Source organism: Podarcis cretensis (assembly GCF_951804945.1).
Source record: "Podarcis cretensis genome assembly, chromosome: 9".
Lineage (NCBI taxonomy): Eukaryota > Metazoa > Chordata > Lepidosauria > Squamata > Lacertidae > Podarcis > Podarcis cretensis.
The window spans coordinates 438,731-577,601 of NC_137178.1; the positions used below are offsets into that span (position 1 = coordinate 438,731).

At 52.5% G+C, this 138,871-nt stretch overlaps 5 protein-coding genes across 12 annotated transcripts in view; 2 read left to right on the plus strand and 3 right to left on the minus strand.

Moving 5' to 3' along the window:
* Window positions 1–1,541: 1,541 nt before the first annotated feature.
* Window positions 1,542–7,950, minus strand: WBP1 (WW domain binding protein 1). The gene is made up of 4 exons (XM_079991125.1): window positions 7,785–7,950; window positions 5,480–5,582; window positions 4,515–4,676; window positions 1,542–2,940 (listed from the first exon to the last, which is right to left on the minus strand). The coding sequence occupies exons 1-4, from the start codon at window positions 7,857–7,859 to the stop codon at window positions 2,294–2,296; spliced, it is 987 nt and encodes a 328-aa protein (XP_079847251.1). The 5' UTR covers window positions 7,860–7,950; the 3' UTR covers window positions 1,542–2,293.
* A 3,415-nt stretch (window positions 7,951–11,365) lies between these two features.
* INO80B (INO80 complex subunit B) lies at window positions 11,366–19,570 on the minus strand. Its single transcript, XM_079991130.1, has 5 exons — window positions 19,448–19,570; window positions 17,803–17,989; window positions 16,569–16,687; window positions 15,510–15,655; window positions 11,366–13,284 (listed from the first exon to the last, which is right to left on the minus strand). The coding sequence occupies exons 1-5, from the start codon at window positions 19,503–19,505 to the stop codon at window positions 12,820–12,822; spliced, it is 975 nt and encodes a 324-aa protein (XP_079847256.1). The 5' UTR covers window positions 19,506–19,570; the 3' UTR covers window positions 11,366–12,819.
* A 6,854-nt stretch (window positions 19,571–26,424) lies between these two features.
* RTKN (rhotekin) lies at window positions 26,425–73,577 on the plus strand (the record flags this gene model as incomplete). Of its 7 annotated transcripts, none has more annotated exons than XM_079990916.1 (13): window positions 35,459–35,713; window positions 53,513–53,712; window positions 55,946–56,007; window positions 57,900–57,953; window positions 58,177–58,294; window positions 60,786–61,010; window positions 61,105–61,199; window positions 64,126–64,231; window positions 66,940–67,066; window positions 68,727–68,892; window positions 69,834–69,938; window positions 70,276–70,384; window positions 72,526–72,659. In XM_079990916.1, exons 1-13 carry the CDS (start codon window positions 35,603–35,605, stop codon window positions 72,530–72,532), a joined length of 1,485 nt encoding a protein of 494 aa, XP_079847042.1. In that variant the 5' UTR covers window positions 35,459–35,602. The 7 variants fall into 7 exon arrangements, with proteins under 7 accessions (XP_079847041.1, XP_079847038.1, XP_079847037.1 ...); XM_079990913.1 differs by lacking the exons at window positions 35,459–35,713; window positions 70,276–70,384 and adding exons at window positions 46,450–46,619; window positions 47,008–47,379 and having other exon boundaries at window positions 72,526–73,577; XM_079990915.1 differs by lacking the exons at window positions 35,459–35,713; window positions 70,276–70,384 and adding an exon at window positions 26,425–26,445 and having other exon boundaries at window positions 72,526–73,577.
* Window positions 73,578–76,439: 2,862 nt separating this feature from the next.
* On the minus strand, window positions 76,440–99,871 carry LOC307224226 (drebrin-like protein). Of its 2 annotated transcripts, XM_079990894.1 has the most exons (14): window positions 99,710–99,871; window positions 89,420–89,472; window positions 88,952–89,064; window positions 87,502–87,576; window positions 84,807–84,947; window positions 84,234–84,311; window positions 83,973–84,124; window positions 81,788–81,842; window positions 81,413–81,487; window positions 80,158–80,278; window positions 77,875–78,594; window positions 76,926–77,011; window positions 76,787–76,844; window positions 76,440–76,695 (listed from the first exon to the last, which is right to left on the minus strand). In XM_079990894.1, the coding sequence occupies exons 1-13, from the start codon at window positions 99,799–99,801 to the stop codon at window positions 76,800–76,802; spliced, it is 1,806 nt and encodes a 601-aa protein (XP_079847020.1). In that variant the 5' UTR covers window positions 99,802–99,871; the 3' UTR covers window positions 76,440–76,695; window positions 76,787–76,799. The 2 variants fall into 2 exon arrangements, with proteins under 2 accessions (XP_079847020.1, XP_079847021.1); XM_079990895.1 differs by lacking the exon at window positions 81,413–81,487.
* Window positions 99,872–133,221: 33,350 nt separating this feature from the next.
* The window catches only part of LOC307224217 (rho-related BTB domain-containing protein 2-like), a 12,023-nt gene continuing 6,373 nt past the window's right edge, over window positions 133,222–138,871 (plus strand). Inside the window, exons 1-6 of the mRNA XM_079990857.1 lie at window positions 133,222–133,347; window positions 134,177–134,378; window positions 134,498–134,601; window positions 135,944–136,129; window positions 136,969–137,876; window positions 138,737–138,855. Of these exons, the coding sequence (XP_079846983.1) occupies window positions 134,187–134,378; window positions 134,498–134,601; window positions 135,944–136,129; window positions 136,969–137,876; window positions 138,737–138,855 (1,509 nt within the window). The 5' untranslated portion in view covers window positions 133,222–133,347; window positions 134,177–134,186. The remainder of the gene's footprint in view (window positions 133,348–134,176; window positions 134,379–134,497; window positions 134,602–135,943; window positions 136,130–136,968; window positions 137,877–138,736; window positions 138,856–138,871) is intronic.

Here is a 138,871-nt window from a genome sequence, read left to right on the forward strand (position 1 = left end):
AGGAGACAAGTGTGGCCCCGCTGCATGTGTGGACTTGGTGTTCAAGCACATTCCTCAGCTCTTGGACCGCTGGGTTTTGAGTCCACAGGCTGCCATATGAGGTGGGCCTCCCTGTTTGGCCACATGGATTTGTGGACAAACTGGTATCGTGAAAGTTTGCGCCATCTCCATTGTAACCCCCCACCCAATGAGTGGCCCCTGCCATAGTTAGGGAGCAATACATAAATGCACCCCACCATTCATTTTACTGTCTGCTGATTGTCTAACCACATTTGCCTTGCTTCACTATGTAGCCTGGATATTGCATGACTTCCTCACTGGGCAAGAAATCATGCTAAGGATTCCCACTGCTTTCTGGAACGAGTTATTTGTACACTTGTACTGCTTCCACTATTTATTTATTATTATTTTTTGCAACCCACAAGCCAAGGGCTGAAGTCCAGCTGCAAACTCTGCCCCCAAACACAAGATTTGGATTTTTAAAATAAAAAATCAGCTCTAGCTCAAAAGGAGTTTTGCAAGAGTAACAACTTGTAGATTCTCAGTCACACTCTCCGTGAATTCCTTAGCTGAAAGACAGGCTACACAAATGAATGAATGATTTAAAAGTTTGGGATGATGGGAGCTGGGGGCCAGCAGAATATGGAGGGCAACAGACAGAAGAGAACTACTTCACAGAAGCATAAAAATTGGAAGGGACCCTAAGGATCATCTAGTCCAACCTCGGCAAGGCAGGATTATGCAGCTGTCCCATATAGGGATTGAACCTGTTAGCAGAAGCATGCTCTAGCCAGCTGAGCTACCCAGCCTTAAGGAGTTGTTGCAAGAGGTGTGCCTGATGTTTTGAGCACGCTAGTGTGATTCTTACAGAAGAAATGGAGGTATAAGCTAAGCATGGGCGCTTCAGTGGGAGAAATCAAGTACAGTACAGTGCTACAGCTGTGTAGCAAGCAGTTAAGTTTGCTTCCAAGACACGCTCAGATCTCAGCCGGGAGTGACAGGTCCAGTCCTGCTCAGACAAAGGTGGATAAGTCAGGATACAGGAATGCTGCAAATCTTAAGGGGGCTGTGTTTAGATTAGACCGGGGGGGGGGGGAGCAGACCCTGTGGCATTTGTGCTGGCTGTTCTCATCCAAATACAAGGATGGCAGTTAAAAAAATGGGAACCACTATGGCACTCCTTCTAAGAACAAAACCCCAATTAAATTATCAAATGCCAGGGAGGTAAATTCAGAAAGAATGTGTGCCTTCATCCGAGACTAAAAAAAGAAAAAGTCACTGGATTCAGGTTACAGGGCACTTTTGCTGAGACAGGAGGATGGGCCACAATGAGCCAAGTCCCCCTTCCCTGCCCCAGTTATGCATCTCCTGACCTATGGAGTGGGGGGGGGGATTGCTTATCCCAGCCCACCCTTGTAACTCTAAAAGGGGGCCAAACTTATAAGATGCAGCTGCCTCAGTATGCAGGTTTCCACAAAGGAGAGCTGCCACACAGACAGCCCCGCAACACACCCTCCAAACAAGAGCCTCTGAGCCAGGGGTGTCCACATCTCTTTAATAATAAGCACGCACTGCTGCCCCCCCCCCACAGCACACGGGGAGAAGAAGCACCTCCACTCCCAAGGCTACCAGGCACTGGTATGGTAAGGACCCAACAAGCTGCTTCGAGCAGCCTGCCCGGGGAAGGCCAGCTCCCCACTCCCAGCCCAGCTTGGTCGGAGCAAGGAGCAGGTGTCGGCAAGAACCGTTTCATCCATGCAACCAGCAAACCCCAAACCCAGTGCAAACCCCCAGGGGGAGGGAAGGAAGGAGGCAGCCCCCACCCAGAGGAAGAGCTGCACCTTGTCACCAAAGGTTACGGAGCGCAGCGGGAGACACACACACACAACTGCTACGGTAGCCGGGGTCCGGCAGGTAGTTCAGGCCCACCCCCACCCCCAAGAGACAGGGCACTGTACAAGTCCACAGAAGGCTCCTACGGAAGCACCCAACCCAGAGGGCAAGAGGGGGAGCAGACCTTTGGTCACAAAGCTGGAAGAGAGCTTGAGGGGCGCACTACGGACTGCCTAGGCAGGGAAACAAGAAACAGAGCGTGAGATCTGGCTATGGGCAGAGGGCAGTGTTGCTGCTAAGGCGGTAATTCTCCACAGTGAACCGCAGGGCGCAGAAGCCCTTCCTACCCGCCTCCTGCTGCCGGGCGCCAGGAGGGCGGCAGCGCGGAGTCCCAGGGGTCAGGAAAGGGCCGTCCCCGTAAAGCAGGGAGGGGAAGTCAGCCAAGCAGGGCGGGCGCCCTTCAGACAGGCAACGTAGGCGAGGAGGCGGCCAGTTCTTCAGGGTGGCCTTCTGCCTGCCCCGCACACAGGCTCTGGGTCTCGCTGCCCGGGGGAGAGCAGGGGACCCCTTTGGCCAGCAGGTGGGCCGCCTCCTCCTCGCTGTCGTCGCCAGCGGCCTCTTCCTCGTCCTGCCCGCGCCCCACCTCGATCCCCGAGTCGCCCGTCAGCCGGCGGTGGCGGAAGTGCTCGCCCTCGTCGTCAGGCCCTTCGTCGCTGTCCGAGACTCGCCGGGAGTCGCCTTCAAAGAGCTCCACGCTGGAGGAGAAGAGGGCGTGCTTGGGGGGCGCGGGGCAGGGTGTCACTTTGCCCGCCAGCTCCCAGCTGCCCCCCGGGCTGCTGCTGCATCCGCCGGCCCCTTCAGCATCCGCCTCGCCCTCGCTGGGGGTGCTGGCCTCCGTGGCCGACAGAGAGGTGCTGCTGGGGGACGTCAGGCAGCTGGACTCACAAGAGCAGCTGGTATAGTTCTCCGAGCTGCCTGTCAGAGTCAGCGTGCTGGAGCCCAGGCGGCTGGCCGAGCCTCCCAGGATGGCACTGTAGGGGGGTGGCGGGGTGGTCGGGCGATGGGCCACCTCTTCGTAGGCAGGCAGCTTGAAGGAAGCCAGCATCCCTGCAGAAGGAGAAGGTGGGGAGGAGGGCAGAGAGACCGGCTCAGCACCACCCAGGACCGCAGAAGCAGACAGACGTCTGAGAGCAGGACCAGCAGGAAGGGGTGATGCAGCCTGGGAGTCATTTTGGACTCACAGGTGTCCATGGAGGCAAAGGTCAATTCTGTGTCCAGGGCAGCTGTCTCCCAGCGCCATCTGGTACGCAGGCTGAGACCCCCCCTGCCCGCATACTGTCTGGCCAGAGTGGTGCATGCTCTAGTTAACTCCCGCTTGGAATACTGCAATGCACTCTACGTGGGGCTACCTCTGAAGGTGACCCAGAAACTGCAACTAATCCAGAATGTGGCAACTAAACTGGTGACTGGGAGTGGCTGCTGAGACCACATAACACCAGTCTTGAAAGACCTACATTAGCTCCCAGTACGTTTCTGAGCATAATTCAAAGTGTTGGTGTTGACCTTTAAAGCCCTAAACGGCCTCGGTGCCTACCCTATGGAACGCCCTCCCATCAGATGTCAAAGAGGTAAACAACTACCTGACATTTAGAAGACATCTGAAGGCAGCCCTGTTCAGGGAAGTTTTTAATGTTCAATGTTTTATTCTGTTTTCAATCTGTTGGGAGCCGCCCATAGTGGCTGGGGAAACCCAGCCAGATGGGCGGGGTACAAATAATAAATTATTATTAAGTGGCAAAGCAAACTGCTCTGCGTGCCACAGTTTCTGGGCTCGATCACTGGCACTGCTGGGTTGTAGGGGACCTGGAGAGGCCCTGCCAGCAAGCGTAGATTAGGGGTCGCAGGCCTGTAGGCCGCTGAATGTTGCTGGCCTCCAACCCCCATCAGCCCCAGCCAGCATGGCCAATAGTCAGGGATGATGGGAGTTGTAGTTCAGTAAAAGTTCCGCGGTCTAAGGGGTGTGTGCCAAGTTATGAAACTGACAAAAAAGTTGCCGCCTTCGCATAAACGGAGGGGCACCAATATGGGGCTCAACTGCTGGCTCTGAAGGTTTCCCTCAACGCTTCTCCTTAAAACAGTATTGGCTGGATATGGTTTGAGCAAAAAACATCCAGAACTAGATGTTCTGGCCTAGTTGACCCAATCTCCTCCAATCCCCTAGTTTACAAGCCTTAGCTGCTGGCTTAAAATTTCTGAGGCCCACCAGCCACAACAGGACGGGGAGGGCCAGAACCGGTTCCAAAATGGTGACAGGTGAGGCACCATTTGGCACCATCAGTGGCCAATTACTGACCCTGCTTTCTATCAATACCTCGTCCATCTCTGGAGAATTCTTTGCCATGTGTTTTCCTTCCCCTGAACTCCTCTGTCTCCCAACTAATCAGCAGGCAAAGGGGTGGCCCAGAGGCCTGCCAGCCGGTCCCAGAGTCTCGTTTGAGAAACAGGCTCTGGCTGCAGGACCTGAGATCTCTGGGGATATTGGCTCAAGGTGCCAATGGCCCCTGCAGCCCCCAGTTTTCGCTCCCCTCCCTCCCTCCCTCCCTCCCAGCCTCATGGCACTGCCCCACCCGCTGCCCCCACAGGGGCTGGGTGAGGCAGAGCCCAAGAGAAAAGGCACTCACTGAGATCCATCATGGACGGGGGATAGTTGCAGGCACCGTGGTAGGCAATGAGGTTGATCTCCCGCTGCCGCTGCTGCTGCTGGAGGCGCAGTTTGGCGCGGCGGTGCCTGTATGCACAGCAGCAGCTGAAGAGGATCAGGACAGTCCACAGGAGCCAGAACCCTGCCAGGGAAGGGGCAAAAAGGAGGAAGGTCAGCTATGGAGGAAACAGGCCGCTCTGGCCCTCCTCTCCTAGGTAGTTTGGGGAGAGACAGCTGCTGCCGGTCAGTGTGTAGACAATTCTGAGCTACACAGACCAAGGCTCTCTCTCTCAGGAGCAGGCAGCTGTTCAATACTGCCTGTTCAGAATCATGGGGACTAGAATCCTGCTTTATTTTAAGGTTACGAGCCACAGCTGCCAGTCAGCATAGACAGCATAGAAAGCTGTTGATTTGCTGAGTTTTGATTCTTGTTTCCTCCCTGGCTCCTTTCCTGTGTCTGTTTATTTAAAAGAAAGACAGTAACCCTGTGGGGGTAGAGGCTGCCTTGTTCGGATTGTATGTCGGTCCCTTGGGGAGCTTGTTTGCCTGAAGAGCACCTTGGGGAGGCCCACAGGGACGTCAAGGCATCGGCGCTAAAGAAATAGTACACAAGCAATACTGAGCTGCGCAATGGCTCTCACTTGGCATAAGGCACTTTCCAAGGTTTCTGTTAAATACAGCCTTTAAATGGAATCATGAGGTCTAGAATTTGCTTTGAGGAAAACCACAGTTCAGTGGCTGAGCATCTGGTTTTCCAAGCAACAGGGCCCCATGCTCAATTCCCAATGTCAGACCGGGACAGCCTCCCGGCCTGAAACCTTGGGAGCTGCTGCCAATCAGTGTTGGATTTCCTGAGCTAGATGGGTCAATGGATCCGACTCAGCGTAAGGCAGCTTCCCACGCTGCTGTGACACAGAGGCCTCTCCCTCCTTCCCTGCTACTCACACCAGAGCTCATAGTAGTAGATGCAGCAGCCGGTCTCCCCGCAGCAGTGACCCGTCTCACACACGTACGGCTGGTCGTTCACCCCGGGGCAGAACTCGCGCGCCTGGACCAGAGAGAAGACGGGGAGAAAGCAGGGAAAGGTTCAGGAAAAGGGCACCGAAAACGCCCAAGGGGAGAAGAGGCAAGTGCTGACATGACCGAACTGTATAAAATGATGCATAGAGAAGGCGGAGAGAGAAAAGTATTTCTCCCTGTCTCATCATCATCATAATTTATTATTTCTACCCCGCCCATCTGGCTGGGTTTCCCCAGCCACTCTGGGCAGCTTCCAACCGAATATTAAAAACACAATACAGCATTAAACATTAAAAACTGCTTTGAGATGTCTTCTAAAAGCCAAATAGTTGCTTAGTTCTTTGACATTTGATGGGAGGGTGTTCTGCCTGGTTCCCTGTAACTTGGCTTCTCGCAGTGAGGGAACCGCCAGAAAGCCCTCGGAGCTGGACCTCAGCATCCGGGCAGAACGATGGGGGTGGAGATGCTCCTTCAGGGATACAGGACCGAGGCTGTTTAGGGCTTTAAAGGTCAGTACCAACACTTTGAATTGTGCCCAGAAATGTACTGGGACCCAATGCAGGTCTTTCAGGACTGGTGTTATGTGGTCTCGGCGGCCGCTCCCAATCACCAGTCTGGCTGCCGCATTCTGGATTAATTGCAGTTAACATGAGAACCTTTATGCCAATAAGTTTCTGCGCTGGTTTTAACCTGTAACGCCTTAAATGGCTCAGGACCGCCATACCCCATGGTCTGCCTCTCACCACCCGAACTGACCTGGAACCTGCCAACATCATCTGAGGTCCTTCTTTGTGTGCCTCCTCCATGAGAGGTCGGGGGGGGGGGGCAACACAAGAACGGCCTTTTCTGTGGTGGCTCCCTGCTTGTGGAATGCTCTCCCTAGGGAAGCCTGCCTGGCGCCTTTGCTACATATCTTTAGGCCGCAGTCGAAAACATTCCTCTTCTCCCAGGCCTTTGGCTATCTAAGCAAAGTATGGGCTTTTAAACCATGGGGGGGGGGTAATTGGTTTTTGTTTGTTACTATAGTATGTATTTATGCGCTTCTATATTGTAAACAGCCCTGTGATCTTTGGATGAAGGGTGGCATAGACATTTAATTAATGATGAAATAATAATAATGATATTGGAACTCCAATTGACATCCTGTGAAGCTGTTTCTGCACACAAACACCCCAAAAAATTGCATGCTGCCCTTTATCTGTCAATTCGGTCCTCCTTCATGCACCACGTAGTCTATGGAACTCGCTGCCACAGGAGGCAGCGACCGCCATTGACCTGGCTTCAAATGGAGGCTAGGCAAATTCCGGAAGGAGGAGAGGTCTGTCCACAAATCCAACAGCTGCGATGCCTCTGCTCTGCATCCCACAGCTGGAGGGAGCCAGGCTTCTGTATGCCAGCTTCTGAAAATCTCAGGAGGGCGCTGCTCCTGGATTCCCAGTAAGGGGCACCTGCTGCTGCTGCTCAACAGAGAGGGCTCTTTCTTAAATATTGTTTTCATCAATGTCATTTTAAATTGCGATTGATAATAATGCTGGATTTTTAGTTTTACATTTTATGATTGATGCAGAAATTGGTTTTCCATTTGGTTGTGCACCTTTTGATGTGCTCTATTTATTGCCTATGACCTTTGTTATGCTGGTGATTCTGTAAATCTTGTCATGTGTGAGCCGCCTCAAGCACTGTTTTAACTATGGAAAGGCGGCAAATAAAAGGATGAAGATGATTGTTACGGAAATTACGGGGGGGGGGGGGCACTGAAGGTGATGAGAAAGATGATGACCTGTTTGGCCGCCCTTGGGAAGAGGCTGCTTTGCCCGATGTCCCTCGCGCCCCACTCAACAGATCCCTCCATAGCCGTCAACTTACAGATTTGAAAATAAGGGACCAGCAGCCTCGAAAATAAGGGATCGGCAGCCAAAATAAGGGATCAACAATTACTTTGATAAAATCCATCTTTTGTGATGTGCAAATGGCTTGAGATCCCTATGAGGTCCATCAATGACCATCTAGCATCCATTCAACACCAAAAACAGCCACCATGTGTTGTGGACAAAGGGCCGCTGGACGCAGAAAGGGCCCCGCTCCCTCCAGGGGCGTCTTTAAGGGACGCCCCCCCCGACGCGGCGCCGGGAGAAGGGGCTGTCCCGCCCAAGCCGGGACGGGTCCCTCCCGGTAGAGCCTCCCGGGCCAGAGGCAGTCTACCTGTCCCGGCGCCCAGAGCGGCCCCTACCTGCCGCTCCCGGCCCAGCAAGGCGGCCCAGCCGGCCTGGGCCTCCCTCCCGGGCGGAGGCCTCCTCCGCTCCATGGCGCCGCCGCCGCCGCCGCCGCCTACAGCCTTCGCGGGCGCCCAGACGCCGCCGCCGCCGCCGCCTCCCGGGGCCCGGCCGCTGCCGCTGCCGCCTCCGCCCGCTGCCCCGCGGCGCCGCCGGCCCTCATTGCCGCCGCGGCCGCCGCCGCCGCCCAGGCCGCCCGGGGCTCCGGCTCCGCCGCCTCAGCCCAGGCCGCCGGCCCCGACGCCGACGCCGCCATCACTCGGGGCCGCGGCTCCCGCCCCGCCGCGCCCAGCCCTCCAATCCGCGCCTGCCGCGGGGCGGGCGGCCAACCGGCGCCCGCGCCTCCCTCCGGCGGGGACCAATCGGCGGCCGGCTTCTCCCATAACAACAGCAGACAAAGAGGTCAGGGGCCCGCCCTCCGCGGCGACTGAAGGCGCCTCCAGCCAACGAGCGGAGACCGCCTTCGTAACTGGCAGCGGCGCTGGCCAAAGGCAGCGCGAGAGGTCGGCCGAAGCTCGGATGGACAGCAGGGCCCGACCAAGGGGCGGCGGAGCTTTGCGGAAACAACCCCTCGCCGGACCCACCTCCGGGGCGTTCTCGGCCAATGGGATGCGGAGGGGGAGGCGCGTGTTGAGGGAGCCGGCCAATGGGAAGCGGCGACTCTCGCCTCCCGGGGGAGCGCGTGAAGCTACGAAAGGAGCGTTTCAGCGCCTGCGCAGAGAGGGGAGGGGGGAGCTGTTCTCTCCTCGCGCGAGAGGTATGCTGGGCCTGGAGCCGGAAGTGGAGCCTCCCTCGAGTAGAAGGCATTGGTGGCGGGGAGGTGCGCCTGAGGCCGGCGGCTGAGAGGAAGCCGGAGCCGGGCGGAGTAGAGGGCAGGCCAGGGAGCCGGGAAGCGGCTTCCGGGGAAGGGGGCTCGGCTGTCGTGGAGCTTCCTGTGGAGGCTGAAGGGGGAACTGGGCCTTCCGGGGCCTCCAAGCAGGAAGAGAAGCGGGGGAGGAGGCCTGTCAGTCAGCAATATTAAATACTCAAATATTTAATATAAAATATTAAAATATAGTAGTCTGTTAAAAATTAAAAGCTTCCCTAATCAGGGCTGCCTTCAGATGTCTTCTAAAAGTCACACTAGTTTATTTCTTGGACATCTGGTGGGAGGGCGTTCCACAGGGCAGGCGCCACCACCCAGAAGGCCTCTGCCTGCTTCCCTGTGTAAATCCTCCTGAGCCTGAAGGACCCTCCGCCGGCCCATGTCTGGGGTCTGAGCAGGGCCGGATTTAGCTTTCATGAGGCCCTCAGCTCCTGAAGGGAATGGGGCCCTTGATATATACAGCTGTCCTTTGTCCAAAACAAATTGTCGCTGTTTTTTGTGTTGAATAGATGCTATATGGTCATTTATAGACCTCATAGGTATCTCAAGCCATTTGCACATAACAAAATATGTATTTTATCAAAGTAATTGTTGAGCTGAAATACAATTAAGAAGTATATTAATGTTGTGTTGTTGTTGTTTAGTTGTTTAGTCGTGTCCGCCTCTTTGTGCCCCCCTGGACCAGAGCACGCCAGGCCCTCCTGTCTTCCACTGCCTCCCGCATGCTGGTAGCTTCAAGAACACTGTCCCACCATCTCGTCCTCTGTCATCCCCTTCTCCTTGTGCCCTCCATCTTTCCCAACATCAGGGTCTTTTCCAGGGAGTCTTCTCTTCCCATGAGGTGGCCAAAGTATTGGAGCCTCAGCTTCAGGATCTGTCCTTCCAGTGAGCACTCAGGGCTGATTTCCTTCAGAATGGAGAGGTTGGATCTTCTTGCAGTCCATGGGACTCTCCAGAGTCTCCTCCAGCACCAGAATTCAAAAGACTCCATTCTTCGGCGATCAGCCTTCTTGATGGTCCAGCTCTCACTTCCATACATCACTACTGGGAAAACCATGGCTTTTACTATATGGACCTTTGTTGGCAAGGTGATGTCTCTGCTTATTAAGATGTTGTCTAGGTTTGCCATCGCCTTTCTCCCAAGAAGCAGGCATCTTTTAATTTTGTGACTGCTGTCACCATCTGCAGTGATCTTGGAGCCCCAGAAAGTAAAATCTCTCACTGTCTCCATTTCTTCCCCTTCTATTTGCCAGGAGGTGATGGGACCAGTGGCCATGATCTTCGTTTTTTTGATGTTGAGCTTCAGACCATATTTTGCGCTCTCCTCTTTCATCCTCATTAAAAGGTTCTTTAATTCCTCCTCACTTTCTGCCATCAAGGTTGTGTCATCTGCGTATCTGAGGTTGTTGATATTTCTTCCGGCGATCTTAATTCCGGCTTGGGATTCATCCAGCCCAGCCTTTCACATGATGAATTCTGCATATAAGTTAAATAAGCAGGGGGACAATATACAGCCTTGCCGTACTCCTTTCCCAATTTTGAACCAATCAGTTGTTCCATATCCAGTTCTAACTGTAGCTTCTTGTCCCACATAGAGATTTCTCAGGAGACAGATGAGGTGATCAGGCACTCCCATTTCTTTAAGAACTTGCCATAGTTTGCTATGGTCGACACAGTCAAAGGCTTTTGCATAGTCAATGAAGCAGAAGTAGATGTCTTTCTGGAACTCTCTAGCTTTCTCCATAATCCAGCGCATGTTTGCAATTTGGTCTCTGGTTCCTCTGCCCCTTCGAAATCCAGCTTGCACTTCTGGGAGTTCTCGGGAGTATATTAATAGTGAAATACAAATAAGATTTTTTTGGGGGCCCCCAAGAGAGTGGGGCCCTAAGCTATAGCTTGTTTAGCTTATACGTAGCCTGGGGCTCCATTGCAGCAGTGTGGCATCTCCACACAACTGCCCCGAAAGAGGGCAGAGCATGTTGGCTCCTTTGCAGAGGCTGCCAGTCATGTCAAAGGAAATCATTGAAGTTGATGATACAGGAAGTCTGCATTGTTTTAAATTTTCTGCCTCCTACCCAGGACCTCCTTGTCCTCACTAGGGATGCGACGCCTCAGGCAGGTCAGAAAGCGTCTCAGCAGGAATACAGCTGGCAAGGAGGCAGCCTGTGCAGTTTGGAAGCGTTTTCCTTGTGGTTCTACAAAGCATATCTGCAAAAATTGCCCTGCCAACTTAGATAGTGACGACAAACTGTGTCTGCAATCCAAGAAACAAAAGCAGTGGGCTCATTTTGTTACAGCGGTGGTTTAAGCAGCTCGCCCTTCTAGCGCCACTCGGGGTGACATCATTCTGTGTAATTCCTGTGACTGCCAAAGCAGTTTCAAATTCAGATTTTCTTGGCAAAGAGCATGGGTCACCATGCCGCAGAAGTGTAAACATGGCCTTGGGTATTTAATTATCAAGAACATTTTGTATAGGCCACCTTTTGAAGCATAGCTTGGTCATTACACAGCGGAAAATACAATGCAAAAATAATAACATCAGTATTAACAATCACTGTAATACTGGTCTGCCTTAAAAGGGCTATCACAAGGTTTACCAAAATGTGCGTGCTTTGAAGCCTGGAAGTATATGTTAAGGATAGTCAACAATAAAGAGTAGTGTGTCTTGAAAACTGAAGGACAGAATCATTTATTTTGCAAACACAAAATTAAACATATTAACAATTTCTATTAAAATGCGATATTACCCAATTCATGTGACATGTGGTTATTAGTTCATGCTGCCAGGCAGACTGGTTAGTTTAATGTGGTTTAAGGAGTGCATTTTAAAGTATTATCTACTTCAGACTCTCACAGTGGTGCTTAAAATCTAAACAAATTTTGGAGTGGGGTCATTGAGGGACACTAAAGGCTTAGGTTGTGCAAACTGCACACTCAAGGTGGGTGTCTCTGCCACCCGTTGTGTAGGTCTGTAATGTGTGTTAGTTGTTGTGCTAGAAAGATACAAATGAGCGCGCCCCAAGACTGGTAGTTTGAAATTTGGTTGGCTTCTAACACAGTAGCTCCCACACCTCTTTCCATTTTGCCCCGCTGCTGCTGCTATTATTATTATTATTATTATTATTATTATTATTAAATGTATACACAGTCCTTTGGAATATAAGAATCTTGCAGCTGGATCAGGCCAAGGGCTTGTTGTGTACAGTATTTTCTTCTCACAGTAGCCAACCAGATTCCTGAGACACATATTTCACTGCTTTTTCCCAGATTTGCCGCCTGGACCTCCGTGCTTGGCTCTAAATAGACTGTGCAGTTAGTTACATGACCTAACATGGGAAGGGGAGGCAAGAGACATGGCATCCCTGCAGCAGTCCTTTCTAAAATGGTTTGTGAAAACCACAGCAGTGTCTCCCCCCCCCCACACACCTGGTCTGGCCACCCCCACCACTAGCATCTCTAGAGCTCACTGTCGAAGGGATGAAAAAACAAGCAAATGATGAGACCAGTCTTATGCACTTCTGCGTATCTCTTATCTTCACTCTGTCTTTTATTACAAATAAATAAATCACCAGTGGAACCATGTTTCTCTAGGGCAAAGTAGAACTGGGCAAGGAACCCAAGATCAAACACCTGGTTCCTTCCTGTCTTACACAGGCGCAAAAAGAAAGGAGAGGCTCCATTTTACAACTGGGAAGGGGTTTTCTCTCCTTCCGCACAGATTCAGGGCAAGACTACCGAGGTCGCCTCCTGCCCATGTCAACATCCTGTGCCACCACAGTAGCTGCAGCAGGAGTGATGCTATGTCTTCTCTGTCAAGAGCAGCTGCCAGGAGTGCAGTCTCCGCTGGGTCCCACATGAGAGAGGCCCTTGTCTCTTGGTGCCACAGGGCCAGTTGCCTTGCCACCCTCCATCACTTTGCCAGTCCAGTCAGCAAAGGCCGCGAGACCCATGTCTGACCACTACAGAGAGACAAGCATGTTCAGGACCATCAAAGCAACCTGCCCAAGGCCATCTCCATATGGGGGGGGGTGAAGGTCTTCGGCATCCTCCTTTAGATCACAGAGGTGGCATTCCTAGAGGAGTTCCAGGCGCACAAGGTGGTCGTCCTCTGGCAAGGATGCTGGCGCTTAGGCTGCCACCTGCTGGAGGAGGAGGTTCTTCTTGTAGCAGGCCAGGCTGCAGAGCGGGACCCCAGTGAGGGAGCAGGAGTACCGCTTGAGGTTGGGACACCCCCCGACTCCGCAGGGGGTGGGCAGAGGCACGGCAGGCGGCAAGGAGGGCAGCAGAGGTGCGGAGACCCCCAGAGGGAAGGAGACTGTGATCCCGTCGGCAGCGTTGCGGTAGGAGACCATCGGGGCGGCGGCTGCTTTGGCCTTGCGCTCCCGCAGAGTCTTCACCTTGGCCTTGCTGGTCTTGGTGAGGCGCTCGATGGTTTGGTTCTTGTTCTCCTCCGCCTTCTTGGCCGCCTGGAGGCGCCGCTTTCGAGCGCGCTCCTCTCGCTTCACCAGCATCTCCTCCGTCAGCTCCTTGGCCTTGTAGCCCATCGGAAGCTCCAGCAGCGGCTGGCTCTGTTGCTTGTGCAGGAGGGCTTTCTGGAGGGCAGGGAAAGAGAGAACAAAAGAGAGCATGCAGGACCAGTGAAGAGGCTGGCAGCCAGCAAGGCCCAGCAGCAACTATCGGGCGTCACGGAGATACAACTCTGATGGTAGATTTTATTGCATCAATGGATGAGGTTGAATCCTGACAGGACAGAAGTACTGTTTTGGGGGGGCAGGGGGCTGGTGTGGAGGACTCCCTGGTCCTGAATGGGGTCACTGTGCCCCTGAGGGGCCAGGTGCGCAGCCTGGGAGTCATTCTGGACTCACAGCTGTCCATGGAGGTGCAGGTCAATTCTGTGTCCAGGGCAGCTGTCTACCAGCTCCATCTGGTACGCAGGCTAAGACCCTACCTGCCTGCGGACTGTCTTGCCAAAGTGGTGCATGTTCTGGTTATCTCCGGCTTGGACTACTGCAATGCGCTCTATGTGGGGCTACCTTTGAAGGTGACCCGGAAACTACAACTAATCCAGAATGCGGCAGCTAAACTGGTGACCGGGGCGGCTGCCGAGACCACATAACACCGGTCTTGAAAGACCTACATTGGCTCCCAGTACGTTTCCAAGCACAATTCAAAGTGTTTGTGCTGTCCTTGAAAGCCCTAAACGGCCCAGTAGACCTGAAGGAGCATCTCCACCCCCATCGTTCTGCCCGGACACTGAGGTCCAGCGCCAAAGACCTTCTGGCGGTTCCCTTATTGCGAGAAGCAAAGCTACAGGGAACCATGCAGAGGGCCTTCTCGGTAGTGGCTCCCGCCCTGTGAAACACCCTCCCATCAGATGTCAAAGAGAAGAACAACTACCTGACATTTAGAAGACATCTGAAGGCAGCCCTGTTCAGGGAAGTTTTTAATGTGTGACATTTTGATGTATTTTTCATCTTTGTTGGAAGCCGCACAGAGTGGCTGGGGAAACCCAGCCAGATAGGCAGGGTTGAAATAAATTATTATTATTATTATTATTATTATTATTATTATTATGACAAAACATAGAGAATGCTGGATCAGGCATCTTCTCCATCATCATCATTATGGCTGAAGGGTTTCTTGTGGGACACCAACAAGCAGGACCCGAGCACAAGAGCATTTCTCCCCTCCTGTGGTTTCTGGCAGCCAGTATTCAGAAGTCTTCCTGCCTCCCACCATGGAAGTAGAGCATCGCCGTCGTGAGAACAGGATGCTGGACTAGATGGGCTCTGGCCTGACCCTGCAGGCTTTTCTTAGGTGCTTATAGGACTGCCTCTCCCGTTCTGCCTCACGGAGGACCTTAAGGTCCATAAACAGCAACACCCTAGAGGTCCCAGGCCCTAAGGAGGTCAGATGAGATTCAACCAGAGCAAGGGCCTTCTCAGTGGTGGCCCTGGCCTGGTGGAACGCTCTGTCTCATGAGACCAGGGCCCTGTGGGATCTGATTTCTTTCCACAGGGCCTGGAAGACAGAGTTGTTCCGCCTGGCCTTTGGCTTGAAATCCACTTGATCCCCTTCCCCTCTTTCCTTTTTCCTTTCTCCTTCTGTGATGGAACTCCTATCTTGGGACTTCCCTGGTTTTTTTCTGGCCCATGTAGGACCAGTCTGGATAGCTGGCCTTGGTGAAGACTTGACGTTTTCATCCCCAAAAAGTTTTTGATTTGAGTTTCTACTGAAATGAGGCTGCATTTTAATGTTGTACTTCATCTTGTTTTTAAGTTGTATTTTAATCAATTGTTTTTACCTGGTGTTATCTGCCCTGAGCCCGGTCTTGGCTGGGGAGGGCGGGATATAAATAACATTTATTTTATTATTATTATTAGACACTAGTGCTGGGATGGGGCTGCCTGGAAGGAGGGAGAGCAAGAACAAATTCCTGCTCCCTCCCCAAGCAGAAGCATCAGTCCCTGACAGATTGAAAATAAAAGCCGCATCTCCTAGGCAGGCAGGGAGCCACAGTGGAAGCAAACCTGATTTGGAGGCTGAACACTCTCACTCCTAAAGGAAATACCGTAAGAACTGTTACTTTCAAGACAGATCAAGGCCATGGATACTGCTATTTGATCTGGCCCCGTTTTCCTTCTGGATCAAGTATTCCACCAGTTTAAGCTGCCCCAGAGTCCTTCGGGGCCTCCCAGGCACCACGTAGCACATTCACTCTGGGAACAGAGCACCAAAGGCTTCCTCAGCTCCCCCAGCGCGGAGCCCCGTCCGTGCTCCCCAGCGAGGGCTGCCGTAACAGCTTCCTCCTCCTTACCTGCCTGGCTGTGAGCAGGGATTCGTCCACCTCCTTCTTGAGCTCCCCGTTGTCATCCAGCTCCCCACGCTCCAGGGCATCTAGCCAGCGCTGCTCCTCAGTATCGAGTTCCGGCAGGGGAGACGGCTCCAGATTACTGTCCTCATCTGCGTTTATGCGCAAGAAAAGTTTGCCTTAACTTTGAGTTGCAACATTGGAGAACTGGGGGCGGGGGGAGGGAGGCATCTTATATCACTGCTCCACCTGCACCTCCCGTATCTACCGCCAGGGATGGAAGGGACAGCAGTAGCAGCCTGGCCTTTGTGGGACTGACAGCCAGCTGCTTCAACAGCCAGGGGATTCAGCTGCAGAATGGCATTTGCTGCAACACCAGAGAACGTTGGGAGGGGGGATTTTTATGCACCTTTGCCCCGTTTTAGTGACTATTGTATCACTGCCTGCTTTCTTTTGTTATAAAAGTTTAGGCCACCCTGGGAAATTCGGTTGGTAAGCAGGGTATAAATACTCCTAAAGAATGAAGCTACTGTTAATGAGAGTAGAATATTTTCTGCAGTCTTATAGGCAATCACAAGATGACGTTTCAGTTCATTTTGGAAGCAAGTGACAAACACACTGGGGCCATAAAGTAACAGAAGGAAACTTGGGAGCCACCCAGAGTGGCTGGGGAAACCCAGCCAGATGGGCGGGGTATTAATAATAATAATAATAATAATAATAATAATAATAATATAGTGTTGTTGTTGTTGTTGTTGTTGTATTACCATGGGTGAGTGGACAATTGCCTTGCTGTTTTGCAAGTTTAAAGTGGTTTCCTACTCTTAGCTGTGTTTATGGCCGTGACCAATCTGTTGTAATTAGGCAGCTAATCTTCCTGTCCTCTTTTGGGGACCATATTGCAGCACAGCCTTGTCACCTTGCTAAGTAAGTGGCCCTACAGCTGAACTAGCTAATGTAGAGAAAGAAACCACACTTGTATACACCAGCAAATCTAGAAGAACTCCAGTAGCTCCCTCCAGCTGTGGCCTATGGGTTTCCACCAGAAGAGCCTCACTCCCTTACCCAGCCATGCGCGATATTGTTCAATGGGGACCCCTTCCATTGGCTCATCCTCATCATCCACAACCATCAGTGGGGAGGGAGAGCGCGGCCTCTCGGGAATGACGGTGAAGGTTGGCACACTGGGAAGACAAAGAGGAAGCCAATGAATTCATCCCAATAAACTGGGGGGGGGGAGTCCAGAGATTAGCCAAACCCAGCTCTGATGGGCGAATGGGTGGTAGGGAGGGGGTCTCCAAGCAAAGCAGTTACGGATCAGAAAAACCTGGAGGGGACAACTGAGCTAAGTCCCTCCTCCCTCTGAGAGGTTTGAGCATTTTCTAGAAACAGGGCAAAATTCTCTCTTCTAGGCTGTGTGGTAAAGGTGGTTTCAACATTGCTTGGAGTCATACATCTTATCTGAATGGCTTAGATTTTACATATATGTTAGATACGACATGCACCATATGCCAGTGGTTTGCCTACAACTCCAAGAAATAAATCCAAAGGTTTCAGCGGAAATTAGAATTGAGAAGGGAACTAGGCAAGGGTGCCCATTTTCCCCTCTGCTATTTATTTCAGTCCTGGAGGTCTTGCTAAGTATGATTAGAAAGGGTGAACAAGTCAAAGGTATTACAGTAGGTTCAAAACAATATAAATTAAAAGCCTTTGCTGATGATCTAGTTCTGACATTACAAGATCCAGACTCCAGTGCAGTCAAAGCACTGGAGCTGATACAAGAGTTTGGTCAGGTAAAAAGGTAAAGGTAAAGGGAGCCCTGACCATTAGGTCCAGTCGTGGCCGGCTCTGGGATTGCGGCACTCCTCTCGCTTTATTGGCCGAGACAGCTGGCGTACAGCTTCCGGGTCATGTGGCCAGTTATGTGGTCATGTGGCCATGCGAACCAGAGCAGCGCATGGAAACGCCGTTTACCTTCCCGCCAGAGCGGTACCTATTTATCTACTTGCACTTTGACGTGCTTTAGATTTGCTAGGTTGGCAGGAGTAGGGACTGAGCAACAGGAGCTCACCCCGTCGCGGGGATTCGAACCGCCGACCTTTTGATCGGCAAGTCCTAGGCTCTGTGGTTTAACCCACAGCGCCACCCACGCTGGTCAGGTAGCAGGATTCAAATTAAACAAGAGCAAAACCAAAGTAATTGAGAAAAATCTGGATAATGAAGAAAGAAAACTATTACAAGAAAAAATGGGCCTAGATTTTGTGAAAAAAAGTTAAATTCTGGAGATCCTGCTACATGCCTCTTAGTGCCCAGGATCTGTCCTCCAAGCTTGATCTTGAGCTTCAGCTGCGGCTTCGGCAGGGCGGCCAGAGGCTCCACGGCCGGCAGGCCCGCATCCTCGCGGTGATGCCTCTTCTTGTGCTTCTTCTTATGCTTCTTGTGCTTCTTCTTGTGGGATCCATGGTTGCTGGACTCATCCTCATCTCCTGCGAGGGGCGGGGGGACAGAGAAAGCAGGCAGAACACCATAGCAGTCAGCCCAGCAGCTTCACGGTGCAACAACCTCCCTTTTTAACCAAGCCTTTGGCTTTTAATTCTCCGCTTTTAATTCTCCACAGCCTTTCAGAGCGGGTGGGCTGTTGAAATGTGTTCCCCCCTCTTTCTTGGTTTTTATCTCTGCATGCATTATGATTTATGTGGAAATTGTTTTCCATTTGGCTGTGTACTTTTTGATGTGTTTTATTTATTGTTTATGATTTTTGTTACGTTGGTAATTATTTAAATCTTGTCATGTTGTAAGCTGCCTTAAGCACTGTTTTAACTATGGAAAGGCTGCATACAAATACAGTGGTGCCCCGCAAGACAAATGCCTCGCAAGACGGAAAACTCGCTAGACGAAAGAGTTTTCCGTTTTGGAGGCGCTTCGCAAAACGAATTTCCTATGGGCTTGTTTCGCAAGACGAAAATGTCTTGCGAGTTCCTGCGGGGGTTTTTTCCGTTTTTTCCCCTAGCTTATCCGCTAAGCCGCTAATAGCCCTAATCCGCTAATGGGCTTGCTTCGCAAGACGAAAAAACCGCTAGACGAAGAGACTCGCGGAATGGATTCTTTTTCTCTTGCGAGGCACCACTGTAAAATGATGATGACGACAGGGTAAAGAACAGCTTCTATCCGTGGGCTGTTAGGCTGCTGAATGAAAAGATAACAACAGGGCAACGGACTTTCGGGTTTGGTGGGTGTGCGTCAGTAAACGATGGGAATTAACACTAAGAGAACTGAGTGGGGGGTGCTGTGTAATCTCACTGTACAGTGGTACCTCGGGTTAAGTACTTAATTCGTTCCAGAGGTCCGTTCTTAACCTGAAACTGTTCTTAACCTGAAGCACCACTTTAGCTAATGGGGCCTCCTGCTGCCGCCGGGAGCCAAGTTCTTAACCTGAAGCACTATTTCTGGGTTAGCGGAGTCTGTAACCTGAAGCGTCTGTAACCCGAGGTACCACTGTATACAAGTTGTACAAGTGACAATAAAGTATTTCAATTCAATTCATGACGATGATGCACGCTTGTTTGTTTGTCAAATCATTTTGCAAGTTGCTTTGAGTTCCCGTCGCGAAAAAGTGACTTATAAATTTAATAAAGGGCAACAACGGCCTAGAAGAGGCAGAGGCAAACTCCGGCCCTCCAAATGTTCGGGACTACAATTCCCATCATCCCTGACCACTGGTCCTGTGAGCTGGGGATGATGGGAACTGTAGTCCCGAACATCTGGAGGGCCGGAGTTTGCCTCTGCCTGGCCTAGTTGCTGGGAGAGACCGGGGTTCCAATGAGGCGGGCCGGCCCTACCTCGCCGGGCTGTTGTGAGGCTGGAGCCAAGCCCGCCCCTGGGTCTCCCGGGAGGAAGGGGGACCAGGCCCAGGCCTCCCGCCCCGCCCTCGCTCGGCTACTCACCCCGCGCGGCGCCTTCCATCCGGGCTCCGGCCTCCGCCCTCCGCCACGACTGGCTCATCGAGCCGGCCCGCCAAAGACGCGGCGGCTTCCCGGGGGGACGCAATAGCGGACGGACAAGGCCCCGCGCGCGCAGCTGACGCACTTCCGCCCCGCAGCTGGCGCGGCCGGAGTGACGTCACACTGTCACAGACTTAGTAAACTGGACTCGCGCAGGGTCGTTAACTTCCGGGTTCGTTTGATGCTTAAAATCATATAGACTCAAAAACTGCAGAGTGGGAAAGGGAGCCAAGGGTCATCTGGTCCAAGCCCGTGCCATTATTAATTGGCTATTAATTTATTAAATTTATATACCGCATACCCTATGCCCTTTTAAAAGATGACTCTTTTTTCATTAGTGGGACTGAAAGAAATCCTGTAACAATATTATTATTTTTTTAAAACTAGACCAAAGAGCAGAGTTGACTATAAGGACATAAAGGTCAGAAGTTGAAGATTTAAAGTGCGATAGAAAGACTTCAACAAAAAACCTGTTGAAGGGATGGAGGGAAGTCACAAGCTTGGCAGAGAAAAGAGTATATTTGTTTGTTATTGTACGGATGGAAATACTGCCTTATAAAAAAGAAATTAATAAAAATTATTTTAAAAAATAAAATATGGCTCTTTTGGGGGGAGGGGGAGGGTGTTATTGTGTTGCTGTTTTTATTTTGATTATATATATTGTGGTTTTTATGTTGGTCTTTTCTGTGAACCGGCCTGAGACCTCCGGGTATAGGGCGGCATATAAACTCAATAAATAGTAATAATAATGAAACAAAGATCTCAGGGGGGTTCACAGAATAAAATACAAGATACAAACCCAAGTAAATAATTCAGACAAAATAGCAAAACCATCTCATCCTCACTGGAATGCGTTCGTTCCTTTCGACACGGCTGCTTCTTCCTCCTTCTCTTCTTTCCACCCTTCTTAACCGGCCTGCTTCCATGCAAGGGCGCAGCGCCCCAGAAGCTCCAGCCGGCAGCCAAGTGAGTCCCTGGCGCAGGATCTGCACTCGGCGCCTCGCAGCTGACCGTCACCAGGCACCACACCCAGAGCTGGAGTGGCGGTGTAGCCTTATTAGACTTTACCGATTGGTGGGCTCTGCGTTGCTCCCGCATGGGAGGAAGGAAGTCAAATGACACCGAGGTTTGGTTCAGAGAAAGAGTTCTTTATTTCTCTTCTCCAGAGCAGCAGAAAGGCACTTGCGTGGTCAGTCCACAGCAAGTCCAAAGAAATGAGAAATTCCATGCAGTATATATATCCTCCAGGCACCCTCTCCCCCCCCCTCCCCCAGGAATCCAGCCACATCAGCTTATACACGTAAGTTGACATCCATGACCATAAACAGATCTTCCTGTTCCTGCACTCTTGACCATAAAAGGGTGTTCCTGTTCCTGTATTCCTTATCTTGGGGTAAGAAGGTCACCAACTCTAAGAGCACTCCTGGCGCTGTTCCCGGGCTGACAAGTTCTGTGCGTCAGTGTGGTCAGGATGTAAGATAAGACCCAGATGTGCCATCCCTGCTCCACTCGGAACTGACAAGGTCATCCATTGCCGTCACGGACTGATGAAGGAGAGGGCTTTGAGCGCTTGTTTATACAGCTGGGTTTCTGTTTATACATTGGCTCAAGAGCTCAGGTTAATGCATTTTAGAAATGCTCCCTTGGAGAAGGAAAAATGGGGATTTTGGGGCCCGTTTCACACTGACTGCACAGTCAGGTTTTGGGGTTTGGGAAACCCATTCCTTCACTGGCGGCTACGTTGCTCTGTTCCCCTGCCAGAGGCCTCCATCTTCTCCCTTCAGCTGGTCTCTCCAGCCCCAACTGGCAGCAGCCACGGGGGAGAAGTGTATGGGAGGCCATTTAGTCCAATACAGGAAGCCCAACTGAAGAAGCCCTGACAGGCGGCCCAGAAACCTCTGCTGAAAAAACCCCAATGAATGGGAGAGATGGAAGGGACCCCGAGGATCATCTAGTCTGACCCCTGCAATGCAGGAATCTCAGCTAGATCATACATGGCAGGCGGCCATCCAGCCTGTGCTGAGAAACCGCCAAGGAAGGAGAGCCTCCCATCTCCCGAGAAGTTCTGGTTTTTATTTCTATATTGAATTTCTATAGTGCCCTTTGTGCAAGAATTACAGGGCAGTTTGCAGAAGAAAAACATAGACAGATACAAAATAAACTGTAATAAACAAAATCTGCCCTCATTCCCTTATGGGGGATGCAAGAGCCCTTATAGAGTCCTTTGTAGGTTCTCCATTGGTCGGAGAAAAGAACAGAAGCCAACCAGAGAATATTGAGAAGCAAAGCAGCTAGTAAGCCTGATCTTTATTGATCTGTTGCAACAGGGTGCTCCCCTCACTCGCAGGAAAGGAGGAGGAACCCAGAACAAGGTGTGCCTGTCCTTATATAGAAATTTAAATTCCCTGCCCTGGAGCTCAAGACAACCCCTCCATACATCACACCTACATCACAGAAAAGGTGGTCTACAACAGAAATTTGAGTGTTGTTGTTTTTCCTGTCTGCCAGGCTATCTGATAATGCCTTATCTGATTGCCTTTTCTGGTAGTCTGGCCATTCCTTTGAGATGGTGATTTCCCAATTCCTGAGACAATGGGAAGGTTCCCTCACCCGCTCCCTCCTTGCAGAGAAAACGTTTGGTCAGTTTGGGAGTCAAAATGGTTTCAGGGCGGTCTTCCTGTGCTGCTCCAGACGTGTGGTCCACATATCTATGTATGTGCTTGGTTGGTACATTTATGAACATTTATTATATATATATATATATATATATATATATATATATAACCTTACATTTTTTATTTCAAGGGAAAGTGGCCTTCAGGCTGACAGAGGTTTCCCACTCCTGCTTTCAGGGGGCGATGCAAGGAAAATGCAGACTGGCCGCTGCTTCAGAAGATCCTGTTAGCAATAAGAAACACCAGCACACTCTTTTCCGTTGCTGCTTTGCCATCGCCCACCTGCCTGAGAATCAGAGAGGGCTTGGTCCTTCTTCACAGCATCCTTGAGGGGTGTGGCGTTTGACAGAGTTTCATCAAAGCAAACCTAAACCATTCCCTGTCCCCCATGAGGCAGGGAGTCCCACAGACAGAAAATCCCCCTGTGCAGGCATCAGCTTCAAAAGAGGACAAATACATGGAGGGCTGTCAGTGGCTACTTGCCAGGACGCCTCGGCCTCCGCAGTCAGAATCTGACATGTTCCTGAATCCCAGCGGCTGGAAAAGTCGGGGGGACGTTCTTGAGCTCCAATCCTGCTCTGGGGCTTCCCTCTGGCCCCTGGGGAAACAGGAGTCTGGCCTGATCCAGCCCAGGGGCTCTTCTGAGTCTCCCTTTCCTGCTGGGCCCAGGCAGGAAGTCCCACTTGTCTGCCAAAGGAATATTCTGCTGCACCAAACCGGATGAGCAAACCAGAGACAAACCCCAAAGAGCACCAGACCCCCCCCCCAAAAAAAAACACCCCCGCCTGTGGAGCGAGGCTGGACTCTGGCACAAGCCCAACGCCAGCCTGGCCAGGCGGACTCCCAGCAGAAGCCCCGAAAAGAGAGCAGCACAGAAACGCCACAAGGCACACCTGTCTCCCAGGATGTTTCTGAGCCCAATTCAAAGTGTTGGTGCTGACCTTAAAAGCCCTAAATGGCCTCAAAGGCCCAGTATATCTGAAGGAGCGTCTCCACCCCCATCGTTCAGGCCGGACACCGGGGTCCATCTCCTAAGGGCCTTCTGGTGGTTCCCTCCCTGCAAGAAGTGAGGTTACAGGGAACCAGGCAGAGGGCCTTCTCAGTGGTGGCACCCGTCCTGTGGAACGCCCTCCCAGCAGATGTCAAGGAAATAAACAACTATCTGACTTTTAGAAGAAATCTGAAGGCAGCCCTGTTTAGGGAAGCTTTTAATGACTGATGTTTTAATGTACAGTGGTACCTCAGGTTAAGTACTTAATTCGTTCCGGACTTCTCTGAAGTCTCTCAGCCCCACTCACCTCACAGAGTGTTTGTTGTGGGGGAGGAAGGGAGAGGAGAATGTGAGCCGCTTGGAGACTCCTGAAGGGGAGTGATAAAGCGGGATATCAAACCCAAACCCCAACCTGAAACTGTTAACCTGAAGCACCACTTTAGCTAATGGGGCCTCCCACTGCCGTCGCACCACCAGAGCACGATTTCTGTTCTTATCCTGAAGCAAAGTTCTTAACCCGAGGTACTATTTCTGGGTTAGTGGAGTCTGTAACCTGAAGCGTATGTAACCTGAGGTACCACTGTATTTTTAATCTTTTGTTGGAAGCTGCCCAGAGTGGCTGGGGAAACCCAGCCAGATGGGTGGGAGAGAAATAATAAATTACTACTACTACTACTACTACTACTACTGTCTGGAACCAAGCAGAGGGAGACTGGGTGCCCCCCCACAGGCACTGGGAAGATCCTGCCCCCCAGGGCTGATGCAGCCACCCAGCCCCAGGAGGCTCCTTGGGAAGCGGCCAAGGAATCAGCAGGTGGTCTCAGAGCGGCAACCTCAAAACTTGGCAGCCTCTCAGTCTTGCCACCCAAATGCGACATGGCAACCATCAGGATGGTCCCAGGATCCTTTCCAATGTTGCAAGAGGATGCTGTGGTTGTGCCCTGCTCAGACCACCCACGTCTTAGAATCCTAGAATCCTAGAGTTGGAAGAGACCCCAAGGGCCATCGAGTCCAACCCCCTGCCAAGCAGGAAACACCATCAGAGCACTCCTGACATATGGTTGTCAAGCCTCTGCTTAAAGACCTCCAAAGAAGGAGACTCCACCACACTCCTTGGCAGCAAATTCCACTGTCAAACAGCTCTTACTGTCAGGAAGTTCTTCCTAATGTTTAGGTGGAATCTTCTTTCTTGTAGTTTGGAACCATTGCTCCGTGTCCGCTTCTCTGGAGCAGCAGAAAACAACCTTTCTCCCTCCTCCTCTATGTGACATCCTTTTATATATTTGAACGTGGCTATCATATCACCCCTTAACCTCCTCTTCTGCAGGCTAAACATCCCCAGCTCCCTTAGCCGTTCCTCATAAGGCATCGTTTCCAGGCCTTTGACCATTTTGGTTGCCCTCCTCTGGACACGTTCCAGTTTGTCAGTGTCCTTCTTGAACTGTGGTGCCCAGAACTGGACACAGTACTCCAGGTGGTCTTGGCCTGATCCTGCATCCTCTACAAAGAAGGAAACATCCCTTGGGGCTCCTTTCTCACCTTGCATGGCGGAGCTGCTTGTGGAATGAGAAAATACCGTATTTTTCGCTCTATAAGACGCACCAGACCATAAGACGCACCTAGTTTTTGGAGCAGGAAAACAAGAAAAAAAATATTCTGAATCTCAGAAGCCAGAACAGCAAGAGGGATCGCAGTGCAGTGAAAACAGCAATCCCTCTTGCTGTTCTGGCTTCTGGGATAGCTGCACAGCCTGCATTTGGTCCATAAGATGCACACACATTTCCCCTTACTTTTTAGGAGGGAAAAAGTGAGTCTTATAGAGCAAAAAATACGGTATTTCAGACTGGCTCTGAAACTGCAGATGTTGCTTTGCATATGTTGTCCCCGAGGGAGAGGCATTCTTCCAGAATCTGCTTCTTGATCCAGAGCCCCTGGAAGGAGCCCAATGGGCAGTGAAGACCACCCCACACAAGCCCCCCTGCCCCAGAACATAAGAATCATAGAACTGTGTTGTTTTTATATTTATTTATATCCCACCTTCCCCTCCCAGTCTGGGATGCAAGGCAGCTTACACAGATAAAATAAAACAAGCCAAAAATATTTAAAAGATCATCATTAACGTGTGAAGAAATACTAACAGAATTAAAATAATATAATAAGATTAATTTAAAACACAGGCAGGAAAGATAAAACATGACAGCACCAGCCCTTTCCTCAAAAAGAGTTGAAATGGAAAGGTCTTCACCAGCCGACAGAAGGACAGAAAGGAGGGAGCCAGTCTGAGATCTCTCGGCAGGGAGTTCCAAAGTTGCCTGCGAGAAGCCACCACCAAGAAGGCCCTGTCCCATGTCCTGCGAGGGGGGTGGGATTTCAGAGGCTGAACAGGTTCCTATAAGGACAGATGGTCTTTCAGGTAGCCCGGACCTCAGCTTAAGGATTGTCGATTTGGGTGGGACCTAAAGGTTCATCTAGTCCAGCCCCCTAGAGCTCTTTTGTGGAAGTGAGCACTTGACCAGAAAGAAGGCTGATCACCAAAGAATGGATGCTTTTGAATTCTGGTGCTGGAGGAGACTCTTGAGAGTCCCATGGACTGCAAGAAGATGCAACCTCTCCATTCTGAAGGAAATCAGCCCTGAGTGCTCACTGGAAGGACGGATCCTGAAGCTGAGGCTCCAATACTCTGGCCACCTCATGAGAAGAGAAGACTCCCTGGAAAAGACCCTGATGCTGGGAAAGATGGAGGGCACAAGGAGAAGGGGACGACAGAGGACGAGATGGTGGGACAGTGTTCTCAAAGCTACAAACATGAGTTTGAACAAACTGTGGGAGGCAGTGGAAGACAGGAGGGCCTGGCGTGCTCTGGTCCAGGGGGTCAGGAAGAGGCGGACACCACTAAACGACTCAACAACAACAACAAGAGCTCTTTTGTGCTGGATACATCTGATGCCTGGCTCAATGATCCCAGCACGTTTTCTACCTGAAAGCACAGCTATGGGAATTCCCATCCCAGGTCTATTTCCTCTGCATTTGGAGAACGCATTCAGCCGACAGCCCCCTCTGACTCTTCCAGGAAGGGATCCTTTTCATCCCTTCTGGGCCATCCTGAGAACCTTCCTCTCTCAATCCGGCTGCCTCATAGCCTGGTCTGATGCCAAGTTCGGCACACCTTCTTAGCCCATTCATTTAAATGGGCTCGGGGGGGCGGCAGACGAGGGTTCGCCTGGTGAGGAGGCAAAGAGGTGCCTCTAGAAGAATGAGACATTTACAAGACTCAGGTAGGTAGCCGTGTTGGTTTGACGCAGTTGAAATATATATATAAATTGTCCAGTCCCTTACAAGTCCCTTAAAAGGTTGCTCTTCACATGGTTACAAAAATGACTGGAAAATATTTGACCGTAAAGTACTGTAGAGTTCTTTTCGCAAGAGATATTCAAAACCCAGCTCAGATTCCTGCCTGGTGGCGCAGTGGACTACATAACCTGTAAGATTCCCTTCCAACTCTAACATATTATGATTTTATAAGGTTGAGACGACCTCTGCTTCAGAGTATCTGATGAAGTGTGTATTACACATTAAAGCTCGTACCTTGAAAGCTTATATTTAGTTGATCTCAAAGGTGCCACTGGAATTATTAAAAAAGATTTTTCATATTTCATCTAGTTATTTGTTATTTGATGATTCTGTGACTGGAGGGAGAGGAAAGAAGACTTTGGCCCATTTTTGGTAGGACTGAGAAGCAGAGATATAAATGCCTCAGCCAGTTCACTGGCTGGACACCAGACAGACAGACAGACAGACAGACAGTCAGAAGCAGACCCAGTGTCTCCAAAGCAAAGCAGACAGTTGACACCAGGTGACTAAGCCAAGCCACACTACAAAGGGAGGTCAGTGCCTCCATCAGCTAATCTGATTTCGAAGGGGAAATTCTCTCAAGGGTTAGCTAAATGCTGATGCAAAGCCCATCCCTCAAACCTCCACAAAATTATTCTTCATGGGACCTTCATTCCAGTCATTTCGGATCACGACTAAGAGACAAAGAGCTTTCATTTCTGAGGGGAAATTCTGGATCGTAATGTTAACCCACAAAGAAGGTTTGCATCACCCAGGGACTGGTGAGCCTGGGTTGTCACTTGGTTCAGAAATCACAACCCAGAGCAGAGAGATGCAGTCCAGGGGCCCCTTTTTCTTTCTGTCATCACAGCTAATTTAAAGCCGTAGTAAGACCAGTAAGGGACGTGGGTGGCGCTGTGATCTAAACCACAAAGCCTAGGGCTTGCCGATCAGAAGGTCGGCGGTTCAAATCCCTGCGACGGGGTGAGCCCCCGTTGCTCGGTCCCTGCTCCTGCCAACCTAGCAGTTCGAAAGCACGTCAAAGTGCAAGTAGATCAATAGGTACCACTCCAGCGGGAAGGTAACGGTGTTTCCATGCGCTGCTCTGGTTTCGCCAGAAGCGGCTTAGTCATGCTGGCCACATGACCCAGAAAAACTGTCTGCGGACAAACGCCAGCTCCCTCGGCCAGTAAAGTGAGATGAGCACCACAACCCCAGAGTGGTCCATGATTGGACCTAACGGTCAGGAGTCCCTTTACCTTTACCTTTAAGACCAGTAAAAAAGGGACATGTATTCTAAACATTGTAGGCATTTGATAGTCCATGGTGTTACCAAGTTTATCTCTTAAAGCAGCCCCGGTGTTGAAAACCACTCCCCAGAGATTGGGAATCTTGTGGAGAAGGGAGACACAAAGAGTTCCTTTTGCTTTATCTTTATTAACATCAAAAGGAGAACAGCAGGTTTTTCTGCCATCAGTTACACTTCATGCACCTTCACACAAGCATACAGCCGGGGGGGCGGGGGGGCAACCAGGGTGCAGAGATCTGGAGCAAAATTCTGCTACCTGGAAAAAGCAGGCCCATTTCTCTCTATCCTGAAAGCAGGAACTCAATCAGTTTGACTCCACAATCATCCCCACTGAGGTGTAAACACGCCATTAGGGCCAGTCATCCTTCTAAACTGCACCGGGCATGCAGGTTTCACGAGAAATTTCAGAATTAACTAGTTTGGTGTGGCAAAGGGCTGTGAAAGGGAGGGCCAGTTTTGCAATCCACTCTTATTCCCCCCAGATTTGTTTATTTGCAACACAGTCATGACGGAAAAGGAAAAAGTTCTGGCAGGAATTTCAGGGCCCAAAAGCACGCAAGCGGGAAAACATGCTCAGACATGACGCTGGTAGGTTGAACGTTAACTCGCGCCAAGAGCTCCCGAGGCACTTTGGAAAAGTTCCCATTTCCCAGGTGGGCAAAGCTGCAGGGGAGGCCAGGGCTTCAACTCAGCAGAGGAGCTCAGCCGGGAGCTGGTTCTCAGCACTGTGGAAAAGATGAAGCACTAAAGCGCTGGTGAATAAAAAGGCGTGGAAATAAAAGATTGAGCCTGCTTGCCTGGAACTGAAAGGAAGCTGAGCCGGCTGGGATCTTTCCTTCTTTCTTTCTTTCTTTCTTTCTTTCTTTTAAATATTTTTTATTGAATGATTTTATGTTACAAAAAAAAACATTCAACCATACCACCACAAAATACAATTGAGAAATAAAAATTACATACATCAATATTTAGTTTGTTATTTGCTGTCTTATTTCCTCCCAAACATTTCATACAAAACACGCACAAAAAGAAAAAAAAAGATAATGAAAGTAAATATTTTTTCCTCTATCTTACAAAATCTTTTCTTCAACTTTGACTTCCTGTCAAGTCCCTTCGCATACATTTTATCTTACAATTGAATGTACACAAAACAATAGACTTTTCTATATAAATTTTCCAATACATTCAGAAAACAGAATACCGGTAGATCCTTAATTGTTGTCCACCTCCTTTGAGTTCCTTTGTCACTCGAATGCTAGCACGGAGTCAAAACTATTCTTGTATTTTTGAACATAGCTTCTATAACCATCCCATTTTTCCACAGATTTTTGCTTGGAGATTCCTCTGAGTTTGCTAGACAATTGAGCCATCTCCACCAATTCCTGTCATTTGATCGTCTGGGTTTTTTCTTATAAGAGAAGCAGAGGAGGCAACTGTCATAATCTGTTGGTACCTCTCTTGACACATCTCAAATGTTGGAGACACATGGCTTGCCAGTGGTACATGTGTAAAGGATCTGGGTGTCTTAGCGGACCACAAGCTGAACACGAGCCCCCAGTGTGATGCAGCAGCAAAAATAGCAAATGCAACTCTAGGCTGCACCAACCAAAGTCTAGTGTTCGGATCAAGAGAAGTCACATGAGTCCCTCTCTCTTCTGCCTTGGTCAGGCCACGCCTGGAATCCTGTGTCCAGTTCTGGGCACCACAGTTCAAGAAGGACGTTGACAAGCTGAGACATGACCAGAGGAGGGAGACCAAGATGATCAAAGGTCTGGAAAACAAGCCTTAGGATGAAGGGGTGAAGAAACTGGGTGTGTTTAGCCTAGAGACAAGGAGACGGAGAGGAGATATAGCTAGAGGGCAGTCCCATGGAAGAGGAAACAAGCTTGTTTCCTCCTGCTCCAGGGGGCAGGATCTGAACCAATGGCTGCAAGTTACAAGAAAGGAGATTCAGAGGAGCAGGAAGAGCTTTCTGACACTAAGAGCTGAATGGTTTCCGTCTGGAGTTTCTGGCCTATCCTTCCCTGGAGGATTTAAGCAGCGCATGGGTGGCATCTGGCAGGGATGCTTGAGCTGAGATTCCTGCATCGCAGGGGTTGGATCAGTTTCCCAACCCTGGGTCTCCAGCTGTTTTTGGACGACAACTCCCATCATCCCTAGCTAGCAGGACCAGTGGTCAGGGATGATGGGCACTGTAGTCCAAAAACAGCTGGAGACCCAAATTTGGGAAACACTGGACTAGATGATCCTTGGAGTCCCGCCCTCCATCTTTCCCAACATCAGGGTCTTTTCCAGGGAGTCTTCTCCTCTCAGAAGGTGGCCAAAGTACTGGAGTCTCAGCTTCAGGATCCGTCCTTCCAGGGAGCACTCAGGGCTGATTTCCTTCAGAATGGAAAGGTTGGATCTTCTTGCAGTCCATGGGACTCTCAAGAGTCTCCTCCAGCCCCAGAATTCAAAAGCATCCATTCTTTGGCGATCAGCCTTCTTGATGGTCCAGCTCTCACTTCCATACATCCAGCGGGGCTTACTCGTGAGTAAGTGGCCGCCCTGAGGCTGGTGTAGCTGCGCGTCTCCAACCACCCAGCGGGGCGGAGGACTAAGCTCGCTCCTTCGGATCCGGGCCCGACGGCTTTCTCTCCAGCAGCAGCCTCCGACGGGGCGCCCGCGAGCAGAGAGCGGCGCAAGGTTGCGCAAGCCGCGGGAGCTCTCGCGCAGCCTGGGAGCGGCTGGGTCATCATCCCTGCCGCCCCGACGGGGTTTTCCCGGCCCGCCTTCTGCGTGTCTGGCTTTTCTGGGCGGGCCGGACGGGAGGGGCTCCCCGTGCGCTCAGAAGGGAGGGCCGCGCAGGCGGAGGCGCGCCCGCGTGCCCGCGGCAGGGAGCGGCGCGCAAGGCTCCCTGCTGGAACTCGGCCTTAAGACGTTACAGATTTATCTTCGCCAGCCGGGTGTACATGACATCCCGATAAATAAGGGTGCCCCGGAGCATAAGCAGAGTGCATTGCAGGGGGTTGGACTAGATGACCCTCGGGGTCCCTTCCAATGTTCTGATTCACTCCCTGAAGAAGCCCATGTGGCTGGACTGTGGCACTTTGGGTCTGGCCCAGATGTTGGGAAAGATGGAGGGCACAAGGAGAAGGGGGCGACAGAGGACAAGATGGTTGGACAGTGTTCTCGAAGCTCCCAGCATGAGTTTGACCAAACTGTGGGAGGCAGGAGGGCCTGGCGTGCTCTGGTCCAGGGGGGCACGAAGAGTCGGGCATGACTAAACGATTCAACAACAACAAGTAAAGGTAAAGGGACCCCTGAGCATTAGGTCCAGTCATGGCCGACTCTGGGGTTGCGGCGCTCATCCCGCTTTATTGGCCGAGGGAGCCGGCGTACAGCTTCCGGGTCATGTGGCCAGCAGGACTAAGCCGCTTCTGGCGAACCAGAACAGCGCATGGAAAGACTGTTTACCTTCCCACCGGAGTGGTACCTATTTATCTACTTGCACTTTGACGTGCTTTTGAACTGCTAGGTTGGCAGGAGCAGGGACCGAGCAAGGGGAGCTCACCCCATCGCGGGGATTCAAACTGCCAACCTTCTGATCGGCAAGTCCTAGGCTCAGTGGTTTAACCCACAGCGCCACCCGCTAAGATGGAATAAAAAGAAGATTTTAGATGCAGAGATACCAAAGGAGCAGAAAAGACTATTCATATATGCAGTGGCAGCAGTGAGGATACTACTGGCCCACAGTTGAAAAGAAGATAAAGTCCCGACCAGAGACGAATGGTTGATAAAAATGATGGACTACGCCAAAATGGTGGAAATGACTGGGAAAATCAGAAACCAGGAAGACAGAAACTTTAATAAGGAATGGGAAAAATTTGTAAGTTACTTAAGAGAACACTGTAAACAACTAAAAACTTTGGCAGGATTATAACAACACTTGTAATGTAACAAAAACTAAGATAAAAATGGATTTCTAAAGAAAGGTGGAGAAACTATATGATGGAGTAGAAGAGGATTGACAATGAAACCCATGGAAGGGGGGAGGGGAGTCTGAGGTTTCAGGGAATCCTATATGATTATGATTATTGATTGAATTCAAATGTATATTGTAAAATTGAAAAATAATTTTAAAAAGGATGGAACAAGAAGAGTCTTGCCATTTGTGGACCCCCCCTCTTCTCAGGCCCAAGAAAGCAGTCAGCCCCCCCAGGGCTACTCCTAAGAAGCCAAGATGAGGAAGCGGCAAGAAGGCAGGTGGTCCCAATCCACACTCCAAACTCATCTGGAAGGAACAGACTGTGTGCGTGCTCTCTCTCTTTATTTCATTAAAATTATACAATTATTATTATTATTATTATTATTATTATTATTATTATTATTTTAAAAAACCACAACCGTCAAAGTGGTCTACGAAAAGATCAAACAATCAATAAAATATCACAACAGTTTAAAGCAGGCATAGGCAACTTTCAGCCCTCCAGATGTTTTGGACTACAATTCCCATCATCCTTGACAACTGGTCCTGTTAGCTATGGATCATGGGAGATGTAGGCCAAAACATCTGGAGGGCCGAAGGTTGCCTATGCCTGCTTTAAAGCATACAAAAAGTTAAAATACTAAAACAGGCTCAAATTTGCACCAACCTTCTAAGTGTCTGAGTAGGCTTGTCTAAACAAGAAATGTATTTAGCAGGTGCCCGAAAGAATACAGCGAAGGGGCTTGCTGGATATCAATCGGCAGGGAGTTCCAGAGGGTAGGTGATGCCGCACTAAATGATCTGCCTTCCATCACCTTCAGCCCTTATCCGGACAGGGACAGCCGAACTACTGTTGTCTATGCTCTGGTAACCTCAAGGTTAGATTACTGCAGGGGTCAGAAAACTTTTCAGCAGGGGGTCGGTCCACTGTCCCTCAGATCTTGTGGGGGGCCGGACTATATTTTGAAGGGGAGAAATGAACGAACTCCTATGCCCCACAAATAACCCAGAGATGCATTTTAAATAAAAGGACACATTCTACTCATGTAAAAACAGGCTGATTCCCGGACCGTCTGTGGGCCAGACTGAGAAGGCGATTGGGCCAGATCCGGCCCCCGGGCCTTAGTTTGCCTACCTGTGGATTACTGCCATGCTGCTTCTGAAGATGGTTTGGAAACTTCAGCTGGTGCAGAATTCAGCGGCCAGGTTTGAGCATCTTACACCGGTCCTGATCCAACTGCACTGGCTACCAATTAGGCAAATCAAACGATCTGTGCCCTTTTAGACTGTGTGTGTGTGTGCCTGTGTGTGGTGGGTTCTTGTTTTCATTTGCTGTTATGTTATGTGTTTTTGTGTTTCTATCTTGTGATTCTTGAATGAAATCTAATAAATAAATATCTGGTGTTGGGAAGCGATTCCCAATGGCTATGCAGTCCAACCCCCCCCCCTGTACTGAGATTCCCGCATGTTGGGGGGGGGGGTGGACTAGATGACCTGCAGGGTGCCTTCCAATTCAACTATTCTATGATTCTGCTAAAGCATCCCTGACAGACGGGCACCCAACTTCCACTTCAAAACCTCCACGGGAGGCGAGTTGAAGGACCCCCTCCTTTCTACAACCCCCACCCCAAGTCCAAAGGAAGAGCCCCAAACCACGCCTTGTCTTGCTTTTGGCCCCGATCCCAAACACAGAAGCTCTGGCACATGCCTGAAGGCCACCCCCCCCATGTGCGTTGCCTCGGTGCCAGTCTCTGCTCAGAGGCTCCTGGCATCTGTCTGCCCCCCCCCTTCCCGCCAGCTGCAGCCTTGAGCCACAGAGACTCCTCCTCAGGCCTTTTGGCAGACAGCCCTGGCAGCACCTCCACCCCACAGCTTCCCGGACCTTGAATGCTTCGGTGTAAGTAAGGCATTGGCACCCCCGGGACTTCAAATAGAGAAGCGCCCCCAGGAGACCCCCAACATCCTGCCCCCCTGGGGAGGAATTAAAGGAAACTGGCCCCCTAAAAATAAAGGGGGAGCAGGAACCCCGAGGGAATCTCAGGCACACGAGGCTCTTCGTGAATGTGGCCCCTCAGATGTTTCAATCTGCAGAACCGGCCCTGTGACAGGGGCCACACAAGATCCTTTTCCGCGTTTGTAAGAAATAAATATTTTCATTTATTACAACACTTTGGAACCCTGCCTGTTGACATCAGGCAAGCGCCTGCACTGCACTCTTTTCGATGCCTGCTTAAAATGTCTCTAGTTTCAGGTAGGTAGCCGCGTTGGTCTGCCGTAGTCGAAACAAAATAAAAAAATTCCTTCCAGTAGCACCTTAAAGGTAAAGGTAAAGGTACCCCTGCCCATACGGGCCAGTCTTGACAGACTCTGGGGTTGTGCGCTCATCTCACTCTAGAGGCCGGGAGCCAGCGCTGTCCGCAGACACTTCCGGGTCACGTGGCCAGCGTGACGAAGCTGCTCTGGCGAGCCAGAGCCGCACACGGAAACGCCGTTTACCTTCCCGCTGGTAAGCGGTCCCTATTTATCTACTTGCACCCGGAGGTGCTTTCGAACTGCTAGGTTGGCAGGCGCTGGGACCGAGCAGCGGGAGCGCACCCCGCCGCAGGGATTCGAACCGCCGACCTTTCGATCGGCAAGCCCTAGGCGCTGAGGCTTTAACCCACAGCGCCACCTGCGTCCCTTAGTAGCACCTTAGAGACCAGCTAAGTTTGTTCTTGGTATGAGCTTTTGTGTGCATGCACACTTCTTCAGATACACTTTGCATGCACACGAAAGCTCATACCAATTACTTAAAAGGGGCCCGTGACCCTTAGGTCCAGTCGTGACCGACTCTGGGGTTGCGGCGTTCATCTCGCTTTATTGGCTGAGGGAGCCGGCATACAGCTTCTGGGTCATGTGGCCAGCAGGACTAAGCTGCTTCTGGAGAACCAGAGCAGCGCACAGAAATGCCGTTTACCTTCCCGCCAGAGTGGTACCTATTTATCTACTTGCTCTGGTATGCTTTTGAACTGCTAGGTTGGCAGGAGCTGGGACCGAACAACGGGAGCACACCCCGTCGCGGGGATTCAAACCACCGACCTTCTGAAGTGTGCATGCACACGAAAGCTCATACCAAGAACAAACTTAGTTGGTCTCTACGGTGCTACTGGAAGGAATTTTTTTATTTTAAATGTCTCTGTTTGGGCAAGCCTATCCAGGCTCACAATTGCTGGGTTCCATAGACCTGAACAGTTGGAAGGGACTCTGTGGGGTCATCTAGCCCAACCCCCTGAGTTCAGGAACTGCGGCTAAAGAATTCCTGGCGGGCGGCCCCCAACTTCTGCTGAAACACCTCCACCTTCCGAGGGAGACTGCTGCCCTGTCGAACAACTCTTGCCATCTCAACTTTAATTATTGCTAATTTTTTGATGGGCAAGTTCAGCATTTCTTGAGAGCCACGCTTGGGCCGGGGGCGCCGAGGAGGGTCGGGCGGAAGGTGCCGTCGGGTGCTGTCGAGGGTGGCGCGTCCCGGCCGGAGCTGCAGGACCCCCGCGCCCTCCTCGCCCCGTCCCGCCCCTGCGCCTCCTCTCCGCGCCCAGCCGCCGCTTCTCCGCGCTCGCTGGGCGGCCTTCGCCTCCCACGACGGGGCGGGGCGAGGCGGAAGCAGCTGCGGCGCCGCCCCCGCCGCTGAAGGCCGCCCAGGTGGGACTCGCGCCCGGGGCCGCCCGCCGTCGGAGCCGAAGTCCCTTTCGCGGCGCTTGCGGAGGCTGCGCACCCGACTTGCCCCGACGGTGCCCGGTGCGCTGCCCAGACCAGACCAGGCACGAATCCCCCCCGCTCCGTCTCCACCATGTTCCAGCGCCACCACCGCAGCAGAGTGACGGTGGCGCGGGGCTCAGCCCTGGAGATGGAGATCCGACGGGGCCGGTTCCGCCTTAGCCTCGTCGGGGACACGGACCAGGTAGGCGCGGGGGGGGGGGAGCGGACGGCCACGCGGGTGGCGTGGGAAAGTCCCCGGCGGAGGCGAGGCTGCGCGTGGCCGTGGCTGGTGGGCGGGGGCGAGGTTTGCGGGACGCGCTCCCGTCGAGGCTCTCCTGGCTGGGTTCGTCGAGCACCTGGCGCCGAAGGGGCGCCACGCCGGATCAGCTGAGAAATAGATTCGTATCCAGACTGGGGAGGGAAACCGCCTTCCTGCATTGCAGGGGCTGGACTAGATGGCCCTGGGGGTCCCTTTTCGACGGGGAGGGGCAGGAGGCGAGAGTGGGACCCACCATCACCACCGTGGGAGATTTTTTCCACACTGCGTTCCAAGGAGCGCAAAGTGACTCACATGGTCCGCCCCCCCCCCACCTGCCCTCGATTAATTCTGACCCCAACCCTGCGAAGGAGGCTCTAGGTCGGGCTGAGAGGGGCTGGCCCCCCAGGGCATCCAGTGAGCTTCGTGGCTGAGCGGACGGATTTGAAACCTGGTCTCCCAGTCCCTAGTCGCCATTTTAAAGAAATCAATACATTTATTAGTCACATGTAATAACAATAATAATAAATAATAAATAATTCTATTTATACCCCAGCCAAGACCCGGCTCAGGGCAGCTAACACTAAATATAAAAAAATTGATTGAAATACAGCTTAGAAAACAAGATTGAAATACAACATTAAAATGCAACCTCATTTCAGTGGAAACTGAACAGTAATAAGCATAATTTAAGATTCAGTAAACACCAACGATATCATCTAGTCTGTCATGTGTTGGGAAAGCTGCCCTGTGATCTTCAAATGAAGGGCAGAAGGCAAATAATATTAATAATAATAATGGTGTAACAGCAGCTTTAAAGTTAGTACCACTGCTGAGAACCAGTTTATAAAGCGGATTCAAATCCAATAGTGGTCTCCAGGTGCCTGGTCCTCATTTAATGCCCACAGGGACCCCGTGAGGCCAAGAGGCAGTGACTGGCACAAGGTCACCCAGGGAGTCTCATGGCAGAGTTGGGGGTAGGATTTGCATCAATAGGAGTATAGCATCTAGATCAAGGGAAGTAATAGTGCCACTGTATTCTGCTCTGGTCAGACCTCACCTGGAGTACTGTGTCCAGTTCTGGGCACCACAGTTCAAGAAGGACACTGACAAACTGGAACGTGTCCAGAGGAGGGCAACCAAAATGGTCAAAGGCCTGGAAACGATGCCTTATGAGGAACGGCTAAGGGAGCTGGGCATGTTTAGCCTGGAGAAGAGGAGGTTAAGGGGTGATATGATAGCCATGTTCAAATATATAAAAGGATGTCACATAGAGGAGGGAGAAAGGTTGTTTTCTGCTGCTCCAGAGAAGCGGACACGGAGCAATGGATCCAAACTACAAGAAAGAAGATTCCACCTAAACATTAGGAAGAACTTCCTGACAGTAAGAGCTGTTCGACAGTGGAATTTGCTGCCAAGGAGTGTGGTGGAGTCTCCTTCTTTGGAGGTCTTGAAGCAGAGGCTTGACAACCATATGTCAGGAGTGCTCTGATGGTGTTTCCTGCTTGGCAGGGGGTTGGACTCGATGGCCCTTGGGGTCTCTTCCAACTCTGTGATTCTATGATTCTATGAACCTGGGTCTCTCCGGTCCTTGTCCAGCACTCTAACCCCTAGGCCACACTGGCTTTCTTGGTGACGGTGGAGGATGGTTATGATGGGGGGGTCCAGGGGGAGGGCTGAATCTGAAGTGGGGGAGAGATTTGCTCATGTTCAGAAGGTGGCAGGGATTTGGGGAACATTTTGGGCGAGAGCCAGTGGGTAGCTGGGAGTAACGGGTACGAAATAAACCTAGACTTATTTGCACAGCGGTTTGTATGGCCGAGTGAGTTGCACTTTTAAGCAAAGCCAAGTTCCTCCTTTCAATGGTTCTGTGAGGCCGCATCTTCCCATTTTGCAGAGAGGGCAACTGAGGTCTGAGGTGCCAGAAGCCCTTGCCCCACAGAGCCTCAGGCTGGGCAGGCTGAGCTGGGGGCAAAGGGCCCCTAGGCAAGGTTGCCTCGCTTGCCATGTTCCTCATCCCCACTTGCAATTCTCACAGCAAGTGGCCTCCCTCAACCCCAGCCCCTCCTGGAATGGGAGCAACCAGAGCAAGAACAAGAATCCCCCCCCCCCCCAAAAAAAATATTTTCACAATAATTCCTTTTTGGTACAGTTGCATTTTTAGGGATCTTCTCAGGAGGTACCCGTATAAATATAGGTATTATTATTATTATCCTTATTATTTTGTGCCCCCCTGTGCGAGGAACCCGCCCCCCTGTCCTAATCTGGGACAGAACCAGTTTTCAGTCCAAGGCCCTGAAGGCCTGAGGACCTCAGCGTGGCCCAGGGCCTCTTTCCCCACAGACCCTGCAGGCCCTGTGGCTCCAAGGCAGCAACTAGACTGGGGAACAGGGAGCGAAAACCAAGTGGAACCTTGGGTTGTGAACGTGATCCGTGTGGAAGGCATGTTCAGAACCCGCAGTGTTCGCAACCCGTAGCGCCACGTCTGCGCACACGTGGGTTGCGATTCGGCGCTTCTGTGCATGCCCAAAGCACGATTTAGCGCTTCTGCGCGAACACCGAAACCTAAAAGTAACCTGTTCCGGTACTTTTGGATTCAGCGCAGTGCGCAACCCGAAATCGCATAACCCGAAGCGTCTGTAACCCGAGGTGCCACTGTAACACTTTAAAGCCCTAAATGGTCTCAGTCCAGTAGACCTGAAGGAGTGTCTCTGCCCCTATCGTTCTGCCCGGACACTGAGGTCCAGCTCCGAGGGCCTTTCTGGCGGTTCCCTCTCTGCGATAAGCCAAGTTACAGGGAACCAGGCAGAGGGCCTTCTCGGTGGTGGCACCCGCCCTGTGGAACACCTTCCCACCAGATGTCAAGGAAATACTGTAAACAACTATCTGATTTTTAGAAGACATCTGAAGGCAGCTCTGTTTAGGGAAGTTTTTAATGTTTGATGTTTTATTCTGTTTTCAATCTGTTGGGAGCCGCTCAGAGTGGCTGGGGAGGCCTCAACCAGATGGGCAGGGTATTATTATTTAATAATAATAATAATAATAATTTTATTAACAACTTCTGGAGGATTTTTGTCCCTCCCTGGACCACCAAAGACCCCCCCCCCAGCCAAGCCCGACCCAGATGACTGGGTTATGTTTGGGGGGGTCTCCAGGAGCCCCTGTGCCCCCCTGCCCTGCCTTGCCCAGGGTGTCAGGTGTGGGGAAGTGCCCCCTGCCACTCACAGGGGCTAGAAACCTGTCCCTTGAGAGCATTTGGCCGAGGGGGATGCCCCCTCCTCCAGCCCCTCCGCTGCCGCCTTCTGCTGGGGTGTGGCAAGTGTGGGGCTGGGGTTTGGGGCCTGCCCTGTGTCCGGGGAAAGAGTTACGGCCAGCTTCCCCCCCCCCCCAGCGAAGGGGAACAAAGGCTCTATTATCTCCCCTGCCAGGGACTTCCCTCTGCGCATGAGGAAAGAGATTCCGCAGCACCTGCCCTCCTCGCCCCAGGACCAGACTTCCTGGATCTGAGCCCAGCCTTGCCCCACATGGGACTCCCCACCCAGGTCCTAACCTCTGGATCTGGGGCTGTCTGTGGTGGCCACCGACCCCCACTGGCGGCTGCCCTCCTTTCTTCTGCCAGGGCTTACTATAGAATTGTGGAGTAGGAGAAGGGACCCCAACGGTCATCTATCCCCACCCCATGCAACACAGGAACCCGCCTCCGTCTGAGACCCCAAAGAGCCACTGCCAGTCCGTGCCCACAGTACAGAGCTGGGTGGGCTTATTATGACTCTGTACAATAAGGTGCAAAGTTAAACTACGGAACTCCCTCCCACTTGTGTTTGGATACTGCTTGCGGGTTTCCCTTTGGGGAACTTGGTTGCCATAGGTGCCAACTCTAGGGGGCTCTGGGTGCCAGGGCACCTACAATTTTTTTGCGTCAGGTGCTCAGCACCCACACTGCAGGCCTCCGATATAACTTCCGGTTTTACTCGCGTCAGAGCCCCGACTCGATCTCCCTGGCGACGTTTGAGGCCGCGCCAGGCCTCCCAACACGACTTCTGGTCTAAACTGGGAGTTGCGATGGGGGTCTTGCCAGCCCTTGGACCTGAGCGAGGCCTTGGAAGGGTTGCTGCGCCGCAGGCCGACATAATGCAACATCATGATGCCATGTTACGTTGCCAGTGCCATTGGGCACCCATAACCTGGTGCCCAAGTCAGAGCCCCTGCTGGTTGGTCACTGAGAGCAGGCGGCTGAATTAGATGGGCTCCCTTTGGCCAGATCCAGCAGCCTCTCCTTATGTTCTTAAGATGCTTCCCAGGCCCACCCAGGGCCTTTGGGTGCCAATGCTTTTTTAATTTTTTTTTTAAAAAAATAATATTCCAGAACATTTTTTGAACAAAGAAACATAAATCTCAACCGTATTTAAACCAAATTTAATAACATTGTTAAGTGACTTCCTCATATCCCCCTGGTTGAATTTCATTGTATATCATTTTAATGGTTTTCCAAAACCAATATTCTTATAAAATTAACTTCATCAGTTAACATCTTTCTTTCTTTCCAATTCAACATTAAACATATTAATTCATCACGTTGCATTTTTAAATCCTAGGCCTATCTGGTATTTGCAAGCTTTTCCAATTAATTTAACTTAACATATTTAACTAAGTAGTCTTTAAATTTCCTCCATTCCTCCTGATGCTCCTCCTCCTTCTGGTCGTGGACTCTTCCAGTCAGGTCGGCTAGCTCCGAAAAATCCATCATCTTCATCTGCCATTCTTCCACTGCTGGAACTTCATGTGATTTCCAATTCTTAGCTAACAAAATTCTCGCTGCAGTTGTGGCATACAAAAACAATTTGACATTTTTCCTGGGGCAATTCCAAACCTGTTATTCCAAGAAGAAAGGCCTCTGGTTTCTTAATAAATGTATATTTCAACATTTTTCCCAATTCATTATAAATCTTCTCCCAGAAGTCTTTCACCTTGGGGCACGTCCACCACCTTTGGGTTCCAGTGCTTGGTGGGGTGGAAGCCTGGACTTCTATCCAATTCCCAAAGTGCGGCTTGAAGACTTTGCATCCTCTGTTTTCCCTCGCAATTATTTTTTGCACACAGCCGCCGGGCAGCGTTTTCAGTCCCGTCCAAAATCAACGCCGACAATGTTTAGGCAACACGATGCCCATATACTTACGTAATAGACAATCCTTATAGAATTCTTTCAAACAATAACAGGTTCAAAATGAAATCTTAGACACAAAGTCTCTGAAAGTCTTTAAATGAAGCGAGGTGCCAAACTTTGTACGATGAAAGATAAGCAGCGAAGCTTTGTGTATTCAGCAAATATAATGTCCAACCCTGAACAGAGATTCCGGATATTGACAACTGATTTGTAGAATTCTTTGTCAGCGTGGTGGGAGAATATGGAATTGTTTCATAAACTCATCTTATTTTACATGAATATATGTGAATGAAAATGTCAAATGCTGCAGTCAATATCCAGAATCTTTCAGAGACTTTGAGTCCAAGATTTCATTTTGAACTTGTTATTGTTTGAAGGAATTCTGTAAAGATTGTCTATTACGTAGGTATATGGTCATCGTGTTGCCTAAACATTGTGGACGTTAATTCAGGACAGAACTGAAAACGCTGACGTTCTCTTTTGCAACACGGGTTTGTTTGGATATTCATTGTTGTACAGTGGTACCTCGGGTTAAGTACTTAATTTGTTCCGGAGGTCTGTTCTTAACCTGAAACTGTTCTTAACCTGAAGCACCACTTTAGCTAATGGGGCCTCCTGCTGCTGCTGCGCCGCCAGAGCACGATTTCTGTTCTAATCCTGAAGCAAAGTTCTTAACCTGAAGCACTATTTCTGGGTTAGCAGAGTCTGTAACATGTACCGTCCAGAATTAAGACGCGCTGCGTTCAGACATGGTCCTTCCTTTTATTTTTAACCCGCCTGAAATAACCGTTCCTTCTATTTCCAGTTCCCAGCCTGTGTGTGTTGTTGTTTGTGCAGCCAAAAGAGGGTTACATACTGTGCGCCAAAGGGCAGGAGAGGTGTCAGCAGGCTGGATGGGGCCCTGCCACTTTGGGGAAGTGGCGGAAATCTGAGGGGAGAAGCTCACAGGCCCTGTCTCGCCCAAAACGGTGATCAGCTTGCTGTGATTCCTGCATTGCAGGGGGCTAGACAACCTTAGGGGGGCCATGTCAGTTTTACCATTCTGTGATTCTATGAGGACTGAGCATGCTCACTGGAGAGAGCCAGGGGTGTGTTTGGGGTGGAGTAGCACTTGACGCTGCAACATTTTGTTGCAGCTCTCACTGATCCTTTCTGCTCAGACACTGCAGCCTTCTTTCCCAGAGGCAACAGCAGACGTTTAAGGTGTTCTGGGAAGTCCCCACACAAGTCCTGAGGGAGCATTTGCATTTAGCCTGGAACAAGGAACCTGGCTGTGCTCCTCTTTCCAGCAAGTGGAATGCTTTCCTCGAGGTGATTAGCCATTTCCTCGTTAGATTATGCCCGGTTCAGCTAACAACTCCCCGGGATGACAGCACTGCAGGGCTGGCGTTTCCCCGCATGTCTGTTTAAGACTTATTTATTTAATTTTTGCACTGTTTAAAAACAAACAAACCTCAAAGTGGTTTACAAAAAGGTAAAACAATATCAACAAAATTTGAATTACAGGGATAATTCAAAACATACTGTCAGGGACTCAGCGGGAGCGCAGGGAGGAGAGGAGATGGAGAGCGAGGGGGAGCAATCCGAGGGCAGCGTAGGAGAATATGACAGCAGCCCGAGAGATTCCATGAGCCTCTCCAGCGAATCGGAAGATTCACAGAAGGGGGCGCCGATGGGCAGGGCAAGGGGCGACCCAAGGGGGACACCCCAGAAGCAAGGGGCCAGCGGGGACTCCCAGAGCAGCAGTTGGAAATCAGGACCAGCTTCCCCACCAGAGCGTAGTGGGGGGGAGGAGTCCCAGGTGTCAGAGCCCACATATGCACCACCAGCGAGAGAAGATGAGTCAGGGTTGACCACGCCTCCATCGGAGAGCGAGTTAACGGTCAAGAGGAAAGTTGCAGGCTGGGCGCGCGCGCCAAGTTCAAAGGTACAGGCGAGCGGCACAGAAGGTAGTCCGGATAGGGAACCAGGTCCTAAAGCCCGCCGGAAGGAGGGGCAAGAATCGTCAGGGTCAGCGTCAGAGGAGTCCAGGAAGGATGAGACCCTAGCGGGCAGGAGGGCCCAGAGGAGAAAGGAACTTAGGAAGAGGTGGAGCAAAGCGAGAGTCTTAAACTGGTGTGGAGGGGGAGGAGACTCAGACAGGACTTCGCCGGTCTAAGGTCGGGACGTAGAGCTGCACGCTGCGGCTTTGAAATGGAGACTGAATCTCAATAAAGACTTTTGTACATAACTACAGCCTAGCGTTGGTCCTCTGTGAGCTGGGACCTGGAGGCAGCTCTGACACATACAAACTTAAAATATTTTCAAACAAGTTAAAACTTGTGTCAAGTTTCTCGGCATCTGCAGAGGCTTGATGTTTTTAGCAGGGGCAAAAAAGAATGCAGTGAAGGCGTCTGCTGGGTATCAATTGGCAGGGAGTTCCAAAGGGTAGGCACTGCCACCTTAAATGGTCGAGTCCTTACCGATACCCAGTTGGGTGTATTATGTGGCACCTGTCCCTGGGCCAATCAAAGTGGCTGAGTGGGCACCTTGGGGTCAGGCGATCTTGCAGGTCCCAAGTTGCTAAGGGCTTTATCGACTCATGGTAACTCCTCGAACTCGGGCCCGGTAGCAAATTGTCAACTGTCCGTGCTGACAAGGCCTCGCTCCCGCCAGCAATTGTGTGCCAGCGTTCTGTCTTGTGTCGTTCCCTTGAGAATTGCGACCGGCTTGGTAAACTCTGGAGGCTGGCAGCCAGGAATATGCCTGGCCCTTCTCGTCATTGATTTACGAGGCCTTCCTTGGGTTCACCTGAAGCCACACAGGGCAGACAAAAGGAAATGCACTGCGCAGCTCACCTTAATTCCCTCTATTTCTGACGTTCAGGAGCGAGTGGCAATGCTTCTGCAGCCAAAAGGCCACCGTTGCCACCCACGCACAAGAGGGAAGTATTAGCAGGCTTGGCAGAGCCCCAAAGTTGGCAGACGGACAAAGAATTGGGGGGGGGGAAGCACCTCAGGGGGCTGGGAGTCCCAAGGCAGCACTAGAGCCCTGCTGGAAAACAGAAAGCGATTGTGCTGCATCTTACGAAGGTTGATGCTGCCACCCTCCTGGTGGGGGGGTGTGTGTGTGTGAGTGCCCATGGAAGGGCAGCTGCCTTGGTGCCCATAGAAATGCTCTTCCTCTTAGTCTTAGTCTTAGTCACAGAGCGCAGCCTCAGGTTGCACTCTGCCCATGCCCAGAGGCTCTGTGCGCTCTCTTACTTGAAAGGTTCCAGGGCTGCATCTTGGGGGCGGGGGCAGGCAGGACTCCTGGGTTCTGCCCAGCTCTCTTTGATTGACAGATACTCTGGGGGGGGGGAAGGTGCCCTCTGTGCTTTCTAATCCAAGGCCCTCGCAGGCAGACACATTGGAGCAATTGGCATCGTCCGGTATCGTTTTTCAGGAGCCTGGGCATGTTCTAGGTAGTTGCACCCTGAAGCAGCGCCACGCGGGGCCTTTTTTGCATTGGCCCCGGCAGAATGAGGCAGCAGGAGAGCGGACTGTACCATTTCGGGCTGCAGGGGAGGAAGTCCCATTTTAAATACTCCCCAGTTTGAAAGCAAAACAAGCACAACTCTTTCAAGCTATGACCTCGCAACCAAAAGCAAACCTTGCACCTCGGGGTGATGGTTCAACTTTGGCTTGTCCCCTCTTGTGCCTCACCTTCTCATAGAATTGTAGAGTTGAAAGGGGACCCCAGAGAACATCCAGTCCAACCCCCTCCAGTGCTTGAATTCCAACTGAAGAACCCCGGACAAGGGGCCACCACCCAACCTCTCCTTCAAAACCTCCAGTGAAGGAAAATCCACCCACCTTCTGTGCTGGCCCCGGGGGCAACCCAAGAAACAGTCCAGGTCCAGTCCAGAATCCAAAGGTTCTGCTAGGAGTCAGTCCCAGTCCAACGGGGCCACGGCAGGACACGAGGCAGGAAACCAGGCAAGGACAGGCACAGGATCTGGCATAAAGCAGTGTTGCTCCCACAACCTGGGTCGGGGTCCAACAGCCTTTTATCTCTAACGGTGGTAGCGGCCGGTCCTGATCCCCCGGCGACTCACCTCCCTGTCTCGCCCGAAGGCGAGCACTCCTCCTGCCAGTACTCAGGTCTCTCCTTCTCTCAGACCTTTGTCTCTGCAGCTCAGGAGATGTCGGTGGGTGACTAGACCCAGAGGCCGCCTCAGCCTCCCCTGACCCAACCGGCAGTGGAGCTGCTGTAAGTGATGGCCCAGCTGGAGGCAGCAAGGTCACCCCACATCTGGAGCCAGGGCAGGCTCAGGCCCCTGACTCGGCCCAGCTGGTGCTTGTGGCAGGGAAACCTGTGCAGAGTGGGGCTCTTCAGGATCAGGCCCCAGACTTGGTTCAGATGATGCCTGAGGCAAAGGATTCTGTACGGACTGAGACTCCTCCGGTTCCGAGTTTGAGTCCCAGGCCATCACATCTTCCAAGGGAATCCGTTCCTCTGCCAAACAGCTCTTACCCCAAGGAAATTCTTCCTGCTGTTGAGTTGGAATCTGCTTCCTTGTAGTTTGAATCCACTGGGTCCTGCGCTCTGGAGGAGCACCAGAAAACAAGTTTGTTCCAGCTTCCCTTTGGCGCCATTGAGATATTTCAGAGACTCATAGAATTGCAGGGGTGGACTAGATGCCTCCTGGGGTCCCTCACTCTCCGCTTCTGGGATTCTGTGAGTTGCCCCTCTTGGCATTGCTGGGCTTCCGAGTTGGAGAGAGTGGCCAAGGCAGGGGTGAGCCCCCCTCTCCTTTTTACACCGTGTCCCCCAGTTCTGGGCCAACAGAGAGGTGGCAGGCTTGGCTGCGCCATGGGCATGCCCAGATGGCTCAGTTGGTCGAGCGTGAGACTCCGGATGTCAGGGTTGTGGGTTCAAGCCCCACATTGGGCAAAAGGTTCCTGCATGGCAGGGGGTTGGACTGGATGACCCTCAGGTGTCCCTTCCAGCTCTGACCCCTGGAAGCTTCCCAAAGTAGGCGGGCAACCCTGGTGCTGTGTGCGTAACCGGTTGGCACGAGAGCCCTGGAGACTCTGGAGAGAGTGGGGCGTTCTCCTGCTTGGCACCAAGCAGACCCCGTGGTCTCTGAGCCCATTCTGCTTGCAGGAGACTTTGCTGTGGCATTTTGCTTGGGGTGGGGGCCACTCTTGGACTCCTTTGGTCGAGGGTCCAGGCCGAGCGGCCTCTAGAGAAGTTTCTGGGCTGCCTGGCGAGGCTGGCTGCGATGCCTGCCTTGGTGCCAAGCTTCTCCGGGTGTGTCTGGCTGGGCATGTGGCCCTGGGCTGCCTGGAGCGTAGGGGACGCTGGCCAGCTCCCTGCCACGTGGGCGCAGGAGTGTGCCTGTCTTTTGTGTGAGTTTGAAATGGGCTGGCCCCGCTTTCCCCCCCTCCTTCCCGCCAGGCCTGAGTGAGGGGCTGGCCGCCGGGCCAGGGTGGGAGGGCCGGGGCCTGGAAGAGGCGGCCCCTGGCGCAAGGGAGCAGGCGGAGGAGCTTGCAGGGGCGGCCCTTGTAAGAGGAGCCCAACCAGGAATGCTGGGCTGGAGGGGCGGGCGTGGGGCCAGGCGGTTTCCTGTCTATGGGGGGAAGAGGCTTGCAGCTGGAGCAAAGGGCTCCCTGAGGCGCACGGGGGGGCCTGAGAGGGAGAAGGAGCCCCGCGGAGGGGCAGGAGGTGAGAGCGGGGCCCAGGGGCAGCAGAGGGGTGACGTGGGCACGCTCCTGAGGCTTGGGAAAGAAGGCGGGCAGCAGGGGGCAGCAGCAGCAGCAGGCAGGCCAGGGCACGGGTGGCACCCAGGGGTGACACCCAGGCAGGTGCTGTTGCTGCTGCTGCTGCTGCTGCAGACATGGGGCACAGGACCCCCAAGGCCAAGGGGCTCCTTGCCTGCAGGCTCGCCTCCTTGTGGGGATGCCAGCTGGCTGGCTGGCAGGCTCCCCTCCTTTGTGAAACGGGGGGCACAGCCAGCGCTGTTGCCCTTTCAGGCACAGAGGCTGCTTGTTCTGTGGGTGGGAGTCTGGAGGCGCCCGGCTGGCATGAAAGAACGGCCCTGTTCTCTCCGCAGCTCGGCCGGGGGCGCAGAATCTGCTGACGGAGGCCTGGGCAGCGCCAGCAGCAGCAGCAGCAAGAGGCCAGGAGCTGGGGGCTCCCTGCCCCACCCCGCCCCACCCCACAGGCAGGCTGGAGACCTCCGCTGCTCCGCGCCAGCTCTCCGGGTGCAGACGGCACTGTGTTTCCTGGCGTCCGAAGCGGCCCCAGCCGTGCCCAGATGGGGGCCCTGCCGCCCTGGGGCAGTAGGGGTGCCCCCAGACTTCCCACACCCCACAGAGGAGGCGTTCGGTGAGGGAGAGGGCGCTGTGCCAAGATGCAGGACAAACTCCGCATTCTGGAGGACCTCAACATGCTCTACATCCGACAGATTGCCCTCAGCCTGGAGGTAAGGGGGCAGCTGGGCAGGACCTTGCGACCCGACGGGGAGGGTCTTTGCTTCAGGGAGGGAGGCTCCTTCCGAAGGGATGTGGGCTGTGTGAATGCGGAGACCTGTGTGAGTCTGGAGTGCAATGTCCTTTTGTTCCCCAAAGGCAGCCGAGAAAAGATATCATCAGAGTGCAAAGTTTGGAGTTTCCCCGAACTTGCGTTGCACATTTAGCGATGCCCAGTGAGGAGTGCTGTGGACCTCGGAAGCTGGCGCCCGCCTTGCTCAGCTGGGTAGAAACAAACAGATTGTTTGCCTGACGCTCCCCTGTCACCCGAATATTGGCACCCGTTTTCTCTTTGTCTCCGAGCTGCATAGGGAAGGGGGCAAGCAGGGTGGGGGGCACAGGAGGCTGTGCCAGGACCCAATTCGGAGTGCAGTGGGTGCCCTCGACTGGCTTGCTGTGTGTCTCCACCTCGATGCAGCGACATTACCCTGGCCTTGTTCTCCCGATGGTTACAGTGAGTGAGACGCTGCCAAGTTTTGAGGTTGCCCCACTGAGACCACCTGCTGCTTCCTGGGCCCCTTTCCTGTGTGGCTGCGTCAGTCTTGGGGGGCAGGAGCTTCCCAGCGCCGGTGGGAGGGGAGCACCCAGTCTCCCTCAGCTTGGCTTCCAGACAGGTGTGCCTTGGGGCGTTTCCGTGCTGCTCTCTTTTCGGGGCTTCTGCTGGGAGTCCGCCTGGCCAGGTTGGCGTTGGGCTTGTGCCAGAGTCCGGCCTCACCCCACAAGCGGGGGTGTTTTTTTGGGGGGGTGGGGGTCTGGTGGCCTTTGGGGTTTGTCTCCATTTGCTTATCCGGTTTGGGGCAACAGAAAGTTCCTTTGGCAGACAAGTGGGACTTCCTGCCTGGGCCCAGCAGGAAAGGGAGACTCAGAAGAGCCCCTGGGCTGGATCAGGCCAGACTCCTGTTCCCCCAGGGGCCAGAGGGAAGCCCCAGAGCAGGATTGGAGCTCAAGAAGCCCCCTGCCCCCCATGTTTCCAGCCGCTGGGATTCAGGCGCATTGCAGATTCTGACTGCGGAGGCCGAGCCATCCTGGCTAGGGAGCCACTGACAACCCTCCTGAATTTGTCCTCTTTTGAAGCTATGATCCCTGTGGCAGGGAGTTCCACAGTCTAACTCTGCGCTGCATGAAGAAGGACTGTCTTTTATTGGTCCTGGATCTTCTGTCAGCTTCATGGATTGCCCACGAGTTCCAGAGTTCTATGAGAGAGAGAGAGAGAGAGGCCTCTCTCCCCCCACTTTTCCCAGGCAAGGCATAATTTTATAATATAATAATAATTTATTATATATAGCCCACCCATCTGGCTGAGTTTCCCCAGCCACTCTGGGTGGCTTCCAACCAAATATTAAAAACAATACAGCATTAAATATTAAAAGCTTCCCTAAAGAGGGCTGCCTTAAGATGTCTTCTGAATGTCAGGTAGTTGTTTATCTCTTTGACATCTGGTGGGAGGGAGTTCCACAGGGCGGGAGCCACTACCGAGTTGGCCCTCTGCCTGGTTCCCTGTAGCTTTGCTTCTCACAGGTAGGGAACCGCCAGAAGGCCCTCAGTGCTGGACCTCAGTGTCCGGGCAGAACGATGGGGGTGGAGACGCTCCTTCAGGTTTTCTGGGCCAACACCTTTTAGGGCTTTCAAGGTCAGCACCAACACTTTGAGTTGTGCTCGGAAACGTACTGGGAGCCAATGTAGGTCTTTCAAGACCAGTGTTATGTGGTCTCGGCAGCCGCTCCCAGTCACAAGTCTAGCTGCCGCATTCTGGATTAGTTGCAGTTTCCGGGTCACCTTCAAAGGTAGCCCCACGGAGAGCGCATTGCAGTAGTCCGGGCGAGAGATAACCAGAGCATGCACCACTCAGGCGAGACAGTCTGCGGGCAGGTAGGGTCTCATCCTGCGTACCAGATGGAGCTGGTAAACAGCTGCCCTGGACACAGAATTGACCTGCGCCTCCATGGACAGCTGGGAGTCCAAAATGACGTTTCACCTTTTCCTTGCCTTCTCTCATAGGCAGCTGTTCCTCGTAGGGCAGTCGATCCCGGATCCCTCGGATCCTTTGGGGTTCCCTTTTCCGAGTCATTTTCCAACTGGGCCCTCTCCTTTGGGAGGTGAGGGCAGGCAAGCTCTGCTTCTTTGCCCAACGGAGGGCAGAGAGAAGGAAGGAAGCCCTTCTTTGTGTTAACCTGTGGAACTCCCTGCTGCAGGAGACCAGTGGCTGAAATCCCCAGGAGGGGAGAGGGGTCCTGTGTTCGAATTCTGATTGCAGGTTTCCCATTGGGGCATCTGTGAGGTTACAGGGAACCAGGCAGAGGGCCTTCTCGGTAGTGGTGCCCACCCTGTGGAATGCCCTCCCGTCAGATGTCAAGGAAATAAACAACTATCTGACTTTTAGAAGACATCTGAAGGCAGCCCTGTTTAGGGAAGCTTGTAATGTTTGATGTTTTATTGTCTTTTTAATATTCTGTTGGGAGCCGCCCAGAGTGGCTGGGAAAATTCAGCCAGATGGGCAGGGTATAAATAAATTATTATTATTATCATTATTATTATTATTATTATGTTTGGCCACCCTGAGCTGCGTGGGTCCCATTGGCCTGAAAGAACATGCTCTTCTGATGTCTTACTTAACGAATAACTTGATAGGCAGGATCCGTCCCCCTGGCTTGGCTCATTCTGGGCATCCCTGGCCTGCCAAAAGCCCTTGACCCAGACGGACCCCCCATCCCGCTGTTGCTCTCCCCCCCCCAACAAGCCAGGTAGCCCAGAGTTGCAGACCTTTGAGGAGGAAGGACCTCCAAGGCTTTTGCCTTGTGCGGGCTGGTCTGGTCCCTGGCTGGGCCAAGGTGAGGCAACATGGCATAGTGGTTAGAGCACAGGACTACTGGGCTAGGATGGGGGAGAGGCCAGGGTTCGAATCCCCGCGCAGCCATGTCACCGCATCTCAGCCTCCCCTCCCTCGCAGGGTTGTTGGGGGGGTGTCAAAGGAGGAGTCAGAGAACTCTGTACGCGAAAAAGGTGGGATAGATATGGTTATGTACTGAGCTGAATAGGATCTGAAATGCAGCAGTCTGATTGGTCCTAGAACAATATGCTCATAAATAGCAATAAATAATAATTGTCATGATTTCGGCCAAGGCGCTTTGTGTGGCTCCAACAAAAGGGGGGGGATGTGAGTCGCAGGGAGCCCCTTCCCTGACCCCCTTCTCTCCACCCCTCTGAGTGGGTCGGTCTGGACTGGTTTCGGTTGTTGAGCGCTGAAGCACTGGCACTCTGCTCATGCTCAGAGGGACTCTTGTCGAGATCAGCTGTGATTCCTGCAGTGGGGGGGTTGGTCTAGATGACTCGTGGAACCCCTTCCCACTCTGATTTTGTGTTCGGCACCGAAATGAGGTTGTGTAGAGAATCCCGGCTGGCCAGACTCCACTGCCTGGGGGGGGGCACATTGGCCACACACCCCCCACTCCAGATTTTCCTCCCAGCCTTCTAAATCCTCAGCATCTCTGCCATAATCTGCCGCAAGCTGATTAGCCCAGGCTGGAGGGGGGGGAGAGTTTTGAGCCTCATGCCAGCCCCACCCTTTGCCCCCCACCCTTTGCCCACCTCCCAAAACCTGCCCCCCATCCTCGCCCCCATCAGTTTGCCTAGGAGAGGCCCCCCTTGCTCCATCCCTGAGTTCTGGGGGGCCTCCAGCCCCACAAAGGATGAAGAGCAAATGGCCCCCCCAATCTGCCCCCCCAAAATGCAACCCCTCTAACGGGACCCCTTCCCTTTTCTCAGCTGCCCCATAGAGGGGAAGGGGCTCCCAAACACTGTAGGTTTTTTTGGGGGGGCTGAGAAGCAGCTCCCCACCCTCCCCTTCCCCACCAGACCCCTGCTTTCCCCCTCCCCATTTTCTTGAGGGGGGGCAGAGGAGGCCGCGGTCTCCCCAGCCCAGCTGTCCCCCCCCCAACCCGGCTATAAATAGGCAGCTGGTGATGTCAGAGTTTCCTCAGCTGCTGCGCCGACTCTGCCCCCCCCCCGTCCCTCCCCCTCCAGCTGTCACCCGCCCCACTGCCAGGACCGCCTTTGCCGCATGGGGGGCCGGCGGCTAAGTTAGGGGGCACCGGCATGGAGAGCGGCAGGCTGGCCAAGGTGAGTGGCTGGGGGGGGACGATTGGGGGGGTGAGGAGAGGAGCCCCCCAGGAAGAGGCTGGGGTTTCCCTTTCAAGAGCCCTGGAGGAGGCGGGACCCCCCTGCCCATCTATGCGGCTGGCATGATGGAGGGCATTTCTTGCCAGGGGGGCCTCTCCCCCCCCCCGAAGCTGCTGGATTTTTTTGCTGCTTCACGGCCCTTCAGGCTGGGGGAGGGAGGCGGTTGAGGCTGGGTTTTTTTGGGGGGGGGTCCATAGCTGTAGAGAGAAGAGGGGGGGTCTCTGCATCCGGCAGGGGCATTGTGGGAGGGGTCAGTCGCGAGAGGACCCCCCCTCACCCATACCCAAAGCCTCCGAGGCAAAAATGGATGCTAATGGGATTTCCTCTGGCCTGGGCAAAAAGGCTGCAGAGAATTGGAGAGTTGGAAGGGGTCCCCCAAAGGACATCTAGTCCAGCCCCCGGCAACGCAGGGGAGAAGGAAGGAATTTGCCCCCCCACCAGATTGTATCCCTCTTTTCAGATCTCTCCACCCCGTCCGTGGTACATAATGTCCATTGCTCAAGGGGTGGGGGGCAAGAGTCTCTGCCCCCAGAGCTTTCCCTGTTGAACCCCGGTTTTTCAGCAGCGTTCGGATGTCTGCCTGCCACAAGAGCTTTAGTTGGGGTTGCTGCGTTGGACCCCATGACCCTGGGGGTCCCTGGAATTCGATAGGTCTACTGTGACTCTGTGCATGTTGAGGGGGAGGCACTCTGCACAAGCTCAGGAACTTCTCTCTGCTTACAGAGGTGGGGCTTTGCATGTTCTGAGGCCGAGCTCTCGCCCTGACGGTGGGTTCCGGGGGGTCATCAATTCTCACTGAAAGATCGGGGTTCTTCCTGGGTGGCGGGTGGGAGACCGTGGAGCCTGGTATTTTTTTTCCGGTGGGGGCACCAAACACGGGAAAATGTTTTCCTTTATCGTGATGTATTTTAATATTTAATAATAATAATATTTAATAATAATAATAATAATAATAATAATAATAATAATAATAATAATAAATATTTAACAGCAGCATGAAGGCGTTTTGGGAAATTGCCAGTCAGGAAGGCGGTTGATTCTGAACACCCCCAGGCATTGTTTTGGGCGCCGCTTGGAGACGCCCCCCCCCAAACCCCGCTTTGGCTCCCCAGAGGCTGTAGACTGGGGCAGGTCAGCTTTCCCTTGCCCTACAGAAAGGGCCCAATGTTTTGAGCCTGTGAGAGGTGGGGAGCGCTCTGCGCATGCTCAGAGCACTCTGGCCGTTGAGAACAGGGGGTGCTTCTCTCCTCTCACCCCCCCAAAAGACACACAGCTGTCACAGAAGCTGAGTCGGGGGGGGCGTTTCTTTCTTCGTTTATGGGGCACCCTCTACCTCCACTTCCCAGTCCTGTCCCAGGCCATTTGTTATGGTCCCAGGCACCATAACTGGAGGGGGGGGGTCAAGCAGCTTGGAGCTCCTTGGAGGAGAAGTGGGATATGCCTGTGATAATAAATTTTCTGGCCCACGTAGGACCAGTCTGGAGAGTTAGCCTTGGATGTTTTCATCCCCAAAAAGTTTTTTATTTGAGTTTCCACTGAAATGCGGCTGCATTTTAATGTTTTATGTTGTATTTTAATCTTTAAGCTTGTTTTTTAATTTGGTGTTAGCTGCCCTGAGCCCGGTCTTGGCTGGGGAGGGCGGGGTATAAATAAAACTTATTATTATTAATGGGCTGCATTTTAATGTTTTTATGCTGTATTTTGATCTTGTTTTTTAAGCTGTATTTCAATCAATTGTTTTATATTTGGTGTTAGCCGCCCTGAGCCTGGTCTTGGTTGGGGAGGGCGGGGTATAAATAAAATTAATTATTATTATTATTAATAAATGAGTGGACTGGGGTTCTTGGACTGCCCCCCCACCCAGTTTCATTCACATGCTCCCTCCCTTTCATTTCTCTCCCCGCCTCGCAGGGCACCGACATCCAGAAGAAGATCGACCATGAGATCCGCATGCGCGAAGGCGCCTGCAAGCTCCTGGCGGCTTGCACCCAGCGCCAGCAGGCCCTGGAGGTCACCAAGAGCCTGCTGGTCTGCAACAGCCGCATCCTGGCCTACATGGCGGAGCTTCAGCGCATGAAGGAGGCGCAAGTCATGCAGCGGATGGCCAGGCGGTGAGTGAGGCGGCAGGTGCGCGGCGCATGTCTGCAGGAGGGCCAGTGCGGCCCTGGGCCAAGGGGAGGAAGAGCCGGGAGGAGGAAGAGCCTCAGGGCTGGGCCAGCGCTCTGCACATGCTCAAGAATGCTCTGGGGCTGAGGTCTGGCTCTGGAGGGTGTTAGCGGAGAAATCTGAGGGCTCCCTTGGACAAGAAACAAGGACCCCAGCCAGGAAGACCAGAGCAAAACAGCAGCCAGTAGGCATGGTCTTGATTGAAGACTGTCGCGACAGGACTCCCACCTGCCACCAGGTGGAACAAGATGGAAGCCCCAACAAAAGAGCCCCCAAACTTTTATTAGCTGCTAATCCCCATGTTAGGGACGCGGGTGGCGCTGTGGGTCAAACCACAGAGCCTAGGACTTGCCAATCAGAAGGTCGGTGGTTCAAATCCCCGCGACGGGGTGAGCTCCCGTTGCTCGGTCCCTGCTCCTGCCAACCTAGCACATCAAAGTGCAAGTAGATAAATAGGTACCGCTCTGGTGGGAAGGTGAATGGCGTTTCCGTGCGCTGCTCTGGTTCGCCAGAAGCGGCTTAGTCATGCTGGCCACATGACCTGGAAGCTGTATGCCGGCTCCCTCGGCCAATAAAGCAAGATGAGCGCCGCAACACCAGAGTCGGCCATGACTGGACCGAATGGTCAGGGGTCCCTTTACCTTTAATCCCTATGTTACACACCCCAAACTACATCACTAATACATCATGGTTACATCTTGAAAGGGGAGGTCTGGTGGCAGGAATCTGAGCATCCTGGACCCTGCCCCATGGTTCCCCTTGCCCTCCATCAAACACCCATCCAGTGTAACAAAATGGATCTTTACATTTCCAAGTTCATCCCACCCTTTTGTCTTCATCTGGGTTTGTTATTTCTGGCATGGCTACCTGTCTGGCTCTCAGGTATCAGGATGCCAGGGATGATCACTCAGGCAGAGGGGCTGCTGAGGAGCTGAGCTCACATGTCTAGATGAATTTCTGAAGTTTTCCCAGTGAGCCAGTACAGAGATACATTGATCAGTGAATTCTTACATTTGGTATCGTGCAGCAAAGGCCCTTTGAATAGATAGGAAGAAACTGGGATGAAGTGTTTTGTGGGGACAAATCACAAAAGTCACAAAAGCGATTGTGCTGGTTTTGGTAGTGGGCTGCATGTGCGTGATATCTGCTGGAGGGGCAGCCCCCCCCCAACCTATACATAAATTCCTGCAACAATGGAGAGCTGGGGGGGGGGCAGCATGGAGAGGAGCTGTGTGCCTACAGGAGCGCCCCAAGAGCTTTGGGTGGGACTGGGAAGGGGGCTGCCTTTGACACCTCCTGGGTTGTCCAAAGGGGCCGGATTCGAGGTTAGGCTGGCCTCTTCCGGGGGGGGGGGGGGGCTTCCTGCGGCAGAAGAGCCTGTGGGGGAATCTCTCTTGGCGAGGGAAGTTTGCTCAGCCTCCTCTTGGGAGCAGCTGAGTTGGCCTTTCCCAGGAGGCCTCTGGTGCGAATCCTGCCTTGCAGCAGGTGGAGCTAGATGACCCTTTGGTTCCCCTCCAGCCCTACACTTCTCTGAGATTATGACTGTTCTTTTCATTCTGGCTATCCACTCCTACTGCTACCACCTACTTCTGCCTCTTTTCTGAATGAGGCACTGCTGCTCTCTTAATCTACCCCTTGGGCTATTAAATCTGTTTTAATGGTGTGGGTATGATTCACGGATGAAGGGGAGTATATTATTATTATTATTATTATTATTATTATTATTATTATTACAGTACTGGACTAAAAGACCACAAGGTGATACGCAAACTGAAAAACAGTATTGAAGTAAAAGCAATTGACAATATCAAACATACTCAAAAATGATTTATTGTATTTTTAATATTTTGTTTGGAGCCGCCCAGAGTGGCTGGGGAAACCCAGCCTGATGGGCGGGGTATAAATAAATTATTATTATTATTATTTATTATTATTTAATTAAAATCTGCATGCTGCCATGAAACTTTTAACAAAATAAATAGTAGCATATGAATCTTCTAAAATAAATTTCTTAATGAAGAATGCCACTGATGCAGTCGTTCTGCTTCCCCACATCCTTGGGGCTGTCAATCAAGAGTGTAGCCTGAACTCTCCTGTGATGCTAGAGTGGGTTTTGGGGGGGCAGGCGGTGTGGGGGGTCCTCCCTGTGTCTCTGACAGCCCTTTCTCACCCCCTCAGCCCCTCAGACGCTGGTCCCATGGACGACCGCCTGCCCTGCCGAGGCAGAGTCTGCATCTCAGGTAAGGATGCTGTGACCCACCTGGCCGCAGGTGCAGCCCAGCCGGACCCCTTCCAGGCCCAGAGCCCAGCGGGAGAGGCAGGCAATGTTTTGGGGTGCAAAAATGGCCTTCCCTCTGCCCAAATTCCCACATTGCCGGGGGTTGGACTAGATGACCTGCGGACCCCTTCTGTGATTCTATATTTCCCCTATAATTGGCTTTCAAGAATTGTTACTGATTTGTAAAGAATGCTTGAGGCATGTTCTGGAGGAGACCAAAGGCATATCCATGCTTTAGATCAACTCCCAGATATTTTGTTCCCAGTGAAATAAGAACATTATTCAGAATACAGCAGCTCGCACGACCCGCGAAGGGTGGCGATCAGGCAACAAAATTCAAAACGGTGACAATTAATTGCACATGCCTCCAAAATCCAATTTCAGCTGTTGAATTTAATTAATTCCACAAAATGGAAGCGCTTGATTCCGTCAGACCACTTTTCCTTTTCTAAAAAATTGCTTTATTAGTTTAAAAAAAGAAAACTGTCAACAAACGAAAAACCAAAGGATAATACAAATTGCAAAAAAGTAAATAGATTTCTTACAACGCTTCTTCCATTATGACTTCCAGTCACACCATCAAGGGTTCCAAGTTTCTGTTATGTAGCACACTTTTCATTATCACTCCCGTCTTATCCCATATCCTTAATTTTATAAGATTTTCTTTGTTTCTACCGGGGTCCTGCTAAGCCTGCCAGAGAATTCACATTTTTACAATGCTCTTTCAGATATTTTCTGTAAATATCCCTCTTCCTAATAAACATTTGGTCTATATTATCTCTAATACTTCTCGTCATCTTTGCTGATTCTGTAAATTCTAATAATTTTGTCTGCCAATCCATTTTGGTCGGGATAGAGTCTCCTTTCTAATTTTTGGCTACTAAGATTCTTGCTGCCATATTCTTCATATTTTGGGGAATATCCATACCTGTTTTACCCAGGTTCCCCCCCCCCAAAAAAATAGATTTTAAACATCTTTTTGAGCTCATTATATATCTTGAGTCCCAAAATTCCTTTATTTTCCTACAATTCCACCACATGTGTATCATCGCTGGACCAGTTTCCCAAATCATTTGTGCCTGCAGGGCCCCCTGCCACCTCCCTGCCCCTTCGTGGCCCCCACTTGGGGACCCCCTGGCTTAGATGTCTGGGCCCCCACTATGTTACCTGCAGGCCTCTTCCTGCCTGGACGCATTTGGGGATGCGAACAAACCCTCTTTATCTCCTCCTCTTTCCTTTTTTAAATTTTTTATAAATACATCTTTATTGGTTTAAAATACAATCTTACAATAAAGGTAAGTACGACAAAGTTAAGCACAGAAAAGGAAAAAAAGGAAAAGAAAAAAGAAAAGGGGGGGGGAGAGAATTCTCCACATCAAAAAGTACAAAAAGTTTAACTATTTAGTTAAATATGTTAAGTTAAATTAATTGGAAAAGCTTGCAAATACCAGACAGGCTTATGACATAAATATGTAATGTGATGAATTAATATGTTTAATGCTGAACTGGAAAAAAAGAAAGATGTTAAGTGATTAATTTTATAAGAATATTGGATCTGAAAAATCGTTTAAATGATATACACTGAAATTCAACCAGGGGGATACGAGGAAGTCACTTGACAATGTTACTAAGTTTTGTTTAAATACGGTTGAGAATTATGTTTGTATGTTTAAAACTTTTTTGGAAAATCAATTAAAAAATTTGGGGGGGAAAGTACAAAAAGTTTAAAAGTAACAAGAAAAGAAAAAGAAAATAACAATTAAAAGTACCAGATATATATACAACATCATTGGAAGCTTTTCACAGAAGACTTTATTGGATAAGACATGATATTGTATCTCCTCCACTTTCCAGACCTCCGGATCCCACTGATGTGGAAGGACACGGAATATTTCAAGAACAAGGGCGGTGAGTCCTTCTTGGTGGTGGCCCCTCCGACGGCGCATGCCTTTGCTTCCTGCGCATGGCGCCTCTGGCCCCACGATCTGAGCCGGGCACTCGGCTGGGCACCTCCTCTCCAAGCCAACTCTTCTTCTCCCCCCTCTCCCTCCCTGGGCCTTGGGGGGCTGGCTGGGGCTTGGGGGGTCCGAGAGGCACGGGCGCCACCTAAATACCCCTCGTTCCTTGGCAGAGCCGCATCGCTGCGCCGTCTTCTGCCTGCTTCAGATCGGTCCGGAAATCTACGACACGGAGATGATGCTAGTGGATCGGACCCTGACCGACATCTGCTTTGAGAGCACCATCCTCTTGTGAGTCCCTGCCCCACTGCCTGCCCCATTTGGGCAGAAACCTGGGGGTCCCCATGGCCGTGCAGGAGGCGGCAAGTCTTGGAAAAGGATCCGTGTGGAGAAAGATTCCTTTCCCCCAGAATCTTTCAACGTTACAAGAGTTGGCTTTTTAAAAGTGGATTTTGGGGGCTTCTTTGGCATTTGGGGGCGGAGAAAGAGGTTTTTTTGTCCTTTGGGGGTCCGGAGATCTGTGGGGGGGGGACCCTGGGGGGCAGAAAGAGTTGGCTGGCTCAAACAGGTACTTAAGTGATGCATAGAATGATTTTTAAATTTTGTTGTTCTGTATGGGACAATGACAATAAAGATTATCGTATCATATTGTATCGGAAGGGACCCCCCAGGGGCCATCTAGACTAGGGGTCAGCAAACTTTTTCAGCCGTGGGCCGGTCCACCGTCCCGCAGACCTTGTGGGGAGCAGGACTATATTTTGGAAAAAAATATGAATGAATTCCTATGCCCCACAAATAACCCAGAGATGCATTTTTAATAAAAGGACACATTCTACTCATGTAAAAACACGCTGATCCCTGGACCGTCCGCAGGCTGGATTGAGAAGGCGATTGGGCCGGATCTGGCCCCCGGGCCTTAGGTTGCCTACCCATGATCTAGCCCAGGGATATCCAACAGGTTGATCGCGATCTACTGGTAGATCCCCGTGAGATTTTAGTAGATTGCGGTCGATCTCTGGCTCAACAACATTGAGCTGAACTCATTAAAAATGGGGCTTTCCTTCCCAAAAAATCTGAACCCCCCCCAAAACCGGGAGTAGATCACTGCCAGTTTTCAATTCTGAAAGTAGATTGCAGTCCCAATCACGGCTGAAGAATCCCTGGTCGGCCGAGAAGTTGTCATATAATTTTCTTTCCAAATGTACAGGTGAAACTCGGAAAATTACGTAGAATATTGCGGAAAAGTTCATTTATTTCAGACTCATCACATGCAAAGCAAGATATGTCAAGGCTTTCTTTGTTATAATTGTGATGATTATGGCGTACAGCTGATGAAAACCCCAAATTAACAATCTCAGAAAATTAGAATATTAAATGAAATCGGCAAAACAAGGATTGCAAATAGAGCAATATTAGACCTCTGAGAAGTAGAAGCATGCATATGTACTCAGTGCTTGGTTTGGGCCCCTTTTGCATCAATTACTGCCTCAATGCGGCGTGGCATGGATGCTATCAGCCTGTGGCACTGCTGAGGTGTTATGGAAGACCAGGATGCTTCAATAGCAGCCTTCAGCTCTTCTGCATTGCTCGGTCTCATGTCTCTCATCTTTCTCTTGGCAATGCCCCATGGATTCTCTACAGCTTGACATATCTCGCTTTGCATGTCATGAGTCTATCTCATATATTTGTTGTTGTTGTTTAGTCGTTTAGTCATGTCCGCCTCTTCGTGACCCCCTGGACCAGAGCACTCCAGGCCCTCCTGTCTTCCACTGCCTCCTGCAGTTTGGTCAAACTCATGCTGGTAGCTTCAAGAACACTGTCCCACTTTCTCGTCCTCCATCGTCCCCTTCTCCTTGTGCCCTCCATCTTTCCCAACATCAGGGTCTTTTCCAGGGAGTCTTCTCTTCTCATGAGGTGGCCAAAGTCTTGGAGCCTCAGCTTCAGGATCTGTCCTTCCAGTGAGCACTCAGGGCTGATTTCCTTCACAATGGAGAGGTTGGATCTTCTTGCAGTCCATGGGACTCTCAAGAGTCTCCTCCAGCACCAGAATTCAAAAGCATCCATTCTTCGGCGATCAGCCTTCTTTTTGGTCCAGCTCTCACTTCCATACATCACTACTGGGAAAACCAGAGCTTTAACTATACGGACCTTTGTTGGCAAGGTGATGTCTCTGCTTTTTAAGATGCTGTCTAGGTTTCCCATTTCTTTTTTCCCAAGAAGCAGGCGTCTTTTAATTTTGTGGCTGCTGTCACCATCTGCAGTGATCATGGAGCCCAAGAAAGTCAAATCTCTCACTGCCTCCATTTCTTCCCCTTCTATTTGCCAGGAGGTGATGGGACCAGTGGCCATGATCTTCGTTTTTTTGATGTTGAGCTTCAGACCATATTTTGCCCTCTCCTCTTTCACCCTCATTAAAAGGTTCTTTAATTCCTCCTCACTTTCTGCCATCAAGGTTGTGTCATCTGCATATCTGAGGTTGTTGATATTTCTTCCGGCAATCTTAATTCCGGCGAGGGATTCATCCATTCCAGCCTTTCGCATGATGAATTAGTTTCATATATTAGTTTCACCTTTTAAGTTGAATTACTGAAATAAATGAACTTTTCCACGATATTCTAATTTTCCGAGTTTCACCTGTAACATGCTGTCACCTTCCAGTTCCATGTCCTCTCCCGTGCTGTAAATTGTATTTTATATTCCAAGTCCCTCCTCAGGTGACCTTCTGGGCTGCCTGGGAGCGCCCCCCTTTCAAGCCTGTGCCCCCCGCTTTGTCTCCCCCCAGCACGGAGGCCGGTCCGGACTTTGAGCTGAAGGTGGAGCTGTACAGCGCCGGCCTGGAGGACGACTCTGTCCTGGGCAGCACCCCCAAAAAGCTGGCCAGCCGCCTGAGCAGCTCCCTGGGGCGCTCGTCCGGCAAGAGGGTCCGTGCCGCCCTGGACGGGGTGCCCGGGAGCCCCATCAGCAACGGTGGAAGCAGCCCCTTCCAGCTGCCCGCCCCCAGCGTGGCGTGAGTATCCTGGGCCCGACGCCCGGCCGTCTTCCTCAGAATTCGCACCCGCTGCCCGCCCCCTCCGGGCTCACCCGCCTCTGCTTCCTTCCAGGGGCCCCAAGTACCAGCTGCTGGCCTGCACCACCCTGCGCCTGGCCCACGTCCAGGACGCCTTTCGCACCCACGACCTCGCCGTCACCGGGAACGGTACTTGGAGCAGGGTTTTTTGGGGGGGTTGTTGGGTTTGGGTTTGCGGGAGCAGGAATGTTCCGAAGTCCAGTTTGGCTCCGTGGGTTTTGTGCAGACACGGAAAGAGATCCAAATTGCGGGAGTCAGCTAGTGGATGGGTGGGGGGGGGCAGAGGGTCCCCCATGTGGGCAAGGCAGGGAGAGCTCAAAAGCTCTTTGCTCCACTGCGGGACTCCCTGCCTATTTTTGGCTCCTGCTAAAAACATTCCTGATTAGAGAAAGTCTGTCCAGATGTTTGGAAAGTTGATGTGGGTTTTAATCTGTTTTAGTGTTTCATCTTTTCGTATGTTTTAAAACTGGTGGTTTAATGATGATAATAATAATAATAATAATAATAATAATAATAATAATAATAAAAATAGTAGTAGTAGTAGTAAATTAGTGGTATCTTGTTTTGAGTCCGGGCTCTGTTCTGGAGCCTCGGAAGCTCGACGAAAGCGACGCTCAACAAAGCGCCGCTCTGTACGCGCGTGGAGTGGTTTGTGCTTATGGGCCTGCGCTTCTGCGCAATTAGCACTTATGCGCAGGCGCGAGTGGCAAACCCAGAAGTAACCCATTCTGCTCCTTCCGGGCTTGCCACAGATGTTCGCCGAAATGGACAGTCGACGGGGTGGATGTTCGTGCGATATTACTGTAATACTAAACACCTGACAGAGTGTTTGTTGTGGGGGAGGAAGGGAAAGGAGATAGTTAGCCGCTTTGAGACTCCTTAAGGGGAGTGAAAGTCCAAACTCTAATAATAATAATAATAATAATAATAATAATTTTATTTATACCCCTCCCATCTGGCTGGGTTTCTGGAGTGTTAAAACTCATAACCCGCCCAGGAGGTCTGTGGGCCACCATTCACATAGCAAAAACTACCATAGAGATACCAGCATTTCAAAAGTAGGGGGTCCATGGCTTGACTTTTGAAAAACAAGTACTTAGTTAATTGGGAACCACTATTTTAAAGTATTGTGCTTTCCTGCTTCTGTTTTAGCTTTTTCTAAACCTATTTGAGATTTCTTTGTTTGTTTTTAAGCAGTGTATTAATTTTATGTACAGTGGTGCCTTGCAACACAAAAAGAATCTGTTCCGCGAGTCTCTTTGTCTTGTGTTTTTTTTGTCTTGCGAAGCAAGCCCATTAGCGGCTTAGCGGATTAGCGCTATTAGCGGCTTAGGGGCTTAGCGGATCAGCTGTTAAGCGGTTTAGCGGCTTAGCGGCTTAGAAAAAGGGAGGGAAAAGGAAAAAAAACCCGCAGGAACTTGCAAGACATTTTCGTCTTGCGAAGCAAGCCCATAGGAAATTTGTTTTGCGAAGCACCTCCAAAACGGAAAACCCTTTCGTCTAGCGGGTTTTCTGTCTTGCGAGGCATTCGTCTTGCGGGGCACCACTGTACTAAGTAAATAATAAATTTCTGCCCCAGCTCTCCGCCTCGCTTGCCAGGAAGGCCTTCTGAGCGCATGGGCTCTGGGAGGCCAGGGAGGCCCTTGTGAGATTTTGTGGGGACTCGGATTTCGCACACACATCCCAGAACCCGCACACTGAGCCGGCCTTGCCCAGAAAGCAAGGCAGAGAACTTAAAAGGTCACCCCAAGCATTGAATCTCTTTCCGCCTTCCTTGCATTGAACTCGCATTTCAAGCATTCCTCCTTCAACTGCGTCTGGTTGGAATTGCGCAAGTGAGACGCACATGAAATGCCATCATGGCGCACCTCAAAGGCCCCGGGGGAATGGTCTCTTTGGAGAAGAGTTGCCTTTGGGTGCTTTGGCTCTGGGTGGGCATTGTGTGAGCTCCTGCAATAATAATAATAATAATAATAATAATAATAATAATAATAATAATAATTACTCCACCCATCTGGCTTGGTTTCCCCAGCCACTCTGAGCAGCTCCCGACAGAAAATTAACAATACAATAAAACATTAAAAACTTCCCTAAACAGGGCTGCCTTCAGATGTCTTCTAAAAGTCAGATAGTTGCTTATTTCCTTGACATCTGATGGGAGGGCGTTCCACAGGGCGTTCCACTGAGAAGGCCCTTAGGTGGGCACCATAGCCTCTCTGAGACTTTATTTATTCCTTGCCTGAGATTTATGCACCGTTTTTTTTTGTTTTTTTTTTGTAAAACAAACATCAGAGCTGTTTATAAAACATAAAATTAGCAATGACAAAAACGAACAACAATCATCATCATCGCTTTTAATTTGTGTACCGTCTTTGTATCTTACAATACTCAAGGCGGTTTACAAGTTGAAGAAACAAGGAATGTACATCTTATAACAAATCAATGCAGTACAAAAATGTGATAATAAAACATAACTTTAAAATAAGCAACGTACATCAAAAAAGTAACATTCAACAATCGTTAGAATAGTATAGAATAATAATAATATTAGCATATGAAAATTAAACAGAAATGCACTCTTAACAATTACAATAAATAATTTCTAAACTACAATCAATAAAACAACGGCAAGCCACAGTGCATAAAAGAATAAAACACAAATTGAGAAGCAGAGGCCGGAGGGTGGAGCAAGGCAGGGGGAAAAAGGCTTTGCCTGGGGAAGTCTCTCCCCCTTCCTTCGAAAAAGAGTTGAAAGTTAAAAATGACAATAGGCTAAAAATGGACTGAAAGGTCTTTCTAATGTCTGGAAAGGCTTCTCTCACCAAGACTGTTTTCAGGAGGCCCCCAAAAGAGTCCAGAGTCAAGTGGCGGGGAGTTCCGACGTCTCTTGACGTTTTGCGGAGCTGCTGCCGCTGAGCCAGTTCTGCCAATGAAGGTGGGCAAGTGGCCTCTCTTTTCCAGGAGGGACAAAGCCCCCTGCCCCCTCGTCCCTCTTTTGGGGCTCAGACCTGCCTCCGCCTGACCCGCTCCTTTTCTTCTCTCCCCCCCCACCTAGAGGAGAGCTCCTTCTGGCTCCCCCTCTATGGCAGCATCTGCTGTCGCCTGGCAGCCCAGCCCAACTGCATGCTCCACCAGGTCATGTGCGGCTTCCTGAAGGTGCAGGTAAGTGCTGGGGGGGGCGCTGCAGGTAGGGAAGGGGCTGAAAAGACAGGGACCCACGTTTTAGCACCCACACGCCTGGGCAGAGGCGCATCGAGAGCCATGCGCTCAGGAGACGGGCTGATCCTCTCCACCCCTTTACTCTCTCGCTCCGTCTCTCTACTCAGCTACATTGGGAAAGATGCAGCGATTTGGATGCGCTGTAAACATGCCACACCAGGTGGTGCAAGAGAGCAGAGAATTTTAAAGCACAGTTTTCTGTATATATTTCTTTCTTTCGTTATAACGATCTAATTCAGGGGTTGGCAAACTACGGTCCGGGGGCTGGATGTGGCCCACCAGGGCTGTAAATCCAGCCCGCGGACCCTGCCACCCACTCAGTCGGTCCCTGCGCAGAGCTAAACCGGTGGACTGTGGCATTTCCTTGAAAAGGAGGGTGTTCCACAAGGAGGGTGCCACTACCGAGAAGGCCCTCTGCCTGGTTCCCTGTAACTTGGCTTCTCACAGTGAGGGAACCACCAGAAGGCCCTCGGCACTGGACCTCAGCGTTCGGGCAGAACGGTGGGGGTGGAGACACTCCTCCAGGTATGCTGGACTGAGGCCGTTTGGGGCTTTCAAGGTCAGCACCAACACTTTGAATTGTGCTCAGAAATGTACTGGGAGCCAGTGTAGACCTTTCAAGACCAATGTTATGTGGTCTCGGCGGCCTTTCCCAGTCACCAGTCTAGTTGCCGCATTCTGGATTAGTTGTAGTTTCCGGGTCACCTTCAAAGGTAGCCCCACGTAGAGCAAGTTGCAGTAGTCCAAGCGAGAGATAACTAGAGCACTCTGGCAAGGCAGTCTGCAGGCAGGTAGGGCCTACGTACCAGATGGAGTTGGTAAACAGCTGCCCTGGACACAGATTTGACCTGTGCCTCCATGGACAGCTGTGAGTCCAAAATGACTCCCAGGCTGTGCACCTGGTCCTTCAGGGGCACAGTGACCCCATTCAGGACCAGGGAATCCTCCACACCTGCCCGCCTCCTGTCCCCCAAAAACAGTACTTCTGTCTTGTCAGGATTCAACCTCAATCCGTTAGCTGCCATCCATCCTCCAACTGCCTTCAGACATTCACATAGGACCTTCACCGCCTTCACTGGTTCTGATTTGAAAGAGAGGTAGAGCTAGTTCACGGCAACTTCTTCCAGGACACAGAGAGGGGAGAGGGCTGCTCTCGCACTCGGGTCCGGCTTGCTGGTTTCCCCTTGGGGCATCTCGTTGGCTGGATGACTCGATGGGCCCCTCTGGCCTCATCCTGCAGTCTCATCTTCGGTCCTTCACTGCAGTGTGGCAAGGCAAGGGTGTGGCAGGCAGATGCAAGGAAACATTTGAGCATTTCAGCGCGGCATAGTATAGTGTATATTTATTTGCAGAATATGGGTAGAAAGGCTTCTTTGTCTCGATGGGGAGATGAGATCTTGCTTGTCTCAAATTAGACCAAATATAAATGAGATTACCCAGCAAAAGGAAAGCTCATGTCTCTCACTGAGATCACATACATACTTAGGGTACATATGGAAGAGGCTTGTTTGTAATTATATTTGGGGAATGACTCATATCCTTATGTAGCTGCATTGTTTTACGCTTTCTGGTTTCCCAGGATCACATGGCTCCCATTTTAAGCTGCAAAGGGATGTACTCTGCTGAACTCACAAACCTGAGGAAGGAATAATATATAGCGTATTTTTTGTTCCATAAGACACACTTTTTTCTTCCTCAAAAGTAAGGGGAAATGTCTGTGTGTCTTATGGAGCAAATGCATGGTCCTTGGAGCCGAATTGCCCAGGGGAGAAAAGCAGATCGTGCTTTTTTTTTTTGAAAGAGGGAAGGGGGTGTTGAAACAAAGCCGTTGATGGGCAAGCGATCGGGAGGGAGATAAGGGATGCTAGCAATAAAAGAGGCTGCCTGGGAGAAGGGAGGTAAAAGCCCATGGATCCTCAGGATTTTTGCAGTGGGTCACCCCAAATTCACCACCAGATCACGTAACATGTCCATGGCTACAGCCTGCACCAAAAAAATCACGCACCCACTGTTTTGTGGTGCAAAAACGTGTTTACAAAGCACGGATCCACATGGATCCTCAGGATTTTTGCATCAGGTCGTCCCAAACTCACCATCAAATCACATGTCTGTGGCCACAGCATGAACCACAAAAATCATACACCCACTGTTTGCTTCTGAATATTTTTTTTCTTGTTTTCTTCCTCTAAAAACTAGGTGCGTCTTATGGGGCGAAAAATATGGTAGTTGTGCTCTATGTTATAAATCAGACACTGCTAGGAGTTCTTTCTTTCTGTTTTTGCAATGTATTTCTTATCAGTAAAGACTTCGGTGTGGCACAAGCAATTTTTTTTACCTGTGTGTATACGGTGGTATACAATTTTGTTTTGTTTTGTTTTGTTTTGTTTTGTTTTGTTTTGTTTTTTATTTTATTTTATTTTATACAAAAAATATTCTGAAGTGGGAGGCAGGGAGCCTTTCTGCTATGGGGCTGTGGCCCCCCACCCAGAAGGGGTTTCTGAGCATGGTTGAAAGGGATTTGGGAGGCAGGCAGGGAAGAATGACAGCACCCGTCCTGGGGGGGGGGGGGAAGGGATGAATGTGGGAAGATGGTGTGTGGGTCTCCCTCCTGCTAAACACAACCCCCCTCTCCCCCCCCCCCCGTTTTGCGGCAGGGGGAGCAGCAGGGCTGGCTGCGGCTCTTCTGCCTCCTGCGGGGCTCCAACCTCCTCTGCTTCCGGCACCCCAAAGACGTCGAGACGCAGGAGGAACCGGCCTTCACCATTGCTATCAACAAGGTAGGGGGGTGATTTCTCAGACCAGGTTGGGGGGCAGAACATTGGGGGTCCCCAGTGACGGAGGAAACCGCTCAGGCACCCAGAGCGGCAAACATGGATTGGAAGAAGTTTAAGGAATATTTGAAAAAATATGTTAATATTTAAATCTTAGACTAGCTTTGGCAGCGGATATAGGCTGCAGGGTTAGAAGTTGAAGATAGGGTATTTTAAAATAATATTATTTCTAACTGATAAGATGTGAAGTTTTTTATGTGATTAAAAAAAAAGATGGTTAGAAATTGTGATATATGTAAATTGCTAAGGATGGAGTAAAATGAAAATCAGATAGGTGGGACTTGGGGAAGCCCACATAACAATGTTTAGGAAAATAAGGATAAGACAAGAATCTGTTTGTATGGTTTGTTTTTCTGTTTGTGTTCTTTATTTGTGTTATAAAATGAATAAAAAAATTTTTGGGGGGAAAAACCATGACGTGCACCCAGGGGCGGGGCGATCCTCCCAGGGGTGCCAGCACCGTCCGCTGATCGCGCAAATAGGCCTGGCTGCTGGGGAGCTCCGCCCGCTGGGGGGGGATGCAAACAGCGCTCACGGGGGGGGGGGTGCACCCCCGGCAGCCAGCACTGCACACCGTATTTGCGGATTTTCTCGACAGCGATCGTGCCAATCGCAGAAATCTGTCCGCCGGGGGTGCCAGCACCTCCATGCCAATCTGCCCGGGGGGGATTTTGTCAAACCCCCCCAGGCATGACACCCAGGGCAGACCGCACCCCCCGGACCCCCCTTGTGATGCCCCTGCTTGTCCCCCCCTCAGCCTTCGCTCCATCCTTCTCATCCACAGTTGCCAACTGAGCGTGATTCCTGCCTTGTGGGGGGTTGGGCTGGATGACCGCTGGGGGTGCCAACGCTACCAGTCTATAACTCTCAATTGGCAGCACAGCCAGGCCAGGGTCTGTCAATCCATGTTGTGTGTCAGGGGTGTCAGTGTCAAAATGGAGACCTTGCCATTTTTAAAACTCACGCTTTGCAGCTGATGTGGCTCTTCCCTGCCCAGCTCATGGCACCCCATGCCCATGCCTGGGTCTAAAGGTCAAGGTAAAGGGACGCCTGACCATTAGGTCCAGTCGTGGCAGATTCACGGGTTGCAGTGCTCATCTCGTTTTATTGACTGAGGGAGCCGGTGTACAGCTTCTGGGTCATGTGGCCAGCAGGACTAAGCCGCTTCTGGCGAACCAGAGCAGCGCACGGAAACACCGTTTACCTTCCCACCGGAGCGGTACCTATTTATCTACTTGCACTTTGATGTGCTTTCGAACTGCTAGGTTGGCAGGAGCAGGGACCGAGCAACGGGAGCTCACCCCGTCACAGGGATTCGAACCGCTGACCTTCTGATCAGCAAGCCCTAGGCTCTGGGGTTTAACCCACAGCGCCACCCGCGTCCCTATGCCTGGTCTAGTCCTCTATAAATGCCATCTAGGTTGGTGCCCCCCCTTTCCTGTGGTAGGGAGTTCCACCGTTTAACGCACTGTGTGTAGAAGCACTTTCTTTTCTTTGTCCTGAATCTTCCAACCTTCCGCTTCCTTGGGGGTTCCCTGGGCACCTCCGGGTATTTCTGCGCATGCGCACATTCCTGCGCCTGAGGCCCCTTTGCCCCCCCCTCCAGGAGACGCGCATCCGAGCCACAGAGAAGGACCCCAAGAACCAACTGCACACCATGTCCGTGACGAACCGCTATGGGGGGGAGGAGGTGACCCACACGCTGCTGGCCGAGTCCCGCTCCGAGACGCAGCGCTGGATGGAAGCCTTCTGGCAGCACTTTTATGACATGAGTGAGTGGGGGAGGAGAGACGGGGGGTGTGGAAACACGGGGGGGGGGGGGAGATCAGGGGCAACAGTGCCTTCTCTTCCTCTGCCCTCCTGCTGCATCCTTGTCCCGCCTCGCAAGGGGGTCGTGGCAGGACAAGGGAGGCGAGGGAGAAGCTGAGCTGGACCGTAGAGGCCCCAATCCAGCCACACACCCACACACCCCGTGCTAAGAAGGTTTGCTCCTGGAGGAAGCTCTTGAGAAGCCCCTGCCCTTCCCAGGAGATGGGGGGGCTAAAGAAGGACAGCTGCAACCCCTAATCCAGCGGTTCTCTACCTGTGGGTCCCCAGATGTTGTGGCACTACAACTCCCATCATCCCTGAGCTCTGGCTTTGCTAGCCAGGGGTGATGGGAGTTGTAGTTCAACAACACAGGTTGAGAAAGGCTGCCATGGGTAGGCAAACTAAGGCTTGGGGTCCGAGAATCAGCGTGTTTTTACATGAGTAGAATGTGTGGTTTTATTTTAAATGCATCTCTGGGTTATTTGTGGGGCATAGGAATTCGTTCATTTCCCTCCCCAAATATAGTCCGGCCCCCCACAAGGTCTGAGGGACAGTGGACCAGCCCCCTGCTGAAAAGGTTTGCTGACCCCTGGCCTAAAACCTGGGTCGGCCAGAGGGGATCCTGTCCTCTGGTGCATGTGAGGAGACCACTAGGGGGCAGCACAGCGCCCCCTGCCTGCCCCACAGATGGCCAGCAAAGTGGGAGGGGGTCCCTGGCATGTGAGCCAACTCATTGGGGCTGAGGTTCCTTCAGCCCCCCTTAAAGTATTTGAGCAGCAGCCCCCCAAAGTTGATGGTGATAGTGAACGGGCGCCGTGTCTTGTGATCCATTATGTGGGGTGGGGCTTAACTATTTCATTGAAGTCCCCCCCCCCCCCCGACAATCTTCTCTCCCCCCCCCCAGGCCAGTGGAAGCACTGCTGCGATGAGCTCATGAAGGTGGAGGTCCCCTCCCCACGGCGCCCCATGGCCCTCCTGCAGAAGCAAGGCTCCCTCTACCACGAGATGGGTGAGTCTCCAGAGAAGGGGGTCCGCAGAAGCGGGGAGGGTTGGGGGGCTGAAGGGAACAGAGGGGGCTCTCAGGGGGGGCTGGTGGCTTAGGGCCCCCCTGAACTCACGGTGGGGAGGGGAGAGGGTCTCACCTCCTTCTACCCTTTTCTTCCTGCCTGTCTCTGGGGCTCTGTCTTGCCCCCCGGTTTCTGTGGGGCCTGCCCCACACCTTGCTTGCGCCCAGATGTATCCGTGTCTGTAACTCTCTGCTCTCCTCCTGCTCTCTCTTTGCATGTCTCCCCTTCTCTTCCTCTTCTTCTCTGTCCTGTCCCCGACCCCTTACCCCCCACCCCCAGCTCTCCCTGGCCCAGGGGGGCCGCCCCCCAACTGCGAGGGGCTGCTGTTGCAGGACAACGCTGTCTCTGCCGAGATTCGAGCTCTCCTCTCCTCGTATTACAGCGACAGGTGACGTAACCCCCACCCAAAGCTGGACGGGGGGGAGGGGTCCTCTGGGTTCCCAAAATGGGGGGGGGGCTGGCTGGCAGGGAGGTAGGTAGGTAGGTGAAGGAGGCAGGAGTACCCTTTGTGTAGAGAGGGGTGGGCAGCGGAGGCACCGGCAGAGCCCCTGGGATCTCCCACTGACAGGGAAGGGGGCTGGCGGGGGCTATGGGCAGTTGGATCCAGTGGGCGCCTCCATTTATGTGTATGTTGTAAACCAAAATTGTCCTTTTCCCTTATGGAGTATCCAAGAGCCCATATAGAGTCCTTACGTAGGTTCCCTATTGGTAGGAGAGAATAGCAGAGGCCAACCAGAGAATATTGAGAAGCAAAGCAGCTCGTAAGCCTGATCTTTATTGATCTGTTGCAACAGGGTCCTCTCTCCCCACACGCAGGAGGGAGGAAGAACCCAGAACCCAGGTGTGCCTGCCCTTATATAGACATTTTAAATTCCCTCCCTGGAGTCCAAGACTACCCCTCCATACATCATACATACACCACAGAACGGGTGTAACCTAAGACCACCCCCAGATACATCATACCTACATCACAGAAGAGGCGGTCTACAGCAGAAATCTGAGTGCTTTGTTTATCTCCTGTCTGCCAGGTTACCTGTTTAATGGTCACTTGACTGGATTGCCTGGGGAGCCTGGCCAGTCTTTTGTAATGATCCATACTTAGTTCCTGAGCCAGGTCACAGGCTCACCCTATTCAAACACAGGATTTGTGAAGAAAAAGACAATGGGGAGGCTTTTTTCATTTTTCTTTGACCTTGCAGAGAAAATATTTGGTCAGTTTGGGAATCAAAATGGTTTCAGGTCTTCCTGTGCTGATCTATGTATGTGCTTGGTTGGTACACTTATGAACATTTAACATACCGTATTTTTTGCTCCATAGGGCGCACCGGACCATAGGGCACACCTAGTTTTTAGGGGGGGAAATAAAGGGGGGAAATTTTATTTTCCCCCCCCCAAGCTCCAAAGAGCAAAGAAGCCAAGACAGCGAGTGGGATCCATCCCGCTGGCTGTCTTGGCTTCCTCTTTAGTCGCGCGCAACCTCTCCAGCCGGGAGAGGCTGTGCGCAGCTTTGGCAGAAGCCAAGATAGCACGTGTATATTTTGGAATTGCTCAGTTATGCAGAGAGGGTGCCAGAGAGTCGAAAAGGGAAGGTGGAAAATAGTCATGCCCTGGGCAAACCTTCCTTATTGTGGCCAAGTTCTTCCGATGCTCGAGATCATTTAGGCGCTGACAAATTGGATTGTTGGCTTTACTAAAACGCAAAGTGAGTAGCTGTTGCGGGGATGAACCACAAGAGTGAAGTTTTCGATAGACAGTTTTAATCCAGGCACTCCTGTGACAATTTTGCACCACCAGGGATATTAAACCAGGGGTGATCTGAGTTAGGTGAAGCCAATACAGTAGACGCTCAGGTTGCGAAAGTGATCCTTGCAGGAGGTGCATAGGCAACAGCTGAAACCCGGAAGTAACCCGTTCCTGTACTTCTGGGTTTTGGCGGTCCATGGCGCTGTGGGTTAAACGACAGAGCCTAGGACTTGCCGATCAGAAGGTCGGCGGTTCGAATCCCTGCGACGGGGTGAGCTCCCGTTGCTCAGTCCCTGCTCCTGCCTACCTAGCAGTTAGAAAGCATGTCAAAGTGCAAGTAGATAAATAGGTACCGCTCTGGCGGGAAGGTAAAGGGCATTTCCGTGCGCTGCTCTGGTTCGCCAGAAGCGGCTTAGTCCTGCTGGCCACATGACCCGGAAGCTGTATGCTGGCTCCCTCGGCCAATAAAGTGAGATGAGCGCCGCAACCCCAGAGTCACGACTGGACCGAATGGTCAGGGGTCCCTTTACCTTTACTAACCTGAAAAACGCAACCTGAAGCAACCTGAAGCACACAACCGAGGTGTGACTGTAGCTAAACTCCGGCCAAATTCCATCTGGTCCCAGTAGCCCCAGCAGGCTCCAGATGTTCCTTGCTTTGGGGCGCGGCTTCCCTTGGAGATCCTCATGGGAGGCGCATGGGAAGGGACTCTGGGGGTCTGCCACTCTGGGGGTCCTTTGCAACGGCCCCTCCGCTAATCTCCCTCTGCCCTATTTTTCTCCCCAGCTATTGAGCCGGCAGACGACATTGAGGCCGTGACAGAGATCCTGGCCCGGCGCTTTTCTGGCCTGGGCCCCCCGCCCTGGCTTTCCCTCCTGGAAGGGTCGTCGTGCAGCGCGGCGTCCGACAGCGACAGCGTCTCCAGCGCCAGCCCGTGCCCCCCGCCGCGCCCCCCCTGGGGCCGGCCCCGCACCCTCTCCCTGGACGCCAAGCTCAGCACCCTGAAAGGACGCTCGGGGCGCCCGCCGGGGCCGCCTCCGCCCCCCAGGGCCAGGGGCCCCTCCGGCTCCAGCTCCTCCAGCAGCAGCAGCGGCAGCCCCACTCCGGAGCCCGAGCGCCCCCCTCGGCCCCACGCCCGGCCCCGGTTTGACCCCCGCTTGTGGCTGCAGTCCCAGGTCTGAGGAGGGAGGGTGCTGGGGCCTCCAGAGGTCCGCTAGACTGGAAGCAGGGGACTGCAGGAGGACGGAGCAGAGGGCCTGATGTGGGGCCAGCACCCCACACGCTCCAGTCCCCCTCCCCGCCATCCTCTAACAAGCCATCAGGGCCCTCTCCTCACTTCTGGACCAGCTGCCCCCCACTTGGGGGGCACAGCCTGTAGAGAGCGCTCTTATGCCCCAATTCCCAATGTGGGGGCTGGCTGTGTAACCGTCCTGACCCACAAGTCTCCTCTTCAGCAGGGGTGAAAAAGCACCTTTTTCCTTTGAGAAACTGGAACAATTTGGGGTGGGGAAATAAACGTAAAAGCGGGGGGGGGGGTGTCCGGTTGGCATCTCCCCTGCCAGAAGCAGGAGCTCATTCGTATTGGTTCCTTTGTGCAAGCCGCCCCCCAATTTCACCACCCCCAGTGGTGGCCCCAAAAATCAACCCCCGCCTACCTTGCCCTCCGACAGCCCCCCATTTTTCTAACGCTCCCCCTGAGTTTCAGGGATATGTGCCAATTCAGGAGGGGAGGGGCGGTGCTTGCTGCCAAGTAGGCAGGAGTGACCCCCCCTCTGCATCTGTGGGGCGGGGGGCAAACCTGCCTCTTCCTTTAATATGCATTAAAATGTATTTAACGATTCCTTTGTCAATGCGAGAGGTGGGGTCTGGACTGTGTGTGTATGGCTGTGTATATATATGGGGGGGGGGCTTCAAAAGAGGCTGGATGGCTTTGGTGCCAGGTGTCCCCCAAAATTATCCATCTTCATCCTGCTTCCTTCCAATGCTGAGGCCTTGGTAGACTTTATATCCCTGCAAAAATTGGGGTGAGGATGCATGGGTAGAGCTAGTTACAGATAGGTAGCCGTGTTGGTCTGCCATAGTCAAAACAAAATAAAAAAAATAAAAAAATTCCTTCCAGTAGCACCTTAAAGACCAACTAAGTTAGTTCTTGGTATGAGCTTTCGTGTGTATCTGAAGAAGTGTGCATGCACACGAAAGCTCATACCAAGAACTAACTTAGTTGGTCTTTAAGGTGCTACTGGAAGGAATTTTTTTATTTTGTTTTGGGTAGAGCTGTTTGACATTTTCCCCCTCCCTCAAATAAACATAAGTATTTTCTTGGGGGTTTTCTCAGGGGAGCTTTCTGGGGGTCCCCCAAATGCCACTGCAGAGGCCAAATTAGCTACTGCTAGCCCCACATCTCTGAAATTACACAAAACAAACGAAATACCGTGAAAATCCCCGAAACAAGAAGTAATTGACTATAGACTTAAACTAAAAAACAAAAATCAAAAAGTTTAAGGAAAAAATTAGAGAAACCTAGAATTGAACAAAGCCTTAACGGGATGCCGGCTACAAACTTCGTTTCACTGAACTGTTCAGTTTCCTCCGAAGGAAATAGAGAAATCATAAACCTTAACTGATTTTAAACAAACTCGAGAGTAGGGCTGAAATGCTCCCCTGGGTTTACAAAAAAGGTTTGAAAACCTAAATGGCAAGTTTTAGACTTAGCCCTATTTAAAGAAAGCCAAGCAGTAAGTAATAAGGAGTTGAAGACTCGGCTGTGAAAACTCTAGTATTGCCTTTACAAAAAGGTTTAAAAAAACTTTCAAAGGAATAGGAGATAAGCTATTTTAGGTTTTAAACAAACTTGAGAACGGGGCTCAAATGCTCCTTTGGTCTAGATGTCACTGCTGATGTTAAAGACTGATGAGCTTTCTGGTGGTCCCCAAAGCGCCACCGCAGAGGCCGGGGGAGATACTGCTAGCCCCCCATCTCTGGGCTCCCTCCTTCCAGTGAGGTGTGCTGGGGGAGGCTGAGTATTCAGAGGTGGGTCTGTGATGTTCCCCCAGCAGCATGGAGACCCCCAAGTAGGGAGGGAGGGAGCAGAGCAAGCCTTTGTCTTCTGCCCAGCAGGACTTTGGTCATCTCTGAGCCAGGGCGGCCTGCTCTGACTCTGCAGCTTTTTGTAGAATGGTAGAGTTGGAAGGGGTCCCCACGGTCATCTAGTCCAACCCCCGCAAGGCAGGAAGCTTTTGCCCAGTTCAGGACTCGAACCCACGACCTCAAGATGAAGAGTCTCATGGTCTACCGACCGAGCCCTCCAGAGAATCACAGAATAGTAGAGTTGAGGGGGACCCCAAGGGTCATCTAGTCCAGCCCCCCTGCAAGGCAGGAATCTCAGCTAAAGCATCCCTGATAGGTGGCCACCCAACGTCTGCTTAAAAACCCCCAGGGAAGGAGAGTCCACCGCCTCTTGTGAACATCTGTTCCACTGACAAACAGCTCTCACTGCTGTTGAGTCAGAAACACTTATTGTACCGTATTTTTTGCTCCATAAGACGCACCTTTTTCTTCCTAAAAAGTACGGAGAAATGTCTGTGCGTCTTATGGAGTGAATGTGTGGTCCCTGCAGCCGAATTGCCCAGGGGCAAAAAACAGATCGTGCTTTTTTTTTTTTGAAAGAGGGAAGGGGGTGTTGAAACAAAGCCGCTGATGGGCAAGCGATCGGGGAGAGAGCTAAGGGACGCTAGGGATAAAGGAGGCTGCCTGGGAGGGGGAAGGTAAAAGCCCATGGATCCTCAGGATTTTTGCATTGGGTCACCCCAAATTCACCATCAGATCACGTAACATGTCCATGGCTAAAGCCTGCACCAAAAAAATCACGCACCCACTATTTTGTGGGGCTGCAATGGTGCAAAAACGTGGTTACAAAGCACAGATCCACATGGACCCTCAGGATTTTTGCACTGGGCTACCCAAAACTCACCATCAGATCACATGTCTGTGGCCACAGCATGAACCACAAAAATGATACAGCCACTGTTTTGTTCAGAATATGTTTTTTCTTGTTTTCCTCCTCTAAAAACTAGGTGCGTCTTATGGCACAAAAATACAGTAATTTGAAGCCATGGGTTCGTATCCTGCCCTCCAGAGCAGGAGAAACGAGCTTCCTCCATCTTTTGTGTGCTGGCCCTTCAGAGTTTTGAAGGCAGCTAGCACAGCTCCTCTTTTCCAGGCTCAACATACCCATCTCCTTCAACCATTCCTCATACGTCTTGGTTTCCAGAGCCTTGGTCCTCCTGGTTTCCCTCCTTCCAGCTTGTCCATACCCTTCTTAAACTGAGGCACCCAGAACCTCAGCTGCGGTCTGACCAAGGCGGAAAAGAGCAATTCTATTTCTTCCCTGGATCTCAAGACCCTTGACTTTGGTTGATGCAGCCTGGAATCGCATTCGCCTTTTTTGCTGCTGCATCACAAGCTCAAAGGGGGAGACAGTCCCAGCCCCCAGTCCTGGGGGGGGGGAGTTTACAGCCCCCAGTCCGCAGGCAAGACCCACTGCTCACCCTCGGCCTCCCCTAGGGCTCTGCCCTTAAGGGTGGGGGAAGCCCTGCAAAATCTCCCTCCACCCTCAGCTCTCCCCCGCCTCCCAATTCATTCCCTGTGGGCTGGGGGTGGGCTTTCCCTAGTCCTGCCCCACAGAGGACCCACAAAGACGAGCTTCCCACTTTTCCTTTATTGGGCAAGACAAAAGCAGGGGCAGAGTTGCTTCTGGGAGGGGGGTGGCAGCAGATGGCTGTGGGCAGGTGAAGAGGGGCTCATCCAAGCCAAAGCAAGCAGGTGTGGGGGCCGAATTGCATCGGGGGGGGGGGTTTCCACATAAGTGTTTGAACTAGTCTTCTCCAGCCCTTTCTGTGGGCAGGGAGGGGTCCTCGCCCTCCTCTCTGGAATCAGCCCCGGGGGCCTGGCTGCCACCTGCGGAAAGACAAGCAGTGATTTTTTTTGGGGGGGGGGAAGTAGAACTGAGATCCCCCAGGGGGTGGGAGGGAAGAAAGAAGAAACCCACCTGCTCCGTGATCCTAGGTCGATTCCTCGGGGAGTTTGGTCTCGACGGACGGCGTCTCCTGGAAGCAGAGACTCGCTGAGCAAAAAGCCCCCAAGCCCCCTTCTCTTCCGCCCGCCCCACCTGCCCACAGGTACGTTACCTGTCCTGCGGGCCAGCTCTCCTCTTCCAAGGCGGACGTGCCATTGAACCCAGAGTATGGGGCTGAGTCAGGTGCTGGCGGAGGGTCTGCGGAGGGGAGAGGGGGCTGAAGAGTCTGGTCTCACTGCCGTCCAACCTTTCCGCCCCCCAAGAAAAAGGCATGCGCCAATTCACACACACACACACACACACACACACACACACACACACACACACACCCAGTGCTGGATTTACGTACAGTGGTACCTATGGCTGTGGACGGGATCCGTTCCGGAGCCCCGTTCGCAACCTGAAAAGAACGCAACCTGTGCCTGCGCACGCGAGGGTCAGAATTCGCCACGTCTGCGCATACGCGTGATGTCATTTTGCATGTCTGCGCATACGCAAGCGGCAAAACCTGGAAGTAACCCTTTCCGGTACTTCTGGGTCGCCGCGGGACGCAACCTGAAAATGTACAACCTGAAGAAAACGTAACATGAGGTCTGACTGTATAAGCTAAACAAGCTATACTTAGGGCCCAAAAAAATTAAGGGAAAAACACACCTAGATGTACATTTCCAAAATCTAAGATAAAAAGCTTTTTACTTGGATAAAATATATATTTTGTTATGTGCAAATGGCTTTAGATCCCTATGAGGTCTATAAATTACCATAAAGCATATATCCAACACAAAAAAACAGCGACAATTTGTTGTGGACATAGAAAGGGCCCCGTTACCTTCAGGAGCTGAGGGCCAAATCAGACCTAAATCTGGCCCTGAGAAAACAAGAAGCTCTGTCTGTCTGTCTGTCTGTCTGGGTCTCCAGCCAGTTTTGGCCAGAGAAGGTTCTCCTAAGAAACAGCGGAGGAGCTTGCAGGACCCGGCCCTTTCTACTCCAGCATCCTACAAGCAATATCGACTTTTTGCATTGCATTGCCCCCTACGTGGAGGGTGGGAATGGGTTCTGACCTGTTGCAGGATCCTTTCCCAGCGGGGGAGCCACAAACTTGCATCCATCCACTGCTTCAGGAGCACCGGCCGTGGGGAGCCCTCCGAGATCTGGGCCCCGGAAGGAGGCGAGGTCCCCGGCATCAGTGTGGGGCAGGGCTTCCTCAGGGGGGCTGCCGAGCGGAGGAGCTGCCCCCCGGGCAGAGGACCCCGCTGGGCCCGTTTCCATGGGGAGGCTGTGGGGCACGTGGGCTGGAGGTGGGGACTTTGCCCGGGGGGCGCTGGCCAGGGAGGGCGACTCCATGCCAGCACTGTGGCCGATGCAAGGGGTCTCTTCTGCCTCATGCGGGGTGAAAGGGGGCTGGGGGCCAGACTCTGCTGGCAAAGTGTGGGGTGGGGGGGCCCCGAGCACCCCCAGGGGCTGGGTCCAGGCAGGGTCCCCTGAGTCCAGCAGGGTGGATGCCAGGAGTGGGGTCGGGCTCCCCCCAGGCGGGGAGGGGGCGAGGGGGGTCCTGCTTTCCGGGGCCAGAGGTGGGGGGCTTCTGGGCTCAGGGTCCTGGTTCCCGGCGGGTGGGGTTTTGGGGAGACGGGGGCTGGGAAGAGGGCCCGCCTGCGGGGAGCGAGGGGAGGGCGAGAAGTCTCCGGACGGGCGCCTGGCAGGGGCAGGATCCGGCCCCCGGAAGATGTAGGCCGATTCCGTCAGGCTGCGCTGGTGGCGGAGGAAAGGACGTCGCGGCGGTCCTGATCCGAGGGGAAAAGAGACACAAAATTATAGGCATGCCATGTGTCCTCTTTTTCCAGGAAATGTCCTCTTTTTCCAGAGTAAAATTTCTGTCCGGGTGGATTTTTAAAATTTGCCCAAATGTTTCCGGCTAGACTTTTTGGCTGAGACGTAACTGGTGGTTGAAGACTTGCTTTCCTCTTCTCTTCTCCCCCCACAATAAATCACAGCCTCTCTAGCAGGCACCCCCAAACTCGGCTCTCTAGATGTTTGGGGACTACAATTCCCATCACCCCTGACCACTGGGGTCCTGTTAGCTAGGGATGATGGGAGTTGTAGTCCCAAAACACCTGGAGGGCCGAGCTTGGGGATGCCTGCTCTATATTGAAAACGAGAGTCGTCACAGCGTCCTCTTTTTCGCTCTTCAAAATATGGCAACCCAAAACTTTCTGAAAGGATTTCCGGCTGAGTGCTGGGCAGATGCGGTGGGGGAAAGTACCGTATTTTTCACTCTATAGGACGCACTTTTCCCCCTCCAAAAATGAAGGGGAAATGTTTGTGCGTCCTATGGAGCGAATGCAGGCTCCTTGGCTTCAGCGAAAGCATCGCAAAGCCTTCAAAGCGCAGAGGGAGAGCTCCCTCCGCGCTCCGGAGGCTACGCATTGCTTTCGCTGAAGCCTGGAGAGCGAGAGGCCTCGGTGCGCACTGACCCCTCTGGCTCTCCAGGCTTCAGGGATAGCCGCCTGAAGCCTTTGAAGCGCAGTGGGACCTCACACTGCGTTCCAAAGGCTTCGGGATTAGCTGTGCCTTCACCCCTCTGTCCTGCGGAGGCTTGAAAGGCTGTCCCTGAAGCCAGAACAGAGAGACCGAGCGCTGCGCAGCGTCTCACTGTTCTAGCTTGGGGACGCCGGGGCTTTATGGGGAAACCCCGCGGGCTTCCCCCTTCAGCCCCGACACTGATTTGATTCAGAATATTTTTTACTTGTTTCCCTCCTCTCAAAACTAGGTGCGTCCTTTGCTCGGGTGCGTCCTATAGAGAGAAAAATACGGTATTTTCTGCCTCCTAACCGAAACGTGGCCGTGTTTTCTGGCTTAAATTAAATTAAGCAAGAGGGAGATTTCCCAGATGAGGAAGAGCTGCGACTTTCAAAGGCAGCCAGGGCTGCACTTTCGGTTCAAAGCAGGAAAGTTGTTTTTTTAATTATTGGATTGGGGCAAGAGGATCGGGAGAACCAGGAGCAGCCAGAGAGGGGCCAGGAAGGAGCCCCTGTGACTCTCCCCCCCTCCCCACAAAAAAACCTGTTACTTTCCTGGTCCCTAAGTCAGAGCCATAGGATTTTAGGGTTGAAAGGGAACCCCAGAGGCCATCTAGTCCAACCCACTGCAGTGCAGGAATCCCAGCCAAAGGAACCCTGGCAGGCGGCCTCCCACCCAGCCACAGACGCTAGCTTGGCATTTCACAACCAACTCTTGACGCATTTTTGCAGCCCCCGCCCCCCCCTCCATACAAGGCTGTGCCAGGACCTCCCTCCCTCCCCTTTGTAAGCAAGCGCCCCAATAAAGTTGAGGGGTTCCCCACTCACCTGGCCGGCCTCCCGTGGGAGAAGGCGACTGGGGGGCCCCCACCGCCGAGCCGGAGCGTTCCCTCTGGTGGAAGAAGTCTCGGGGGTCGTGGGGGCGCTGCGAGGCCAGCGCAGCCGCCTCCTGCGGGAAGGAGGAGAAGAGGACTGGCTGGGGGGGGCCTTGCAGGGAGGGGGCCAACGCAGGATCTGGCCCATGGAGGAGGAGGAGCCCAGGGGCCACAGGAGGAGAGGCGGGGGCCTGGGTGCCCCATGGAAGCCAGCTAGGCCCCCATGGAAGCCCCTCTTCCCAGTGGCGTAGCGTGGGGGTGCAGGGGGGGCCGGCCGCACCAGGCGCAACATCTGGGGGTTAGGGTTAGGGGGCGCAAATCCACGGGTTAGGGGGCGCAAATTACTTGCCTTGCCCCGGGTGCTGACAACCCACGCTACGCCACTGCCTCTTCCGGCTTGCAGAAGGACAGAAAGAGCCTGCAGGATCAGGCCAGAGACTCATCCAGCCCAGAATCCGGGTTTCAGAAGGGCCAAATAGGGGACCCGAGTGCGAAAGCCACCGACAGAATCAGCACCAGAGCAAGTCTCTCCTCCTGTGCTTTCCCATTCAGAAGCATTCTGTGTCATTTTAGGGAGCGAAACTTTTCAGTGAGGGATCTTAAAATAGATGTTTTTGGGAGTTAGGAATTTAAATTTGCTATTACTTTTGCGACTGGGCAATATTTAGTTTGGTATGTTGACGTCTGATGAAGAGGCACATAAACTGCTTTTGGAAAACCAAAGAGTTTTAATCTTAACCTTCCGAAAATGTCAAGGAATGCTTAATAATAATAAATATTAATTTATAATATAATTACAAGTACTTGGTGATCGTTTTAAACGAATCCTGACAGAGGACGAGATGGTGGGACAGTGTTCTCGAAGCTACCAGCATGAGTTTGACTAAACTGCAGGAGACAGTGGAAGACAGGAGGGTCTGGCGGGCTCTGGTCCAGGGGGTCACGAAGAGGCGGACACGACTAAACAACAACATGCAATTGTATTCGCATTTTACTTGCCCAGCAAAACTAAAATACATTAATTGAAGCAAAATATCTTTTGAATTCCCAAGTCACGTTACAATTTTTGAGCACCCTCATTTTGGGAGAGTGAAAAAATTCAACGCGCCCTCCTGTGGGAGGAGTTCCACAGGTTAACTATGCATTTTTATCCACCCTGAATCTTCAACAACAGGGAGAAAAAACCCCAGCCAGCCCCGTCCACTCACAGTGGCCTTCTCAGCGGAGCCGCTCAGGGGTCCCCGTTCTGCCAGCGCCTTCTCTCGCTCCTGCTGCTGCTGCTCCTGGTTGGGGGAGACGGGGATCAGGGGGGGCCGAGGGTCCCCTGCCCTACAGGAAACCCCTCTCCCACCCAATTGGAGGAGATCTCACCTGTGGGATTCCTGCCTGCCAGTTGCTAAACCCCACCTGTTGATCATGCAGCCGCACCCTGGACCTCTGGGGTCACCTTCCTGCCCCATGGAAGAGGCCAGGCTTAACCCCCCCCACCCTCCCCATGGGAGCCAGGCAGCCGCCAAGCCACGGAAGCAGAGGCAGCAATCAGCTGTGGACATGGGTGCGGATTCTGCTGCAGCCTGACTCACCCATCGGGCTTGCTCCCTCCTGCGCTCCTCTGCCTCCAGCTGCGCCTGTTGTTTCCTGCAGGAAAATGAGGGTTTTTTGGGGGGGAGGTGTAAATTCAGCAGACCTAGACAGCATCTTCAAAAGCAGAGACATCACCTTGCCAACAAAGGTCCGTATAGTAAAAGCTATGGTTTTCTCAGTAGTGATGTATGGAAGTGAGAGCTGGACCATAAAGAAGGCTGATCGCCGAAGAATGGATGCTTTTGAATTCTGGTGCTGGAGGAGACTCTTGAGAGTCCCATGGACTGCAAGAAGATCAAACCTCTCCATTCTGAAGGAAATCAGCCCTGAGTGCTCACTGGAAGGACAGATTGTGAAGCTGAGGCTCCAAGACTTTGGCCGCCTCATGAGAAGAGAAGACTCCCTGGAAAAGACCCTGATGTTGGGAAAGATGGAGGGCACAAGGAGAAGGGGGCGACAGAGGACGAGATGGTGGGACAGTGTTCTCGAAGGTGCCAGCATGAGTTTGACCAAACTGCGGGAGGCAGTGGAAGACAGGAGGGCCTGGCGTGCTCTGGTCCAGGGGGTCATGAACAGGCGGACACGACTAAACGACTCAACAACAACAAAATTCAGCAGAGCCATCGCGGCTTGACGCCATTGCTAGCCATATTCTCTGTGAATTTCCCCAAATCCTCTCCTCAGGAAATTCAGGCCATCGCTGCCTCCTGCAGCAGGGAGTTCCACAGTCCAACTGCGCTGTGTTCCACCTCCATCCCCGCCAATACCAGGATGGGAGTGAGGCCTTCCCAAAGTAAAGGAAGAATTGGACTCTGATAAATAGAATACACATGAGGCTTGAACCAGCAAGACTCTGGGAGGGGTGCGTATAATAATAATTCCTTTCCACGCCTCGGCCCAGGTCATTTTATTCACAAAAGAACTTTTTACACAGTGTTCGTAAAACCAATCAGATTTCCTCTGAGCATTTCAAAAAATAGGGATAGCCCCAAAGCCTCCTGAGCGAAGAGGGAGGAGCGAAGACTCAGGAGGCATCGCGGTGCCTTATTTCTTGTTTTCCTCCCCTAAAAACTAGGTGCGTCTTATGGTCCAGTGCAAAAAAAATATGGTAGGTATCTTTATCACCTTCCTGTGAAACCATGTCCAGGCCCAAAGATGAACAAAACCAAGGAAGGGCACAGCAAAGAAACTGCCTACTATATTTTATAGCCCAGGATGCCTGATGCAGCAGCCGGCGACTGGTCTGTGTCCTAGGATGCTTATACGTATTTTTCGCTCTATAGGACGCACTTTTCCCCCTCCAAAAATGAAGGGGAAATGTGTGTGCATCCTATGGGGCGAATGCAGGCTTTTGCTGAAGCCGGGAGAGCTAGAGGGGTGGGTGCGCACCGACCCCTCTCACTTTCCGGGCTTCAGGAAGCTATCGGCAAGCCTTCCGAGTGCGGCGGGAGTTCCCTCCGGGCTCCGAAGGCTTGCGGATAGCAGCCTGAAGCATGAAGCCCGGGGAGCGCAGCGCTGGATCCCGCTCGCTGTCTTGGCTTCTTTGCTCTTTGGGGCTGGGGGGGGGTTTCTTTATTCCCCCCCCTAAAAACTAGGTGTGCCATATGGTCCGGTGCGCCCTATGGAGCGAAAAATACGGTACGTGTCTGTCAGGTGTAGAGAAAGCAAAGATGCAGAGGCCTGTGGGATTCGATCAGAGATTATTGTCAATGAATCAAACCCAGTCAACCCAGTGCTTTCACCGCGGACACAATGCCTTGATGCATACAGTGGTGCCCCGCAAGACGAACGCCTCGCAAGACGGAAAACCCGCTAGGCGAAAGGGTTTTCCGTTTTGGAGGCGCTTCGCAAAACGAATTTCCCTATGGGCTTCCTTCGCAAGACGAAATGTCTTGCGAGTTCCTGCGGGTTTTTCCCCCTTTCCCCCCCTTTTCCTAAGCCGCTAAGCCGCTTATCAGCTGATCCGCTAAAAGCAGCTAAACCGCTAATAGCGCTAATCCACTAAGCCGTCAGTGGGCTTGCTTCGCAAGACGAAAAAACCGCTAGACGAAGAGCCTCACGGAACGGATTAATTTCGTCTTGCGAGGCACCGCTGTATTTCATAATTCCTCATAGCAATCCCAGCTGATCACTACATGGGAGAGCCCCCGTTTCCCTGCAGCCCCCCCAAGACTGAGCACCCACCTCTGCTCCTGGACGAGCTGCTCCTTCTCTTGCACCCGGCGCTCCCTCTCGGCCGCCTCCCGGCGCTCCTCCTCCATGCGCTGCCGTTCCCAGCGCCGCCGCTCCTCCTGCGCCCGGCGGCGCTCCTCCTCCCGCCTCTGCTCCTCTTCCCTCTTGGGGGGGAAGCAGCTGTGTGGTCAGGCCACGCCAGGGGCCACCCCAACCCCCCTGTGCCAGGGGTGCCCAGCGGGCAGGAGAGCCTCCCCCTGGCACCCTCCTCACCTCCGCCTGCGCCCAGAACGAGTCCCTCTTGGTACGGAGGATCTCTAGCGCCGGGTTGGTCTTCTTGTAGTTGGTGCCCTGGGGGAAAGAACCGGCAGAGAGGCAGTGCCGCACAGTGGTTAGAGCACCAGGCTAGGACCTGAGAGAAACCAGGGTTCAAATCCCCACTCGGAGGGGATTTGAATCCCACTTGGGGGCCAGTCAGCACCCCTCAGCCTAACCCACCTCGCCGGGTTGTCATGCGGATTAAATAGAATTGTAGAATTAGAAGGGACCCCAAGGGTCATCTAGTCCAACCCCCTACAATCGTGGGTTGGACTAGATGATCCTTGGGTCCCTTCTAACTCTGCAATTCTCTGACACAAGGGAAGCGTCTGGGTGCCAACGGGCCACAATGTGCTCCAGGGGCAGGCAACCTGTCTAACCCCCAACCAATGGCAGTCCCCTACAAACACACACAGGCCATTTGGAAACCCACATGGGTATCCCAGGCTCCCCCAGCTGCCGGGCCCGATCCCCTGGGGCGCTGGCTGCCCCTCCCCACCCGAGGGACTCCCCCGGGCTCCTCCTTACCACCAGCTCCTGAGGGTCACCCAGCGGGGCCTTCTTCGCGGCCTCAGGCCCTCCTGGTGGGGCAACCAGGGGCAGCAAGCGCCTCAGCCCCTCCTGGGTCACCTCCTCTGCTCGGGACGCCTTCACCACCAGGCGGGCTTCCTGCGGGGGGGGGGGGAGCAGAGGGGAAGCACTGGGCACTCTCACCCAGGGTGGGGGGCACACAGCATCAGCCTCCCCCAAGTGGGGGACCACAATCCCCATCAGCACATCCAGGCCTCCATTGCCAGGGACTGGGGCCAGGGGAAACTGCCGGAGAAGGAGGCAGCCCAGCGGGAAGAGAGCAGGAAGGAGGGGCAGGAAAGACCCAGCCCTGAAAACGGGAAGGTGGCAGTGCCCTTGAGCATGTGCAGAGTGCGTTCCTTGCACCGTGGAAGATGGAGCACGCTCATTTCCTGCTGCTCCGCAGGCCAGGTCCCAAAATAATGGATTCAAATTAATAATAATAATAATAAATAATAAAATTTTATTTATATCCCGCCCTCCCCAGCCGAAGCTGCGCTCAGAGCGGCTAACAGCAGTAAAAAGATTGCGAGAAAGGAGATTCCGACTCAATATTAAAAACGTTCCGATGGTAAGAGATGGTGGAACAGACTCCTTCAGAAGGTGGTGGAATCTCCTTTGTTGAAGAGAATGGAGAGCCATGTCAGAGGTGCCTTAGTTGCGATTCCTGGAGGCTGGACTAGATGCCCCCTGGGGGTCCCTATGAACTCTAGGATTCTCTCAGGAAGCATGAGGTGGCAAGGGGGAGCCTTTGCCCAGCAAGCGCGTTCTAACTCAGGATCCCTCCCCCCCACACCTGAACACTTTGGGAACGCCTAGACCAGGGGTCAGCAAACTTTTTCAGCAGGGGGCCGGTCTACTGTCCCTCAGATCTTGTGGGGGCCGGACTATATTTTGGGGGAAGAAATGAACGAATTCCTATGCCCCACAAATAACCCAGAGTTGCATTTTAAATAAAAGGGCACATTCCACTCATGCAAAAACACACTGATTCCCGGACTAAGATTCCCAGATTTAGAAGGCGACTGGGCCGGATCCGACCCCCGGGCCTTAGGTTGCCTACCCCTGGCCTAGAAGGTGTGGCATGAGAGGGGCCATGGGGGGCACCCCCCTCTTGCCATTGAGCCCTGCCAATTCCCCAAGCCCTTCCCACCCAGACAGTTGCCAGGGCGATCGAGGGAGCGTCTGGGATTTCAGCCTGGGAGAAAACTCATTCCAGCCTCAGATTCCTGGAATGTAGAACCTCTTGGGAACCAGATGTTTGCAGCTGGGTCCCTTTTGGCTGCGAGGAGGAAGCCTGGGAGGCAAAGCTGGGGGGGGGCAGGGAGAGGGAAGAGAGAGTAAGGAGCTGGAGGAGCAGCTGTCTCCTCTTGAGGATCAAAAAGGAGGCAAGCGCTTCACTCTTCCCACACTCCCGGGGTGTGGGGGTCAGGATCCTCCATAATAATAATAATAATAATAAAATTTTATTTATATCCCGCCCTCCCCAGCTGAAGCTGGGCTCAGAGCAGCTAACAACAGTAAAATAATAAAACATTCTAAAATCATTTCATTATAAAATCAGTTCAGAATCAAATTAATGGCCACCATTGGGCTAGAGTTCTGTGAGGATTACCAAAGGAGGGGGTCAGACTGTGCCTTGGCCAAAGGCCTGGTGGAACAGCTCCGTCTTGCAGGCCCTGCAGAAAGATGTCAAGTCCCGCAGGGCCCTGGTCTCTTGGGACAGAGCGTTCCACCAGATCGGGGCCACAGCCAAAAAAGCCCTGTCTCTGGTCGAGGCCAGCCTAACCTCCCTGTGGCCTGGGACCTCCAAGATGTTTTTGTTTGAAGACCGTAAGGTCCTCCGTGGGACATACCAGGAGAGGCGGTCCCATAGGTACGAGGGTCCTAGGCCATATAGGGATTGAAAGGTTAAAATCAGCACCTTAAACCTGATCCTGTACTCCATCGGGAGCCAGTGCGGCTGGTATAGTACCGGATGAATGTGATCTCGCAGCGAAGACCCCATAAGGAGTCTCGCTGTGGCATTCTGCACCCGCTGGAGTTTCTGGGTCAGTCTCAAGGGCAGCCCCACGTAGAGCGAGTTACAATAATCCAGTCTGGAGGTGACCATCGCGTGGATCACAGTGGCTAGGTCAGGACGAGAGAGATAAGGGGCCAACTGCTTAGCTTGGCGGAGATGAAAAAATGCCGCCTTTGTTATAGCTGCATGGAAAGGGAGGTATCAAAGATTACACCCAAACTCTTAACGGATGGTGCTGGCACTAATTGCACCCCCACAAGAGATGGGAGTTGCCCCCCCAATCCCATATCGTCCCGTCCCAGCCACAGGACCTCTGTCTTCGAAGGATTTAGCTTCAACCGGCTCCCACGTAACCATCCAGCCACAGCTTCCAAACATCTGATCAGTGTGTCTGGGGCCGAGTCAGGATGGCCATCCATCAACAGATAGAGTTGGGTGTCATCGGCATACTGATGGCAACCCAGCCCTAAACTCTGGACAAGCTGGGCGAGGGGGCGCATAAAGCAAGGGACTTGTCCAAAACTGACTCTGGCAGGCAGCGAGGGGGGCAGGCAGGGAGGTCTGGGGCAGCCCTTTCCTCGCTCCCCACCCAGGGGAAACAGCCACTTCCGATGTATGCTGGCCGCTCACCTTGAAAAAGGCTCGGATGTCCGGCAGGTGCCCGGCACAGGCCTGCTTCTGCTGCTCCGACACCTTCTCGCCAACCTGGTGCCAAAGAGAAGGGGCAGAAGTTCAGACCCCTTTCCCCGAAGGCCCCCGGGGCAAAGCGGCAGGGGATTTAAGGAGAGGGGGGCCCAAATCTAGGGAGCTATCCTGTCGCCCACAGTGCAGCTGCCCAGACCGAGAAATTCCTGGCAAGGCTGGGGGCTGGGAAGGGAAAGAAGGGGGCTCTGCTTTGCCCGGAGGTTTCCCAAGGGAACCCGCCTCTCAGGTAGGCTGGCGTAGGAAGCGGGGTCCCTGCATCCACAGCGGGTTGGGCTGGATGGCGTTTGAGGTCCCCTTCTTGAAATCCAGGACATTTTGGATCAGGAAAGGGTTGAGCAATTTGGGCTACTAATGGCTCTGCAACGCTTCTGAATGCCAGTTGCGGGAAACTGCAAGAGGGGAAAGTTGCTCTTGTGCTTTGATCCTGCTCGTGGCTTTCCCTTGGGGGCACCTGGAATCCGATGTGTGGAATCCGATGGCAACCGCGAAGGGGTGCGTGCACTCTGCACATGCCCGTTAGCCCTGTTCCTCTGCAGAGGAGCTCATTTGGAGGTTGACCCTTTTGCAAAATTCATCGCTGGGTTTTCCGAAGACCCCGGCGCTTGGCAGAAGCCCGGGCAGCGAGAGGAGGAGCCAGAGAAGGAGGTTCCTGGGTCTTGTGTGTCTTCCTTCCAGGAGACACCCCCCCCCAGGAGCCTGGCAGGAAGTAGCAAGTAGGGTGGGGGGGTTGTCACCCCTGGGAGTCCAGCCAGATCCCAGCAAACCCCCCACCCCCAGTCTCTGAGCCCACTGGGGAGGAGAGTGGCTTTGCAGTTCCCACAACGTAGGCAGAGGCTGTGCAGGGGAATGCGGGATGAGCCTGCCGGATCAGGCCCACGGGGGACCAGCTGGTCCAGGATCCTGTCCTCACAGTGGCCAACCAGATGCCCCAGTGGGAAACTTGCAGGCAAACAGGATCCAGCCCCAAGGGCAACGCTCTCCCCTACTCTGTTTCCTGTGGCAAGGAGTTCCATAGTCTAACTGCGTGAAGAAGTCTTGTGTCATCAGCGTACTGCTCACCCCAACTATAGGGTGCAGAAGGGGCTTCAGGCCTCTCAATATTTCTGGGCAGGGGCCCGAGCCCTCCCAATATTGAAGGGGCCGCCATCCTAAGCCGTCCCTGGGTGAACGCTGGCATGCCAGGCGGGGGCGGGATGGGTCAGATGACACCGGGCCCGCTTAATGTGGGGGGCACGTTGGGGCCCCTGGCTCACCCTGAACACTCAAGTCATTTATTCACAAGCTTAAAAGCCCTTTTCTGTGCAGCCCCTCTTTGCAACGGGGACCCAGCCGCCCTCCTGAGAGGAGCCCCTGCCCAGGAAGACCCCCGGCTCACCCAGCTGATGAGGACCACGTGCTGCTGCCCCGTGGCGGCATCTGGGAGGCGGCACAGGCCGTACATGATGCTGCCGCTCTGGAAGCGCCTGGCCAGCTCATCGGGACCCCCGGCTGGAAAGGGAGGTGCGGGAGAGGGAAGGAGCAAACATCAAAATCACCTGCATTTATCTGCAAGTCGCCTTTCCATAGTTAAACCACACACAATTAAGGAATTTCAGAAATGTAACAAAAGTAGCCAGAAGCAAATGAAAACATCCCAAGTAGTATACATGCTTTGTGAGCCTGGTTTGATATACATGTAATAAATAATTATACAATATAAATTAAACAATCAAAATAACGTTAAAAATACAGAAAAGTCAATGCCAGTAGCAGCAAAAATTAAGCACCCGCAAGATTAAATCCCTGGTCTACAAGGGAGAAGAGCCACGGGCTGCAGAATTATCCAGGGGCTTTGAAGTCTTACCTCCAGAGTCCAGGAGCTTCAGCTCGTTGGCTTTTTCGTAGGAAAAGAGGGCCCTGGGCAGGAGACAGAAAGAAGGATGTCCCATTATAGAAGCACAGAATTGCAGAATTGGAAGGGAACCCCGAGGGTGTGTGTGTGTGGTTTGGGAGCTGCACGGCCAGGGAAAGAACAACGCTGTCCAGGGTTGTAAAGACTGCGGAGAGAAGAATTGGGTGCCCTCTTCCCACCTTGGATCAAATCTATGCTGCCAGGTGCTATAAGAAAGCTGCGGAGACAGCGCAGGATATTGCGCACCCCGGAAATGATCTCTTTCAGCTTCTGGAAGAAGGTCCAGGGTTATAAAGACTAGGACTAGCTGCCTGAGAAACAGTTTCTATCCAAACGCGATTTTGGTTTTAAATGCAGTGTAAGGTAGTCTCTAGGGACGCAGGTGGCGCTATGGGTTAAACCACAGAGCCTAGGACTTGCCAATCAGAAGGTCGGCGGTTCGAATCCCCGTGACGGGGTGAGCTCCCGTTGCTCAGTCCCTGCTCCTGGCAACCTAGCAGTTCGAAAGCACGTCAAAGTGCAAGTAGATAAATAGGTACCACTCTGGCAGGAAGGTAAACGGCGTTTCCGTGCGCTGCTCTGGTTCGCCAGAAGCGGCTTAGTCCTGCTGGCCACATGACCCGGAAGCTGTACGCCGACTCCTTCGGCCAGAAAAGCGAGATGAGCTCCGCAACCCCAGAGTCGGTCACGACTGGACCTAATGGTCAGGGGTCCCTTTACCTTTTATGGGAGTATATTGTATTTAAAAATGGGGTATCAGAGTTTTTAGGGGGCTAACCAGGTTGGGATAGCTGAAATAGCAGGCTTGTTGGTTTTTGTTTGTCTTAAGAAGATATTTCGTTGTCCTGTATGGGACAATGACAATAAAGATTATTGTATTGTATTGTATTGTAGTCCAACCTTAGGAGCTGAAGACATAGTGGGGGGGCCTCTCCTCTCTGCCCCCCCTTGCGCCTGGACGCTGTCGTGGTGGCATTCACCTCCTGGGTGAGGAAGGCCCCCAAGCCACTTTGCAACCCCCGCAGCTCTTTGGTTCCCCACAACCAGTCTCACCTCACCTTGGCTTGAGCTTCCACCTGCCCTCCCGAGGGTCCAGGCTCCAACTGCAAACCACCCCCCCCCCCAGGGGCAGGTTCTGAGGCTTCCTTGGGAAACTACAGCCAGGCTCATTCCAAACCCTTCTGGGTGGATGCATGAGAAGAAAGGGAACAGGAACAACACCCCTGCGGAGTGGAACACACAGCCCCAAACCCACACAGCTGGCTGGCCCATCTCAGTGCCCAGGCTGGCAGCAATGCCAGTTACAGGCAGGCAAAAGGGGCTGGCTGAGGTTCAGGGATGTACCTCCATGATCAGGTTTCATCCCCAAAAAAGTTTTTGATTTGAGTTCCCATTGAAATGAGGCTGTATTTTAATGTTTTAATGCTGTATTTTGCATTTCAATCAATTGTTTTATATCTGGTGTTAGCCACCCTGAGCCCAGTCTTGGCTGGGGGGTGGGGTGGGGTATAAATAAAAATTAATAATAATAATAATAATAATAATAATAATAATAATAATAATTCATGGAGGGGAGTCGGCTCCTAGCCACGATGGCTGGGCTCTACCTCCATGGTCAGAGGCAGCAAGGCTTCAGAAAGCCAGCAGCTGGAACCACAGGAAGGAAGAGGGGTCTTGTGTGCGAATCCTGCTTGTGGGCTTCCCATGGGGGCCTCTGCTCGGCCTCAGTGAGAAGAGGGGGCTGGATCCATGCGCCTATGTGCCTCCTAAGGCAGCCACAGATGGAGCCCAGCAAGGGGGGGCGGAGTGAGCGAAGTCTCCAGGAGCTTTGGGGTATCCAAAGAATCTGGCAGCGGAAATCCTTTTTCAACCAGCAGATCGTTCATGTACGGAATGCATCGCAGGAGGATGTTGCAACGCTTGGAGGCCGGCAGTTTTGCAAAAGGATGAGCCCCTTGCGGAGAGGAGAGACCACAGCCTGAGCCAGGATAGCTTGGGGGCCCTCCAGGCTCCGAAATGGTCTCCCCCAGGGACTGTAGGAAAAGACCTGCCAAGGAAATGGCGGCAAGTCTTAATAGCACAAGGATGGAAGAACGAGGAAATCCTGACCAAAGAACTGTGGCAAGAGAAACTGATGGATTATGCGGAGTTGGCGAAATTGACACACAAACTACGTGACAAGGACAACTGTGACTTTAAAGAAGAATGGGAACCTTTTACAAAGTACTTAAAGAAACAACAAAATGAACTGTATTATTGTATTTCAATATTTGGTCGGAAGCTGCCCAGAGTGGCTGGGGAAGCCCAGCCAGATGGGCGGGGTATAAATAATAGATTATTATTATTATTAATTATTACTATTAACTGGACTCCTTGGCAGGTTTTGAATAAACATACACAATTTTTTTATTGGTAACATATTGATAGATTAATGAAGGATCTTTACAATTTTATAATATGCAGAGAATAAAATGTGCTGAGAAACCAGAGAGAGGAGGTGAGGAAAGTCTGGGGTGGAGAGGGGCTTCCTTTTTGGGGAGGGGGGAGGAGGAAAATGGGGGGGGGGAATGAGGATGATGGATTTTTGATAAATTGTTATGTTGAAATTCCTAACCCGCCTCGCAAGGTCGTTGTGGGGGTTAAGTGAGAAGGGGGAGTCCCATGCACGCCCCCTGGATTAATTAAATAAATCAATTTAATTAATTAAACCAACCAATTAACTGCCCCCCCCGCCCTGACTTCCTATAGGTCTCTGTGGAGGGAGCAGCCCCTCTCCCCCTTCCAGCATCTGGACCTGAATGAGAGGAAATCCATCCTTTACAGAACAATTCCCCCCCCCAGGAGCACAATGGGGCAGGCAGGGGGGCAGGGGAAGCCCAGCAGGCCTGCCTGGTCTCTGGAAGGAGCCACTTGGGACGCAGCCTCCCGCCCTAAAACCCCCCTCCCTGGGCACACAGTTGCCTCCCAGCCCCCTCTAAGGAGAAAACAGTGGGGCAGAAGCCCCATAAGGAAAGATGGAGGTGTTTGGGGCTGTTTGGCTCAGGGGAAAGGCCAGGAGAGGAGCGTGGACCGAGTGCAGAGAGAAAAAGGCTTCCCAGAACTTGTGCACATCCCACGAGGCTGGAGGCTGGAAGGTTCAGGACAGGGGAAAGAAAATCCTTCTTCGTGCAGCACAGGGTTAACCTGTGGAACTCCCTGCCACAAGCAGCAGGGATGGCTTTAAAAGAGAATTAGACAGATTCATGGAGGAGGAGAAGGCTAAAAACAAAAAACAAAAACAACTTACTCCTTAACTTAAAGAAAACAAAAGAGATTATTGTGGACTTTAGGAAATGTAAACTGAATATTCAGTCACTTATTAATGAGGGGAAGTGCGTGGAACAGGTCTCGGTGTTTCGATTTCTGGGAATGGAGTGGAGAGATGACCTAACCTGGGGAGAAAACAGCAAAGACCTGATGAAGAGAGCACAGCAGAGGTTATATTTTCTGAGAATCCTCTGGAAAAACAATCTCTCCAAGGACCTGTTGATGGCATTTTACCATCATACTGTTCTGAGTGTATTAACTTATGGTCTGTGTGGTTTGGGAGCTGCATGGTCAGGGAAAGAACAATGCTGTCCAGGGTTGTTAAGACTGCGGAGAGAAGAATTGGGTGCCCTCTTCCCACCTTGGATCAAATCTATGCTTCCAGGTGCCATAAGAAAGCTGCGGAGATAGCGCAGGATAGTGCGCACCCCGGAAATGATCTCTTTCAGCTTCTGGAAGAAGGTCCAGGGTTATAAAGACTAGGACTGGCCGCCTGAGAAACAGTTTCTATCCCAATGCAATTTTGGTTCTAAACACAGTGTAAGCAGTCTCTATATGTTGTAATTTTAAATGGGGTTTCAGAGTTTTTAGGGGGTTTTGAATGTCTTATGTAGATTTTTCAATTTCATTGTTCTGTATGGGACAGTCCCATGGACTGCAAGAAGATCCAACCTCTCCATTCTGAAGGAAATCAGCCCTGAGTGCTCACTAGAAGGACAGATCCTGAAGCTGAGGCTCCAAGACTTTGGCCACCTCATGAGAAGAGAAGACTCCCTGGAAAAGACCCTGATGTTGGGAAAGATGGAGGGCACAAGGAGAAGGGGACGACAGAGGACGAGATGGTGGGACAGTGTTCTCGAAGCTACCAACTGTGGGAGGCAGTGGAAGACAGGAGTGCCTGGTGTGCTCTGGTCCAGGGGGTCACAAAGAGTCGGACACGACTAAACGACTCAACAACAACAACAACAACAACAACAACAATTGTATCGTATGGATGGCTGTCTGCCTCCACTGTGATACTTCTGAATGCCCGTTCCTGGAAACCCCAGGAGGGGAGAGGGCAGTGGCGTAGCGTGGGTTGTCAGCACCCGGGGCAAGGCAAGTAATTTGCGCTCCCTAACCCATGGATTTGTGCCCCCTAACCCTAACCCCCAGATGTTGCGCCCGGTGCGGCCGCACCCCCCCGCACCCCCCACGCTACGCCACTGGCAAGAAGGGCTCTTGTGTTCAAATCCTACTTAGGAGTTCCCCATCTGGTCGGTCCCTGTGAGAACCGGGTGCTGCACTAGGTGGGCCCCCGGCCTGTTCCAGCTAGCTAATCTTATGCTCTCCACTGACTGAGACACCCCCCCTCCTGCCCCAGATCCTTCACCCCCTACTGTGGGGCTGGGCTCCACTGCTCGCCACAACCCCCCCACACACACACCTCCCCACCACAGTTCCTACTTCTAGCAATAATTCTGCAACTGGGTGCAGCCTCCCCTTCAGGGCATCAGGGTGAGGTGATGGGGCTGGCAGCGGATGAAAGGCTTTTTCCGCCAGCCCCCCTGCGGCCCTCCTTCCCTGTCTGCACCGGATCCTGTTACAGCCTGCACACCCAGCCCAGGCACTCAGCGCTCAGACGAGGAAACATTTGGGGAAGAAGGGGAGGGCATGGGAGCCAGAGGCTGAGCTCTGACACTTCAGAGATCCGGCATGATTGTGTTGCGCCAGGACCTGGGTTCAAATCTGCTCACTGAGGGTTGTTGTGGGGACGGAGAATTCAGCTCTTTGCAATAGATAAATAAGACGTGTGTCATGGATGCTGCAATGGGAGGGGGGCTTGGCTGATGCCCCTCTTCTGCCCGAGGCAGGATGGAGCCCCACAGGAAAGGCTAAAAGGGGCTTGGAGCCCCCCCAGCCGGCCAGAAGCGGGGGCAAGGACACCGCTGCCCTCTGATCTGCCTGGGAAGATGGTGGAACAGCGTAAGAATGTCAGGATTCAGCCCTTAGAGGAGAATCTAGCTTCTCGGAGGAAAAGGGCATTGCCACCACCTGGGACACAAAGCCAGAGGCAGCAGGCCCAGGGGTTCCCTCAGCACGCTCCAAAGGGAAAGGCATTCTGCATATGCTCAGGGGCACTCTTTTCTGAGCCCTGGCGCTACAAACGGCCCTGGCGGCCTGAGCTCTGAAGGTATGTCCAGATTTCTCAGGTAGGGGGATGGAGGCAAGGCAGGTTGGCTGGTCCTTGCCAGAAAGTGGGCAGTGTGCCCTCACGGAGTCCCAGAGAAATCCCTGCCACACACCTGAGGCACACCTGTCCGGGCAGGTAAGGCAAGCCTTCTTTTGTTGCCGAGAACCAGAGCCAGCCTGGCTGGATTCCACCGCTAAGAACTTCCTGGTGGGGGTTCCAGTTGCCTCCACCTGGGCAGCCCACAGCAAATCAGAATCAGAATAATTTATTATTTCTACCCCGCCCATCAGGCTGGGTCTCTCCCTCTCCCCCCAAGCCCAGCCCCATTCCAAAGCTGAGCCTTGGCCTAGGGCTGCCCTTTCCCTCCCCAAAGATTCCCACCCCCTTTCGCTGGCATGGGGGGGGGTGAGTGTCTGCAGACATGGCAGCGCCACCTCCCCCAGGGCAGAAAGGAGAGGACTCCATGCGCAACATGCGCTCACATGCGCAGGCAAACGCAGCGCCTCTGCCTGGAGGCCTCAGGAAAGCCAAGTGGGTGGAGGGCGACGCTGGCGCAATGCCGCCGTGGTGAGAGTGTGGGACCAGGTTTCAAATCCCCCACTCTGCCAGGAAACTCACTGGGGGACCTTGGGCGCTGTCCCTGCCTCTCAGCCTCGCCTACCTTTCAGGGTTGTTCTTAGGATTTATTTATTTTTTAAAATAATTTTTATTGAGTGATTTTATGTTACAAAAAACAATACAGCCATACTACCGCTAAATATAATGAAGAAATAAAAATTACATACATCAATATTTAGTTTGTTATTTACCGTCTTATTTCCTCCCAAACATTCCATACAAAAACACACATATGTGCAGACACCCGCACACAAAATGATAGTAATGAAAGTAAATATTTCCCCCCTTTTATCTTCCAAAATCTTTTTTTCAACTTTGACTTCCTGTCAAGTCCCTTTGCAGACATTTTCTCTTACAATCGAATGTACACAAAACAATAAACCTTTCTATATCAATTTTCCAATACATTCTGAAAACATAATCATCCTTAATTGTTGTCCATCTCCTTTTAGTTCCTTTGTCACTCGAATGCTAAACTATTCTTGTATTTTTGAAAATATCTTCTATAACCTATAATTATATAACCTATAATTCTATATCTTCTATAGAGCGCCGGTGGCGGATAACTCATTCCGAATCTGACCGGACACAGGTTAGAGCTCAATGTCAAGCCTACCAAGTGGCGATAGCGACGGCGAAGAAGAATTTCTTCACCGCCTCTATTGCATCTGCAGAAAACAGCAGCAGGAGACTTTTTCAGGTGGTTCACAATTTAGCGGAACCACCTGCGACATTGGGGCCCAGTACAGGCCACATGTTCTCCTGCAATGATTTTGCAAAGTTTTTTGCTGATAAAATCGCTCAGATTCGGGAAGAGGTAGACTCCACCGTGGGAGCAGGGCCGGGGCGGGAGAGTGCTAGAGTTCTGTCTAGTCAAGTTGAGTGGGATCAATTCCAATCTGTTACCTCCGAGGATGTGGACAGGCTGCTTGGACGAGTGAAACCAACCACCTGTCTCCTGGATCCTTGCCCATCCTGGCTTATAAAAGCTAGCCGGGAAGGACTGGGCGATGGGCTTCATGGGGTGGTGAATGCTTCCCTCCGTGAGGGAGCCTTCCCAGACCCGCTGAAAGAGGCGGTTATTAAACCGCTTCTTAAAAAACCATCTTTAGATGCGGCCACGATGGCCAACTATCGCCCAATCTCAAATCTTCCATTCTTGGGCAAGGTGATTGAGCGAGTGGTTGCCGAACAACTCCAGGCACGCCTGGAAGAAGCGGACCATTTGGATCCCTTCCAGTCAGGATTCAGGCCTCATCATGGGACTGAAACTGCCTTGGTCGCACTGGTTGATGATCTCCGGCGGGCTAGGGACAAAGGTGAGAGCTGTTTCCTAGTTCTGCTGGATCTCTCAGCGGCGTTTGATACCATCGACCATGACATCCTTCTGGACCGTCTTGAGGGGCTGGGAGTTGGGGGCACTGTCATACAGTGGTTCCGCTCCTTCCTCCTGGGCCGTGTCCAGAAAGTGTTGGTGGGGGATGAGTGTTCAGACCCCTGGGCTCTCACTTGTGGGGTGCCTCAGGGTTCTGTCGTCTCCCCCGTGCTTTTCAACATCTACATGCAGCTGCTGGGAGAGATCATCAGGAGGTTTGGGCTGGGTGTTCATCAGTATGCGGATGATACCCAGCTCTACCTCTCTTTTAAATCAGAACCAGTGAAGGCGGTGAAGGTCCTGTGTGAGTGTCTGGAGGCGGTTGGAGGATGGATGGCAGCTAACAGATTGAGGTTGAATCCTGACAAGACAGAAGTACTGTTTTTGGGGGACAGGAGGCGGGCAGGTGTGGAGGATTCCCTGGTCCTGAATGGGACAACTGTGCCCCTGAAGGACCAGGTGCGCAGCCTGGGAGTCATTTTGGACTCACAGCTGTCCATGGAGGCACAGGTCAATTCTGTATCCAGGGCAGATGCCTACCAGCTCCACCTGCTACGCAGGCTGAGACCCTATCTGCCTGCGGACTGTCTCGCCAGAGTGGTGCATGCTCTGGTTATCACTCGCCTGGACTACTGCAATGCGCTCTATGTGGGGCTACCTTTGAAGGTGACCCGGAAACTACAACTAATCCAGAATGCAGCAGCCAGACTGGTGACTGGGGGCGGCTGCCGAGATCATATAACACCGGTCTTGAAAGACCGACATTGGCTCCCAGTATGTTTCTGAGCACAATTCAAAGTGTTGGTGCTGACCTTGAAAGCCCTAAACGGCCTCAGCCCTGTATATCTGAAAGAACGTCTGCACCCCCATCGTTCTGCCCAGACGCTGAGGTCCAGCTCTGAGGGCCTTCTGGCGGTTCCCTCATTGCGAGCAGCAAAGCTACAGGGAACCAGGCAGAGGGCCTTCTCGGTAGTGGCACCCGCCCTGTGGAACACCCTCCCATCAGATGTCAAAGCGATAAACAACTACCTGACATTCAGAAGACATCTTAAGGCAGCCCTGTTCAGGGAAGTTTTTAACGTGTGATATTTTACTGTATTTTTGGTTTCTATGGAAGCCGCCCAGAGTAAAAGGTGGGGCAGAAATGCAAGACACATATAAATGCAAGACCTCGCACTTCAACCCCCAAAAAACAAGGTGGCAAAAGGGACCATCTTTGCTCCAGCTGCAGAAACCACATCCTCCACTTCTCCTGCCAGCCTCCCCCCCCCCCCAATTCCCATCACTCCCCAGGATTATATAACTGTGCTGCCTGGAAGATATGAGACTGATCTGGCCTGATCCAGCTGCTTCTCCCCTTGGTTTCTGCAGGTTGGAAAATAAGTCCAAAATCCACAGCCGTTTCATAACCTGTGTCCTTCTCGCCCTCCCCACAGCCAGCCCCACGGCGGCGGCGGCTGTTGCCTCAGCCCCATCTCCTCCAGGGACGTCCTTGGAGGCAGGATTAAGCCAGAGCCGGCTGGGAAGGGAAGAGTTAAGCAGCCGCCAGGTGAGGGCAGGTGGGCAGGTGGCCAGCCGGGATTAATCACCTGGTGACAAAGAGCACCTGACATTTACCCAAAACAAGAGGTGCCAGGAGTCCTTGAGGGGCCTGATCCTGAGAGGGGGGTGGGGATGGCCCAGCGGGTGGGTGGGTGTGCTCCTGGCCCCAGGTGCAAAAGGGTCCAGGGAGCTATAAGGTGCCCACCAACATTTGAGGCAAAATGCGCCCCCTAATTCAGGTGAGTAAAACTGAATTGGTTGCACTGGCTGTGGGCAGGATAGCTAGGGAGTCAGGGCTGGTGGGGGGTCCCGGGTGACCCAGATAAGGCTACCCATGGCTACTAGACACCAGGGCTCTGTTGGGGTAAGATCCTGGTTTCTGGTTTCCCAGAGGCCACCGTGAGAAGGTCAGGATCCTGGCACAGATGGTCCCTTAGGCAAGCCTGCATTGCCAATGCCATCCCCATGGACTGGATCCTGCCCCATCCCTTGCAGCCTGGCGTGGGCCTCCCTCTTCCTCGCCCAGCAGCCTCGATTTCCCCCTTCCCATTGGGAGGGGGGCAAGGAGCAGCCATGACACTCTGACCTTCCTCTGCTTGGGGTTTGATTGTGACTTCAAGTCATTTAGCCAGGATGCCACCGCCCACTGCAGCCTTTTGCCAACCTATGGGAGCCTCTCCAGACACTTTGGACTTCAACTCCCATCATCCCTGACCCACACTGGTTGGGGTTGGACTAGATGGCCCTTGGGGATCCCTTCCAGCCCTGCCATGCTTTGATTCTGGGATGGGAGGTGCCAAAACTCCTGGAGGGCACCTGGTTGGCAAATGCTGGCGAAGGAACCCTGGCCGAAGGCTGCCTTTGCTGAGTCCCCGTGGGACGGATCTTTGGGGCGACCCCCAGCTGCCTTTCATGGAGGGGGCGGCCTTGCCTTCTCCTCGTTCCCAGGGGGGCAACTTCAGCAGCCCTGCCTTTCTGGAGCTGCTGGGTGGGCGTGCAGGTCTCCCGTCGGGGCTCCCGGCTTCCTCCCGTCCCGAAAGGCTCCCCATGGCTGCCTGGCAGCGGCTGGGCACCCAACGGGGCTGCGCCTGGCGGCGTCCTTCTTTCTCAGGGCAGGCTGGCACCCAGAGGGGCGCCCTGGGAAGGACCCCTCCTCCTCCTCCCCAGCCGCCCCCAGACGTGGGTCCCGCGGGGCTTCCCCCGACGCCCCCCTGCGCCCCCCGCTCACCAGCTGGCGGCCGCTCTCCCGCTCGCCACGTCGCCCTTGGCGGCCAGCAGCGCCAGGCTGTGCTTCTCCAGGTTGACGCCGCCGCTGCCCATCTCGACGACCCCCGACGGCGCCCCACAGACGGCCGGCCGGACTCCCTGCGCGGCGGCAGCCAGGGAAGGACCTCCCTCCCCCCCCCCAGCCCCGCCCCAGCCCCAGCCCACCGGGGGAGGGACCGGCCCGCAGCTTCCCTTTGGCCCGCCCCGTCGGGGCGCAGAAGGAGAAGCAGCCGGGGATCTGCCAGGCGGGTCTCGACCTCGGTTGCCGCCTGGCCCCCCGAGGGTGGGGCAGTGGAGTAGCTGCCCCAGCCCTGCTTTCCAGCTGAGCCTCAGCCCCCTGGACGTGGCGCCCTCGGGAGATGCGTGGATTTTGGCGTGGATTTTGCCCGCGCCTCGGCTCGGCTCTGGGTTCCAGTATTTTGGCTCTGTGTTGCACCTTCATAAAGTCTCATAATAATGGCCGAGCTGGAAGGGACCCCAGGGGTCATCTAGTCTGACCCCCTGCAAGCAGGAGTCAAGATGACGCACAAGGAGCACAAAGGGTGATTGTGGTCCTGATACACATCCGTTGCGATTCAGCCACGTGAAGGACCATACGGTGGTCCTTGGATCCACTATTCCTGCACTCTGCAGGGGGTTGGACTAGATGACCGCTGGGTACCTTCCAATTCTACGATTCTATGATTTGTGTAAGGAAGAAGCCTCTGGTGTGATAGGTGAGCTTGCAAAGCCCACTCCCCACCAGTGCCGAATTTATGTATAAGCGAAACAAGCTCTAGCTGAGGACCCCAATCTCTTGGGGGGGCCCCAAAAAAAATTAAAAGGAAAAAACCTGGACGTACATTTCCAAAATATAAGATAAAAAACAAATAAAATAAAACCTACACACAGCAACAGTGTTTTGTGTTGTGCAGGCTCCTATGATGTAAGTCATGGCCCCCGCCTGCTGTCCTGCTCCCTAAATATCCCTGCTTTGCTCCTTTCTATATATAGGGTGCCTACATTCTGCATGGACTGGTTGCAGGGCAACATGTGCAAATGGCTTGAGATACTTCTTAATTATATTTCAGTTCAACAATTACTTTGATAAAATACATATTTTGTTATGTGCAAATGGCTTGAGATACCTATGAGGTCCATAAATTACCATATAGCATCTATTCAACACAAAAAACAGCCACAATTTGTTGTGGACAAAGGGCAGCTGGACCTAGAAAGGGCCCCGTTACCTTCAGGAGCTGAGGGCCTCATCTAACCTCAATCCGGCCCTGGACACAGCGGTGTGGGAGGGGGGAGAGAGGGGCAGCGGAGACCCTGGGGGCATCTATGAGTCCTGGACCCCCATGCCAAACCTTAAAGGGCTCAGGTGCCCCTACACCCAGAGCAGAGGCGGACCCCACCCTCTGGGACTGACCCCACCTTGGTCTGGTTTGGAAGCATATCTGAGCTCCATTCCTGGAGGGGGGTTTTTCCTACTGCTTTGGGGGTCACCTGCTGGCCCGATGGGTGTGCCCCCTACAAGCAAGCAAGGGGCAGCTCCCGAATTAATGCCCTTATGGTCCTGGCAGTCACAGCTTGGAGCAACTGAGGGACAGGTGCCAATCTAATCCTTCAATGAACCGTTTGGGCCAGAGCAACATCTGGTGCCAGGGGGGTGAATGTGGATCAGTGGGGCACCTTGTGGATCTTCGGGACTTTTCAGTTTAGAGGAAAGGCGCAGGTGACACGATTTATGGAAACGCTCCTCATTTATGGAATTACTCATGGCCAATGGCGTAGCGTGGGTTGTCAGCACCCGGGGCAAGGCAAGTAATTTGCGCCCCCTAACCCGTGGATTTGCGCCCCCTAACCCATGGATTTGCCCTAACCCCAGATGTTGCGCCCGGTGCGGCCGGCCCCCCCTGCACCCAGGAAGCTGAATGGCAGAAGATTCAGAACAGATAAAGTACTTATTCACGCAACGCAGACTGTGGAACTCCCTCCCACATGAGCCAGTCATGACCACCAACCTGGATGGCTTAAAAAGAATATTAGACAAATTCCTGGAGAAGGAGAGAGCTGTCGAACGGGGTGGGGGCCAGCGATGCTTCTGAACATCAGTTGCTGCAAACTACGGCAGAGGAGAAGGTTCTTGTGCTGGAACCCCGCTTGCAAGTTTCCCAGAAGAGGCATCTGTTTGGCTCCTGCTCAGTCCCTTCCTTTTTGCTGGTCCTGAGCAAAACTGCCTGTCAGGTTGGGGGCAACGATCCCACTTTTGGGTATTTTGAGACACGGGTCAGCACACCCAGGGAGCCCCGTCCTGTTGAGTCTCCCTCCCTCTTTTTCCTTCCTTAAATTATCCACTGAAATCCTTTCTTCATAAGGAACTTGGCCACAGGCACTCTCAGAGCCCCCCTCCTCCATCTCTGGCCTCCCTCCCCCCTCCTTCTCCAGGCCTGGCAAAGGGGGGCGGGCGGCTGCCTGCTTTCTCCCCCTTCCCTTATTTGGCAATGAAATCTGCTTCCAAGCCCCAGGGGAGGATGAAATATATCTTGCCCCTCAAGACTCCAGTCTCCCTGCTAAAAGAGGGTGGGGTGAGGCCCGAGGCTGGGGGGGGGTCCAACCTCCCTGGGCCCTGACCGGAAAAGCCTGCAGAACCTCAGCAGGTCCATTCAGAGCCGTACAGAGAAAGAAGAGTTGTAGCAAAGAGTGTCTCCAAAGAGAATCATCATCATCATCATCATCATTTATTTATACCCCGCCCATCTGGCTGGGCTTCCCCAGCCACTCTGGGCGGCTTCCAACAAAATCTTAAAATACCGTTATGCATCAAACATTAAAAGCTTCCCTAAACAGGGCCGCCTTCAGTGTCTTCTAAAAGTCTGGTACCGTATTTTTCACTCTATAAGATGCACCAGACCATAAGACGCACCTAGTTTTTGGAGGAGGAAAACAAGAAAAAAAATATTCTGAATCCCAGAAGCCAGAACAGCAAGAGGGATCGCGAAAGCAGCGAAAGCAGCAATCCCTCTTGCTGTTCTGGCTTCTGGGATAGCTGCGCAGCCTGCATTCGCTCCATAAGACGCACACACATTTCCCCTTACTTTTTAGGAGGGAAAAAGTGAGTCTTATAGAGCAAAAAATACGATAGTTGTTTTTCTCTTTGACATCTGATGGAAGGGTTTTCCATAGGGCGGGTGCCACCACCGAGAAGGCCCTCTGCCTGGTTCCCTATAACCTCACTTCTCGTAGTGAGGGAACCACCAGAAGGCCCTCGGAGCTGGACCTCAGCATCCAGGCAGAACGATGGAGGTGGAGACGCTCCTTCAGGTATACTGGGCCGAGGCTGCCTCTGACTGTGGAGGCAGAATAGACCCATCCTAGCTAGGAGCCATTGGTAGTCATCGCCTCCTCCATGAATTTGTCTAATCCTTTTAAAAAGCAATCTGTGTTGGTGGCCAATACTGCCTCTTGTGGGAGGGAGTTCCATGGTTTAACTCTGTGCTACGTGAAGAAGGACTTTAGACCAGATGGCTGGGAGGTGTGCCAGCTGTGATAAAGAGGCGAGCTTTTGTGATGCCCTAAAAGGCTGTGCCCCAGGCTGGTTGGCCAGGGAACCCACTAGAGGGGGGGCACCCCATGTCCAGAAGTGGCACCCAGGACCCCCCATGCAAGGGACAAGCGTTCCTGAATGCCAAGTTCAAGATATAGCCGCGTGAGGGTCTATTGCCAAGTAGGCAAACACAGTCTGGTTTGAGTCTGAAACAGGATACTTCCCCCCAAGGAGAAGATGGGTGAGAAGGAATGAGAAAGGGCAAATCTCTTCAGAATGCTCGCGGGTTCTTCAAAACCACAATAGGCTCTCAGCTGGAACAGCCGTCCCTCATTGGGAAAAGTGCCCCGGCGTCCGAGAGGATGCCAGCGTGGTTAAGGAGAAGTCAACAAATCGACAGGACCAAAAAGGGCTTCTTTCTCTACAAAATGCCCAAATGAGGAGGATAAACAGGAATTTTGGCAAGAGAAATGCAAGCGGAGAGCCAGATTCGGCTAAGCAGTTGCGCAAATGGGAGGCAGCTGAAGGAGTTTCGCAAGCACAATGAGGGTTCCCTCCTCTCCCCCCCCCCAGGAAAACCCCAGAACAGAGTGCAGGGCAGGGGGAGATCATTCAGGGTACAAGCAGAAACGAAGGTGCTGAGGAAATGATTGTAATAGTGTGATACTGAACAGGAAGTGATGCCCCAATATAAATAAGAATAAAAAATGAGGGGCATAGCACGGAAAAGCAGGCCAAATATCATAGAATCCTAGAATCCTAGATTGCCGGAAGAAATATCAACAACCTCAGATATGCAGATGACACAACCTTGATGGCAGAAAGTGAGGAGGAATTAAATAACCTTTTATTGAGGGTGAAAGAGGAGAGCGCAAAATATGGTCTGAAGCTCAACATCAAAAAAACGAAGATCATGGCCACAGGGCCCATCACCTCCTGGCAAATAGAAGGGGAAGAAATGGAGGCAGTGAGAGATTTTACTTTCTTGGGCTCCATGATCACTGCAGATGGTGACAGCAGTCATGAAATTAAAAGACGCCTGCTTCTTGGGAGAAGGGCAATGACAGGCCTAGACAGCATCTTGAGAAGTAGAGACATCACCTTGCCAACAAAGGTCCGTATAGTTAAAGCTATGGTTTTCCCAGTAGTGATGTATGGAAGTGAGAGCTGGACCATCAAGAAGGCTGATGGCCGAAGAATGGATGCTTTTGAATTCTGGTGCTGGAGGAGACTCTTGAGAGTCCCATGGACTGCAAGAAGATCAAACCTCTCCATTCTGAAAGAAATCAGCCCTGAGTGCTCACTGGAAGGACAGATTGTGAAGCTGAGGCTCCAAGACTTTGGCCACCTCATGAGAAGAGAAGACTCCCTGGAAAAGACCCTGATGTTGGGAAAGATGGAGGGCGCAAGGAGAAGGGGACGACGGAGGATGAGATGGTGGGACAGTGTTCTCAAAGCTCCCAGCATGAGGGTGGCAGTGGAAGACAGGAGTGCCTGGCGTGCTCTGGTCCAGGGGGGCACAAAGAGGCGGACACGACTAAACAACTAAACAACAACAACAAAATATTTTCAATTGGATTTTTCAAATGGGCAATCAGCTGTTGCTGTTTTGGATTTTATTGTGCTATTGTTTTCCGTACTGGGAAGATATTCTGAATAATGCTTTTTGCAGCGGGGGGGGGGGGCACTGTGAAGTGTGGGAACTGCTGGTTCCCTATGTCTCCCTTCCTTCCTGTGCTCCTTGCATTTCCTGGCGTTATGCACCCGATGCTGTCTGTTAATCTGTTCAGAAATCAAGAGGCCGCCCAAGTGCTTATTGTTTGTTTGTTCCACTGTGAATTCCTCCAGATTCAGTTTTGCAAAAAGCTTTAGCCGGTAGCGCCCCCTGCAGACCAAAGAGGCTCCACGCAGCAGGGGTCCTGCTGGCTTGCAAGGCGACAATGCGCACCCCCTGCCCGTCCTCTCTGGGGGGTCGGGGTGCCCCTCATGGCTCCCCCAAAGGCAGAAACCAGTTGGGCTCTTGGCTGCTCTTTGCCGGGCCGGAGCACTCATCCGCGGGCCGTTTGCCCCTGACAAGAAGGCGCAGTCAAGGAGGAGAGGACAGGCCTTGCCAGCCTCCTCCTGCAACTGGGTGCCCTCCAGCTGTTTCGGACTACAATTCCCATCAGCCTCGGCACCATACGGCCAGGCTGGCTGGAGCTGATGGGAGTTGCAGTCCGAAGCATCTAGGGTGGGAGGGGCAGCAGGTTGGAGGAGGCTGGCGGGTTTCAGAGCTCAAGAAATAAAGAGAGAGGTGGTGCATATGTTTCCGAGCACCATTCAGAGTGTTGGTGATAAACTGGAAAGCCCTAAACGGCCTCGGTCCAGTATATCTGAGGGAGCATCTCCACCCCCATTATTCAGCCCGGACATTGAGGTCCAGCTCCGAGGGCCTTCTGGTGGTTCCCTCCCTGCGAGAAGCTAAGTTACAGGGAACCAGGCAGAGGGCCTTCTCAGTGGTGGCACCCATCCTGTGAAACGCCCTCCCAGCAGATGTCAAGGAGATAAACAACTACCAGACATTTAGAAGACATCTGAAGGCAGCCCTATTTAGGGAAGTTTTTAATGTGTGACATTTTAATGTATTTTTAATCTCTGTTGGAAGCTGCCCAGAGTGGCTGGGGAAACCCAGCTAGATGGGTGGGGTATAAATATTAAATTATTATTATTATTATTATTATTATTATTATTATTATTCTCATTGTCCAAGGAGGATGGAATGAGAAGACATCAGCTACATTTCAAGGGGTTGGACTAGATGAGCCCTGAGGTCCTTTCCGTCTCCACCATTCTATAATTAATGAGAGATTGTGTTGTATAGTGGTTAGAGCTTACGACTAATGGAACTGGGAGAGGCCAGGATTCAAATCCTCCCTTGGCCATGAAGCGCACTGGCTGGCCTTGGGCTGGGCTAGTCCCGGCCCCTCCAGCCTCACCTACCTCCCAAAACACTACCAAACCCTTTGCTACGTAAATACAAAACCGATAACAACACAGACAACGTAACAGGCTGTATGTAGCTATATAAATTCTCATTACTGTAAATGCGATTCAGCATATCATATCAAAATATATGGTTCTATAGACCAACTCATCCATATTATGAGAAATTAAGTCCAGCAGATTGATCAAGAAATACAATCTATTCAGTTCTTATATTGGCAATATCCACAGTGTGGAGTTCTTATATCAATCTTAACTGTTGCAGGAACCCCCCCACCCCAATCATTCTGTTTGTATAAACTTCACACACACACACACACGCCACATTTCTGTTATAAATTCATAGAAAAATAGAAAATCAATCATACATCGGATTTGCACTGTTTCATTTTATTTTTACTCCATATGACAAGAACTAACAAAGGGGGGTGACTTAGTCCTGGTCAGCCATAATCCCTTCACTGTCTCAGCACATACACAGGAGCCCTGCCCATGCCAACCCTGATGATCCCAGACAGAAGACAATCAAGATCACAAAGAACTTGCATATGGGAGTGGATTCAACATGGACTGAAACAAAGGACACTGATCAGATCTTCCCCCAGGGGGCAGAAGTTCCTGGAAGGGGAGGGGGAAAGGAGGAACCAGCCAGGTGACAAGACACTCAGGTTACCACCAACTCCTCCCTCAGCCCCTCCTTTCTGTAATGTATGCCTCCCTCAAGCCCTCCTTTCTGTAATGTATGCATGATGTTTCTGGGGGTGGGCTAGACCTAGAGGAGGGGAATTTCAAAAGTTTTTATAAGACCTTGCACACTATTCTTCTGGGTCTTTCCTCTCTCCTGCACGTGAGGGGAATACCCTGTTGCAACAGTTTAATAAAGGCCAAGCCTACAGGCTGCTGTTTTGCTCCAAGTTATCCTGGTTGGTGTCTTTGTTTTGTCCAAGGGAGCCCTCGGATTTTTCCGGTAACACAGTGCTATGATATGCTGAATCTCATTTAATAAGAAGTTATATAGCTACATACAGCCTGTTACGTTGTCTGTGTTGTTCCCACCTCCTTCCCAGGCAGGGCCGTCTTTAGCATATGCGCCACCGGGGTGCAAAGATCCGCCCAGTGCCCCCAAATTTAGTTTAGCCCCCAAATTAACTTTTATGATGCTTATGTCAGACCCCATGCTTTTTTAAACGATCTCTCTAAACAAAATTTGAATGGTAAATGATGAAATTAAAACGCAATTTGCAATGTTTCACTCGTGGTCAGCGGCCCCTTTGACATGACTGATTTTGCTTCAGGTTGAGCGTTTTCGGGTTGCGATCCGTGGCGACCCGGAAGTAACGGAACACATTACTTCCGGGTTTCGCCACTCGCACATGTGCAGACGCTCAAAATGACGTCCTGCGCATGCGCAGAAGCGGCAAATCGCGACCCGCAGACATGGGTTGCGTTTGCTTCAGGATGTGAACAGGGCTCCAGAATGGATCCTGTTCGCATCCAGAGGGACCACTGTATATATGTATTTTGCTTTCCTAGCTTGATCAAAATTATGTATTATTTCATAACATGTAGATAGTGAAGAGCTTAGGGAGCTTCAGCGGCGGGTGCTTGGTGCCCCCCAGAATTTGGTGCCCGGGTGCCCCGCACCCCTTGCACCCCCGGAAAAAGACGGCCCTGCTCCCGGGGTTGTTGTGAGGATTGATTCAGGAGGGGAAGAACCATGTCAGCCACCTCAAGCCCATTGGGAGAAAAGGACAGGGAACAAACGCCATAAAGGAATAAGTACATGAATAAGATGTAGGGAAATAAGGTGTAGGGAAAAGATAACCTTCAATAAGGCAGTTTTTCTGCAAGGGATTCCTTGGGGGGGGGGCTCTGCCTCCTGAGAGCTTTTCAGGAAAAGGCTGGCAGAGGCGAAGGGGGGGGGGCCACTCCGCTGCAGGCTGCACTCAGCAGCTCTGCTGTACAGCAGGATTTCCCAAACCTTCTCTGGCACCGTCAATATTGACATTAGTCAAGTGACCTTGGGGAACACGGGCTGCTGGGCGAGGAGTCCTGGGAGTAGCTCTGAAGGCTGTCGTTTCTCTCTCACTTGCACTTCTTTCCTGCTCTCCATTCCCCACCCCCTCAAGAGGCAGGGAGTTCCGGGGGTAGCCTTCTTGTTGCAGGAATTTATGTATAGATTGGGGGGGGGGTTGCCCCTCCAGCAGATATCATGCACATGCAGCCCACTACCAAAACCAGCACCATCGCTTTTGTGACTTTTGTGATTTGTCCCCACAAAACACTTCATCCCAATTTCTTCCTATCTATTCAAAGGGCCTTTGCTGCACGATACCAAATGTAAGAATTCACCGATCAATGTACTGTATCTCTGTACTGGCTCACTGGGAAAACTTCAGAAATTCATCTAGACATGTGAGCTCAGCTCCTCAGCAGCCCCTCTGCCTGAGGGATAATCCCTGGCCTCCTGATACCTGAGTGCCAGACAGGTAGCCATGCCAGAAATAACAAACCCAGATGAAGACAAAAGGGTGTGATGAACTTGGCTGGGAAACAGGGAAATGTAAATATATTTTTTGTTACACTTGACGGGTGTTTGGTGGAGGGCAAGGGGAACCATGGGGCAGGGTCCAGGATGCTCAGATTCCTGCCACCAGACCTCCCCTTTCAAGATGTAACCGTGATGTAGTTTAGGGGGGGTGTAAAATGGGGATTTGAGGGGGTAAAACCTCAGTGCCTAGGACTTGGTCGGAGGTTCGAATCCGCGCGGTGGAGTGAGCTCCCATCGTTCGGTCCCAGCTCCTGCCCACCTAGCAGTTCGAAAGCACCCCTAAGTGCAAGTAGATAAGTAGGTATCGCTCCGGCGGGAAGGTACTGCTTTATAGTGGGAAGGTAACGGCGTTTCCGTGCGCTGTGCTGGTGCTGGCTCGCTAGAGCAGCTTCGTCATGCTGGCCACGTGACCTGGAAGTGTCTCCGGACAACGCTGGCTCCTGGCCTCTTGAGCGAGATGAGCATGCAACCCCAGAGTTGGTCAGGGGAGAGGTACTGTTACCGGAAAATCCGAGGGCTCTCTTGGACAAATGAAGACACCAACCAGAGCAATTCAGAGCAAAACAGCAGCCAGTAGGCTCGGTCTTTATTTAAGGAAGAGACTGTCGCGACAGGACTTCCACCGCCCACGAGGTGAAGCAAGATGGAAGCCCCGAACAAAGGACGACCCTAACTTTTATTAATTGCTAATCCCCCAAGCTACACCCCCAGAATTACATCATATTTACATCACGATTACATCAAAATTGGGAGGAGTCGAGGAGGGGTTACACAGGTAATCCGAGAGTCCTGACACCTGGCCGGAGCCCCCTCTCCCCATCCCACATGAGTCATTTTCAAAAACAAAAGAAGGGCGAGGTTTCCTGCCCCCTGAGGGGAATCCTGGCCAGAGTCCTTTGTGAGAGTCTGTGCGGAATACACTAAAACATGCCGGTTATTGTGTTCCTGATAGCCTTTCGTCTGGGCCCATCACGATGGCCATCAAGGTGATCACATCAGCTGGGAGGCTCTCCAGAGTACGTGACTGCCCGGTCAAAGGATTATGGCTGCCGTGCATCAGGTCACCCCCCTTCGATAGCCTTTGTAATATGGAGTAGAATAAAAGTGGTCCGATGAAAATCCGAGGTACGGCTGATTTTTGGCGAATTTATGAAGAATATTGTCCTTGTAGTTCAAAGTACTTTCACTTTTCGGAAGCAACTTGCTACATTTTGATTAGATCAGTCACGGTCAATTGAACTCGGAAACATTGTATTGAGAGCTGTCAAGAGGTGAGGGAAAAAGCGCTTGCAGCCTGCAGTACCAGCGTGGCTGCCGCAAGGGGCGCTGTTCGACAATGTTGATTGGCTGAGACGGCCGTTGTTTACCGTAAAGTTCAGGCGGCCGGTCTACTGGCAATAAAGATAGGGCGATGCGGAGCGCTATTTTGGAAAGCTGTCAGGTTCGCGCTTCCTTATTTACGGAAGGCTTTCCTTAAGAGATGGCCCTCTAAAGGAACATCTCTAGGGTTAGAGGGGGAGATACGTGTGTGTGAGTATGGTGCTTGTGTGAAACACGTGTTGAGGGGGGGGGGGTGATTTCCGGCGACAGTTCCCCCCTTCGGAGATAAGATTGCGAAGGTGGGGAAAACCGCGCAATCCTTCTCTCCGCACAAATCAATAAAAGTTTGACATGTCATACCTAGTGTCCGGATTCTGGAAGTCCTTCAGGGGTCCCATTTCGATGGAGGTGGACTGGGTTCCGGGTGCTGGCGGTCTATAGGTGGCAGTCGACCGCGGGTGAAGGATTGGAGGGCAAAAGCCGCAGGTTTGACAGCACATCGGGAAGCAGTGGATTGCGCAGCAAAAGACAGCAATGCAGATGGTTACAGTGATCAGGATCAGAAGTCCGTTTCCAAGGAGCTGTTTTATCCAGTCAGACCCCGGTAGCCAGCCCCACAACTGGCTATCTGACAATCCTTCATGTTGTATATCTTTAAGCTCGTCGGTTAGTTTATGGATGTTATTAAGGTGTCCCGTAATATTAAGGGTTTGATCGGACACGTGTGTACAGCACTCAGTTCCAACAAGGGCACAAACGCCTCCTGTCGAGGCGAGAACGTAGTCCAAAGCAAGGCGGTTCTGTATCGCAGTCTGCCTGACTTCCGTTAATTCCGTCAGGATAGATTGAGTGGCGGCATTGGACTCCTCCATGAAATTTAGTAGGATGTCCGTTAATTTAAGGATGTCGACGTGGTTGGAGCCAGCTCCATACGCGGGAAAGAGAGCCCGACCATAAGTTTCGCTATTAGCTGCCACGTCGGAGAGTTGTGATAAGTCCTTTGCCCTCTTATTGCGTCTCCTCCCGGGGGGTAGATCTTGTGTGACCCGAACCCCAGGCAAAATTAGTCCGAGGTAGCAAGTGCCACGGGAATGGGGGCTGGCCCACGTATATCCGCGGTGGCCACAAACCCAGAACAACCCCTGTAGGCACGAGTTTATGCGGCCAGTGAGGAAGGTGCGGAAGAAACACCGGGAGGCCGGGGAGGGACTCCAGGAGTCAGGTAAGCTCATTACGCGTTTCCATGCAGACATTAAGGTGGGGTGAATGGAGGGGTTGTCCTGGTGCCATAGGGTAATCCTGCCATTTAGAGCAATATCAATGGTGTACTTACAGGTGCTCTCTCCGATGGGCTTGTCATTTCCGCTGAACTTCCGGCAGAGGTCACCCGTTGTGGGTCCGGTTAGGTAGATGTATTGATGGGTCAAGTTCACGGCAGTCAGGTTCCAGGATTGTACGTCAGCGGAGAGATGTTGTTGTAGGGTGAGGGGTACTCCAAGAAATGGTAGGCCGCTGTGGAGGTGTGCGGGAGCATTGGCACAAATCCAGCACTCATTGGTCGTTGTCTGTTTCGCAATTTGAGAGATCAGTTTTACGTAGGTGTTGGAGTGCCAAGTGGATAACAAATCATTACTGTCGGGGTTTTCGGATATTGACAGTTCCCCCCTTTGTCGAGGTGCAGTACCGGGGGGGTGGAGAGGGTCTTGGCGGAGTAGGTAAGTGAGGTTGGTAGTAAGACCACCACATCTTTGGGGTCCGGTAGTGTCCCACTCTGCTGAAGATGTAAGGGAGTGATGCCAGCCTTCTAGGTATGCTTTCCCGTCCCAAGCGGAGGCGAGTCCGATGTCCCAGACGCAGCAGTACCTGCGCAGGCAAACTCCCTGTAGGATGGTTTGGCGGGGAGTGGAATCAACTCGTTGACAGTAAAACCCATGGATCAGGTGATCTGTGGGGTGATTTCGGTCAGTATAGACTGAGTCACCGCCGCCATTGTCCAGAAGTGTCCAGTTTAGAGTTTGTTTGGGTGTACCGTCAGAAAAAAGTACGTAAGAGCCATTGAGGCAGCGGGCTCGGTTCCAAGGGCCATCTTTAGTGAGGATGAGTTTGCCAAGTGGTAGGTATGAGGGTGAGCGAATGAAAAGTTCCCACGTTTGGTGAATAGCGAGGGTTGGTAGTATGGAATGTCGAAGGAGAACGCGGGTTTCAGGTAAGCAGAAATCAAAATCTCCTAGGCGGTCGGGCGTCCCTCTTTTTACCATATCAACAATTCCGAAGTCTAGATATTTGTATTCCATTTGTAATCCAGGGCATGAGTCGTGTGTGGTTATGGTGTTATGAGAAAGAGTCGAGGTAATAGAGAGAAAGAGGAGGGTGGGTATGGTGATTATCATTGTAAATAGCGTTTGTTGTCAGGTTGTGGAGCTGTCAAATGGAGCTGTCAAATTGTAGAGCTGTCAAACGGAGCTGTCAAAGTGCGGAGCTGTCAAACTGTAGAGCTGTCAAACGGAGCTGTCAAAGTGCGGAGCTGTCAAAATGTAGAGCTGTCAAACTGGGTGTGTCTTCGAAAGTCTGAGGCGTATTGGGGGTTGGTCGTCCTGGGTGGCTGATGTGATTATTTCGGAGGTCCAATGGGCTGATGTATATGGTGGGTGAGGTTCGGTCTGTTGGGTTCGGTTTGTGCCGCGATCTGGTCCGGTCTGTTGGGCTCGATTCGTGCCCCGATCTGGTCCGGTCTGTTGGGCTCGATTCGTGCCCCGATCTGGTCCGGTCTGTTGGGCTCGATTCGCGCCCCGATCTGGTCCGGTCTGTTGGGCTCGATTTGTGCCCCGATCTGGTCCGGTCTGTTGGTCTTCCTCTATCTCAGTGTCGTCATCTACCGGTTTGCCTGGGACGCAGCAGGGGGAGTCGTCTGAGGCAGGTTCGGGTGGCAAAGCAGGCTTGCAGCGAGTGTGATGCAACCAGGCTGTCTTTTCAGCTACCTTAATAGAAGTTGGAGTGGTTAAAAGTACTTGGTAGGGGCCCTCCCAGATGGGCTGTAGGGGTACCTTATGGTAAGTTTTTGCTAGTATCCAATCCCCTGGTTGGTACGGGTGGATATTCTCATCTAAGGGAATGTTTTGGCCTGAGGCGGCGTATTTGTGGAGAAGAATGAGTTGTTGCTGGAGCTGTATTACGTATTTAGTTAATTCTGATTCGCCCACTTCTAGCTCTGAGGTAGGAAACTGGGTATTGTACACTGGGGAGGGTCTTCCGAATAGTAATTCATAGGGGGATAATTTGAGGCTTCCACGGGGGCATGCTCTTAAGTTATGGAGGACTAGTGGGATGGCGTTGACCCATTTGATGCCAGTGTCTTTACAAAGTTTTCCGAGCTGCGTTTTAAGCTGTTGATTCATTCTTTCGACCTGTCCTGAGGAAGGTGGATGGTATGGGGTATGTAGCTTCCATTTAATTCCGAGGGCACTGGCAACCTGTTGAGTTATGTCGGATGTGAAATGTGAGCCCCTATCGCTGTCTATGTGTCGGGGAACTCCAAAGCGGGGTATGATCTCTTGTAATAGAATCTTTGCAACAATGTGGGCAGTTGCTCTGCGAGTGGGGAAACATTCGACCCACCCGGTCAACTGGTCGATGATTACCAAGGCATGCTTGTAGCCTAGGCAGGGTGGTAGGTCTATAAAATCTATCTGAAGACTTTCGAATGGAACAAAAGCCCATGGTCTGGCCCCTGGTGGACATCTGGCGGTATGTTTTGGGTTAAAGCTCTGGCAAGTATGGCAATTCTTTACAGCAGCTTTAGCGGCGAGGGCAAGACCTGGGGCATACCAGCAGCGTTGCATTGTGTCTATAAGGTTGTCTCTGCCCCAGTGGGTACGTTGGTGTAGGACTCTCAAATGTTTGGGTACCCATAGTCTGGGCATTATGAGCCTTCCGTCTGGGAAGTACCAAACGCCATTTTCTAAGTGGGCCCCTTGTTCCTCCCATCTTTTAACCTCCTCTGGGGTCGCAGTTTTGTACATCTTTGTGAAATCTATGTCTGATAAAACTTGTGGTCCCTGGAACTCATTGTCTGCAGAGAAGGGTTGAAGGGCTGCCTCCTGTGCCGCGCTGTCAGCGCGTCGGTTCCCTGTTGAGACTGAGTCTCTCCCTTTCGTATGTGCCTTACAATGTACTACTGCAATGGCTTCAGGAAGGTGTATAGAGTTCATGAGGCGCTGTACCAGGGTAGCATGTGCAATTTGGGTCCCTGCTGCAGTCAAGAAACCCCTTTGCAACCAGATCTGGCCCGTGGCGTGAACTAACCCGAAGCAATATTTTGAATCTGTGTAGATGGTAATTCTTTGCCCTGCCCCTAATTCACAAGCTCTGATTAGGGCGATTAGTTCAGCCGCTTGCGCACTGTATTTGGCATGGACAGGTCGTGCTTCTAAGATTTCGCTGTCAGTGACTATGGCATATCCACTTTTTCGTTCCCCTCCCACAACCTTGGAGCTTCCATCTGTATACAGGATGAGGTCAGGGTCCGTTAAAGGAAGGTAGTCAAGATCTTCCCGTGGTTTTTCCACATGGCGGACTATTTGAGAACAGTCGTGATGTGGGGTGCCGTCGTCAGGGAGGGGCAGGAGGGTTGCAGGGTTGAGAGAATTTACTCTTTTTATGGTGACATTTGAGGGACTGAGGAGGATGGCCTCGTATCTGTTTAAGCGTTGTATTGTGAAGCGTTGACATCCTTGTAAGCTAAGGAGGGTAGCGACAGCATGGGGAACGTTCACGGTTAGTTCGTGTCCTAGGACAGTTTCCTGCGCTTTTTCTAGCAGCAGGGCTGCAGCTGCTACAGCTCTAAGGCACCCCACGTTTCCTAGTACAGTAGTGTCCAACTGAAGGCTATAATAAGCGACGGGTCTATTCCTTCCTTGAAATTGCTGCGTGAGGACACCCGAAGCTACTCCCTTATTTTCGTGCACATATAGAGAAAAGGGTAGTCTGTAGTCCAGGAGTCCGAGGGCAGGTGAGGTTCTCAATTCTCTTTTAATAGATTCAAAGGCTTCAAGCGCCTCTGCAGACCATTGTAGTTGATCTGGGGCATTGTCATGTGTCATTGCTGTAAGGGGGCGGGTGAATTCTCCGTAGCGCGGAATCCATGCTCGGCAGAACCCGCTCATTCCGATGAAACCTCGGAGTTGTCTCTTAGTCTTTGGTAGGGGTAATTTGGTTATCGCCTCAATTCTGTCTGTAGTTAGTGCCCGGGTGCCCTCTCCTAGGATGTGGCCAAGATATTTAACTTCCTTTTTACAATATTGTATCTTTTTCGGGGATACTTTATGTCCTTTTTGTGCTAGTATGTTTAGGAGGGCTATAGTATCCTTTTTGCAGGATTCCAGATCCCGTGCACAGAGTAAAATGTCGTCAACGTAAAGCCTCAGGGCAGAACCTCCGGGTAGGTTTACGTCCGACAAATCCTGATGTAGTATAGATGAGAAGATGGCCGGGGATTCTACATATCCTTGGGGTAAGCGGGTCCACGTTAGTTGCCCTGTCTGCCATGTGAAAGCGAAGAGGAATTGGCTTTCCGGGTGCACGGGGATGCTGAAGAAGGCAGAACATAGGTCTATGACGGAATAGACCACAGTTCCCTCTGGGATGGTGCTTAAAAGATGGTGCGGATTCGCGACTACAGCATGTCTAGGGATGACAAAGGAATTCACCAGCCTGAGGTCCTGTACCAAGCGCCATTTGGTGGGATTTGTATTGGGCTTTTTGACGGGAAGAAGGGGGGTATTACAAGGAGAGGCACATGAGACTAAAACTCCCATCCTCAAGAATTCCTCGATCATCGGGGTCAGTCCGTCTATGGCGTCTGGAGGAAGTGGGTATTGCTTGGTACAGGGGAATGGTAAATCCTTCCTGTAGTTGATCTTTACTGGTATTGCGGACTTTAGGAGTCCGACGGAGGTCGACTCGGTTCCCCATAGGAAAGGGGAAACGCTACTTAGTAATTCGGGTGGAAGATCAATGGGTGTAGTGTGGACTTCCTGTAGGACCCCTTGAAAACTGAAGAGGGATTCATTTGGCATGTGTAAATAAATCCCTTCTTGGCCACATTGTATGGTGGCGTTTAATTTACAGAGCAGATCCCTCCCCAAGAGGTTGACAGGGCTAGATGTCAGTAAGAAGGTGTGCTTAACAGATAGAGGTCCAACGGAAACTTTTGCAGGCTTGGAAAGAGGGCAGTTTCGGGGAATTCCATCCAGTCCCATTACGGTTCTGGTTTCTTCCCCGGGGATCAAATGGCTGTTAGTGAGGGTGGAATAAGTGGCTCCCGTATCTAAGAGGCAATCGTAAGATTGGCCATCGATTTGCATAGTGCAGATCGGATCGGAGGAGGATAGTTGCAAGACGGGGCAAAGAAAAGGGAAAGAGGCGGGATCTGCTTCTAGTTGTCAATGCGACTTATACTCGTCTATCACCATTTCATGGGCTGGATCAATGGTGCGGTTTTCCGGCTTGAAGGGATTTATTGGATCTTGAGTGGGGTTCCTGGGTCTAGGTTGTGGAGGGGGTGGACCCGCACGATGTGGCGGCTGGGTTCTAGGTGGAATATATCCATATGAGGTGTCTGATCCTCTGGGTCTGGGGTAGACAGGGTCCCGATAATCCGTTCTGTAAGTTTTTGTGTCTCCGTACTCTGGTCCTGCAGTGTCAGTTAGGAGGGGGCAAAATTTCCTTATGTGTCCTCTTTCTTCGCATTTGTAGCAAATACGTTTGTCTCGGAAGTCAGGTCCCCTTTGGTTGCTTCTGTCTTTGTAAAGGGGGACCCCTCCTGCATAAGCTAATACTCGCGGAGAGTCGGGCCTCTGATCTTTCTTTCTCCGCTCGTCCCTTGAATTAAAGACTGACTTGGCGATGGAAAGAATTTCAGTTATAGTTTTTCCATCATATCCCAGGTGTGAGTTTAGGGCCTTCCGTATATCTGCCGTTGCTTGGTCTTTGAAGAAGCCTTTTACTATGACTTCATGTTGGGGGCTCTCCGGGTCTATCCCGCCCCAGGTTTTAATTGCAGATACCAAGCGGGAGTAATAGTCGGACGGGTGTTCTTCTGGCCCTTGCAGAATGGCTTGGACTTTTGTCCAGTTTACGGTTCGCTGACCAGCAGCTTTGATTCCATCTAAGATGGCCTTTTTAAAAATCTTTAATCCCCATATCCCGTCAGTGGTGTTATAATCCCAGTCTGGATCATTAAGGATCGTCTGGGCGGTTAGAGGGGCCATGGAGGCAGGACGATTTGGCTGGTAGTCTTCTCGGGTTAGAGCCTCCCCCGCCTTTGCTAGTATTTCTCTCTTTTCTGCCTCATTAAAAAGGGCCCCTAGCAGCATGTGCACATCTGCCCAAGTGGGGTTGTGAGTGGAGAAGATGGTGGCCACCTGACGGTGGCATTTGTCAGGGTCATCTCTTAAGGAGGGCATCTTGTCAGACCAGTTCATCAAGTCCGAAGTAAGAAACGGCTGATGAGTAAAAACCATGCGGGGTGGGTCTCCTGCCCTGACTGGGGGTATGGGTAATGCTCGCAGAGGGAAAGCGCCCTCTATGTCTCCGTTTTGCGGAGTATCCTTGTTTCTAGTCCTGCTGGAGACGGGTCCCTCTCTTCCTCCGTTAAGGAGTTGCCCGTTGAGTAAGGGTTCAAGGCCCAAGTCTGCTGGGCCTTCCCTTAAGTTGTGTATATTTGAGGGTGGGTTGGACGGCGAGGTATTCAGTATGTTTTGAGGATGGGCAGTAGCGGGTGGGATGGTTACGCCTTCTCTTAGTCCCGCACCTTGGGAAAGGGTAGCATCGGGTGGATTTGTTACGGCTTCCCTTAGTCCCGCGCCCCCTCCACCAGCTTCTGTTCTGTCACCTGCCCCAGGTCCTGGCGGTCGGGGAGCCCGTGGTTCGGGGTAGTAGAAAGGAACGAGGGTCCTTTCCAGCTGTTCCTCCTGGGTTCTGATCTCATCATAGGGAGGGGGTCCGTTGGGTTTTAAAACAGCCATTTGACGGGCAATTTGGGCTTGCTGCCGTTGAAATAGTTCGCGGGCTTCGACAAAGACATTTAGGTAGTATAGTTGACGGGGCTTCTCGTCAGCTAAATAGGACTTAAGTGCTTGCATTCTTGTGAGGTTAAAGGAACCATGAGGTGGCCATTTAGAAAGTGGTTCCAGGTGGTGGGTGAAGGCAACCCACGAGACGTTACAGAGATCCCTCAGTTTAGATTTTGAGAGTCCCTTTCTCCCTCTCAATTCCTTCCAGTTGAGGAGGACAAATTGCAGAGGGGTATCGGAGTCCTCTCTAGAGCAGAAAGGCTTCATAGAAGCCTTGTCGCCAGGAGGAGTCCAGTCAGAGTGTTGGGAAGCGTGGGCTCCCATTTCTTTATCCTACAAAATGGGGTTTCGCTAGCGGCACGTCCTACAGACTAAAGGATAGTCGGACAGGAAATGGGGAGAGAGAGAAAAAGGAAAAAAGAAAGAAAAAAAAGGAGGGGGGTGGAGAGAAGGCAGAGAAATAGTTTTTTTTTTGTTTTTTTTTTCTTTTTTCTTTTCAGTAATTAAGGTACCTCGGTTTATCCCTATAGAGCTTAATCTCGTCTACTATTGAACCGTAATTAATCTCACATTCACAACTCTCAAACATCAGCCTTGAACTCACGGGTCTCTCTCTTTACCCGATACACAAACACAAATCCTAAAGTTTCACCGCAGTACTGCTTACACAACTGGTCCTAGTGTGGGGCCCCAATCCGTGAGCCGCCCCTTCTACCCTTCACGACAGCCTCCTGCCTAGCCGTTGTGACTAAGTTCGGAGCCCCTACTGAACGCTTGCGCAGTGCAATGCCAGATTGGGGTCCGAGAAAATGAAAGTTTGGAAAGGAAACAAATGACCTTGCGTTCTCACGTACCCGGGTCATCCCTAACAAAGGTCGCCGGGCAGGAGGGGCGGCTTCATTTGCATAATTAGAGGAGAGAGAGAGGAGAGAGAGTGCTTTGAAGGACGCCTCTGGACGACTCCGAGAGAGGGACGTCAGAGAAAAACGGTAAAGAGCCACGCTTTCCCGGACTCAATTCCAAGACGGAAAACGGGGGAGAAAAGGGATAGAGAGATAAGACGTTCCTGGACGACCCCGAGGGGGAACGTCAGATAGTAAAGTTCCGCGACCTCCCTGGCCACTTTCCGAAAGGGGAGGATCGGGGGAGAAAAGGATAAAGTTGAACGTTCCTGGCCGACCCCGAGAGGGAACGTCGGAAATGAAAGAAGGAAAGTCTGGCTGTCGTGAGGACGTTTATTTCCACCCGCCACCCAATGTGTTTTCTTCAAACCATACTCACGTTCGAAGATGTCCCCCGCAGATCCCGGGATCCTTTTCTTTTAGCCGGCTTTTACCTCGCCTTTGCTCTCTCTGGTCGGACTTCTGGTGACGGTTGATTACCGCCCGCAAAGAGGAGGCAGGGAGAGGAAGAAAAGGATCCCTGGGCTAAGGTTGCCCAGTGGCGCCCGATCCCCTCTATCTCCCCTCTCACCTCTGCAGGAGAACCAAGTGTCCCTGAGCACGGTCGCCAAAACTGTTACCGGAAAATCCGAGGGCTCTCTTGGACAAATGAAGACACCAACCAGAGCAATTCAGAGCAAAACAGCAGCCAGTAGGCTCGGTCTTTATTTAAGGAAGAGACTGTCGCGACAGGACTTCCACCGCCCACGAGGTGAAGCAAGATGGAAGCCCCGAACAAAGGACGACCCTAACTTTTATTAATTGCTAATCCCCCAAGCTACACCCCCAGAATTACATCATATTTACATCACGATTACATCAAAATTGGGAGGAGTCGAGGAGGGGTTACACAGGTAATCCGAGAGTCCTGACACCTGGCCGGAGCCCCCTCTCCCCATCCCACATGAGTCATTTTCAAAAACAAAAGAAGGGCGAGGTTTCCTGCCCCCTGAGGGGAATCCTGGCCAGAGTCCTTTGTGAGAGTCTGTGCGGAATACACTAAAACATGCCGGTTATTGTGTTCCTGATAGCCTTTCGTCTGGGCCCATCACGATGGCCATCAAGGTGATCACATCAGCTGGGAGGCTCTCCAGAGTACGTGACTGCCCGGTCAAAGGATTATGGCTGCCGTGCATCAGGTCACCCCCCTTCGATAGCCTTTGTAATATGGAGTAGAATAAAAGTGGTCCGATGAAAATCCGAGGTACGGCTGATTTTTGGCGAATTTATGAAGAATATTGTCCTTGTAGTTCAAAGTACTTTCACTTTTCGGAAGCAACTTGCTACATTTTGATTAGATCAGTCACGGTCAATTGAACTCGGAAACATTGTATTGAGAGCTGTCAAGAGGTGAGGGAAAAAGCGCTTGCAGCCTGCAGTACCAGCGTGGCTGCCGCAAGGGGCGCTGTTCGACAATGTTGATTGGCTGAGACGGCCGTTGTTTACCGTAAAGTTCAGGCGGCCGGTCTACTGGCAATAAAGATAGGGCGATGCGGAGCGCTATTTTGGAAAGCTGTCAGGTTCGCGCTTCCTTATTTACGGAAGGCTTTCCTTAAGAGATGGCCCTCTAAAGGAACATCTCTAGGGTTAGAGGGGGAGATACGTGTGTGTGAGTATGGTGCTTGTGTGAAACACGTGTTGAGGGGGGGGGTGATTTCCGGCGACAGTACCTTTACCTTTACCTAAAATGGGGATTAAAGATAAAGGTAAAGGGACCTCTGACCATTAGGTCCAGTCGTGGCCGATTCTGGGGTTGTGACGCTCATCTCGCTCTATAGGCCGAGGGAGCCGGCGTACAGCTTCCGGGTCATGTGACCAGCATGACTAAGCCGCTTCTGGCAAACCAGAACAGCGCATGGAAACACTGTTTACCTTCCCACTGGAGCGGTACCTATTTATCTACTTGCACTTTGATGTGCTTTCAAACTGCTAGGTTGGCAGGAGCAGAGACTGAGCAATGGGAGCTCACCCCGTCGCGGGGATTCAAACCACCGACCTGATTGGCAAGTCCTAGTCTCTGTGGTTTAACCCACAGCGCCACCCGCGTCCCTAACATGGGGATTAGCAACTAATAAAAGTTGGGGTCTTCTTTTGTCTGGGGCTTCCATCTTGTTCCATCTGGTGGCAGGTAGGAGTCCTGTTGCGACAGTCTTCAATCAAGACCATGCCTCCTGGCTGCTGTTTTGCTCTGGTCTTCCTGGCTGGTGTCCAAGGGAGCCCTCAGATTTCTCCACTAACATTCTGCTGGATGGGGAGAAACTGGAGGCGTTTTCTTTACAGACGCAGATGCTACGCAGATGTTGCATGCAAAGACAGAGGGAGTCTTGCACGAAGCATCGACCCCCCAACAGGCAACCGTTCCTTGCTTGAGTTCTCTCTCCCCCAAGCCGTCACCACCAGGGGGCAGTGCACAAGCCTGGCAGCGGCTGCCCGGGGGGGGGGGGGTGTCTCGCATATTTACAATCTCCAGCCTCAGGAGCCCATGGGACACGCACACATGCACACCAGTCAAAACCCAGAGGTTTCTTCATTTTCTGATGGTTCATGGACAAGAGCAGGGGTCAGCAAGCTTCTTCAGCAGCGGGCCAGTCCACTGTCCCTCAGATCTTGTGGGGGGCTGGACTATATTTTGAAGGGGGGAAAATAATTAACGAATTTCTATGCCCCACAAATAATCCAGATATGCCTTTTAAATAAAAAGACACATTCTACTCATGTAAAAACACACTGATTCCTGGACTGTCTGCGGGCCGGATTGAGAAGGTGATTGGGCCGGATCCGGCCCCTTGGCCTTAGTTTGCCTACCCATGCATTAAAGAAATCAGTATTCAAAGCATATGATCACCGTCTTGTTCAGTCTGGTGGCAGTTGCTCGGTGAAGGGAAAGCACTCTGCACATTCTCAAAGGCATGATCTCATCCTTCTTGGCCCTTCCCCAGTGGCGGCTGCTGCTCATGAAGTTGGTGGGTGGAAGGCAGGGAGCCCCTCAGGAGAGTTGGAAGGGATTGGGGGGGCGTCATTTGGTCCCACCCCCCGCAATGCAGAAATATGCAGCCGTATATTCATATATATTTTTCAAAATATAATCTGGCCCCCCACAAGGTCTGAGGGACAGTGGACTGGCCCCCGGCTGAAAAAGTTTGCTGACCCCTGCTTTCATGCATTTGCAACACCCCCCCCCCCCGTCAGTTCATGGCTCTCCAGGCAGCCAACACCAGGAAATTAAAGTGGGACCAGGCAGGGGAGAAAGACAGCTCTAAATTACAGAGTCCAGCAAAAAGTGTCCAAACCGGAATTCAGAAGTAAAGACCGGCTCAAAACAACAGAGGAGTTTCAGATCCTAGGAAAATAAAACGGGATTTGTCTGACGCTCAAAAGACACCAAGCGCTGGTTCCATTGCTGGGCGAGTCTCCCAGAGAGAGCAGCATTCCAGAGCAGGCAGGGAAGGCCTCTCCCCACGCAGGACTTTAAACAGGGCTCAGCACCTCTGGCTGCCTCCCAGCACCGCCAAGAGGGGCTCTCCATCGCCAGGGGTCTCTGCGCAGAGCAACCTGCAGGCTCCGGGTCTGTCTTCAGGGGCAGCCCCTTCTGCAACCCACGGCAGTAGTCTAGTCTGGAGGGGAGCAGAGCAGAGCAGGAATGGTGGCCAGGCTATGCCTGCAGCTCCTCTGCCAGCCCAGGAGAAGGGGCTCCTTTGTGCAGGGAGGTGTATAGATACTAGGAGAGGATCGATGATTCCTTCCTCAGGTTTGTGAGTTCAGCACTTCTCTGAAGTCTCTCAGCCCCACTCACCTCACAGAGTGTTTGTTGTGGAGAAAGGAGAATATTAGCCGCTTTGAGACTCCTGAAGGGGAGTGATAAAGCAGAATATCAAATCCAAACTACTACTACTACTACTACTACTCTTCTTCTTCTTCTTCTTCTTCTTCTTCTTCTTCTTCTTCTTCTTCTTCTTCTTCCACTGCCTCCCACAGTTTGGTCAAACTCATGCTGGTCTCTTCCAGAACACTGTCCCACCATCTCGTCCTCTGTCGTCCCCTTCTCCTTGTGCCCTCCATCTTTCCCAACATCAGGGTCTTTTCCAGGGAGTCTTCTCTTCTCCTGAGGTGGCCAAAGTCTTGGAGCCTCAGCTTCAGGATCTGTCCTTCCAGTGAGCACTCAGGGCTGATTTCCTTCAGAATGGATGCGTTTGATCTTCTTGCAGTCCATGGGACTCTCCAGAGTCTCCTCCAGCACCAGAATTCAAAAGCATCCATTCTTCGGCGATCAGCCTTCTTGATGGTCCAGCTCTCACTTCCATACATCAATACATATTACTAAAAGAAATAAATTAGATTCATACATAAAAAGACCCTTGTGACTTCCGATCACCCCAATGTGATTCCTACATTACATTTTCAACTGCTCACTTTCCCTTGTCTCTCCTATATTGTCTCATTTGTTTTAGTTTTGTACTATTTCCTACTGTCGTACAGGTGTCAATCCATACCTACCAAAGGATTTGAGTTTTTACAATGTTCTTTTAGATAAACTCTGTAAGTGTCCCATGCTGTATTAAATGTTTGTTCTGAAGCACCTCTAAGTCTTCCTGTCATTCTTGCTAGTTCAGTATATTCAAGTATTTTTGTCTGCCAGTCCAACTTAGTTGCCTGGTTCTGATGGAGGGAAGTACCCCAACTTGTCTTCATCATTTTAGCCAGAGTAGGTGGACCAGCGAGCTCACCTGATATCAGGCACCTTCCTCTCTTCTTTTTGTGGCAACCAGGACGGTCTGGGGCAGGCATAGGCAAACTCAGCCCTCCAGATGTTTTGGGACTACAACTCCCATCATCCTGACCACTGGTCCTGTTAGCTAGGGATGATGGGAGTTGTAGTCCCAAAACATCTGGAGAGCCGAGTTTGCCTATGCCTAGTGTGGGGTCTGGAAGCCAGGCTCTGTGAGGAATGGTCCAAAGAGAAGGGCACGCTCCAAGGGAACAGGGAGGCATCACAGCAAACCTCTGAAGGGGAGGGGGGTCACATATAAGGTGGAAAAAGCTTGTTCTCCGTGGCTCCTGAAGGCAGGCCTAGCACTAGCAGGTGGGAAACGGCAGCTTTTGGCAAAAGGTGAATTATTATTATTATTATTATTATTATTATTATTATTATTATTATTATTAATACCCCGCCCTCCCCAACCAAGATCTGGCTCAGGGCGGCTAACACCAGGTATAAAAACAATGAATCAAAATACAACTTAAAAACAAGATTAAAGTAGAACATTAATGAAGAGGAGCTTCCTGAATCTTCCAGGATCTGCCCACCAGTGGAAGAACCGCTCCTCCCCGGGAAGCTGGCGAACCTGCCTTTGCTGGAGATGTCAACACAGCGGCTGGGCGGCTGCCTGCCTGGGATGGCTGTGCAGCTGCTCTCCTGTATTGCAGATCCTGCTTTGAGCCTGGGGGGGGGGTTCACTAGATGATCTCAAAGTTTCCTTGGCGGTGGGCTCTCCTTCCTTGGAGGTTTCTAAGCAGAGGTTGGGTGGCCATCTGTCCTGATGGTGGAGCTGGGATTCCTGCACTGCAGGGGGTGGACTAGGGACGCGGGTGGCGCCGTGGGTTAAACCACAGAGCCTAGGACTTGCTGATCAGAAGGTCGGCGGTTCGAATCCCTGCAACGGGGTGAGCTCCCCTTGCTCGGTCCCAGCTTCTGCCAACCTAGCAGTTCAAAAGCATGAAGTGCAAGTAGATCAATAGGTACCGCTCCGGCGGGAAGGTAAACGGTGTTTCCGTGCGCTGCTCTGGTTCGCCAGAAACGGCTTAGTCATGCTGCCCACATGATCCGGAAGCTGTGCGCCGGCTCCCTCGGCCAATAAAGCGAGATGAGCGCTGCAACCCCAGAGTCAGTCACGACTGGACCTAATGGTCAGGGGTCCCTTTACCTTTATCTAGGGGTTGGACTGGATGACCCTCAGAGGCCCCTTTCAACCCTACAATTCTCTGATTCCCTTCCAACTCCATGATGCTACAACAGGAATGATCAGGGAGTGGCTCATTAACTAAACGTGGTCCCCAAATAAAGTCTCCTGATGTCCTGGATGCACCTACCAAAAATGTGCTCCAAGCTATTATTATTTTTAAATAGAGCTCGTTCCTGAATGTCTTGCCTTTCTTTTGGCTTCGCATCTGAATGCATCTCTCTTTTTTTTTACTGTTTAACTATCTGGTTATTGTGAGCGGATTTCATTCTGGCTTTGACAAACGAGACCCAGGGATTTGACAAAAGAATTGCTGACCCTTAAATTGCTGTGGATATTTTCCTGAACAGGCAATTCACTGGCAGGATGACCAGAGTGGAGGCCAGCAGAGGCCAGAGAGAGCTCTGCAGGGGGGTGGGGGGGGGTAAGAGATGGGAGCTGGAATTGGGGGGGTGGAGAGTTAAGAGTTCATAGAATCCTAGATTTGGAAGGACACCCAGGGGTCATCTACTCCAACCCCCTGCCGTTAGTCTGAGGATGTGGCCAAAGTCTGAGGATGTGGAGAAGTCTGGCGGACCCCCTGCCCCATTGACCCTTGCCCACCTTAGCTGGCAAAGGGAATTGGGGAAAACTGATTCTCTGGATCCATTTCAGAGGACGGGTGTCCAACTGTCCCTTCCGATTCTACCATTCTCAAATCAAATCAATCTTTATTATGGTCCAGAGACCCAACAAATCGTTACAAAGCAATGCACAATTCAGACAGCCTACCTCCAGGTTAAAGAAGCATTTTGTTCAGACTTAAAGATAGGGATCATTGGTTCTTGCAACCACCGATAGAAACTTTGCCACTGCTAATGTTCTAGTGTTTGTCTGGTCTTCCAATAGGAACCTGACATAGTGAGCCTCTGATTTTCCCGGGAAAAGTACCAGTAAGGGTAATATCAGTTCAGCCCTGGCTTGGTCGTATTTTGCACAGTGCAGCAAAATATGTTTTATGGAATTGATGTCTTGAGCACATGAGCAAAGTCTGTCCTGGTAGGGAACTCCTCTCAACCTGCCAGCCAACCCTGCAGAAGGAACTCTAGGATCCTATAAGACCTCAAAGCGGCCTCAATTGCAAAACTCTCTATGTGGGGCTGCTCTTGAAGACACCTCGGGAACACCAGCCGGTCCAAAATGCAGCAGCCAGAAATGTTGTTGTTGTTTAGTCGTTTAGTCGTGTCCGACTCTTCGTGACCCCCTGGACCAGAGAACGCCAGGCCCTCCTGTCTTCCACTGCCTCCCGCAATTTGGTCAGACTTGAGAACACTATCCAACCATCTCGTCCTCTGTCGTCCCCTTCTCCTTGTGCTCTCAATCTTTCCCAACATCAGGGTCTTTTCCAGGGAGTCTTTTCGTCTCATGAGGTGGCCAAAGTACTGGAGCCTCAGCTTCAGGATCTGTCCTTCCAGTGAGCACTCAGGGCTGATTTCCTTAAGAATGGATAGGTTTCAACTTCTTGCAGTCCATGGGACTCTCAAGAGTTTCTTCTAGCACCATAATTCAAAAGCATCCATTCTTTGGCGATCAGCCTTCTTGATGGTCCAGCTCTCACCTCCATACATCACTACTGGGAAAACCATAGCTTTAACTATACAGTACAGACCTTTGTTGGCAAGGTGATCTCTCTGCTTTTTAAGATGCTGTCTAGGTTTGTCATCGCTTTCCTCCCAAGAAGCAGGCGTCTTTTAATTTCGTGACTGCTGTCACCACAGTGAAAACTATATTCTTGCTGTTTTTATGACTGTCATTATATTTTAAATGGGGTGCAGGCTGGGGGACTAGTCTGAAATGGCTGCTGAAATGGGACACAAGGGTCAGAGTCCGTGCAGAGGACGTGCTGCCTGCTGGGTGAGGGCGTAGAAGCCCCCACTCTGTTCCTTTGCCTCCTTCCTTAACTCTCCCTTGCACCCTGATCCAAGGGAAACCCTGGAGCCCTGGAGATGTTAATTGCTTGGGCGTGTGTGACAGGATTGTTCCCCCCGAGGTTCCAGAACTGTGCTGACCTTGATGCTACACGGAGTCAACTTTGTGACGGATCCTGTCTGGAGAAGACCAAGGGCCGGCCAGCCCTCTTACCCTGGGGTAGAAGGGAAGAGAAAGACCCCCGTCTTGCCGGATCCTGGGCTGCAAGTCTTGGAAGATGGGCTCCCTGCCCTGCAGGGCTTTTCCGACTAACTGACTCCAGCTGATGAAGCCGAGGCTGCCGGACAGATTTTTGTTCTCTGTTTTCGTTCTTACGATTTCAGTGGAAAGTGTTCAATTTGCTTGAGTGCTTTTTTTCCCTAATATTTGCAGTCGTGTGCACCTTTTCCTCCTGTGAGCCGCCTTGCCTCCTGTGGAGAGGCATCACGCAAGGAAAGCCAGGGGTGTGGGGTCCAGGTGTCCACACACTTTCTACGCAGAGGCTGACCTGCATTCATGGCTGCCGGCCAGAGCGGAGCCAGCGCACAGCGGGGCAGACCCAGTGGTGCCGGATCAACGTCCTGATTTGGACCTGGAGGCGTCCAGAGGCAGTTGGAGGATGGATAGCTAACAGATTGAGGTTGAATCCTGACAAGACAGTTTTGGGGGGACAGGGGGCGGGCAGGTGTGGGGGCTCCCTGGTCCTGAATGGGGTCACTGTGCCCCTGAAGGACCAGGTGCGCAGCCTGGGAGTCATCCTGGACTCACAGCTCTCTATGGAGGCGCAGGTCAATTCTGTGTCCAGGGCAGCTGTTTATCAGCTCCATCTGGTATGCAGGATGAGACCCTTCCTGCCCGCAGACTGTGTCGCCCGAGTGGTGCATGCTCTGGTTATCTCCCGCTTGGACTACTGCAACTTGCTCTACGTGGGGCTACCTTTGAAGGTGACCTGGAAACGACAACTAATCCAGAATGTGGCAGCCAGACTGGTGACTGGGGGCGGCCGCCAAGACCGCATAACACCGGTCTTGAAAGTCCTACGATGGCTCCTAGTACATTTCCGGGCACAATTCAAAGTGTTGGTGCTGACCTTTAAAGCCCTAAACGGCCTCAAAGGCCCAGTATCCCTGAAGGAGCGTCTCCACCCCCATCGTTCTGCCCAGACACTGAGGTCCAGCGCCGAGGGCCTTCTGGCGGTTCCCTCCCTGCGAGAAGTGAGGCTACAGGGAACCAGGCAGAGGGCCTTCTCAGTAGTGGCCCCCGCCCTGTGAAACGCCCTTCCAGCAGATGTCAAAGAGAGCAACAACTACCAGACTTTTAGAAGACATCTGAAGGCAGCCCTCTTTAGGGAAGCTTTTAATGTTTGATGTATTACTGTATTTTAATATTCCTTTGGAGGCTGCCCAGAGTGGCTGGGGAAGCCCAGCCAGATGGCTAGGGTATAAATATTATTATTATCATCATCATCATCATCATCATCATCATTATTATTATTATTATTAGACCTGCTTTTGCCTTCAGTCCCCAATGGCAGCATCTCCGGGTGAGGAGGAGAAACAGCATCCTCCGCCTGGATAGCTTGGCGGGGAGAGCAGGAGACTCTGAATCTCAGGGCTGTGGGTTCGAGTCCCCCGTTCGGCAAAACATTATTGCACTGCAGGGGGTTGGACTGGATGACCCTCAGGGTCTCATCCAAATCTATGATTCTATGAACCCCCGAGGGCCAAAGGCAGAGCAAAGGTTTGTTTGGGGGCCAAGCAGGGTCCTGTGGGGTCCCCGTTAGCTACCCTCTGCCCCACACTGTGGAGGCCACAGGGCTTCTGCCGGGATATAGAGCAGGTGTCGGCAACCTAAGGCCCAGGGGCCACAAGCGGCCCATGGGGGTCGTTTAAACGGGACCCCTGCTGCCTGCTTGGTCGGCTCCTGTGCACCGCGCTAAACCAGTGCAGAGCGGGGACCGCCTTCTGTGACGCTGGCTGGCTTCCCATTGGCTGCAGGAAGCTTCTGCAGCCAATGGGAAGCTGCGCACACCTCTCTCGTCCTGACCTGGCCACTGTGATCCATGCGACGGTCACCTCCAGGCTTGACTACTGTAATTCGCTCTACGCGGGGCTGCCCTTGAAGCTGTCCCAGAAACTCCAGCGGGTGCAGAATGCTGCAGCGAGGCTCCTCACATTGTCTCTGCCATGGAAGCACATTCACCCAGTGCTTTACCAGTTGCACTGGCTCCCGGTGGAGTATAGGGTCAGATTTAAGGTGCTGCTTTTGACCTTTAAAGCCCTTCACGGCCTAGGACCCTTGGACCTCCGGGACCGCCTCTCCTGGTGTGCCCCACGGAGAGCCTCAAGGTCCATAAATAACAACACCCTAGTGGTCCCAGGCCCTAAGGAAGTTACATTAGCCTCAACCAGAGCCAGGGCCTTCTCAATGGTGGCCCCAATTTAGTGGAACGCTCTGCCACAAGAGACCAGGGCCCTGCAGGATCTGATTTCTTTCCGCAGGGCCTGTAAGACAGAGTTGTTCCGCCTGGCCTTTGGCTTGGAATCAATTTGATTCCCTCCCCCTCTTCCTTTTATCCTTTCTCCTCCTGTGATGAGGCTGCATTTTAATGTTTTAATGTTGTATTTTAATCTGGTTTTTAAATTGTATTCACTCAACTTGTTTTTATTATTGTTAGCCACCCTGAGCCCGGCCTTGGCTGGGGAGGGCGGGGTATAAATAAAATTTATTATTATTATTAGGCGCCAGAAGGAGCACCCGAAATAGCTTTTGTGCATGCATGCACACAACTCTGGCCCACTACGGCGTCTGCGGGACTGTGAACTGGCCCAAGCCACAAAAACTTTGCCCACCCCTGATATCGAGCAATGCAGGAGTGCTAGGGCTTTCCTCCCCAGCGCACCCAGTCCATGCGCGGGGGAGGGGGGGCGCTGCTGTTGTGCTGCCTTGGCAGCTTTCGCATTGTCCTGCAAACCTGCCACAGACTCTCCTGCTGACCCGGCAGGACTGCTGCTCCAGTGGCCCTGCTCCCTCCCCCACAATTCCCCCCCTTCTTCTCCCCAAACCGCCAGCCCCCCTCCCTTGCGCTTGTTCTGCCCGTCGGGTGAAAAGGGCCTTCCAGCCCCATGGGCAAGGGGGAGGGAATGGGCCCAGAGGCCTCACCCCAAGGCTTCCTCCATCGCCTGCCCCATTGCTAAGGCTCAGGGAAGGTGGATCGGGGCCTCCCCGCTTCTCACAAATGCCTCCCAGCAGCGCTGCTTTGCCGCAAAGGAGGGCGCAGTGCGCTGTGGCGCGGAGGATAAAGTGCCAGAACCTTTCTGCCCTTCCCTTTCCCCACAGCCCCTCCGCTTCCAGACCCCAAAGCAGGAAGTGGGGCAGGTGGTCTGAGCGATCCCACCCCCCTGCTCAGAGACAGGACGCACACACACCCCCACCAGCAGGTGCTCCAAGCGCCATTTTGCTTGCACAATCCCTGAGGTTCGAACACAACAAAGGAGGGAGCTCTTTCTTCCCCTGCCCCTCTCAAGGCAGCTGGACAGCCTGGCAGGCCAAGGAAGAGAGGGAGGAATCCAGACAGGAAAATTGGTTTCCAGGTGGAGAAATCGAAATTAGAAACAGAATTGTTAGAACCCAATACTAAGAATTTATCAAGAATGTACAACTTGCTGTTGAAGTGGAATACAATAGATGAGACAGTGAAGTCTGCTATGGTTAAATGGGCACAGGACATAGGTCATGACATTATGTTTGCTGACTGGGAGCAGTTATGGACCACAGGTATTAAATTCACGGCATGTAATGCCTTACGAGAAAACATTATGAAAATGATTTATAGGTGGTACATGACCCCAGTCAAGCTTGCGAAGATTTACCATTTGCCCAATAACAAATGCTGGAAATGTAAAGAGACTGAGGGTACCTTTTTCCACCTTTGGTGGACCTGCCCAAAGATTAAGGCCTTCTGGGAAATGATTTATAATGAAATTAAGAAAGTGCTTAAGTGCACCTTTAATAAGAAACCAGAGGCATTTCTCTTGGGTATGGTTGGCCAGCTGGTGTCGAAGAAGGATAAGAATTTCTTTTTGTACGCTACTACGGCAGCAAGGATTCTTCTAGCAAAGTATTGGAAGACACAAGAGCTACCCACGCTGGAGGAATGGCAGGCGAAAGTGATTGACTTTATGGGACTGGCAGAAATGACCGGCAGAATCCGCGACCAAGAGAAAGAGACTGTGGAAGAAGATTGGAAGAAATTTAAGATGTATCTTAAGAACTATTATAAAACTGAGGAGTGTTAAAATGCTGAGGGAAAAGAAGACGTAGAATTGCAGCGATAATTGGGTTTAAAATTTAGGGTGGAATAGAGAAAGAGGACGAATTTATATTTAATTGGGCAAGATAGGTTGCTGAATAATGGTACTAAACTAAGGATGCAAAAAGGGAAAGGTATGGGGAAGTCCGGGAAAAGAGGGTTATGAAAATAAGGTTATGAAAATACGAGTTTTTTGTTTGTCTGTTTTTTGTTGTTTTTTCTTTCTGTTAAAAAATTGGAAACTAATAAAAATCTTTTTAAAAAAAAAAAAAAAAAGAGAGGGAGGAATCCTGGCAACGCCCGGGATAAGGCAAAGTCCGAGTCCGAGTGCACTGGGCGCCAACGCAATCCAAACTGGGAGGAGGAGGCGGCTCAGCGGAGGTTCTGCAGAGCGAGAAAAGAGCCTCCCTTGGGCTCCTTCGGGAGGAATAATAATAATTATAATAATTATAATTATTATTTTTATTATTTTTATTTATACCCTGCCCTCCCCAGCCAAGACCGGGCTCAGGGCGGCTAACACCAGATAGAAAGCAATTGATTGAAATACAACTTAAAAAACAAGATTAAAATACAGCATTAAAACGAGGAAGAGACGGGTCTTGGCATTGGGCCTCCCCAGAGAAGTTTGGCGTCTGCCCCCTTGGATCCACAAACCCATCCCAGCGCCCCCTACCCTGAAGAAAGCATTATTCATTGCCCACGTCTTCAAAATCGAATCGAAAGAGAGGAGTGTAATTAATTCAACCAAACCAATGGCTTTGATTTGGTGAGACCAGCTTTCCAATGCCAGATCATTTCTACCTCCGGTGCCCCCCTAGGCACCCCCTGGGGAATCCCCTGCCCCACTGGGCTCCAGAGGCCACTGAAAGAGACACAGGCAGCGCTCCAAGCGGCTCCAAGCCGAGGATCAGGAGGTCTGGGGGTGGCCTAGCTGTGGCGCCCAGCCCCATGGTTGAGACTGGCATTAAAAAGAAGGGTGCAGTATAATTTCAACCCCACGTTGCTTCAGCGGGAAGAGGAAAGCCAAGCAAGTGACTCTGCCTCGTCAGCCTGAGACTGGCTGCATGCAAAGGCAGTGTGGCCTAGCGGTTAGAGCAGAGCTTTCCAAACTTTTCCTGGTGGTGACAAGCTTTTTAGACATGCATCATTTCGCAATGCAGTAATTCGGTTTTACTAGCAAACCGGAGGGGAAATGAACCCCTTTCGTGCCCTGAGACACTAAGGCATCGCGACACACTGTTTGGAAAGCTCTGGGTTCGAGTGCCCGAGTAGGACCTGCGAGAGACCCGGGTTCGAATCCCCCCCTCAGCCATGAAGTTCCCCTTGGGGCTCCCTCTCAGCCTCGCCTCCCTCGCAGGGGGGCTGTGGGTCAGCCCTGGACCCCTCCCTGAGATAGAAACGCCCAAAGAAAGACCCGCATTCGCAGCAAGAAAAGAATTCGCAGGGAGGGAGCAAACGGGCATCGCGAAGTGCGGCGCATACATTTAACTAATAATAATAAGAAGAAGAATCAGAAGTAATAAGAATAAAATTGGAAGCAGCAGCAGCTGCAGCAGCAGCCCCGGGCGGGCGATCGTGCCGCAGAGCATGTGCAGAGCGCGCCTCCCCTCCCGCCGCTGACGCGCCTTCCAGGCGTGGGCGTGGCCAGGGCGTCACGTGGCGGGTGGGCGTGGCCGGGCGTGGCTGCGGCGCCGGAGGCTCCTTTGTCCGGGCGGGGGGGGGGGCGGCGCCGGCTGGCCATTGGCTGAGCGCGGCGCGGCGGGGCGGGGCGGGGCGGGGGCGTGGCCGGGGCGGGCGGGGGCGTGGCCGGCGGGGAGATCAGGGGGCGTCGGACGGAGGGAGGCGCGGGCAGAAGGGCGGAGAGCGGCGCCCCGCCGGGATGGGATGGGGCCCCGGAGGAGGAGGAGACGCCCCCGGACGGGCCGCGCCTCGCCCTCCGCCCCGGGGGGGGCCCTGAAGCCCCGCCGCAGCCGGGCGGAGACGGTGAGCAGGGGGGAAGGACCGGGCCGGGGGCTTTTCTTCTGGCCGCCCCCCCCCTTCCCGGGACCCCCCGATCCCCCCTCTCCCGACGGGCCGGGGCGTCTCCGCGCACTGAGTCTTTGTCCTCCGGGCTGCTGCACCGGACGGGCACCCGCCTGCCCTCGGCCTTCATCAGCTGCAGCCCCATGGATCGGGACCTGGACTATGAACGTGGGGGGCTTTTCGGGGGGGAGGGAGCTGGCCGCCCCCCTCTTCTCGCCGCCGGGACCCCCGATCCCCCCGCCGTGCTTTCCCGATGGGTCTTTGTCTTTGTCCTCCGGGCTGCTGCACCTGACGGGAATCCGCCTGCCTGCCCCCCTTCCCCTCTGCCTTTCTCAGCTGCAGCCCCATGGATCTGGACCTAGACTATGAGCCACCCCGCCCCGCCACCGCCACTAGGGGCTTTGGGGGGGGGGAGGGAGCTGGCAGCCCGCCCTTCCCGCCACGGGGACCCCCCCTCGCCCCCCCGTCCTCTCTCGGAGACACCCAGGTCTTTGTCCTCCGGGCCGCTGCACCTGACGGACACCCGCCTGCCCCTCCCTTCCCCTCTGCCTTCCCCAGCTGCAGCCCCATGGATCTGGACCTGGACTATGAGTGCCCCACGACCCCACCCCTGCCGCTACCAGGGGGTTTTTTGGGGGTGGAGGGAGCTGGCCACCCCCCTCCTGCCACCGGACCCCCCCCCCCCGATCGCCCTGCCGCCCTCTCCCGACGGGACAGGACGGCTCTTTGTCCTCCGGGCTGCTGCACCTGACGGGCACCCGCCTGCCCCCTTCCCCTCTGCCCTTCTCAGCTGCAGCCCCATGGATCTGGACCTGGACTATGAGCGCCCCAACGTCGAGACCATCAAGTGCGTGGTGGTGGGCGACAACGCCGTGGGCAAGACCCGCCTCATCTGCGCCAGGGCCTGCAATGCCACCCTCACCCAGTACCAGCTGCTCGCCACCCACGTACCCACCGTCTGGGCCATCGACCAGTACCGCGTGTGCCAGGAGGTGAGGCGGGCTGGGGGACCAGAAAGACCCTTTCCCTTCTCTTCCGCCCCCCTCCTGCCACTTCCTTTGTGACGGACCCCCCACCCCCCTGTCTCCCCCCACCCCATGCCCACCCACAGGTGCTGGAGCGCTCGCGGGACGTGGTGGACGAGGTCAGCATCTCCCTGCGGCTCTGGGACACCTTTGGGGACCACCACAAGGACCGGCGCTTCGCCTACGGCAGGTGAGGCAAAGGGGGGGTGGCGGCTCCCCAGGTGGGCAGGGACAGGTTGAGTTGAAAGGGACCCTCAAAGCTCATCTAGACCAACCCCACGCAATGTAGGGGTCACAACGGAAGCTCCAGTGTCAGAGAGCCTGCCACTTTCCATGTCCCTCCTACTCTGACTGGCAGCAGCCCTCCAGGGGGACAGCTTTATCTGGAGTGGGTGGGAGGGAGGGAAGGGGTCTGTGCCCGCTGGCACTGGGAGGGCAGGAGATAGGGAGACCCACAGAGGGGGAGCCCAGACAGAGGGCCGCCTGCTTCCAGCCTCCTCCCACCTGGGACCTTCGCCATGCCAAGCATGTGTCCCAGGCTGGGGCTGCCGCAGCCGGTCTCCCTCGCAGGAGGGGTTGGCCAGAGATTTGCAGCCTGGGGGTGGCGGGCAGGGGGCTGGGAAAGGAGGGCCTTGCAGCCCTCGGGGGAAGGGTCTGGGGGGCTGGCTGGCTGTGGTTGTGATTTCTTGCACAGAATCATGGAAATGGAAGGGACCCCCAAAGGTCATCTATCCCAACCCCACAAAATGCAGGAATTGCAACGAAAACATCCCTGACAGATGGAGAGGAAGCCCCCCTCCCTTCCCTTTGCATGTCCTGTGCCTTCCACTTCCAGGTGGGCTGCAGTGTCTTTTTGCCTTCCTGGGTTGGGCTTGCGGGGGGGGGGGCGGGTTGGTGTTTCATTCCTCCCCCTCCCTGCTCTCTGCCAGGCCTCTCCTGGCCCTGGAACCCGGCCTGGCGCCCTGCGGCCTCCGACTCACGTTCTCCACGTTCACAACTTGGCTGCTGAGCCTTCCGAAATTCTTGAAGGGGGGGCGGGGGGGAGGCCATCTCCTATTTCACATCTGCCCCGGAGACTGCGGCCTCTTTCTCACTAGGAGCCCCCCCCCCTTCCCCAGGTGTAGAGAAAGACCCCCTTCTCCACTTCCTGTGGATTTTCCTGTGGATTTTCACCCTTGGGCTCCCCTTTGGCAGAGCAGGTGCTCCCTGGCTCAGGCTGGCAGCTGCAAGTTGGCAGGGCCACCTGGCCTTGTCACTCTTGGGACATCTTGGGACCTTGGTGGTCCCTTCCAACTTGGAGGTCTCCTGGCCAAATCAGCAGGAAGCGGGCACCCTGGGTTCTCCACGTGCGATATGCCAGCCGGGCTTGACCGCTTGTCTGCCCTTGATCCTTCCGAGTCCTGGCTCCCTGGCCCCTTGCGCCACGTCGCGGGGCTCTGGGAACGGAAATCCCGGACTCATCCTCCTGGGCCAAGTGCCAGTCTGTGCCAGCGGTGGTGGGTCCTTCACCCGCCTGCCTTCTCCCCCCGCAGGTCGGACGTGGTGGTCCTCTGCTTCTCCCTGGCCAACCCCAACTCCCTGCGACACGTGACCAGCATGTGGTACCCCGAGATCAAGCACTTCTGCCCACGAACCCCCATCGTGCTGGTCGGCTGCCAGCTGGACCTGCGCTACGCTGACCTGGAGGCCGTCAACCGCGCTCGCCGACCGCTGGCCAAGTAGGGGCACCAAGACACACGATGCACCCCCATGATGCTCTCGGGGCTGTGTGCCAAACGAGAGCCCCTGTTTTTGGGGGTCTGGTGGGAGATGCCCCCCAGGGGTGGTTCTGCTAGGAAACTAAGGAGATTTAAGCTCCAGAGCCGTTAATTCCACAAGTGTGTAGTTCACATTGCTTAACAATTTTTCCTTAATAAGTGCAGCATGCAAAGTGGACGCACCGGTTGCGATTTGGCGCTTCTGTGCATGCGCAAAGCACGATTTAGCACTTCTGTGCATGCGCGACCCCCAAAACCCAGAAGTAATCCGTAGGAAACTTTTACTCACACATGTGAGATAATCCAGGGCAGCAGTTTTAATCAGAATCCGAGAAGCGGTAGTTACATTCATTTTAAAAGGATAGTGGTCTGTCATTGAAGATGATGACAGGGGTTTTTCCAGACCTCGTTCCTTGTTGCGAAGGGGCCCCCACGACAGTTCAAGCGTCCGGGCCCCCGAAATGTAGGCCTGCCACTGATCCCGCCTTGTCCCCTAGAATAATTGTGCAGGGTGACTGTTAGAGTTGGACGAGGCCTTGGGAGACCAGGGTTCGAATCCCGGCTGAGCCGCAAAGCCTGTCTGTGAGCAGTCAGCCTCTCTCCTCAGCCTTGCAGGGTGGTGGTTGCTCTGAGGACAAATGGGGAGGGGGAGAACCATGCGCACCCCCTTGGGGGAAAAAGATATCCTAGTGATGCAAAAATTGAATATGATTTGGTGCTTCCCTGTCTTAGCCCGGAGAGGCTCTGCCTGGCATCCTTTTGTCCTGACCCCCTCCCCTTTCCTCTCCTCGCCCCCCCAGGCCCATTAAGCCATCGGACATCCTTCCCCCCGAGTGTGGGCACGAGGTGGCGAAGGAGCTGGGCATCCCCTACTACGAGACCAGCATGGTGGCTCAGTTTGGCATCAAGGACGTCTTTGACAACGCCATCCGCGCCGCCCTCATCTCTCGCCGCCACCTGCAGTTCTGGAAGTCCCACCTGAAGAAGGTGCAGCGGCCCCTGTTGCAGGCCCCCTTCTTGCCCCCCAAGCCGCCCCCACCCGTCATCCACATCCCGGAGCCGGCGCTCGGAGAGGGCAGGGGCCCCGACGCCCTCTTCCGTCAGCCGCTGTGCGCCGACGTGGTCTTCTGCCTGCAGGGGGGCCACCGGGTCTTTGCCCACCGGGTCTACCTGGCCACATCCTGCTCTAAATTCTATGACCTCTTTGCGCTGGACTCTCCCGAGGCCGCGGGGGCTAAGGAACCGGCAGTGAGGACTAGGAGCTTGGATGCCGACATCCAGTGTGGCTCGGCGGCGGCGGCAGCTTCTCTCCGGGCCTCACAGAGCGATGACCCCCTGCGCTTGGGTCGGGCGCCACAGGCGCTGGCGGGCTGGGGCCGGGGCTTCGTCAGCATGCGCCAGGAGGCGGTGCGCGACCCCGTGACGCATCGCGAGAAGCCCATGGCGGCCGTCTACCTGGATGGGCTGGTGCAGGTGGGGCCTTTCCTGGCGGTGCTGGAATACCTGTACACGGGGCGGCTGGAGCAGCACGGCGCCGACCTGATGCAGGTGGCGGCCATCGCTGAGCTGCTGGAGGTCTTTGACCTGCGCATGATGGTGGCCAACATCCTCAACAAGGAGAGCTTCATGAACCAGGAGATCACCAAGGCCTTCCACGTCCGCCGCGCCAACCGGATCAAGGAGTGCCTGAGCAAGGGCACCTTTGCAGGTAGAGGAGGGGGCAGAGGGGGGCGGTGGAGGGGGGCTCAGCTGGGCAGGAAGGGAGGAGGGGAAGGGAGGCAAGTCTCCGGGGAGGAGCGGCTGGAGAGAAGAGAATTGCAGAATTGTGGAGTGGGACCCAGGGGTCATCCAGTCCAACCCCAACACTGGGAAGTCATGTGACAGCCATGAAGGGCTCTCCCAGGCAGGGCCAGGTTGAGGTTTGATGTGGCCCTCAGCTCCTGAAGGTAACGGGGCCCTTTCTATGTCCAGCTGTCCTTTGTCCACAACAAATTGTCACTGTTTTTTGGTGTTGTATAGATGCTATATGGTGATTTATGGACCTCGGAGGTATCTAAAGCCGTTTGCATATAACAAAATATGTAGTGATTGTTGAATTGAAATACAATTAAGAGCCAGTGATATTTTAGGGAGCAGGCTAGCAGGCTTACATCATAGGAGCTGACACAACACAAAACACTGCTGCTGTATGTAGGTTTTATTTTTTATCTTATATTTTGGAAATGAACATCCAGTTTTTTCCCCTTTAAATTTTTTGGGGGACCCCAAGAGAGTGGGGCCCTAAGGCATAACTTGTTTAGCTTATACATAAATCCGGCACTGGTCCCCGGGCAGATGGGGCAGCGAGCCACCGTCAGAGATCTGAAGCAGTGTCCGATCAAATGTTTGAGGACCAGAGCTGGGTGACTGTGGAACAGACTGTGGGGAGATGGACTTTCCTTCCTTGGAGGTTTCTCAGCCCAGGCTGGGGGACCAACTGCCAGGGGGGGGTTAGCCCTGACTTCTGCATTCAGCTCTCCGAGAGGAAGCCCCCCCCCCCCTGACGGCCCGCTTTCTCTTCCCTGCCAGATGTTGTCTTTGTGGTCGACGACGGGTTGGTGCCGGCCCACAAGCCCCTTCTCCTGGCCGGCTGCGACTTCATGGTCGCCATGTTTGGGAGCACCTTCCGGGAGAGCTGCGCTGCGGAGGTGAGGAGTGGGGGGC

What these genes read in the sequence shown, in the direction of transcription:
- WBP1 (XM_079991125.1), bottom strand. Translation starts at nt 7,859, where the DNA reads ATGGAGCGGAGGAGGCCTCCGCCCGGGAGGGAGGCCCAGGCCGGCTGG. An exon ending in TGCTGGGCCGGGAGCGGCAG is followed by an intron (nt 5,583 to 7,784) that starts GTAGGGGCCGCT and finishes TCTCTGGTCCAG; the next exon opens with GCGCGCGAGTTCTGCCCCGG. An exon ending in CCCGTCCATGATGGATCTCA is followed by an intron (nt 2,941 to 4,514) that starts GTGAGTGCCTTT and finishes CTCCTTCTGCAG; the next exon opens with GGATGCTGGCTTCCTTCAAG.
- INO80B (XM_079991130.1), bottom strand. Translation starts at nt 19,505, where the DNA reads ATGAGCCAGTCGTGGCGGAGGGCGGAGGCCGGAGCCCGGATGGAAGGC. An exon ending in CAGATCCTGGGCACTAAGAG is followed by an intron (nt 16,688 to 17,802) that starts GCATGTAGCAGG and finishes TTGTCTTCCCAG; the next exon opens with TGTGCCAACCTTCACCGTCA. An exon ending in ACAATATCGCGCATGGCTGG is followed by an intron (nt 15,656 to 16,568) that starts GTAAGGGAGTGA and finishes GCATAAACGCAG; the next exon opens with ATGAGGACAGTAATCTGGAG.
- LOC307224226 (XM_079990894.1), bottom strand. Translation starts at nt 99,801, where the DNA reads ATGGGCAGCGGCGGCGTCAACCTGGAGAAGCACAGCCTGGCGCTGCTG. An exon ending in GGGAGAGCGGCCGCCAGCTG is followed by an intron (nt 89,473 to 99,709) that starts GTGAGCGGGGGG and finishes TCTCCTGCCCAG; the next exon opens with GGCCCTCTTTTCCTACGAAA. An exon ending in ACGTGGTCCTCATCAGCTGG is followed by an intron (nt 87,577 to 88,951) that starts GTGAGCCGGGGG and finishes CTTTGGCACCAG; the next exon opens with GTTGGCGAGAAGGTGTCGGA.